The sequence below is a fragment of the Tamandua tetradactyla genome, chromosome 4, assembly GCF_023851605.1.
Source record: "Tamandua tetradactyla isolate mTamTet1 chromosome 4, mTamTet1.pri, whole genome shotgun sequence".
Taxonomy (NCBI): domain Eukaryota; kingdom Metazoa; phylum Chordata; class Mammalia; order Pilosa; family Myrmecophagidae; genus Tamandua; species Tamandua tetradactyla.
Genome location: NC_135330.1, coordinates 80,766,332 through 80,888,227, shown reverse-complemented (window position 1 = coordinate 80,888,227; position 121,896 = coordinate 80,766,332). Strand labels below are relative to the sequence as shown.

The 121,896-nt window shown below is 40.7% G+C and overlaps 2 long non-coding RNA genes and 1 pseudogene across 5 annotated transcripts; 1 reads left to right on the top strand and 2 right to left on the bottom strand.

Moving 5' to 3' along the window:
- Positions 1-919: 919 nt before the first annotated feature.
- On the bottom strand, positions 920-5,084 carry LOC143681124 (uncharacterized). Of its 2 annotated transcripts, none has more exons than XR_013174379.1 (3): positions 4,958-5,084; positions 1,757-1,890; positions 920-1,418 (listed from the first exon to the last, which is right to left on the bottom strand). It is a non-coding gene; the product is annotated as an uncharacterized LOC143681124 (long non-coding RNA). The 2 variants fall into 2 exon arrangements; XR_013174378.1 differs by lacking the exon at positions 4,958-5,084 and adding an exon at positions 4,312-4,628 and having other exon boundaries at positions 921-1,418.
- On the top strand, positions 4,386-78,828 carry LOC143681125 (uncharacterized). Of its 3 annotated transcripts, XR_013174382.1 has the most exons (4): positions 4,388-5,815; positions 8,476-10,367; positions 10,864-10,945; positions 78,772-78,818. It is a non-coding gene; the product is annotated as an uncharacterized LOC143681125 (long non-coding RNA). The 3 variants fall into 3 exon arrangements; XR_013174380.1 differs by having other exon boundaries at positions 4,386-5,815; positions 8,476-10,945; positions 78,772-78,828; XR_013174381.1 differs by lacking the exon at positions 78,772-78,818 and having other exon boundaries at positions 4,547-5,815; positions 8,476-8,844; positions 9,036-11,675.
- On the bottom strand, positions 25,689-66,071 carry LOC143679264 (serine/threonine-protein phosphatase PP1-beta catalytic subunit pseudogene; annotated as a pseudogene).
- Positions 78,829-121,896: the final 43,068 nt, after the last annotated feature.

The following is a 121,896-nucleotide window of genomic DNA, read 5'->3' as shown; positions in this document are numbered from 1 at the left end:
TTCACCTGGGTTTCCAGATGACTCCCAGAACTGAGCAGGTTTAACAAGGTCTAGAACTCTCATCAAGACAAGGCTGATTGTGAAACAAAACTGTGGCCTAGTCAATGGTATCAACATATTAGTAAGAACAGCATTTGAGCTCACAGGAGAGGTCTGGTCTGGATGTGGAAATTAGTGACACTGCATGTGTGTGCATGTGTGTGTGTGTGAGATAGTTGTGAGGAGAAACTAGAAGCAGAAAAGAAGGCCTTGAACTTGGTCTTGAAAAACTCTGACTTATAAAGATATAATTTATCTGAGTCACCTTGAAATTATATTTCAGAAGACAAATGAACAAATAAGCATTCTACTTAAGATATAACTCTCTTGGCAGTTTGTTCAGTTAAGCACCCCTGAGCCTAAACAACTCTGGGTTTATTAATAAATAAAAGCTATGGGACCTCTAGAGTAGGGTCACGCCCTGGAACTCAGTGATCACATGAAAGAACTGATGCCCTGGGAGGCCCTACCTTGGCATCCCCAGCTCACCTCTTCCTCAGATATTTTAAAATTACTTTTCTGATTTCGATGTATGACTTCTGTGACATGTCATTGGACAGAAGTAAAATTATGTCTGTGCATTTGCTATCTACTGCTGCATAACAAATTACCCCCAAACTTAAAACGCCCCACATTTGTTCCCTCCCAGCTTCTGTGGGTCAGGAATCTGGGCAGCTGCAGCTAGGGCCTGCACTGCAGGGTTTCCCACAGCCAGCCATCAAGGTGCCAGCTGGGCAGCAGTACTCTCAAAGCTCAGCCAGGTGAGGGTCTGTTTCCAAGGTCACAGGGTTGTGGGCAGGATTCAATTCCTTTCAGGCTGTCGAACTGAGGGTCTCAGTTCCTTTCTTGCTGTTGTCCAGAGGCCACCTTTGGCTCCGTGTCCCATGGGTCTCTCCAACATGGCAGCTTGCTTCATCAAAGCCAGCGAGGGAGAGAGCCTGTTAGCAAAAAGGAAGTTGCAATCTTTTGAAACTTAGTGACAGAAGCGGCAACCTTTGCGAAATTCTATTGGTGAGAAGCAGGCCACTGGGCAAGGCCACGTTCAGCAGGAGGGATTCCACCAGCAAGGGCATACCAGGAGACCACTGGGAACAACTTCCTAATGCACCCTGCATCATCATAATGGGGACCACGGCTCAATCGGGATACAAGGTGGGCTGCTGTCAACAATGAGGTCCAAATATAGTGGCCTAAATGGGATGGCAGCTTGGTCCTCTGTCGTGACAGACCAGAGGTCATCACGGTGGAGAGGTGGCTGCGCTCCATGCGATTTTCCAGGAACTCAGCTTTCTTTTATCTCACTGCTCAGCTCTCCTCCAGGGTGCAGTTCTAGCCCCCATGGTCAAAGGTGTTTTATCACTTCATCTTCAGTCCAATCCCTGGGAAGGAAAAAAAGGAAATCCTAAGTCTGGCAAATTCATTTTGAGGCTGTGATGCAGCAGGGAATTTTCACAGATTACTTCTGTTGGAGCTTATTGGTGGGACATTCAGCATGTGGCCACTTATCGCTGCAAGGAGGCTTGGAAATGCAGCCCTTACTGGGTGGCCATGTGCCCTGTCACAACCTGAAACGTTTCCTATTAAAGGGAAAGGAGACAATGGATATTGGGAAACAATAAGCAGTCTCTGCCATAGCAGGCAAGGATGAATGGGGAGCTGAACATTTGATTTATTACTTCTAGGTCCTGCAACAGATGTTTATTTCTCTCAACTGTACCTTCTCTTTATAACTCTGAAGGCCACTGTATGCTGGCATGCATGATCACCAATCCTAGATGAGCAATTTTCTGCCCGATCGAAGAATTAATTCAAGTCCAAACGAGGGTCTGTCAAGTGAGGTCATTTCCCAAACTAAAGGAAATATGAAGCATATTATAGATTACATCAACATTGTATAACTGTACTTCTTATTAAAACATCTTAAATGTTAAAATACCAACTTATAAATATTAATGTTATTGGATCTCTGCTAATATCACTGAAGAATTCTTAACTCTTAATAGATTTCATCACCAGATTCTATTAAATCAAGAGGTCCTCTAGTGCATTTAATTTTTTTTAAAAAGTTTTTCTCTGGGTTCCCCTACTGACATAAACAAACTGGTGCCTGATAAATTCTATTAGAAATGTAACTTAGAGGGCTCCAAAGAACCGGTTAAGTTTTTTTTTTTTTTTTTTTTTTTAATGGGCAGGCACCGGGAAACGAACCTGGGTCTTCAGGCACGGCAGGCAAGCACTCTTACCTGCTGAGCCACCGTGGCCCAGAACCGGTTAAGTTTTGATTTCTACATAGTCAGTGCCCAGAGATGCTCCAGATATTGGGAGTGGACTAATCCCTATTGGCAAGAGAAGGCATGGAATAATCTCCATTTTTTGAATTTCTCTAACATGCGTGTTGTCTCAGTAGCACACATAATTTACAGCGTGCAATTTCTTCTCTGTTGTCAGTAACAAAGTCTCCAGTCTTTTCTAGGAGGTTTCAGGGACATACTTTAAAACACCCTTATATTGTGTTATTTGATAATGCCTGTTTAGGTAAGTCTATGACTGCAAAATTTCCACTGACTTTATCAATCTTGAAAACTGTCAGGAGAATCACAGAAGTGGTGCATCTGAGGAGCAAATAGAATCTGCCAGAAAGTTAAGATGAGTCCCTGGGACGCATTTTCCAATCCTACAACCACCCTTTGCTTTAAGTGGTCGTCCCAGTCTGATGGCAGTGTGTCAGAGGTATTAAGAAAATTCGAATGCATCTGTGGTCTTTCACCTAGTTATTGACAATTCATAATTACATTTAAGCTTTTTTTTCTTCTTTTAATAAAAAAAGCAAAATGCAGTTTGTTTGGTATGACTTCCTTTCTTCTTCCACCTTCTAGTACAAGGAATCTCGACATGAATGCTGAGGAACCATTTTGGGAGTTCCTTGAAATTCTTGAAATTGTATGTAAAATTTGTGCGTATAAATACGGACTCTTAAAAAGATCTTCCGCAGTAAAAAGATTAAGAATAATTATTTCAATGAATGGAAGACATGGTTGTGACATAAAATCTTAAAAAAAGAAAGGAAGAAATGACAGTAACTGCCATTTATTCAGTAATTCCAATGTGTCAGGTATTATGTTAAATGCCTTACATAAAATAGAGCATCTCATTCTCACAACAACCCTATGAAGTATGAAATAATATTAACATTTAATAGAAAAAGAGAGAAAGCAAGGCAATTTCATGGAATTTCACATAAATAGGGAATTGGGCGGCACAGATAGGTTGGAGTGGAGTAAAATTATATGGCTGCAGTTAAGTCAATAGAAAACAGAAGCTCATATAAATTCAGTGTCACCTGGCTAATAAATAATAGAGTCCAGATTTGAATTCGGAACAGTCTCATTCTGAAGCCTATGATCCTAATTCCAAGGAGTCCTAACTTAATGCTGCATTAAGGGACACAGGCAGAATCTGCCTTAAGTTGATGAGTAATATCTAAACCAAGAGGAAGATTTCAAACCAATGGTAAAGGTTTTGAATTCATTTGGGGGAGTTTTGGAGATGGCAGTTTTTTGTTTATCTGTCCCTTTTTATTCATCCACTCATCCATATTCACATATCCATATACCATATAAAATTTCCTGAGCACCTATTGTGCGCTAATCACAGTTCTAAAAGATGGGTAATCTGATGATCAAAAGGCATGTTCTGGCCTCTTACCTTTCTCACCTCTGTCTTTGTGAGAGTGCCGGCATATCTTCTCACATTAGCTCCTTCAGCATCTGGTTCTTTCTAACCCCTTTATTCCACAGTGGCTCAAAACCACTCAGTGGCACCAAGCAGAACCTCCCCCACGCCCCAACCTCTAGTGTTTTCATCCCCCAAGCCCCAACCTCTAGTGTCATCCCCCATGTCCCAACCTCTAGTGTCTTCACCCCCCACACCCCAACCTCTAGTGTCATCCCCCACACCCCAACCTCTAATGTCTTCATTCCCCATGCCCCAACCTCTGGTGTCCTCATCTCTTTCTCCCAAGTATTTATGCACAGTCCTTTCCCCCCTCCTTCATCCAGCATCCTGGTGTCCCAATGCACAGGGACATCAAAACACACAATGGATATCTGTTTGAGGGTGAGGAGATGAACACATACCTACTCTCCATGTAGGGACTCCCCATCTCAGCTACACATATGCACGGACTAAGGTCGAGTATATGAGTGAGCATGTTGACAGGGGTTATCTCTGTAGTGGGATGACAGGTAATCTCTCAAATTTCTTTCTTCTTACCTCAACAGAAATAGTTTTCTATTTGTGTAATACCATAGGTTTTGAAAAAAAGAGAAATCATATTCTCCCATCAGCTGTCCTCACTGCCCAGGCTGAGGCCCTCCTTGGGACAGTGACCTCTGGGTGCTAAGCGCTGATGCTGAGCACCCCATTCTTCATTTCTGCTCAGCTCCTGCTCTGCGCTGAACCGCAAATTATCCTGCCCCGGGAAAGACGGAAACCACGTAACGCGGAAGTGATCACTGCGAGCGCAGGCGGCATTGAAGAGCGCGTGAAAAGAGAACGGTAGCACGGCTGCAATCAGAGTGAACGGAGCGCCACTTCTCATCGGCAGTGACGCCATCGCCCGTCACACGGAAACCATGGCAATGGGTTAACGATGAGAACCGGGTAAGGGCACGAATGCTGCAACCCGGAGGAGAGCGGAGCAGTGGAAAGGAAGCTGAAAGAATGGTGTCACCCAGGGCAAGTGTGATACACTGGACCCCCGAATAACTAAAGCTGAGCCCCAAGGGAACAGGCAGAGGGTGACCTGGGCGCTTCTCACCCGCCCGCCAGCTGCCAGCCCAGGCTGACCGGGAAGGAGAGCATTGGAGACGCGCGGCTCAGACCCTTCACCGCGGCACCTACAGCAGCCGCCGCTCACCTTCAGACGCCCGCCACGTCCCCTCGCGTGTGGCACCGCGCCCTTCATCGATTATTTCTCCCGCTTCCCAGCAAACAGCGACCCCAGCCCTGAACGGGGCTGTACCCACGGGACGTGCCACCGCCAGGCCGCCCCCGCCCCGCCTCCGGCTGTGCGCGCAGCCCCAGAAGCCGCAGCCCTCGGCCTCCTGACCTTCCTGGAACTTGCCTCAGCCTCCCAGAGCCTCCTCTGACCAGGGTTCTGTTTCCTCAGGGCCGGTTTTCCTCCTGGGTGAATGTTCTCTGCGCCTGGAGCACCAGGAAAGTCTCCCCAGTTCTTCAAACGCTTCTGCCGCCAGCTAACGTGGGCCTAAAAGTCCATAACTTAAGTTATTCCCGTCCTTTGACCATGGTTAAAACCCAGTTAGCGCCACAAGTACAAAAAGGTGAGGGAAGGCACTAGCGCTCTTTTCTTTTCAATTCAGGGCTGCCCGCTCTGCCTCTTACAGGCAGCCCTCCTGCTTCCTCAGCCCTCAGAGACGCCGGTCCTAGCGCCTATTGCTGCCCTGCGCATGGGCTTCTCTGCTCTAGCGAGTCCCAGGTTGGAGCGATTTGCCTCACCGGGGACAGGGAGACTTGTTTGGTTGTCACAACTCAGAGGATGTTACCAGCATCGAATGGGCGGAGGCCAAGGGTCCTGCTAAACCCTCCTATTGTGCCCAGGACAGCCCCGCACAAAGAAGCACCCACCCTAGTGCCAGCAGTGCTGCTGTTGAGGAACCCTGCTCTTCAGTGGGTGTCACGCCTGCGTTTTCAGCTGTATTAATACCACTCTAAAGAGAAAAAAGAACCACAATACACATTATGCCCTAAAGTAGGGGTAAGTATTAAGTCTTATCAGTTAATTGAATTTAGTGTGGACGGTTTTATGATCTTAATAGATCCTTTCGTGATAGCAGTTTTAATGGGAAGAAGGTGGACAGACAGACTATTGGACGCTGGTGGGGACAGGGTGCGTGAACATGGCTGGAAATAATTCAAAATGGAAACTCCAGAGGCAAATTTCGCCTTCCCTGGAGTAGATGCTGAAGGGTTATTCTCTGATCATTGTTTCTTGTCCTAATGAGATTGGTTGTTAATCAGAATGTACATCAAAATTCTCTGGGGAACATTTTCAAAGTAGATACAACCGGGTCATATTCCCTGAAACATGTTTGGGGCTGGACCTGACATGCGTGTTTGAGAAACTTGGCAGGTGACTCCTCACGTGCTCCTGAGCTGAAGCCGGTTGCTGGACCACCACAGCGCGGCTACCCGGCCACATGTTCCTTCCCAAACATGGAATTACCACTCTAAAAGAACTGATTTTTTTTTTTTTTTTTTTTTTTTTGGTGAATGGCCTATAAATAAACATAGAAAGGACACTTCTGCCTGGGCTTGAATCCTTTTATCTTGAGAAATAATAACCCCCAGGGCCATCTCAGCTAAGTTTCCCTGTGAGGCCCTGGGACAGAGGTGGCCTTACCTGAAATGCAGTTTCTATGCTGACCTGTTACTGAGTCCTGAACACTGGAAACACATGAAAGGAAAAACTGCTACTCTGTGCTCTGGGTAGCTTTTCATTATGTTGAGAATCATAGTTTTTTGACACAACTCACTTGCTCTTTAAAAAAATGTATTCTTTATTTTATTTGCTCACTCGTTTGTCACTCAGCCAACAGCAGCATTTGAGGCTGTTTACGCTGTCCATAAAATTAAGCCCTGTGTAATTGAGATGGCGCTATGACAAAAATAGCTCACTTGGGGAGTTACAGTCTATTTAGGAGCACAAAACAAAAGAAGAACCCTGTAAAGATTGTAAAACAGATAAATTAAAGGATAAAATACTCTGGACCATGCCCAACAAGTCTTTTATCTCTGTTTGGGTCTCATTCGTCCATCTTGTTACAAATCCAAATTCAAATTCTCTTCTTTGTTTCCCAGGCTGCCATGACAAATGTCACACAATGGGTTGGCTTAAACAAAGGGAATTTATTGATTACCAGTTTTGAGGCTGAACGATGTCTCCAACCAAGAGTCAGCAAGGTTTGCTTTTTCCCAGAGTTTGTAGCGTTTTAGAATTGGCTGCCGGCAATCTTTGGGGTTTCTTGGTTTGTATCTACCTCCCATCATAAAGCAATGTCTTCTCCTTTCATCTGTATTTCCAGTTTCTCCCTGTCGCCTTCTACAACTTCTGGCTTCTGATTTCTTCTCTGCATAGGGTCTCTAGTGATCTGGATTAAGACCCAAACTCATTTAGTTGGGCCACACCTTAACTAAAAATAACGTCTTCAAGAGATCCTGTTTACAATGGGTTCACATCTACGGAAATGTGGGTTAAGAACATGTCTATTTGGGTTGTATAAATCAACCCACCACATTCTGTAAGTCTGTAATGTTCTCAGTGTGTAACCTGAGTATTTTAGTGCATCCTGTGACAGAACCATGGTCCAAAAGGAGATGTCAGTACCTGAGTCAGTCATGAAACAGACAGGACATAGTCCTTCAGTTTTTATTTTTATTTTGCCAGTTTTTAAAACTTTTTATTTGCATATTAAAAAAATTGTGTGTTCCAATAGTTATTAAAATTCTTTGAAAAGCAACAGCAAAACGGCACTCTAATTAAACCGCATTTTCGCAGCCTGTAGGCATCTTGGACCCGCTTTGCTTTGCCTCTAGCTTCACTGTCGCTCCACCCAGCTTCTTCATTCACCAACATGCAAGGTCTTTTCCTCCCCTGCCAGCCAGATCGGTGTCTGGGGGCGGCAGACGCCGCCTTCCTTGTTAGTAGTTCTCGGTTCTTTAATGTGAAAAGGGGCAGCACCGTCATTTGAACTTGATCCAACCTCTCTGCATCTTACGAAGTTAGCAGGGAAAAGAAGTAAAATCGAAGGCAATGCTTGTGGAATGTGCTGTGCATATGGGCGGTGCTTCTCCTGTTCAAGCGCTCGTTTGAAAGGTAGTGGATTTTTCTCTTGCGTTTGCCTTCTTCAATTTTGACTTACGGAATTTCTCCACCTCAGCCATAACAGGTTTGTCAGATGTGGTTGTAGAGGAAAGTGCACGAGGCGTGCGAGCAAAAAGGGTGTGCTCTGCGCAGTGGCCAGCTCCGAGTAGGACGTAGTCCTTTAATCACAGTCCACCCACTGGGGATGTTTGGAAGGAATTGGTTCTCCTGCCTCAGATGCGTGCGCGGTTGTGATCCTAAGCAGCAGCGCATCCACCAAATCCTGCTCTACCTGCCCAGTCCTGTGTTGCTCAGTCGGAGTGTCTTGGCTCCCTCTTTGTTTCCCTCCTTTGTTCATTCAGAAAGTGTTGATTAGGTGCAGGTACATATCAGGAGCTCTCCTTGGTGCCCAGATACAGAAGTGGCAAAGGAAGCAGAGGTCCAGCGCACACAGTAGCTCTGCTGGCCCTGGGCCTTGTGTCCTGCTAAGTCTGTCTGTGGAGCAGGGAGCCTGAAACCATTTCTGACTGCTGCAGCTTTCCTCACACCCTTAGGTGCTGGCTGGAATCCTGCCGTGAAGGGAATGGAAGCCCTGGACTGTGTGGCCTGGGCACTGGCTACCTTGCCTCTCGATGAACTGGACTTCTGCTGATGAGGACATTTGCCTGTATCACATGCGAGTTTGGACTTTCCTTCTGGGCCTCTGCACGGGGGACCCCATCTCCATTTGCCAGATGATCTTCCCCCAGTTTGAGTTTTGTCTGGTCGTGGCTTCTCCCACCGACTTGTCACTGTTCTCGAGGTGCCAGCTGTGACTGATTCTACGTAAATACCAACAGAAGGAGAGAACTAAGTCCCCTGTGCTTTCCAAGTCATAATCAGGGACATTTTATTCAATATTCCCTTAAAACTTCTTGCTTGAGGTATGTCAAAATTAATGCCAGGAGTCTTTTAAACAGGGCTGCAAGGTTAATATAGACCTGGTGCATTCATGGAGTTAAGTGACAGCTAAGGGAGTTTCCCACCAAATATTAGCATCTAGAGCCATAATTTGCAAAAACTGTGTAATGGGAAGTGCTCTTCCAAGACTTATCAGTTTACTCTTTCTTTGCAGTCATGCTGCCAATGCAAGGATGATGCTGGTGACGGGCAAAGCCAGCTTCTTTTGGAAACTTCAATCCAAGGGTTCCTGTTAATCTGTCCCTCTTTATTCCCCTCCCCCCACACCACTCCATCCTAGCAGGAGTTTAGGCTTGGAGCTGTGCGGCACATATGCGCTTCTCTGACTGGGGCTGAGCCTTTGCTTTGGAACCGGTAAGGCTGTCTTGCAAGCACAGGGAAAGGCCCTCCCTCTCCAGCCTCCTCTAAATCCAGAGCCCCCTCCAGCACTGAGGAGAAAGGCAGTGCAAGCCCACAGCACGCTATGGAGGTGTTTCTTCAGAGTCAGCACTCCAGCAACCACCCTGCCCCGCCAAACACACCATCAGCAAAGGGTTGGTCTCTCCTTTCCTTAAGAAATGGGACTTTGAACCTGCTGTTTCCCAGCCCAAGGAATTCCAGTGGAAAGTTGCAATGGAAATTGCTGTGACCAACACAGTAGGATATAAATAACATTTTAAAATCACCAAGCCATGTCTTCACCTACTCTCATGCTACTGCTTCTGATCCCCACAGTCAAACCCCCTGCCAGATGCAAAGACTCTGAAGCCACCAGCTGATGACTGACGTTTCCTTCCCCACTGCGGAAGGCCACTCCAAAGACTCGAGGTGCTTTTAAAGAAATTTTACATCATCACATCCCTCAAACTTCCAAAGAATATTCCATAAAGTTGTGTAATGCTTTGTATACCTAAACATTCACCAAAAGGATTAAATGCCTGCCCGGTGATGATTTTCTTCCATAACATTCAAAGGTCTGCATTTCTGTACCCATTTCACTGATGGGGAAACTGACTCTCTAGGGGATGAGTTGCCCAGATTCATTCAAAGGTCATTCCTCTATTGGTAAAGTGGGGTTCTGGGTGGAAAATAAAACACTGGATTTACCAGCAGGGATGTGAGGGAAATGGAATGCATGGCATAAGACGTGATGTTAGCATTCTCGCCTTGAGTGTGCAGGAGTAAGCTTCAGCAGTGTCTGTGTGAGGGGCCTGCAGAAGCCAGACTTTCCCTCTTCAACTATGATTTCCCCTCTCGAAAGGATGCTCCTGGTGTTACGATTCCTAGAAGACGGGCCACCTAGTTTCTCTCCGTTGCATCGCATAGGAAAGACGAAGGACTCAGGACCTGGAATGTGAAGTTGTAGCCACCCATGTGGTGTGGAATGAGGCACTGATCTCATTCCCTGGACCGCGTGGCTTCGCTCTACCAGAGTGGGTAGGGTCCCGACACTGTTAGTGATTGATTCAAATACTAACTCTGCTACTCACCAGCTACGTGATTTAGGGTAAGTGTCTTACTTTCTGTGTGTCACAGTTTCCCTGACTTTAAGTGGGGAGAGCTTAAGGTCACAGGGTCGTTGTTAAATCAGGCCAATGTGCTGAGTTGATACATGCTAGCACCAGTGTAAACACTCCATAATGAGGGATGTTATTATTAGTTAGGATTGTGTGTCTACTTGGAGTCATGGGCTAATGAAACAACAGTCCATCTGCTCTAGCAGCTTTTGAAATTTCTTTTTCTTTAATGATGGTTGTTTCAAACCACATAGTAACAACTCCCTGCCATGTTTGAAAGGGAATACTGAATGAATGTCAGCATAGCTGACAAAGCTTTTTCATATTTCTCAATAACAGAATATGAATCAAACTACCACGCAGTCTGGGTTGCCAGTTACATACACAATCATTCACTAAGAGATTGGATTTTGAATTTACCTTGGCCGGTTTGATTGCCTTGTCTTGATCTGATCTAAGAGTGGCTGATGTCCCTCCAAAACACAGACCCAGCAAGTCCCAAAACTTCAAAGAGGGAAAGGAACCGAGTGCTGATGAGAGGGACACTATACCAAGAGGAAAACAAGTGGTAAGAACCTTCCTTGGTCTATTAATATATGGGGGAAATTGCATGCCAGAGATAAGGACTTTACACCAAATAATAATGATCCAGAATTTTGGTTTGGGAAGAAAACAATGATATCACATATTTATTTCCTCAGTGGAGATTATGACCTTTGGCAGCCTTCTGAATGATTTGTCAGAATGGAACACAACACGAAAGATGAATCCAGTGAGATTTCATATTTGTTACAAATGGAGCAAGTTATACATTTTGAAGCTGATTGGTGCCTTTTACATGTAAGTGGGAGGGAAGGAAGTAGATGGATTTTGGAATCATAAGAAAGGGATATCTATCTTTTTTATGTCACAGCTTGGGTTCCTATAATGATCTTGATAATCTCATGCCACACAGAGGAGAGAAATCTCCTGAGCACCTTCACTCTGGAGCAAAACTTTCTTTGGCTCTGAGAAAGAGCTGCTCTTTCCAGCAGGTAATCCATGCCAAAAGCTAACTGACCAAGATGCTTTCTTGTAGTCTTAACACAGCACTGAAATATGATAGGGAAGAAGTTATCTGCCTCACTGCCTCCATTAGGGAAAGGAAGGCAATTTATTTCTCTCTCAGACCAACAATAAATGGGTCTTTCCAAGAGGTTATGATAATCAATATCTTATGGGAAGACTGGTGAAGTGGCTTAAACATCCAGCAGCAGAACTGAGCAGACAATAATGTGTTATGTATGAGTTTACTACAATAAAATGTTTTTTAAATGATTATTAAAGTAATTATAAAAATTAAAAGTAAATTTAAAAATTTATGCATGCTATTTTGTAAATTAAAATTGAAATAGTTAACCTCTTAATTTCATCAAAATGAATAATTTTTTTAAAGCATCAGGATATTTCAGTTCATGATATCACTTCACTCTGGACCATTGAGGTAAGTGCTTAGGGGAAAGTGGTGCTGCTAAATAATAATTGGGAGCCTGGGTTATTAATAAAACACCATCAATAAAACAGCATCTCCAATTTGCTAAGAATGAGTCTAATTTTTAAAATTTCACATATTTATTTCAAATTTTTGCTGCATATAGTCCCACAACTTGCTTGTGTGCTAAGGGTCTTTGAATTAATTTAATAATCAAAAGGCACCTGCAGACTTGATTAAATATCCAAGGTGAGGTGATATTCTTTGGCTATAGTTTTTAAAATACAAGGAGTCTGGGTATAGTGATTGAAATTATTATTATTACTGCTACTATTATTTTGTAGGAGAAACCTCTATATTTATTTAACCAGATGTATTTCAGGGAATAAAGTTTTCAACCTAAAAAATGAGTAAATATTGTTCTGAATGGTGTGGTCCTATAGGAAGGGATTTATGGGGTGCTTTGCTATCAGGGACGGAAGGAACCGAGAGGAGAATGGCGGGACTCAGGCTAGGAGAACCACCCAGGTGGGGAGGGACAGACAATCAGACCTCGGAGCAAAAGGACGTGAGGAGTAGGAGGAAAGGAGGATGCAAGCAGTAGAATGCACAGGGACTCAGGCAAGACACTGGTCCCAGAGCCCACTCACTGGTGGAGGAAAGCTCTTCAATACAGGGTCAGTCCCTGCCTCAAGTGCTTCATAGAATGCAAAGGGGAGACATGTACCAAAACAGGTGTATCTGCCAGACTTGGCTCTTAGAGACCCAGAGGCTGGGTACAGCTGCGGTGAAGCACAGGCTGATGAACCGTCTCGGGACGCATCTGCTTGCACCAGGACAGTTAGTTTGGTCACATGACCTGTTAATTTAATATAAAATGTCAATTTTTTTTGTTTGGACAAAAATCCATTCATCTGAAGTAAAGGAAATATGGCTATATAAACTGTTATAAACAGGTGTTAGGTCCAGCCATCTGGGTGCAAGAGCTGTAAAATTTATTTGAAAAGTAATAAAGCCTATCCAATTGTGAGATATCATCATTATGCCCCTGTTTGATTTATTGGATTCATTTATTGTTAGTATAACATTTTTAATTTGTACACAAAAGTGAAATTAATATTTTTTAGGAAATATTCATGTTGGTACAACACACTGAATTTTATTTTCTTGCACTGAATTTTTATAGCATGCAAGTAGAATTGTATTAATTGCCCTTGCTGGCAGTCGTGTATTTCTTAGGACCTTTTATATGCAACCAAACTAATTGACCTTTAATCCATTCTGACAGCATTTTAATTATTCACTAGTTAATAATTCTTAAAAGCAACTACAACATTAAAATGTCTCTAGGAGTGTGTACTCAACTATTCAATCCCACATAATCATTTCATACAATATTTATATCAACCTAAATTTTCTCTGAGATCTTTGTATATTTGTATAATGTATACTTTGCACACAGAAAACGACTTTAAAATTCTAATAGCCCACAGTAAAATTAGTAGCTAATAATAAAATTGGATTGCCAAAAGGTCTTTCAACCTGAAAATAATGTTTAATTTGTATATTTTTTTAATAGTACAAATATAAGAATGTTCTTCCACGAGCTAGAGCAAAGGTACCTCATTATTACAAGGTGTTAATAATAGGATGGTATACGGGGGAGGGGGGAAATACGACTAATGCAAACTGTGGGTAAGGGTAATATCGTAATATTCTTTCATCAATTACCACACCAATGCTAAGTGTCAATAATAGGGGGCTATAAAGAGCATGGGGATTTTTTCTTTTTGGAGCTACAAAAATGTTGTCAAATTGCTTGTGGTAATGAATGAACAACTTTTTTATTATACCAGAGCCGTTGATATAGTACACTTGGGATGGACTGTACGGTGTATGAATAAAACTTTTTTTTTAAAAAGCAACCTGTCTCTTGATGGGTTGGATAAAAGGGAAATACAAAAAAAAAATTAAAACTCTAATGGCCACATGGAACATCTTTTTCGTGGTAAATATGTGCATTCCCCAAATGTTTTCTTTTTCTTTTTTCATATAGTTTGAGTCTACCTGATGTAAGGTTTTTTCCCCTGTTTTGGGGGTGGTGGTGCATGGTCCGGGAATTGAACCCAGGTCTCCTGCCTGGAAGGCAAGTATTCTACCTCTGAACCACGGAACCACCTGTGCACCCTACCTGATGTAAGTTTTGAAAAACCCTATGAGGGTCAGACCTGAAAGCAGAGGAAGCCCACTGCAGGGCCTTGGTGAAGGCGCACTTCTGACACCGTCATTCATTCACTGATGACACTCTGCACATGGAGATCAAGAAGTGAAAACTCAGATTGCAACAGTGAGACCTGAAGCTTACAGGGGGCCTTAAATACGAACCTATTAGAAACCCGAAACACAAATGTGTCTGAAGAAACTGCAGAAGCTGGGAAAGTTAAAAAGTCCCTAAAACGGTCTATGAATGTGGGCTTTTTAGACAGTGAAAAATGTTAAAAGTTTAAAAATCCCCAAAGAATCTGCCACATTAACCAATGGGGAGGCAGCAACACAGTCACCCAATTCAGAATCAAAAAAGAAAAATGGTAGAAAATGCTGAGCCTGATGCAAAAAATGCAAATATCAAATATATGGAGTGTAAAGAGGTAGTTGCTGGAGTTCCTGAAGAAACAGAAAATAGTGTGGAGAAGTCAAACGTTGAAGATGACAATGCCATGCCCAGCTTGCCCCTGGGACTGACAAGAGCCTTTGAGGATACGTCATTTGCATCCCTAACTAATTTTGTTAATGAAAACATTCTGAAGGCGATCAAAGAAATGGGCTTTATGAACATGACTGAAATTCAACATAAAAGTATCAGACTGCTTCTGGAAGGTAGAGCTCTCCTACTGGCTGTAAAAAACAGGCAGTGGCAAAACCCTGGCATTCCTCACCCCTGCTGCTGAACTCACTGCTAAGTTAAAATTCATGCCCAGAAAGGCAACCAGGAAGGCTAGTCCAATAAAAGGCATTTTAGTCTTGCAGGGGAGCTTTGGACCTGGTCAAGGGCAAGGAAGCTGGAGTATTTATACTTCCCACCCATCAGGCATGGATTATGCACTACAAGGAGATGAGGTACTTGTAGATTTCCGGGCACTTTCTGCTGTCTTTACTGGTAGGCAAAGCAGGTTATGGCTGCTTAGGAGCAGCCCTCCTCTAAAGACATGTGGGAGCTGGCTGTTGGGGTGTACATTGGCTGTGATCAGTGTGCCTGGAAGTGGTCAAGGGTGCTAATGGGATGTGAGTGGAGCACTGCACTGACAGTACTATGTGGCACTGGGCTGTATGGGTTCAATTGCCAAATTAATTATATAGGAAATAGTTGCTATAAAGGATCTGAGAAAGAAGAGATACCCTGATTGCAGAAGCATCTGTTCAACTCCCCTTACTCTAAGTTTTACAGGAGCAGGCCTGCCCCCATTTACTGCCACGTGTGGCTGGTTAAGTCCATTTACTTCTGGGGTTCTGGGATTCTGGCCCAGAGACATAAACCATATTCTATGAAAACATGGTATTATTTATTGGGCCCCCTCAAACCTCAATTAATTCTAATAGTTAACATTCACTGAGCACTAAAATACATGCTAGAAACAATTCTAAGCCCTTTACAGAAATGATCTCCTTGGATATTTTCAACAACCCTAGTACTCTTTGCACTCCTCAGTTGAGAATGTTGAGACACCAAGAGGTTAAGTACCTTGTCCAAGAGCACATTGCTGGTAGATACGGGAACCAGGATTTGAACACAAAGTGACAAAGGCTGTACCCTTAACCACTGGGTTAAAGACAGATGAACTGAGAGCCAGAGAATCTGCTAAGGGGCTTCTCTAGCAAGAGGGTGGGGCATGTAATAGAGAAGCCACACAACAGACTTTTTAGTGAGGGACCCGATGGAGAATTAGACGGTCCAGCAACAGTGGGTGCTGAGGGGGGCTGAGAGAGCAAGTGAGAATCACTGGGTCTTCACTCAGCTGAGAGAACAAACCAGAGGTTTACCAGTCACACCTTCGTGGACACTAGTATAAGAGAGTCAGTCTAGAAATGCTTAACCTAGAAAGGGTGTCTCGTCTGAGGATTGAAAGACAAGTTGTAAGGATTGAGAGGTGAGTTACAGGGACATTCAAAGGTGTCACGCTCTCCTCCTCTAATGCCACAAGGTCATATAATGACTCATCACCTCCAGTAAATCCGCATTTCACATTGGTTGTTCTCTATCTGACTTCTGGAATTTGTGGATTGATATCTTTCATCAATCAGCCATTATCTCTTCATATATTGCTTTTCCCTCATTCTCTCTCTCCTCTCTTTCTGGGTCTCCAATTAAAGTGTTTTAAGTTTTCTTTCATATACATATTACCATTTTATGTTAAGTTCATGGTGGTGGTTTGTATATCTAAAAGACATTGATTTCTTTATGATAATTTTGTGCCCTGCAACTTTACTGAATTCTCTATGGTTTGCAGTATTTTTCAGTTGATTCTCTCAAGTCTTCATATTATCTGAATATTTTAATACCTTAACTTCTTTCTTTGCAATTTCATGCTTCTGATTTTTCCCTTGTTCTAATTGCATTAGCCAATACCTTTTGTTCATTATGAATAATGATGATGTTAGTGGATGTCTTTGTCCTGACTTTAATGGAAATAATCTCATTTGGGAGTTGAGATAGCTTCATTTCATGGAAGTAGTTTCCTAGCTGTATTATATTGAGTTTTCTTTTTGTAATTGTAAAATCAAGAATGGTTTTGTCCAATGCTCTTTCAATAACTTCTCTTCCTAAGAACTATTAATTTGATGGATAATGTTAGTAGATTTCTCAATCCTGAACCATTCCTGCTCTCCTGAACTAAACCCCACTTGGCCATGATATTATCAATTTAACATTCTTCTGGATTCTATTCTCAAATATTTTATCTAAGATTATTGCATTGAAATTTATATATGGGACTTAGTCTTTAGTTATGCTTGTTTCATATAAAGAATATGAAGGTTTCCTTTCTTTTTCAAGGTTATAAAACTGTTCAGACATCACTAGAGTTATCTGCTCTTAATGGTTTGATCATATTCACCTGTGACAGCATGTGTCTCATTGCTTTCATGGGGGTACAGCTCTTTCATAAGTTTATCTATTTATTCTACAGAAATCAGACTGTTCTGATTTTCTAACTGGCTGGAGTCACTCTTGGTAAATTACATTTTCTGAAAATTTATTCATTTTTATTTAGATTTTCAAATTTATTTACACAGATTACAGTCATCTTTAATGATTCTTATAATGTGGTTATTTCCCCTTTATCATTTTTATTTTGTGAATTTGTTCTTTCTCTACATTTTTCTTGTCCCTTTCTTGAGTACTTTTCAATGCTGAATGTTACAGGCTGATTTTCCTGGAACATGGAATTTTAACCAATGTCAGAAACTAACAACAACAAAAATAATTCAAATTCATCCCTTTAGAAACATGTTTTTAAATAACTCTTGAGTAAGGGGGAAGTCATAACTAAACTTTCAAACTGTTTAAAAATGAATGACAATGAAAGCAATAGATATCACATCTTTAAAATACTAGCAAAGCAGCATTTGTGAAAGTTTTGTAGCTTTAATGCATATATTAGGAAACAGTAAAGATGGGAAATAAATAAATATGTTCTGGATGAGAAACTCACTAATACTAAAATGTCAGCTCTCCCAATTTGAATATGAATATGACTTTTTAAGAATATCAACTTTGAGTTTTATTCCAAAAATACAATTCTGTGAGACTAGCAAGAAATTTATGGAAATGATAGATACATTTTCTCCATTAAATAACAAAGTATAATATAACATCTAGTTAATTTAAATGGAATAATATTGGTGCAAAAATAGTCAAATAAATAAATGCATTAGACTAGACTCTAGATCCAAGTATATATGCAAACACAATTTGTGGTAAAAGTAACACTTCATATCAGTTGGGGGAAATGGGCAATTTGCCAAGTTCTGATGGGACAATGAACTGCTAATGCATTTAGAAAAACATTAGACCCATATCTAACACCATTCACTGAAATAAACAACAGATGAATTTTAAATTATTCCTAAAATGTATGTCAGAAGGAAACATAGCAGACTGTTTCTCCAACTTAGTTATGTGACAGAAAGAAAACATTTATAATGCCTTTCACAGACTGAAAATTAATAACTAGCATACCTTAAGTTCCTATGAATTAATAAAGAAAAAGCAAATAATCTGCCACAAAAAAGACAGGGGACAGAAAAGATTATTTACAGAAGGAAAATTATGACCCATATGTAAAAGGATACTCAACTTCACTATCATCTGAAACATGCAAACTAAAATAATAGTGAGTGTACCAATTTTTGCCTATCAGATAGGCAGAAATTGAAAATGTCAAATGTTTGCCCAGAATCTGATAGATATGTAAAGCTTTTAGTGGAGGGAATCTGAAAGCATCAATTTAAAAACTGCATATTCCCTTTGACTCAGCAATTCCACCATCCTAAGAAATAACTGTATACATTTGCAAAGATGAATAGAGAAGGATGTTCATTATTGGTTATTTAGGGAAGTGATAAAGCAATATAAATTACACCCACTGGGAAAGGGAGGTGGAGCTGCATGCAGCGATGTGCAAAGTTCTACAAGTCCTATCACTAAGTGAAAACATATGTTGAAGTCTATATAATGAGTCATGTATGCGTAACGCAAAGCAGACGGTCCTGTGTGCGCGTGCGTGCATGCGGGGTGTAGTGTGCATGCATACATGCGCTTTAAAAGGGCTGGAAGGATGCTCCCCAAAATGCCGACATGAACCCTCCAAGTAGACGAGCCAGAGCGGGAAGAAGGAGGACATCCACATTTCCTTCCAACGTTTGTAATATTCTGAATGATTCGAAGCCTTTACAATAAGAATGAATTTGAACATTACTCAAATCCTTTTTTTTAAGGGCAGGTACAAAATGAAAAAACAAAAATATCTACAGCTGGCGGTGTGGTCAAGCCAGCAGACTTGTTGAGCCACTGCTCCCACCCCCTCCTCCGCACGGCTTCCAGCAAAAGACAGCCAGAGTGCGCAGGCCGCGGGGGCGCGGTGGCAGTGCTGCCGCCTGCCATGCCGTGTCCGGGTTCGGTTCCCCATGCCTGCCCGTGCAAATAAAGAGAGAGACAACTAGAGAGCATGCCAGAAACCCGGGTTCGGCTCTTGACCCATGCACCCCCCACAACCCCCCAAAAAGACAACTACAGAGGATGTGGAAAATAAATAAATAAATAAAGAGGGGGCAGATGGGGTGAGGCCTGATTAAATGTGACCCGCTTTCACTCAATCAGGAGATGCTTCAGTGAAATACTCCATAGTATGGAATAGGTCCTTCAATAAGAAACAAATATACCAAAATCTTTTCTGTCCAACGCTATCACACAGACACATAATTAATTTATTCCCCAAGTGTTTGTTGACTATGAACCTAATTATAATGTTGGAAGTGTGACATGGTGGCACTTTATCGCCACTCTGTATGGGCAAAATTTGCGTTTTCTCCAACTTTCCGGGTCACCATGCCAGCTTCGACGACAGCCCTGGTTTATGCTGTGGGTGGGGGTGGACAACTTCAGACAACTTAGGATGAGCTGTTCTTTTCCACCCCACAGCCCCCCTCAGCCTCCCACTGCTTAGGGAAAGGTGAAAGAAGCAGGTGTTTGGGTGAGGCGACGTTGGGAGCTATTTACATAAAGAGGCGTGTAATACAGCCATCCCAATTTAGCTGTAGAAAAGAACTGGCCTAGATAAATGCTCATGTTTCATAAATATTCACTTGTTATGGGCGCTGTGGCTCGTTCCAAGAGGGACACAGCCCAGTGGATTCATCCCTAAGTGCTGTCCTCAGGGGCGTTTGTCACGTCTAGAAAGTGCGAAGTGAAGGTGACAGCAATAAAGAAGAAAAGATAGAATGAATCACATAAAGAAGAATCGGGAACAACATCAGCAGAGGCAGATCAATTTCCTACTGCAAGGAAAGAGACTAATGTAAGAAAACCTGGGTGTATGCTCCAGAGAAGAGAAAATAAAGCACTCGAAGGCATTGGAGTCATGCACAAGCAAGGACTTTGTAGGCCGTAAGCACTGGGAAAGATTACAGTGTGCTCCGGCAGCCCTCCTTCCCCCACATGTGACTCCAAATAAAAGCAATACTAGAGTGAGGCGTGGTTCAGTGGTAGAATGCTTGCCTCCATGTGGGAGACCTGGGTTCGATTCCCAGACCAGGCACCACCACCACCCCTCAAAAATAAGACACAATACTAAACCATTAAATAAGTCAGAATAGGAATCAGCAAAGTTTTTCAAAATTATTTTGAAAAATATTCTGCTTTATCTTGGCTGATAAACCAAGCCTGTTGTTAGCCTGAATCTTGGGTCATCTCTACAGATTAGCTTCAACTCCAACACCTGAGCTGGGTACCAGCCTAAGAAAACTCTTCTTCTCAGGTGCAAGACTACTGAGAGAGTCCACTTAGTTGGCATGAAGTTGACACAAGGGAGCTTTGTCTCAGATGACTGCAAAATAGCACTGGGCCACTCAAAGTGGGGATAGGATGGGTGCTGGGATAGCATCGGAGAATGGCCATGAAGAAGCTCAGAGAGCAGGGGGAGGATTGTTCGTTCACAATTGAAAATATTATGAGGTGGTGACAGCCAAAGGGAAGCTCACATCTGGTATGCATTGAAAGATGCTTTAGACTTTCTCCTAATTGTGAAAGTCACTTTTTATTTTAACTTTTAATTTTTTTTAAAACATAACATACAAACATGAACATTCTTACCATATGATCATTCCATTTGTGGTATAAAATCAATATCATCACATAGTTGTATATTCATCATCGTGGTCGTTTCTTAGAACATTTGCATCAATTCAGAAAAAGAAATAAAATGAAAAAAATTGGGACTCAGCATCAAGGGATTGAGAAAAACTTTTCGACCAAAAGGGGGAAGAGCAAAATGAAACAAAATAAAGTGTCAATGGCTGAGAAATTTCAAACAGGGTCAAGAGGTTATCCTGGAGGTTATTCTTAGGCATTAAATAGATATCACCTTTTTAGTTAAGGTGTATTGGAGAGGCTGGAGGGAAGTGCCTGGAAATGTAGAGCTGTGTTCCAGTAGCCATGTTTCTTGAAGATGATTGTATAATGATATAGCTTTCACAATGTGACTGTGTGATTATGAAAACCTTGTGTCTGATGCTCCTTTTATCTACCATATCAATAGGTGAGAAAACATATGGATTAAAAATAAATAAATAAAAGGGGGAACAAATGTTAAAATAAATTTAGTAGATTCAAATGCTAGTGATCAATGAAAGGGAGGGGTAAGGGGTATGGTATGTATGAATTTTTTTTCTGTTTTCTTTCTATTTCTTTTTCTGAACTGATGCAAATATTCTAAGAAATGATCATGATGATGAATATACAACTATGTGATGATATTGTGAATTATTGATTACATAACAAGAATGGAATGATCATATGGTAAGAATGTTTGTGTTTGTATGTGGTTATGTTTCATAGATTAAAAAAAAAAGAAAAAAATTCATACATACCATACCCCTTATTCCTCCCTCTCATTGACTGCTAGTATTTCCATCTACCCAATATATTTTAGCCTTTGTTCCACCTATTTTTTTTCTATACCCTTTACCACTCCCTTTCATTGATCACTAGCATTCAACCTACTAAATTTACTTTTACATTTGCTCCCCCTATTATTTATTTGTTTTTAAACCCTATGTTTTTCTCATCTGTCCATAAGATAGATAAAAGGAGTATTAGACACAAGGTTTTCACAATCACATAGTCACATTGTGAAAGCTATGTCATTATTCACTTATCATCAAGAAACATGGCTACTGGAACACAGCTCTACATTTTCAGGCAGTTCCCTCCAGCCTCTCCATGACACCTTAACTAAACAGGTGATATCTATACATTGCGTAAGAATAACCTCCAGGATAACCTCTTGACTCTGTTTGAAATCTCTCAGTCATTGACATTTTATTTTGTCTCATTTTGCTCTTCCCCCTTTTGGTCAAGAAGGTTTTCTCAATCCCTTGATGCTGAGTCCCAGCTCATTCTAGGATTTCTGTCCCATGTTGCCAGGAAGGTCCACACCCCTGGGAGTCATGTAGAGAGGGGAAGGCAGTGAGTTCACCTGCTGAGTTGGCTTAGAGAGAGAGAGAGGCCACATCGGAGCAACAAAAGAGGTTCTCTGAAGGTGATTCTTAGGCCTAACTTAAACAGGCTTACCCTATCTTTTGTGGAGATATGTTTCATATGAACAAACCCCAAGATTGGGGGCTTAGCCTATTGGTTTGGCTGTTCCCACTGCTTGTAAGAATATCAGGAATTCTCCACTTGGGGAAATTGAATTTTCCCCCTTTCTCGCCATTCCCCCAAGGAGATTAAGAAAGTCATTTTTAATGAGGGGTGAATTCTGGTTCCAATATCTGTGATTCCTGTGTCGATCATCCACCTCTAATTGCTTTCTCCTGTGTGTGTTTGGAGGCTCAGAGAGCAGTGATCACGTAAGCAAAAGGGAACACAGATGGAAGAAGCACTTACCCTGCATTAGTAAGCTCAGAACGATCCTCACCCCATGTGACTTTCGGAATTGCTGCCATACACTCAGGGCCTCTACCCAGTACAAATCAGGGACAGCCTTGTTGTGACTCAGTGCGACACTACTGACCATTCCTCACTACTATTCATCTCTTGTTTATCAGACGTGGACTCTCAAAATTGTCTCCTCTGTAGTGGAACCCGAGGTTTCTGACGCCTGACATGTCTCTTTCTTGATAACAGCCGATCCCATTAGATAATGGCATCCTGAGGAGAAACCTTCTAGCGCCCTCAGTTTGACTCTGGGGTTTAAAAAACCATTGAAGTTAAATTAAAATACATTTTTATGTTGGATAAACTCACTAAAGTTAATAATTAGTTTCACTGTTCATATTTGTAACTTCAAAAGTTATTTTCAGGGCTTTAAAATTCATGACTGTCACTGAATTTGACTTTTTTTACTGGCTGAATCTGGTGGATCTTATCTCTGAAGCACACTGCTTCTCTGCCTTGGGATAGCCCCATTTTCCATCCACAGAAGAATTATTCCCCTTCACGAGTGGGCTATATTTCTGGGCACGAGCCTTACCTTTGTTTACTTAAACTGTAGAGAGTGAAATCCATTCTATCATCACCTTCGTTCAACCGCATTGCATAGGAAAAGAAGAGTCTGTACTATATCTTGAAGGTCAAAATTTCAAGGTAGTCTTTATCAAAGAGATATTTATTCAAAATAATCTGTCTCTGGCACTCTGAATAGAGACAGGCTAAATTAGCCAATTATAGCAAGTACAGTGGAAAAAAAAACTGTGGCTAGACTAATCGAAATATTCCCAAACACTAAGTATTCATCAGAAGAGGCTGGGTCTTTTTCTGTGATGGTGAACACATAAGCGTAACATTCTCTCTCTGCACTATACCTTGATTTGGTTTCTTTTTCCATATAGTGCGGTGCAGCCTTGAAGGAGTTGCAGATTCATGTTATATATAATTTTTTCAATTAGGGAACTTTTACTAAATAAGAAAACTCCATATAAAGTGTGCTTTAAACAAAATGGACTTAGAAAAAAGATGCATGCTTTTTTTGGGGGGGGGGGGATAGGCAGGCATTGGGAATTGAACCCGGGTCTCCGGCATGGCAGGCGAGAACTCTGCCTGCTGAGCCACTGTGGCCCCCCAATGCATGCATTTTTAAAGAATATTTTCACTGAGAAATCTTTACACACATACAGTCCATACATGGTATAAAATCAGTGGCTCACAATATCATCACCTAGTTGTGTATTCATCACCATGATCATTTTTAGAATATTTGCATCACTCCAGAAAAAGAAATAAAAGGGAAAAAGGAAAAATGTCCCATAGTCCTTACCCCCCCGCCTCATCGGCCACTAGAATTTCAATGTACCCTGATGAATGTATGTATTTTAAAGAACTTTGCACTGTGCCGAAAATCAAAAACCTCCCGCAGTAATACAACGTGTCGATTCATACAATGTTAACAGAATTCTCACTACAACATTTCCAAAGACAATATTACGGTCAAGAATTTCACATCTGTGGCAGCACATATGTAGAAGGGCATTATAAATCTGATGCCCACCCTTATGAAGCTTCCAAATGTGACAGTGCTCAATGAAAGCTTTTAGAATCCCATCCAATAGTGTCAAATCCAAAGAATCACTAGTCTATGTCCTGTAAGTTCTTTTTCTAAAATCTTTACGTTGACTTTTCTCTTCCTTGCCATTTGTTAATGCTAATCTTTAAAAAAAGAGAGACCAGGAAAAGAAAGGCTGCAATAACCTCTTGATCATGTACGGAAATCATTGCTACTACAGTTCACTACAAAGCATGCCCATACAATATCATGTGGACTTTGATCATGGAAACTCAGAAGAATAAAACTCTCTGGTGACATAAGCCTTACAGTCTATTGCATAAAACATCCACATGGCAGTATTAGATGTTTTAAGCACTTCACATCCATAACTGACAAAATGTCCCACTGACCAGCGTCCATTTAAATGCAACCTTATGGAGAGGGAAAAAAGGAGGTTGTGTTAGCTTTCCAAAGCTGGTCAAAAAAGGATTCTCATGTTCTCTTGATCCAAAAACAAATAACAACAAAGAACTCCCCACACCCCCCAAAAAAACGAAACCAATAAAGTGAGGGCATTACTGGAGAGCTAAGCATGCCAAAAGATGTTTCATGTGAATTAAAATCTAAAGCAAGGTCCCACATAATCCCATTACCGACTAGTTGGGTAATACTATATGAGCCTTATATGAAAGTTAAATGAAATGCTACTGCACAATACAGCATCAATAAGTTAAAAACTAGTGCACAGGGCGGGCCACGGTGGCTCAGTGGCAGAGTTCTAGCCTGTGATGCTAGAGACCTGGGTTCAATTCCCAGAGCCTGCCCATGCCAAAACAAACAAACAAACAAACAAAAACTAGTGCACAAATCCAAATCAGTAGCAATTTCTGTACAAAGCAGAATATTCACTATCAGCTGTAAAGTTTGCCTAAACTGTTTGATGACAACACTGGATTGGACAGCCTGCAATTTTTTTAAACTACCAATCTCTAAAATTAATTTTTACCATAATGAAGCCTAAGTTTTATTAGTAAGATCAAACAGGCACATAAGTAGATAAGCAAGGGAAAAAAAGAATCAGTGAATATCTGTAAAGCTCTTCCAACATTTCACTTTCAAAAGTATTTAGGGAAAAAAAATCTAAAAAAATATTTGCCGTTATTCTAGCAAAAACAAAACAAAACAAACCCTAAGTAATCAACCAAGCAACACCAAAACCACATTACAACAGACGGATCATCATGCTTTCATCTGGTTGAACTATATCTAGTTTAACTGGGATGCTTTTCAACTTTAAAAATTGTGACAAGTGAACATGTAATTTTAATGGATAATTTGAATTTGGATTTGACTTTGTTGGATATTAGAATAGAGTATACTTATTACGATACAGTGTAGCATATCTTTCCATTAGGAAAAAAGTTAAGATCCATTAGAAACAAAGTTAGGATCTTTCAGCCATCTCCTTAAGTTACAGGTATGACATTCTAAAGGGCATCAGATGGCTGAATGGTTCTGCACATTCATATATTATGAAGTATGTCCTTAACAAATCTGATGGTTTCTTTACAGAGTTCCTCTCGTCACCTTTTCTTCAGTGGATTAGCTGTCCAAGTTAGAGTGACAGGCTGTCCAGAGTTCAGGCCGCCACACTGGCACTTAGCTTTCTTTTCAGATGGCGTCAATATCTGAAATGAGCACATCAAAGTTTCACCCACACTCATCTTCCACCAGCATTTTCAAATCCACCACAGTAAATTGGGGCTGAAAACAGGGTCACCAGTTGTCATTTAGGAAAAAATTCATACCCATCTTCAACCACCTGATGAGCACAAGTCCAAATCATGACGATTCGGAAATCTGCTGATGACATCAGATCCAAAAGCCAAGGAAACACCGTGTTCATTTTCTCCCCAGCCTGGCACATGTTTATCTGGGTCAGACCCCAGCAAACCACAGAGCAAACCTGTATCGGGGCATCAGTAGGTCTCAGAATTCTCTGAATTCGCTCCACTGATTGCAGGTCTGGTGACAGTCCTTCAGGGCAGCAGAGGGTCTCGTCATCCACACGGGCAGCTGTAGGCAGTTAATCCGTGAAAGCCTTTCACAATTTAATAGTAAACCATCCGTCATAAAATCCATATATGCAGTTGATGCTAGTAGCTTATGGTTTCCGCTTAAGAGAGAGCAATCCTTGGATATTTGCTTTTATAAGCCAATAGCAAACATTTTCCAAATACTGCTTTGCTCTGTCCACATAACCTCCTAAGAAAAGAGAGTTGGCTTCTGGTGGGAAACCTCACATCCAAATAACTGTACACTATCCGTGAATATCCCCACAGATTTTCCACGTTGCTTCCAATGCCAAAAGAATACCTGGCTTAGGGAGCTCTCCCAAGACTGTATACAGAAGCCCCGCACCCCTGCTTCAGCCGCCTGCACGGTCTCTCCGAGAAGGCATCTCCTCCACTCTCGCCCACCGCCCGCCCGCAGTGCCCTCCGCGCCGCCCTTCCCCGCCCCGCGCCAGCGGCCCTGCACAGGGCGCTCACCCTGGTGGGGTGGGCCCAAGGGTTGGATGGCAAAATGCACCTGACCACGAAAGTCTGGGGGAGAAACGCTAATGAGGCACAATATAGGACAACCCCGGGTTCAGAAGCTACAGATGGGAGTGCACGGGTGGTTGGGGGGTAGAATGCTCTCTTACATGCCAAGACCTGCTGCATTCCTGAACCACGACCCCCACCCCCCAAAAAAGCTATAGATAGGTCATTTTATGGACAAATGATAAATGTCCTAACATTGTATCATAATTTAATTAAAGGCTGCCCAAGACTGAGTTATTCATACTCTTCAGTGAATAACACATTATAACCAGTGGACTCTGCAAAGCCTTTTGCTTCTATATGTTTTTTTAACTTTTTTATTTTATTGTATAGTATAACATATATACAAAGCAAAGAAAGAAAGAAGAAATAGTTTTCAAAGCACTCTGCAACAAGTGGTTACAGGACAGATCCCAGAGTTTGCCAAGGGCTACCATACTATCCTCTCATATATTTCCTTCTAGCTGCTCCAGAATATAGGAGACTAGAGGGCTTAAATGCATTTTTATCATCACAATTGACTTTTTTCCTTCTTTTTTTTTCTGAAAAATAACATATATGCAAAAGAGCCATAAACTTCAAAACACAGTATCACAATTAGTTGTAGAACATATTTCAGACTTCGACATGGGTTACAATTTCACAATTTTAGGTTTTTACTTCTAGTTGCTCTAAAATACTGGAAACTAAAAAAGGTATCAATTTAATGACCCAGCATTCATATTCACTGGTTAAGTCCTGTCTTCTATATATAATTCCACCATCACCTTTGATCTTTCCATACCTCTCTTTAGGGTTGTTTGGGCCATGGCAAGTTTAAATTTTTGATATTGGAAGGGGCTGCCACTAATATAGGGTAGGGAGATGGAACTATCTGAGGTTCTACAGAGGCTGAGCTAGGTTTCAGGACTTATCTGGACCAGGGACACATCTGGAGGTTGTAGGTTTCTGAGATGTTACCCTAGTGCCTGGATCCTTGTGGAATCTTATATATTGCCCTAGGTGTTCTTTAGGATTGGCTGGAATGGTCCTGGTTGGGGATTGGCAGGTTATGATAGGCAGCAAGGTCTACCTGAAGCTTGTATAACTGCAACCTCCAGTGTAGCCTCTCGACTCTGTTTGAACCCTGTCACTAATATTTTATTAACTACACTTCTTTTCCCCCTTTTGGTCAGGCTGGAATTGTTGATCCTATAGTGCCAGGTCTGGATTCATCCCTGGAAGTCATCTCCCACGTCACCAGGGAGACTTTCAACCCTGGATGTCATGTCCCACGTAGGGAGGAGGGCAACAATTTCATTTGCAGAGTTGAGCTTAGAGAGAGTGAGGCCACATCTGAGCAACAACAGAGGTCCTTCAGAAATAACTCTTAGGCATGCCTATAGGTAGACTAAGCTACTCCGCTACCTATGTAAGCTTCACAAGATTAAGCCTTGTGATTGAGGGCATGACCTATTGATTTGGATGTCCCTAAAGTCTGACACAGTATCAGAGGATTCCCTGATGGTAAGGTGTAATAGTTCCATAGTCTTTCTCCCCTCCTTTAGGGGACTTTGCCAATACTTTTTGATTATCTGCTTAATATACTCTAGGATGTTTCCAGGCATTACAATAATCTATACAGGATTAAAGGACCTCTTCCTTATTCTGTGCTTCCTGTGTTTCAGTTGTTCAAATGAGCTATACTGATAAATTGAAATAGATTATGCACTACAGAAAATTTCAGTTCCAGATCAATCAAACCTTTCTTCCATTGGTCTCAAAGAGTATGTGTGGTTCTAAAATACAGACACTGTCTTCCTTACCCCTACATTCTGAATTACTTTAACCCCAACTTGTTCAGCTTTGTTCTTATCTGTAAATATCAGGTTATATATATAAAACAGCCTCTCAAAATCCCAAAATAATAATCACCATTCAGGACTTAATGTGTCTGCTCTAAAAGCTTACAATTTAGGCACCTGTTTTCTTACAAGCATTTTCTGAAGGTGACCATACCATTGTTGTTTTTTTGTTCTGGCTTATTTTGTCTCACCAAATGTCCCACATGTTCATCACATCCTGCATGCCTCATGACATTGTTCCTTTTTGTAGCAGCACAGCCTTCATTCATAAGTATACACCATCGTTTGCTATGGTAGTTAAATTCACTTGTCAACTTGGCCAGGTGAAGATGCCTGGTTATATTGCTATACACATCAGCCGATGGCTTGTTAACCTCATCTGTCCCTGATTACATCTGCAGTTGGCTAGGAGGCATGCCTGCTGCAATGAATGATGTTCATTTAATTGGCTGGTGCTTAAATGAGAGAGCACAATGTAGCACAGCCCAAGCAGCTCCACATACCTCATCTCGGCACTCGCAGCTCAGCCCAGGCCTCTGGAGATGCAGAAAGGAATCACCCCGGGGAAAGTTGTTGGAACCCAGAGGCCTGGAGAGAAGGTCAGCAGAGACCACCCTGTGCCTTCCCAGATACGAAAGAACCTCAGTTGAAAGTTAGCTACCTTTCCTCTGAAGAACTATATACTAACTAAATAAATCCCCTTTTATTGAATGCCAATCATCTCTGGTGTGTTGCATTCCAGCAGCTAGCAAACTAGAACATTCACCATTCTACATCAGTACGTCCTTCCGCCACCTGCATTCATCAGGCATCATGTAGAAAGTCCAAAGTCCACAGTCCATCAACATTCTCAATTTGAGATTATTTCATTGTTCCCAAGAGACAGAAAACCAATAAACACACCCTCGCTAAATAGGAAATCTAAACCTCGTATTAACTCTTATCCCTCCCCCCATTATTTACCTGTGCTGTTGCTGTGGTAGTGCTGATGGTTTCCTTTTGAACATAGCTCATCACATGCAATAGCAGTTTTCTCCCTGTAACCTGGACTTAAACACTCTTTGTACATGAATCATATCTGTGAATTAATTCTTATGAGAACACATTCATATTTCTAGTATGAATCAGTGGGACATGTAACTCTATACAACCCCTTTCAATCTTGCTCATCTTTAATATGATAATATCACTTATAGACCCACTAGAGAATCACCTTCACTCCCATCTACTCCCTTACACTGGAGTGCAACCTCATCAGCTAACGGTTCACCCATCTCTTGTTTCTATGTATCTCTAAGTCCCCTATATTCTTTATTATAAGACTCTGATTATACCTTTGTGCTGGTCATGAAAGTGGAATTATACAGTATCTATCCTTTTGTGTCTGGCTTATTTCACTCAGCATTATGTTCTCAAGGCTCATCCATCTTGTCACATGCTTCAGGACGTCATTTGCATAATATTCCATATGTATATACCACATTTTGTTGATCCACTCATCTGTTGACGGGCATTTGATTTATTTCCATCTTTTTGGCATTGTGAATAATGCTGCTATGAACATCAGTGTGCAAATGTCTGTTTGTGTCATTGCTTTCAGCTCTTCTGGGTATATACCAAGTAGTGCAAATGCTGGGTCATAGGGCAACTCGATGTTTAGTTTCCTAAGTGTTCTAGTTTGCTAGCTGCTGGAATGCAATATACCAGAAACACTTTTTAAAAGGGGAATTTAATAAGTTGCTAGTTTACAGTTGTAAGGCCGCAAAAATGTTCCAATTAAAACAAGTCCATAGAAATGTCCAATCAAAGGCTCCCAGGGTAAGATTCAAGAGGACTGATGAAGTTCAGGATTTCTTTCTCAAGTGGAAGGGCAAATGGTAAACACAGTCAGGGTTCCTCTCTCATCTGGAAGGGCACATGGTGAACACGGCGTCATCTGCTAGCTTCTTCTCCTGGCTTCCTGTTTCATGAAGCTCCCTGGGAGGCATTTTCCTTCTTCATCTCCAAAGGTTGCTGGCTGGTGGACTCTGCTTCTCATCGCTAAGTCATTCTGCTCTGCTCTCTCTGAATCTCTTCATTCTCCAAAATGCTTCCTCTTTCATAGGACTCCAGAAACTTCTCAAAACCCACCCACATGGATATGTCATCACCTTATCCAGCTTAACAACCACTCTTGATTAAATCACGTCTCCAGGGAGATGATCTGATTACAGTTTCAAACATTCAGTATTGAATAGGGATTATTCTGCCTTTATGAAATGGGAGTTTGATTAAAACTTGGCTTAGGGGACATACATCCTTTCAAACCAGCACACTAAGGAAGTGCCAGTCCTCCATAGTGGCTGCACCATTGTATATTCCCACCAGCAGTGCATAAGTGTCCCAGTTTCTCCACATTCTCTCCAACATGTATAGTTTCCTGTTTGTTTAATGGCAGCCATTCTTATAGGTGTGAGGTGGTATCTCATTGTTCTCTTGATCTGCATTTCCCTTATAGCCAATGAAAATGTGTATCTCTCCATGTGCTTTTGAGCCATCTGTATTTACTCTTCAGAAAAATGCCTATTCATGTCTTTAGCCCATTTTAGAATTGGGTCATTTGTTCTTTTGTTGTTGAATTGTATGATTTCTTTGTATGTACAGGAAGTCAAACCTTTGTCTGATATGTGATTTCCAAATATTTTCTCCCATTGAGTTGGCTGCCTCTTCACCTTTTTGACAAAGTCTTTTGAAGTGCAGAAGCATTTGATTTTGAGGAGTTCCCATTTATCTGTTTTATTCTTTTGTTGCTTGTGCTTTGGGTGTAAAGTTTAGGAAGCTACCTCCTGTTACTAGGTCTTGAAGATCTTTTCCTACATTATGTTTTAAAAGCTTTATGGTGCTAGTTCTTATATTTAGGTTTTTGATCCACTTTGAACTGACTTTGCTTCTATATTTTATTTCATTCATTCAACAAATATTTAAGAAGTATATGTCATGAGTCATGCCCTGTTCTAGGTTGTAGGGATACAATAATGAGGAAAATAAGGATGCTTGCTCTTGCAGAGTTTACATTAAAGCGGAATAAGCCAGAGAACAAATAATAAGACAAGTAAATTATGTAGTATGTTAGAAAGTGGTATGTGCTATGGAAACCCTGACAAAAATGCTTTCCAAATAAAATGCAAACCCAGACAAATCTAAAATCAGAATGCTGGAGAGCCAGGAAACATATCTTTCAACTGGAACCACAAAATTGGCTACATAAAAAAAGTCATTTCATTCCTAAGCCCTAGGGCAAAAGTACATAAAAGAGAACAAGTGAGGACAAAGCAGATACTTGAAAGACATGCTCTGTTTCAGTTATTCTTAGAGTTCCAACATATTTGAATAGTACCCTTAAACTGGATCTCAGAAAGACTTAGAGGGGCATTGCTTAATCACCAACTGATGTTACTCTTTTTTTATACCGTAAATTTTTTTTTCTCTTCAAATGAAAGCCAGACGGCTTTAACCACATCCTAAATTTAAAGTTTAAATCACTTCTGCCAAACATGAAAAAGGCCTGTTGCAACCAACAGATGTGAGGTTGACAGAAATGCAGAGAGAAAATCCCTTCTTTCCTGTCCTAAACTCCATGTAATGACATGCCCTCTGTGGCCGTCATGCTGTGGTAACCAGTTCATGGTCCACAGTCCTCTCTTCTGTCTTCCACACTAGCTATGAGCTCCTTAAAAGCAGGAACTATGTTTTATTTAATTTTTAATCTCTGCAATTTAGCTGAGTGCCTAGCATATGATAATCAACTTAAGAATATTTCAGAAAATGAATAAATGAATGTTCTACAATGCTTCTGGGACATGTGATATAATCGAAGGGGTTGATAAAGAGTTGGACTTTTTTTTTTTTTTTTTTTAATTTTTTTATTTTTTTATTAACGGAAAGGAAAAAAAAAAGAAATTAACACAACATTTAGAAATCATACCATTCTACATATGCACTCAGTAATTCTTAACATCATCACATAGATGCATGATCATTGTTTCTTAGTACATTTGCATCGGTTTAGAGGAACTAGCAACACAACAGAAAAAGATATAAAATGTTAATATAAAGAAAAGAAATAAAAGTAGTAGTAATAGTAAAAAACAACAACAACAAACAAACCAACAAGCAAACAAAAACAAAAAAAAACCCTATAGCTCAGATGCAGCTTCATTCAGTATTTTAACATGATTACTTTACAATTAGGTATTATTGTGCTGTCCATTTTTGAGTTTTTGTATCTAGTCCTGTTGCACAGTCTGTATCCCTTCAGCTTCAATTACCCATTGTCTTACCCTGTTTCTAACTCCTGCTGAACTCTGTTACCAATGACATATTTCAAGTTTATTCTCGAATGTCCGTTCACATCAGTGGGACCATACAGTATTTGTCCTTTAGTTTTTGGCTAGATTCACTCAGCATAATATTCTCTAGGTCCATCCATGTTATTACATGGTTCATAAGTTTATCTTGTCTTAAAGCTGCATAATATTCCATCGTATGTATATACCACAGTTTGTTTAGCCACTCTTCTGTTGATGGAGATTTTGGCTGTTTCCATCTCTTTGCAATTGTAAATAACGCTGCTATAAACATTGGTGTGCAAATGTCCGTTTGTGTCTTTGCCCTTAAGTCCTTTGAGTAGATACCCAGCAATGGTATTGCTGGGTCGTATGGCAATTCTATATTCAGCTTTTTGAGGAACCGCCAAACTGCCTTCCACAGTGGTTGCACCCTTTGACATTCCCACCAACAGTGGATAAGTGTGCCTCTTTCTCCGCATCCTCTCCAGCACTTGTCATTTTCTGTTTTGTTGATAATGGCCATTCTGGTGGGTGTGAGATGATATCTCATTGTGGTTTTGATTTGCATTTCTCTAATGGCCAGGGACATTGAGCATCTCTTCATGTGCCTCTTGGCCATCCGTATTTCTTCTTCTGGTAGGTGTCTGTTTAAGTCTTTTTCCCATTTTGTAATTGGGTTGGCTGTCTTTTTGTTGTTGAGTTGAATAATCTCTTTATAAATTCTGGATACTAGACCTTTATCTGATATGTCGTTTCCAAATATTGTCTCCCATTGTGTAGGCTGTCTTTCTACTTTCTTGATGAAGTTCTCTGATGCACAAAAGTGTTTAATTTTGAGGAGCTCCCATTTATTTATTTCCTTCTTCAGTGCTCTTGCTTTAGGTTTAAGGTCCATAAAACCACCTCCAGTTGTAAGATCCATAAGATATCTCCCAACATTTTCCTCTATCTGTTTTATGGTCTTAGACCTAATGTTTAGATCTTTGATCCATTTTGAGTTAACTTTTGTATAGGGTGTGAGAGATCGGTCTTTTTTCATTCTTTTGCATATGGATATCCAGTTCTCTAGGCACCATTTATTGAAGAGACTGCTCTGTCCCAGGTGAGTTGGCTTGACTGCCTTATCAAAGATCAAATGTCCATAGATGAGAGGGTCTATATCTGAGCACTCTATTCGATTCCATTGGTCGATATATCTATCTTTATGCCAATACCATGCTGTTTTGACCACTGTGGCTTCATAATATGCCTTAAAGTCAGGCAGCGCGAGACCTCCAGCTTCGTTTTTTTTCCTCAAGATGTTTTTAGCAATTCGGGGCACCCTACCCTTCCAGATAAATTTGCTTATTGGTTTTTCTATTTCTGAAAAATAAGTTGTTGGGATTTTGATTGGTATTGCATTGAATCTGTAAATCAATTTAGGTAGGATTGACATCTTAACTATATTTAGTCTTCCAATCCATGAACACGGTATGCCCTTCCATCTATTTAGGTCTTCTGTGATTTCTTTTAACAGTTTTTTGTAGTTTTCTTTATATAGGTCTTTTGTCTCTTTAGTTAAATTTATTCCTAAGTATTTTATTCTTTTAGTTGCAATTGTAAATGGGATTCGTTTCTTGATTTCCACCTCAGCTTGTTCATTACTAGTGTATAGAAAAGCTACAGATTTTTGAATGTTGATCTTGTAGCCTGCTACTTTGCTGTACTCATTTATTAGCTCTAGTAATTTTGTTGTGGATTTTTCTGGGTTTTCTACATATATTATCATATCGTCTGCAAACAGTGATAGTTTTACTTCTTCCTTTCCAATTTTGATGCCTTGTATTTCTTTTTCTTGCCTAATTGCTCTGGCTAGAACTTCCAACACAATGTTGAATAATAGTGGTGATAGTGGACATCCTTGTCTTGTTCCTGATCTTAGGGGGAAAGTTTTCAATTTTTCCCCATTGAGGATGATATTAGCTGTGGGTTTTTCATATATTCCCTCTATCATTTTAAGGAAGTTCCCTTGTATCCCTATCTTTTGAAGTGTTTTCAGCAGGAAAGGATGTTGAATCTTGTCAAATGCCTTCTCTGCATCAATTGAGATGATCATGTGATTTTTCTGCTTTGATTTGTTGATATGGTGTATTACATTAATTGATTTTCTTATGTTGAACCATCCTTGCATACCTGGGATGAATCCTACTTGGTCATGATGTATAATTCTTTTAATGTGTTTTTGGATACGATTTGCTAGAATTTTATTGAGGATTTTTGCATCTGTATTCATTAGAGAGATTGGTCTGTAGTTTTCTTTTTTTGTAATATCTTTGCCTGGTTTTGGTATGAGGGTGATGTTGGCTTCATAGAATGAATTAGGTAGTTTTCCCTCCACTTCGATTATGTTGAAGAGTTTGAGGAGAGTAGGTACTAATTCTTTCTGGAATGTTTGATAGAATTCACATGTGAAGCCGTCTGGTCCTGGACTTTTCTTTTTAGGGAGCTTTTGAATAACTAATTCAATCTCTTTACTTGTGATTGGTTTGTTGAGGTCGTCTATTTCTTCTTGAGTCAAAGTTGGTTGTTCATGTCTTTCCAGGAACCTGTCCATTTCTTCTAAATTGTTGTATTTATTAGCGTAAAGTTGTTCATAGTATCCTGTTATTACCTCCTTTATTTCTGTGAGGTCAGTAGTTATGTCTCCTCTTTCATTTCTAATCTTATTTATTTGCATCCTCTCTCTTCTTCTTTTTGTCAATCTTGCTAAGGGCCCATCAATCTTGTTGATTTTCTCATAAAACCAACTTCTGGTCTTATTGATTTTCTCTATTGTTTTCATGTTTTCAATTTCATTTATTTCTGCTCTAATCTTTGTTATTTCTTTCCTTTTGCTTGCTTTGGGATTAGTTTGCTGTTCTTTCTCCAGTTCTTCCAAGTGGACAGTTAATTCCTGCATTTTTGCCTTTTCTTCTTTTCTGATAAAGGCATTTAGGGCAATAAATTTCCCTCTTAGCACTGCCTTTGCTGCGTCCCATAAGTTTTGATATGTTGTGTCTTCATTTTCATTTGCCTCTAGGTATTTACTAATTTCTCTTGCAATTTCTTCTTTGACCCACTTGTTGTTTAAGAGTGTGTTGTTGAGCCTCCATGTATTTATGAATTTTCTGGCCCTCCGCCTATTATTGATTTCCAACTTCATTGCTTTATGATCCGAGAAAGTGTTGTGTATGATTTCAATCTTTTTAAATTTGTTAAGACTTGCTTTGTGACCCAGCATATGGTCTATCTTTGAGAATGATCCATGAGCACTTGAAAAACAGGTGTATCCTGCTGTTGTGGGATGTAATGTCCTATAAATGTCTGTTAAGTCAAGTTCATTTATAGTAATATTCAGGTTCTCTATTTCTTTATTGATCCTCTGTGTAGATGTTCTGTCCATTGATGAGAGTGGTGAATTGAAGTCTCCAACTATTATGGTATATGTGTCTATTTCCCTCTTCAGTGTTTGCAGTGTATTCCTCACGTATTTTGGGGCATTCTGGTTCGGTGCGTAAATATTTATGATTGTTATGTCTTCTTGTTTAATTGTTCCTTTTAATAGTATATAGTGTCCTTCTTTGTCTCTTTTAACTGTTTTACATTTGAAGTCTAATTTGTTGGATATTAGTATAGCCACTCCTGCTCTTTTCTGGTTGTTGTTTGCATGAAATATCTTTTCCCAACCTTTCACTTTCAACCTATATTTATCTTTGGGTCTAAGATGTGTTTCCTGTAGACAGCATATAGAAGGATCCTGTTTTTTAATCCATTCTGCCAGTCTATGTCTTTTAATTGGGGAATTCAGTCCATTGACATTTAGAGTTATTACTGTTTGGATAATATTTTCCTCTACCATTTTGCCTTTTGTATTATATATATCATATCTGACTTTCCTTCTTTCTACACTTTTCTCCATGTCTCTCTCTTCTGTCTTTTTGTATCTGACTCTAGTGCTTCCTTTAGTATTTCTTGCAGAGCTGGTCTCTTGGTCACAAATTCTTTCAGTGACTTTTTGTCTGAGAATGTTTTAATTTCTCCCTCATTTTTGAAGGACAATTTTGCTGGGTATAGGAGTCTTGGCTGGCAGTTTTTCTCTTTTAGTAACTTAAATATATCATCCCACTGTCTTTTAGCTTCCATGGTTTCTGCTGAGAAATCTACACATAGTCTTATTGGGTTTCCCTTGTATGTGACAGATTGTTTTTCTCTCGCTGCCTTCAAGATCCTCTCTTTCTCTTTGACCTCTGACATTCTAACTAGTAAGTGTCTTGGGGAACGCCTATTTGTGTCTAATCTCTTTGGGGTGCGCTGCACTTCTTGGATCTGTAATTTTAGGTCTTTCATAAGAGTTGGGAAATTTTCAGTGATAATTTCTTCCATTAGTTTTTCTCCTCCTTTTCCCTTCTCTTCTCCTTCTGGGATACCCACTACACGTATATTTGTACGGTTCACATTGTCCTTGAGTTCCCTGATACCTTGTTCAAATTTTTCCATTCTTTTCCGGATAGTTTCTGTTTCTTTTTGGAATTCAGATGTTTCATCCTCCAAATCACTAATTCTATCTTCTGTTTCTTTAAATCTGTCATTGTAGGTATCCATTGTTTTTTCCATCTTTTCTACTTTATCTTTCACTTCCATAAGTTCTGTGATTTGTTTTTTCAGTTTTTCTATTTCTTCTTTATGTTCAGCCCATGTCTTCTTCATGTCCTCCCTCAATTTATCGATTTCGTTTTTGAAGAGGTTTTCCATTTCTGTTCGTATATTCAGCATTAGTTGTTTCAACTCCTGTATCTCATTTGAACTATTGGTTTCTTCGTTTGACTGGGCCATGTGTTCAATTTTCTGAGCGTGATCCGTTATCTTCTGCTGGCGTCTGGGCATTTAGTCAGATTTCCCCGGGTGTTCGACCCCACAGGTTGAAAGATTTTTCTGTGCAATCTCTGGGTTCTGTTCTTCCTATCCTGCCCAGTAGGTGGCGCTCGTGGCACACGCCTGTCTGTGGGTTCCACCAGCGAAAGTTGCTGTGGGTCCCTCAACTCTGGAAACCTCTCGCCGTAGGGGAGGTTCGGTAATCGAAGCGTCTTGGAAGAATGCCAGCCGGCCCGGGGTTCCAAACGCGGGGAGGGTCGCCGGCCGTCGCAGCACAGGAGAGCGTCCGGCCAAATTAGCCAGTCGGCCCGGGGCACCAAGCGTGGCGGAAGGGCGCCAGCTGTCACAGCCCGGGAGAGTATACTGTTCCCAGCCGACGGGGGAGTCACGTGTTTGGAAGGGATCCCCCGGTCACTGTTCTCCGCAGTCTGGGGATTTCCGGCCCAACTATCTCAGTTGTTCCGGGGGGCCTCGTGTGGTGGGGGCACCAGCCGCTGCGGCCTAAGGGGACCGCCTGTCCAATTCTACCAGCTGGCCCAGGAAGGTGGAAGGGAGGGACTCCGGTCGCTTGCCGTCCCACCCAGGAAAGCCCGTGCCCCTTGGTGATCTCACCGGAGCTGGTTCTCCCAGATAGTCAGCCGTTCCAGGATGGGGTACGCTGTCCCTTTGATCTCCCTCGTGGTTCCGGGAGCTTCTCTGTATTATCTCCACTCCCCCAGTAGCTGTTCTGGAGGAGGAAAGGTGAGGGCGGCAAGGCTGTCGAGGCTGGTGGCGGAGGAGCACGGTGAAGGCAGGGGAAGAGGGCACCGTGGTGGTTGGAGAGCAGCCGGAGCAGGAGGGGGTGGAGAAGGGAGGAGGAGGGCGGGCGGCTCGGCTCGGCTCGGCGGGCCGGCGGAGAAAGAGAGGGGAGGAGGAGGGCGGGCGGCTCGGCTCGGCTCGGCGGGCCGGCGGAGAAAGAGAGGGGAGGAGGAGGGCGGGCGGCTCGGCTCGGCTCGGCGGGCCGGCGGAGAAAGAGAGGGGAGGAGGAGGGCGGGCGGCTCGGCTCGGCTCGGCGGGCCGGCGGAGAAAGAGAGGGGAGGAGGAGGGCGGGCGGCTCGGCTCGGCTCGGCGGGCCGGCGGAGAAAGAGAGGGGAGGAGGAGGGCGGGCGGCTCGGCTCGGCTCAGCTTCTTTTTTGAATAGAAACATGTAATTAACTTTATTTATCTGGTCTCCACTTATCAAATCTTTAAATCTATGGGTTATTAAGATAACCCTTTTTCATAGTATGCTCTCTGGAGTCCATGCCTGGCTTGTCCCTCTTGCTCATCTGCAAACATGAAAAACCTTCATCTTCATCATCTAACCCTACCTACTTACTGACTCAACCCTGACGAATGCCGGCATTCCATTTTCATCAGTGTGTGTGTGTGTGTGTGTGTGTGTGTGTGTGTGTGTGTGTGTGCTGAGATGGGGTGGAATTGGGGTGAGGTGAGAGTATGAGGGGAAGATGTCTTGCTGCTCTCATCTAATAGGACTGGGGTAAGCTAAGGGCATCTCTCTGTCCATCAAGATATAGCCTGCCTTGATAAAACTGCCCTAGAGTCTACAGTTGATGCTGGGTGAGCTATCTAGAGCCTCTGTTTTACTTTGTTAAAGCTGCCAGAATGCAATATACCAGAACAGCATGGCTTATAAAAAGGGAATTTCTTAAGTTGCACGTTTACAGCTGTATGGCCATGGAAATATCCAAACTAAGGCATCCAGGGAAAGATACCTTGATTCAAGAAAGGCTGATGGGTCTGTAACACCTCTGTCAGCTGGAAGGACACATGGCGACATCTGCTAGCTTTCTCTTCTCGTTTCAGAAGGCTTCCCTGGGAGCGTTTTCTTTTTGTTCCAAAGTTCTCTGGCTGTGTGAGCTCTCTTGGCACTTTTCAAAATAGTTCCCTCTTAAAGGCTCCAGTTAGCAACACCACCTTGAATGAGGGAAGACACATCTCCATGGAAACCATCTAATCAAAAGTTACCACCCATAATTGGGCGAGTTACCTCTCCACGGAAGGAATAAAAAATATCCACCCAGCAATACTGAATGAGGATTAAAGGACATGGCTTTTCTGGGGTGCACAACAGATTCAAAATGGCATATCCTCCATTCAGAAATTGCCCTCAACCAAAGGATCTGCCTTATCCAAGGCTAGGTCACTTCTTTGAGAGTAATTCATATCCACATGCACTTGATGTGGAGTTAAAAGACCTGAGCTCCTTGCCTCAGTTTGGGACATCTTTGAATGGCCATCTAAGTTTTGGATCTCCCTGTGGTATTGGCTGAGACTTCTGTGGCAACTTTATTCTCCTCCTACCAAACTGTGCTTACCTCACATCCTTACAGGTGTTGCTCCTAAAACCACTTCCCAATGAAATCCTGGACATAAATCTTCATCTCGGTTTGCTTCCTAGGAAAGCCATCCCGTGAGATAGTGCTCCCTACACTCCAGTACCCGCCTGTGTCTAGGGCCTTTCTTCAAGTCTTACAAGCTTAACTGCTGATCAGAACCTTGTGCAGATCTTATCCTTCCCTTGTCACAAGTGGCTGGATCTTATCCCCCATACCTTTAGCAGATGGACAAATACAGCCTTTGTATTGATATCATGAAAAAAATGATACCTTCATCAGTAAGATTTTGAAGATTCTACTTGTCTATAAATGTTACCACTGTACCCCATTTAGTAACAGAATTGGACAATCAAGCTCTTTGGACACTGTGATTTACCAGTTTTGTGTACAATCAACATTCTGAATTAACACAAATTACAACTGAATTAACAGCCATTAATTGATTCATTCCAAGATATTTTCCCCCTTTCTAAATGATTATACATACATTTCTTGACTCAGCTCACACAGGTTATAATGTCCAGCCTTCTCCACAGCATTGCATTGGCAAGCATTCATTGGCTATTTGATCAAATATCTCTAATCTTCTTTGCACAATATACTCCCCAGAAAAGACCTTGAGAGTTCTCACTATCATTAAGTATGTGAAATATGTATTTTGGCATAAATAAAGACATAAGAAAATATAAGATACAAGAATAGATTTCTAAGGCATCAGAGTTTTTACATGTACAATTGTGCTTGGTAAATAAAAGGTCAGGTTAAGTATTCTGACTGAATTCCAGATTTAGGGATTTATGACACAAGAACACAAAGATAATATGCACAAAAATATTTATCACTGCATTGTTTATATTAATAGCATAGGAAAAAAACAAAGGAAATAATTTATGGATGATGGATCTATCAATGGAATGAGTGGTGTCTGGTTAAATAAATTATAATACACTCATAAAAGTATGCAGTCATGAAAATGATAATATAAAAATACATTTATTGACATGAAAGAGGGTCACATCATCAGCTGGATTTTAAAAATTAGGTTACTTAACAACATGAAGATATGATCCATTTATATAAAATATATTTGGCATAGACAGTTGCAGAGATATTTAGAATGAAGAAAACCAACATGGTACCAATGAGTATTCCCAAGTGTTAGAATTTGGAGTGACAATTTTTTTCAGAATATCCTGAATTTTGTAATATATGTTCAAGCAAAAAAAATTATCTTTGGACTTTTCCACCTCCAAATCCCTCATCATCTAAAATAAAGAGATCCAAGTTTTGCCATTTGCATCCTACCAGATAATACAAGGACTCTTAGGACACCATTTTTTTTCTGGGGAAATGAAGAAAGGGGTATGGTAACCTGACCTTTCATACCTCGCAGAGGAAACATTCTGTGACATTCTTCTCAGTTCCCAGAAGAGGCAGGAACAATGAGAGCTTTGTTAAGTGTGTGAAGGGCAGAAAGAAGGACAGCAGAGAGAAAGGCAAAAATCAATGCAGAAAAATAAAATGTGATGTTAATTCACCCACCTGGGCTGTTTCCAGAATTTCTCTTTTTACAGGTAGAAGAAGTACAAATACTAGTCATCCACAAAAGACAGATGGTGATAGCTGAAAGAATTACTCTCTTACAAATCCTGTTAGAATAGGCATTCCCCCATTTTGAATGGTGGGATTCAAATCACAATGATGACCAAACCCTACTGCTTTACAACTTCTCTGTAAAAGTTTTCAATTGGGAGTTTATACCCAATTAGGAAAGCTCACATTTAAGGAGACAGATGGAAAAATGAAGCTAAAACAGAATGGACCATCCTTTATGTCAAATGAAGATGATCCTAACACTAGACCCAAACACAGGAAAAATTCACTTTTTGGTTCAAATGCCAGAATGCTGGCAGGTAGCACTGGCAGCAAAGGGGTGGTACAAATTAAGCACAATCCTCTAGTGAAGGCTGTGCTTGCTAAGCAGGGCTCAGGCCATTGAAATGCACCTTCTTTTACCTCTACTTTGGCAATTAATCATTCAAATGACTCTTCTGGATTACCATACCCCCTTCTTCTGCTTCCAAAGCAAAAATCTTTTCAAATCCTCAAGAAAAATTTCCTTCCTTCTATTCACTTTGGATTTGTTTCATTCTTTTTCTCTAGTTATTCCAGGTGTGAGGTTAGGTTATTTTATTATTATTATTTTTTAACTTGGGCAGGCACCGGGAATCGAACCTAGGTCTCCGGCATGGCAGGCGAGAACTCCGCCTGCTGAACCATTGTGACCCACCTCTTTTTTTTAGGTTATTTTTTTGATGTAAGACTTTACAGCTATGAATTTCCTTCTGATGACTGCCTTTACTGCATCCTCAAATGTTATTTCCTAACTCCCCTTGTAGTTTATTCTTTGACCTTCAGATTGTTTAGGAGTGTATTGTTTAATTTTCATGTATTGTGAATTTTCAAAGAAAGTACTTTGTCTGATTTCAATATTTTAAAATTTATCAAGACTCATTTTTTTCACCTAGCATATGATTTATCCTACTTATTCTTGTTTGGAATTTGTTGAACTTCTTGTATATTAATATTATATTAATTAATGCATTTATTAATTAATATTAATATTATTAATGCCTTTTATTAATAGGGAAGTTTTCAGCTATTGTTTCTTTGAACATTCTTTCTGCCCCTGTATCTCTTTCTTCTATTTCTGGGACCCCCACAATGTATATATTGTTATGCTTGGTAGTTCACTTTTCTTCATTTGTTGGTCTCTCAGGTCTTCAGACTGAATAATTTCAATTGTGTTACCTTAAAATTCACTGATTATTTCTTCTCCCAACTTGAATCAGTAGACCTTGAATGATTCTAGCTTCCCTGACCATGCGGTGGTTCCTTTTGGTGCTTCCTGTTGGCTGGGCAGAAGGAGAGATTTATTATGTCATTTTGCTTTTCTTTAGTTTTCCCAATGTGATAGGCACAACAGAATGGGATATCATGATTTTTTTATTAATTTTTTTATTGTATATATAACATATACACAAAGCAAAGAAATAAAAAAGCAATAGTTTTCAAAGCACTCTTCAACAAGCAGTTACAGGACAGAGCCCAGAGTTTGTTATGGGCTACCATGTGATCCTCTCATATTTTCCCTTCTAGCTGCTCCAGGATATAGGAGGCTAGAGGGCTTAAATATTTTTTTTATCATCACAATCAATTTTTTTCCTTCTTTTTTGTGAAAAATAACATACATACAAAAAAGCTATGAATTTCAAAGCACAGCACCACAATTACTTGTAGAACATATTTCAAAGTTTGACATGGACTGCAATTTCACAATTTTAGGTTTTTACTTCTAGCTGCTACTGGAGACTTAAAGAGATATGAATTTAATAATTCAGCATATATATTCATTTGTTAAATCTTATCTTCTCTAGTATAACTCCAACATCACCTTTGATCTTTCCATCCTTCTCTTTAGGGGTGTTTGGGCTCTGGCCATTCTAACTTTTTCATATTGGAAAGGTGTCACTAACTCAGGGTAAGGAGATGAACTATCTGATGTTCTGGACAGCTGGGCTAGGTTTCAGGATTTATCTGGACCAGGGACCCGTCTGGAGGTTGTAGGTTTCTGGAAAGTTACACTAATGCATGGAACTCTTGTGAAATCTTATATATTGCCCTAGTTGTTTTTTAAGATTGACTGGAATGGTCCTGGTTGGGGGTTGGTAGGTTATGATAGGTAGCAAGGTCTACTTGAAGCTTGCGTAAGAGCAACCTCCAGAGTAGCCTCCCGACTCTATTTGAACTCTCTCTGCCACTGATACTTTATTAGTTACACTTCTTTCCCCCTTTTGGTCAGGATGGAATTGTTGATCCCATGGTACCAGGTCTGGATTCATCCCTGGGAGTCATCTCCCACATTACCAAGGAGACTTTCACCCCTGGACGTCATGTCCCACGTATAAGGGAGGGCAATGATTTCACTTGCAGATTTGGGCTTAGAGAGAGTGAGGCCACATCTGAGCAACAACAGAGGTCCTCCAGAAGTAACTCTTAGGCATGCCTATGGGTAGGCTAAGCTTCTCCACTACCTACATAAGCTTCATAAGAGTAAGCCTCGTGATCGAGGGCATGGCCTATTGATTCGGGTGTCCCTAAAATTTGACACAGTATCAGGGAATTCCCTGATAGTAAGGTTCAGTAGTTCCATGTTCTTTCTCCCCTCCCTCAGGGTACTGTGCCAATACTTTTTGATTATCTGCTTAATATGCTCTAGGATGTTTCCAGGCATTACAATAATCTACACAGGATTAAAGGACCTCTTTCTTATTCTGTGCTCCCTGTGTTTCAGTCGTTCAAATGAACTTTGCAGATAAATTGAATTAGATTATGCACTACCAAAAATTTCAGTTCTAGACCAAATAAACTTTTCTTCCATTGGTCTCAAAGAGTATGTGTGGGTTCTAAAATATAGGCACTGTCTTCCTTACCTTTATGTTCTGAATTACTTTAACCACAACCTGTTAGGCTTCGTTCTTATCTCTAAATATCAGGTTATATGTATAAAGCAGCCTTTCAAAATCCAGAAATAATAATCACCACTCCGGACTTAATGTGTCTGCTCTAAAAGCTTACAGTCTAGGCCCCTGTTTTCTTATAAGCATTTGCTAAAGGTGACCATACCATTCTTGTTCTTTTGTTTCTGGCTTATTTTGTCTCACCAAATGTCTCACATGTTCATTCACATTTTTGCACGCCTCACGACTTTGTTCTTTTCTGTAGCAGCACAACCTTTGTTCATAAGTGTACGCCATAGTTCACCAATCTACCTTTCTGTCGGTGCATCCTTCAGCCATCTGCTTTCATCAGGCAACATGGATGGGGCCCAAAGTCCACAGTCCATCAACATTCTCAATTTGAGATTATTTCATTGTTCCCAAGAGAAAGAAAACCAATAAACACACCCATGCTAAATAGGACATCTAAATCTCCTCTTAACTTTTGTCCCTTCCCTCATTATTTACCTCTGCTGTTGCTGTGGTAGTGCTGATGGTTCCCATTTGAACATGGCTCATAGCATGCAACAGCAGTTTTCCCCCTGTACCCTGGACTTAAACACTCTTTATACAAGAATCATTTCTTTGAAGTAATTCTTGTGAGAACTAATTCATATTTCTAGTGTTAATCAATGGGACACATGGGTCTATACAACCCATTTCAATCTTGTTCATTTTCAGTATGGTAATATTACTTCTAGACCCACTAGAGAGCCACCTTCACTCCGATCTATTCCCTTACATTGGAGTTCAACTTCATTAGCTACAGTTCATCCATCTCTAGCTTCTATGTATCTCTAAGTCCCTTATATCCTGTATTATAAGCCTCTGATTATACCTTTATGCTGGCCATAAAAGTGGAATCATACAGTATCTATCCTTTTGTGTCTGACTAATTTCACTCAGCATTATGTCTTCAAGGCTCATCCATCTTATCATGTGCTTCAGGACGTCATTTTGTCTGACTGCTGCATAGTATTCCATTGTATGTATATACCACATTTTGTTGATCTACTCGTCTGTTGATGGGCATTTGGTTTGTTTCCATGAACATCAGTGTGAAAATGTCTGTTTGTGCCATTGCTTTCAGCTTTTTGGGTATATACCAAGTAGTGCTATTGCTGAGTCATAGGGCAGCTCAATATTTACTTTGCTAAGGAACCACCAAACAGTCTTCCATAGTGGCTGCACCGTTATACATTCCCACCAGCAGTGCATAAGTGTCCCAGTTTCTCCACATCCTCTCCAACCTTTATAGTTTTCTGTTTGTTTAATAGCAGCCATTCTTATAGGTATGAGGTGATATCTCATTATAGTCTTGATCTGCATTTCCCTCATAGCCAATGAAAATGAGCATCCTTCATGTGCTTTTGAGCCATCTGTATTTGCTCTTCAGAAAAATGCCTATTCATATCTTTAGCCCATTTTATAATCAGGTTGCTTGTTCTTTTGTGGTTGAGTTGTATGATTTCTTTGTATATACAGGAAATCAAACCTATGTCTGATATGTGATTTCCAAATATTTTCTCCCATTGAGTTGGCTGCCTCTTCACCTTTTTGACAAAGTCTTTTGAAGTGCAGAAGCATTTGATTTTGAGGAGTTCCCATTTTCCTGTTTTATTCTTTTGCTGCTTGTGCTTTGGGTGTAAAGTTTAGGAAGCTACCTCTTATTACTAGGTCTTGAAGATGTTTCCCTACATTTTCTTCTAGAAGCTTTATGGTGCTAGTTCATATATTTAGGTGTTTGATCCACTTTGAGATAATTTTTGTGTAGGGTCTAAGATAGGGTTCCTTTTTCATTCTCTTGGCTATTGATATCCAGTTCTTCCATGCCCAATTATTGAAAAGAATATTTTGTCCCAGTTCAGAGGATTTGCGGACCTTGTCAAAAATCAGTTGACCATAGATTTGATGATCTATTTTTGCACTCTCAACTCGATTCCATTGGCCAATGCTTTTATCTTTGTGCCAGCACCATGCTGTTTTGACCACTGTGGCTTTATAATAGGTTTTAAAGTCAGGGAGTGTTAATCCTCCCACTTTGTTCTTCTTTTTTAGGATGTCTTTAGCTATTTGGGGTCTCTTTCCCTTCCAGATGAATTTGGTAGTTAGCTTTTCCAAATCTTCAAAGTTGGTTGTTGGAATTTTGAGTCATACTGTATCATGTGTTTTTATAGCCGAGGAAACCAGAATTGTTAGTGAAGAGTGCTTAGTAGTAAGTCTATCAGTTTTTATAAGGAGGGATTCCTTTGCTCAGGGTTAGGTGGTGTTGAGGGGTAAGAAGTTTGTAGTTTGAGAGTCCAAAAGTTCTTTTCTTTTGATTCTAAATCTGGATAACAACAGACTATTTTAGTTTTAGGCCTGGGTCAAACTTGAAAGTCCCTTCTATAATACCATAGTATAATGAATATTTGAGAGAATTCTGGATTTTCTGTAAAACTCAGCTAAAATGCTTCATTATAGACCTTAAGTTTTGCTATCAACAGTTTCAAGAAAGAATGAGATATTCAGTGGCCACAAATGAAGAAATGGGAAAATTTAGGATTAACTTTAAATTAATTTATAAGTTATCCACTGAAAATCAGCTACTCGAGAAAATTCACCAAATAATGATGTAAATTTACCAAATTTTGTTTTAATGATTTAATTCTAGTAAGTTATTGATACATTTTTAATAAAATTTTGACTTGGTTTCTGCTCAAATCCTTGCACTGACTCATGTCTCTTACAAGAATCCAGCAGTTTATTTGTTGCTTTATTCTCTTTTTCTCAAAATTAAGTCCTTCACTTGCCTTTTCTAAAGCAAAGGAATTTTCTGCCATTTATGACTAGGATAAATATTGCTCCTGTTTTTAAAAAGGAAATATGGCTTGGGAGTGTTTTATTCCAACTGACTACCGATTCTGTCCATTAAGAGTTTCTATCACCATTATTTTGGCTTTTTCAGATACGAGTTCCCATTAGCCTAATAAGAGTAGTTAGTCCTATTTTGAATAGTTTTACATATTTCTACAGAAAAGGCTTGCTAAGGCCAGATACTTTGGAGCGGTCAAATGTGATGGTTTCTTGTCTTCAGTTCGTGCATAGCCACGGCCATACAAATAGCAACACCTGTGTAAGACAGAGGTTGATAAGGATCACGAGTGGAGTAGAGAAAGCGCTCACCACCATTGTTGGGAATCGGAAAAGACATCAGACAGGAAAGTGGCAGTGGAACTAAGTGTTTAAGGACTACAGTAAGAAGAGATGGGGAGAAGGACATTTTTCCCGAAAGGTAAGACCAAAAGAGAGCGAGCAGAAATGAGGGCGTGTGCAGGAAGAGCAAACAGTTCAGTGTGGCTGGAATGCAGAGTATGTAGAGGGAATCAGCCAGAGAACAAGCAAGAAAGGCAAGGAAGATGGGGTAAGTTAGTATACTATTTATAAATGTTTTCTGATGAAACTGCAAACTCTCAACACTCAACTTGACTAGGAAGTAATCTCAGGAAGAGAATTCAGAAATACGAAAATTAATCAATTGCTTTATGCCATGTTTACAAAAAGACGGGGCAAGAGAAAGGTTATTGGCAAGTGGAGTCAGAAATTGTAGCTCCCATCCGAACACCGAGCAGAGGGGAGAGTGGTTTTCTGTGCTTGTGCAAAGATCTGTTGACCAGAGAGGCACGCCTCTAGTATAGGGATAGAGGTCCTGGGTTGATAATCCCTTTTGATTATAAAACTATTGTCCCTTGTTCTAACTCCATGCAACCTTACCATGATACTTTACAATGTTAGCTTGCTGCGTGTAGATTAAAAATCAAAGTAACAGAGCATAGGTCATGCATACAGGTCCAAACTCTGCCTACCTGTCCTCTTCCACTTCTCTCTAATCTCTACCCATTCACTATAAGCCACTTACAGAGATGAAGAAGGCTGGCTCTTAGCATTGGGATCTAGGTCTCGGGCTGAGATACTCTGGTTAGGATAGGGTTGCCTTGAGGGCCCAGAGCAGTGGACCAAGGCCATGCCAAAGACAACACAAGGAGGGAAGTCAGAATTTAAATCCAATCAACATGTCCATCCACATGACCGGGAAGAGAGACAGAAGTTAAGCACTGTGATGGACCTGGAATTACCCAGGTAGAACGCCCATTTAATGCTGAGAGGGTAGGAGGTAGAACCTGGAGAAACTTCAAGTTTCTACAGCATTGTCCTGGAGTCTTCTTTGCATGGAGATAATATATCAAAATACCTTATTGGCATGTTAATGAGGCTCTAATGGTTAATGTATGTGACATCACGTATGGATAGGAAGCAAACGACTAATACACTGCAATGTCCTTCCAAACATCTTCCTTGCTTTTCCCTCTTCCTAACGTGTACTTCCTCTCCCTTCAACTGTTTACCAAGTTCCTCTTTACACTTCCAAACCCAGCTTCAATACAACGTCCTCAGTGAAGCCTCGCTTGACTCTCTTTAGAAGAGTAGAATGAGATGTTTCATCCTCTGTGTTCTCAAAGCACTTTGTACATAACCTTCTAGACAAAGAGAGCATCCTTTCCAAAGTAGGAATCATGGCATATACTTTGACAAGTATGAGGTACAGAACATTTTAAATGGGTACTGGTTAGGAAAAGCTAGTTCAGAAACTCACCATGTTTATAGTATTCCACCATGTTGGACTGTACTTTGGTTTCATGTCTTTTTCCCTGCTTCAGTTCTGTGGTTTTGAAAAGCAAGAACTACATCTCATTCACCTTTGTTACTTCCTGCATTAGCGATATGTAAGAAATGATAGCTTCTCAGCTGATAAATATTTATGAAATGAATGATTCATCAGTTTTTCTAAAGGAATAGAGACATATTATTCTACTTCTTAGTTTGTGTTTAATAGTATACCTAGTCCGTGAAATGAAGCTTCTCTTTTTAACTAAAATAATCTTTAAAGAAAAAAATCTGTTCTATTACCCAGGTCTTTTAAGGAGATATGTTTTTCTTCATTTACTCAGGGGTTGATTCACTTCCCAGGTTTTATTTTTCTGTACCAAAAAAATATGCAAGCAATCACCCTCTTGGGTCAACTTCTGCCCTAAAAATAGTGTCAGCTTCCACTCATAAGGGAAGTTCTCTTTCAAGAGGCAGGTATGGGAGAAGTATCGAGGATGAATTGGCCAAATCATTTTAGAGGTAAACAAAGTCATAGGTCTCTAAATGGAAATCAGTATGAGCTGCAAATATAAGAAGAGAAAAAGAGAAACAAACAATAACGGTTGACAGCTGGAAGGTAAGAAGCAGGACAGAGCAAAATGGTAGGGCCTGACCGACATGTTCACAAATTAATGTTACAGCCTCCATTCAAAGTGTGTGCTAATAGCCCCTCCTCTGGAGTGTTTAATATGTGGCAAGCAGAGAGGGATGTGGTGACAGAAGAGAGCTCCGCTGGGCTGGACCATTATCCCTATGACTCTGAAATCACCTTGAGGCAGACCCTCCCTTTCCTGGAACCTACAGGATGCACCAGGCAGTACATCAATAACAATTGCTCTGCTGTCTGAATGGTTGCAGGGCAGTTTTGGCTACCTTCCTCCTAAGTGTTCCTTTGATGATATCAGAAGCTAAGTCCCTGGATAGCACTCTATTAGTTAAAATACTAGTTCAGCTGCTGAAACAAAGGCTAAAGTAGCAAAAAAGGACTAAAATAAGTTCTCTCTCCTTAACAGCCTGAGTGTGAGCAGCCCCGTGACCACATGAGTTAGGGTTCCCCATGAGTTAGGGACCCCAGCTATTTCTATCCCTGTTGCTCTTTCTCCTCAGCAGCTTCTCCATCGTGATCCAAGGTGGCTGCTCTAGCTCCCTGCTCTGAGTTCGTGTTCCACCAACAGGAAGATGAGAAGAAAAAGGGCAGTGTATGTTCTTTTCATTTAAAGTTGCACGTGTCACTTCTGCTCACATTCCACTGGTCAGAGCCCAGTCCACGGCTCCACCCACTGTCCGGGGAAGCTGGGAAATGTAGTCTTTAGTTGGGTCCTTAATTGAGGCATTTGGGATCTATGCTGCCTTAGTGTATCTAATATTGCTCTCCTACCCAGAGCAAAAAAGCACTTTAGAGTGAAGAGAGAAGCAGGATGGGAAGGAGCTCTGCCCCATGTAGGGCTGAGCATTTTCTAAGGTTTATCATATGGACCATGAATAAATTGAGGTTAAAGAGAGGGAAAGACTGGATTTACAAAACAAGAAAGGTTGTTTTACCACATAGCTTCTTAAGCTTTTAAAGTGCTAGTAAACTTTATAAATCTTCAAGAAGAATTTTCTTTAACTCTAGAACTGTGCTACAGACCATACTTTGCTCAAGATCATCTACTGAATTTGCTCAAGATCATCTACTGAGAGTGGTGTCCCACCGAACATAAGTAGATAAACACCACTCTAATTATATAACTAGAGCCTCCTTTCCTGCCCTTTCACTTTCTGGAGTTTGAGTCCGGTTTCTCCTTTTCCCAACATCTACTCTCGGAACTGTCATCCTGCCTCTACACACATTTAACAGCTCAGTTTCATGCTCTGACTAACTCACCCTCCTCCCTCTTGTCCTTTCTCCTTCCCTCCCCCAGCTCCCTCCTTTGCCCACTCTCCTGACAGCTCCACTTCATTTTATCTAGTACCCCACTACTGTGTGCTAAACACACTGAACCAAGGGGCAATGATTGCTAACACCCCCTGGGCACATCAGCTGTGACGTGCCCGCATGATGCCTCTGAAATCCAGTCCATCCTATGGGCCTTCTGAAGCTCTCCCTGACATCAAGGAGGTCTTTGGGGCCATGCATCCCACAAATTAAATCTACAATTATAGAGAAGGTCTCACGTAAACCATGCCAATGGTTTGATAGTGGGTAAGGAGTCAATAGTAGAGGGATGTAAGAGGAACACTGCAAATGCATGCTATGGCCAGAAGTTAACAGGAAGACATCAGCAGTATCACACACCACCAGGGGCAGTAACTGGGGCAGGGGAGAGGCACAAGGGAGATGGGGTAGTATTGATTTGATAGTGGGTGATGTTGTGTTTGCTGGTTTTTGTCAGTATGGACCAGTGAAAATTGTCTACAATTGAACGTGTACAACCAAGTCAGGATACTGTAAGACATGGTTTGTTTATTCTGGACAATATCTGTGCTGCCCAATAAATAGACGGAGCCAAAGATATAATGACTAAGACGTACAATGGTGAACGGAGATATATCTGCATGATAGAATATGCTGTGGCTACAAAAAGGAAGAACGTTGAGAGGCGCACAATGAACTGAATATACCTTGGGGCCAGTATGTTGTGCAAAATAAACCAGAAATAAGAGAAAAAATATGCTAAGGTCACACTTAGCAAACACTTGTAAGAAAAGGGGAGGCTAGATTGTAAGTCCTTACAGCAGCCACATTTGGTGGTGTGGAGTTGTAAATACGTTTCTAGATTCTGAGACACTGAGCTATACGTGTATCCGCTGGTACTTTCCTGGAACTTTGAGTAACTCTGTGACACTGAAGACCCAGAAATGGAGTGCTGGAGCCCTGAAAGTTAGCAGAGCTCGATACAGTAACTGTTACAGTAACCGAGGAAGAGCTCAGGTCCCAGTTAGGGGATAAAAGCAGAGCCCGTCCGGCTGCGACTAAGGTAAATCAGGATGCAGGGAAAAGGTGATGGTGTACGCACGCTAGAGCTTCACCTACTGTGTGAGGCCAAAGGCAGAGAGGTGCATTATATCTGGAACATACATCTTCTGTCACACACAACCTAAATCAAACTGTCTGGGGAGCTGATTTAAAGAAACCAAACTCCTGGAGCCCAGAGCGGAACAAGGCCTTGTAATTCTGAATAGCTTAATGTGACACCTGGATACATCCCAGACTGCGGCAGGCTGATATTTAAAAAGTATTGGCAGAGTCCCTTGAGGACCCAAAGGGAAAACCATATATATATATAGTTTATATTTTATATAAATAATATATAATTATAATAATTTTATATTATATAATTATAATATATAAATATATAAGATGGTATATATGTGCATATGGAACTAGCAAACCTTCCCATCTGGGAAACTTGGGTACCCTCTCAACCGTGAGCGACTCCCAAGAAAATAGGCCAATCCTTGATTTTGAGGCTTGTTCTTACAAAACATATTTTTGTGGTGGAGAAGCTAAGACTACCTATAACAAGGCCTAAGAGTTGCTTTCAGGAAACCTCTTTTGTTACTTAGATGTGGCCTCATCTCTCTAAGCCCAGCTCTGCAGGGAAAATCATTGCCCTCCCCCTACATGGGACATACCATCCAGGGGTGACAGTCTCTCTGGCGACGTGGGACATCACTCCCTGGGGTGAGTCTGACCCTGACACTGTGGGATAGACAACACCTTCTGGACCAAATGGGGGAAAAGATATATGATAAAATAAGGCATCCGTGGCTAAGAGAGATCAAACAGAGTCAAGAGGTGATTTTGGAGGCGACTCTCATGCAAGCTTCAGTTAGACGGTGCTAACTGCCATGGTCTGCCTCACCCCAACCTACATTAGTCCTGCTGACTCTTAGGAACACTTAGGGCTGAACGGAGACTCTGTAAAGGTTACATGCAATAGCTTTGCCTTCTTAGAACCTGTAATTCCCAGAAGGTTCCTAGGTCAGATAAATCCTGAAACTCTGAGGGACCATCTTCTCTGAGATTATCAATTAATTCCATCCCCCTATCCTTTAGTATGGACACCCCTTCTCAACATGAAAAAGACAGAGCAGGCATTTCCCAAAGAACGCTATAGACTGGGAGAAGGATAAAGGAGAAGGAGGAGGTTTAACAGAGAGAATGGGATTTACAAACAAGTATGGCTGTTGAATTGCTATATTAATATTACTTTCAGCCTCCAGTGTTTTGGAGCATCTAGAAAGAAAAATCTGAGATGGCAGAATGGTAACCCATGGCAAACTCTGGGGTCTGCTCCAGAACTACTTGTTGAAATGTGTTTTGAAAATTATTGCTGTTTTCTTCATTTTGCATACATGTTATATGTTACAATAAAATGTTTTTTTAAAAAAAAGCAAAGCACAAAATCATGCACACAGTAAGATGGGATGTATATAAAAATTTTGAAACTCACAAAGCAATTCTATGCAGGGATCATGGATATATACGTAAATGGTAAATATATTAAGATATGGCAGGAAAAAATACATATCAAATTCATGATGATGGCTTCCCTGGGAAGAGAGGAAGAAGAGATGAACTAGGAAAGTTAAAAAAAAAGGGATTTCAATTTTATTTACAGTGTTTAATTTCTTACTGTTTAAACAAAGAAGAAGCAAAAGTGATGAGAGGTTCATTACTTTATTGCTTACATCTTTATATGTTTTAAACTTCTGTGTATGCAAATTAAAATGAGTTGAAATAGGAAAAAAAAAAAAGATGAAGCAACAGCCTAGATTAAAAAAAAATCAATAGAAGGGTTGGATGATAAAAACCAATGCAACTTACTATAAAATAGATTAAAAAAGAGAAAAGGGTGAAAAATAGGAGAAAAAAGAAATGAAAAACCAGAAGTCACATAGAGAGAGTAGATAAAATGGAGCAGAGGAAATTATCAAAGAAATAGTTCAAGAAAGTTTCCCAAAACAGTTCCCATCACCCATTAAATTGAATGAAATTATATACAAAGATGCATAATCTTGAATTTCCCAATACTAGGATAAAATCTTCCAGAAAGTTGAAAACATAAGTTACTTCCAAAGGAACAGGAATCAGGATGACCTCAAGTTTTCAGTGGCAACGCTAGGAGTTAAAAGGCAGTGGGAGGCAGTGCAGGGGTAGCTCACCAGTAGAATTTTCGCCTGAAATGCCAGAGACCTGGGTTCAATTCTGGGAGCCTGCACAAGCCAAAAAAAAAAAAAAAAAAAAAAGACTATGGGAAATCCTTCAAATGTCTAAAAGGATATGACTATCGTAATAATATTCTATCATTCAATGCAAACTATCTTTAAAAGATGAACGTAAGGGGTGCACAGGTAGTTCAGAGGTTACAAGGCTTGCCTTCCATGTGGGAGACCTGAGTTGGATTCCCAGACCATGCACCACCCCCCAAAAAAAGATGAACATAGAATAAGGACATTTTTAGCCATACAAAGATTCAGATAAAATATCTTCCATAAGCCGTTTTGTACTCTGCTTCTGGAAGATGTCTCTAGATAGACAAAGGAATAAATTGAGGAACAAGGAAATTAAAAATCATGAAATAGGATCTCCAATGCAGGAAAGCAGAAATAGAGGAGTCCATGATGACACTGAAAGGATTTTTCAAAAGATTATTAAGAAACAAGGCAGATTGGGACTAGAGGATAGAGGGCTTCAGGATGAAGGTTTCCAGGAAAAATGTTATTTGATATGTTTGACCATTTATTAAAAGATAATTAATAGGCCTGCAAGAGATAGTGATAGGATGACATTTATTGAGCACTTTGCTCATATCATCTTTACTTAATTCTCACAACAACTCCCTTCAACCTAAGATATGTAACTCCAGAACCTACGCTGTCAACTACTCAAATAAAACTCCTCCAACAGATCCAAAGAAGCGGTGGGAGAATCAGGCCAGGTAGATGGAAAACTAAGTAAATGACTAGGCATATAAAATGATGAAGCCAAAAAAGCTGCACAAGATAAAGAGATGTAATTATGGTACCCAATTTGGCCATGGGTAAGAACTTACATAATCATGATAATGTAAACATAACTGATTTCATTTAACAAATGATGATGAGAGAAAAATCACAGAGTAGATCTATATCCCCACCTCCCTAAAAGGAAAGCAATATATAATATCTAAAATTCATCAGTCAAGAATAGTGATCAAAGCCCATTGTTGAGAAATATGGAAGTCAATACAAGAAGAAACACCTGAGAGAGCACAAAATCTCTCTTTTCTGGTGGCCTGGAAGGATGGGCAGGGGTCTGCTGTTGCTCATTATAAACTTCTTGGAATTACTGAGTTTTTAAACTACACCCCTTGTACTTTGCACTATGTACCTTGATTCAGTAGTAAAATTGCTTGGTTGTAGGTTTCACGTCCCTGAGAATGAAGAAAGGCTCAGGTCCAGAATGGGAGCAGCTCCTACGGGAAGGCAGAGCGGGGAGTTGATGAGCTAAGTTTTCCTCGGAGGGGCCTACCCATTAAAGGGCACTCAACTCTAGGAAGACCGGACCCACTGGAAAGAGCAATGCATCCATCAAGTCCTCGAGAAGCCCATTGTGGCCCCTCCCAAGACTAAAGTTTGTCTTCCCCCTACAATGCTGCCCCAGCACCTGCACCTGTCCTGTCCCAGCACTTGGCAACTTGTGTAATAACTGTGTATGTCTGTCTCCCTTACCGGACTGTAGGCTTTTGAGGACCAGGAATCACATCTGTCAAGTTCATGGCTGTAAGTCCTATGCTTGGGAATGTGCCTAACATACAGAGATTGCCTAATAATTATTTGTTGAATGAATTAATATTGTCCTGACCTCTAACAATTCTTCAGGACAGTCTAACCAGCAAGTAGTGCAATTCCTGAATATAAAGGAATCCCTAAATCTTTGAGTCTATCATGTTGCTTTCCAATTCAAGGTGGTAGAATAGGCACACATATTTGCTTTCATCTGTGCTGGTTGGAAACTGCTAGGTACCCCAGAAAAGCCACGTCCTTCTGCTCCATTCTTGTGGGTGCAGACCTCGTGTGGTGGGACCTTTTGATTTGGTTGTTTCCTTGGAGATATGACCCACCCAATTAAAGGTGGGTCTTAATTCTCTTCACTGGGGTCCTTTGTGAATGGATACAAAGACAGTAAAAGCTGAGAGAGCCCAGAGATGTTGAGAGAGAGAAAAGAAATGCCCAGAAACATTTTAGAGAGCACTGATGCAGAGCTCAGAGAAAGAAAACACCCCAGGAGAAGCCAGAAGGACCCACAGGAGCTGAGAGCCATTTTGAAACCAAAATCCAAGAGAGAAGGACCAGCAAACGTCACCACATGCCTTCCTATGTGACAGAGGAAACCCAGATGCCAGCAGCCCTTCCTCAGAGAAGGTATCTCCCTCTTGATGCCTTAATAGGACATTTTCATTGGCCTTAGACTTGTACACTTGTAACCTAATAAATCCCCTTTCTAAAAGCCAGCCCATTTCTGATCTCTTGCATTCCAGTGGCTTAGGCAAACCAAAACACTGCCCTTCCCAAGAACTCACTGAAATTTCTAGAATATGAAAAGCAGATGAAAAAGAGAATTACATTACTGAGAATATTCTGTGAGAGGGCTTCAGAGTGGTGGGAGCTACCTTCCTGGTGGACCTCTGGGGAGTGTCTGCTCAGAAGCAGAGGGTCAGCCTGCCTGTAGAGGGCAGAGAAATAAAACTGTCAATGGGAATAAATGAACAGTCAGCATTTGCCACTAGAAACGACATCCACCACAAAGAAAGTTAAGCTAAAGCTTCTAGTGTGCAAGTTAGAGGTACAGATTGGGGAACTTGGGAGGGGGTGGGGTTTGATCATCAAGTTCACCTTATTTCTCCTAAAGTCCTACAGTTCTCTTAGGACCCCAAATCAGAATCCCCATAGTATCCTAGGAAACCTACATCAGCTAATAAGCCCTGGCCCTTCTTTCTTAAATAGAAAGAAACAACTAGAACACCGAGTTTTATCCCAGATATATAATGTGAGAAAAAAGTATAGATGAAGATGGGCAAAATAAACAAATTCAAAAACAGACTCTGTAGATAGTACAGGCAATTCATGGAACAGAAAAGAACTAACAACAAAGAAACCTTCTACTTAATATATTCAGTGATAGTGGAAAAGATATCATGTAATTTCAATAAAATAATAAAATCATATACTTGTTTTTCAAAAAAAGTACTGGGTATAAAATCAAGAAAATTTCTCAGCACAAATAGCAAATGGACAATGTAAGAGGTCTGATTAGGTATCAGATTAATATAAATCTCAGGAATAAAAGGACAGAGGAAATGGAGAGAAGGAAATCATTAAAGAAGCAATAAATTACAATTTCCCAAAGTTGAAGAAAGATGGGATTCTTTACAAGGAAGGGCCTACTCAGTGCCAGCTCAGTTGATGGGAAAAAAAAAATCTTCACACCTGAACCCATTCATATGAAATTTCAGGACACCAATACAAAAGGGAGCTATTAAAAACTTTCAGAGAAAATGAAATGCCACCTAGAAAGAAAAAATTAGACTGTTATCAAGTGGATGCTCGAATATTTGTCTACAAAATGGGTTTTAACTTAGAGTTTCATACACAGCCAACTATTGGGCAAATTTGAGGTCAAAATGAAATATAGTCATACCTACAAATTTTAACCCTTTCTTAGGAAATTACTTGATAATAGGTGCAGCAAATAGGGGATTAACCTGAAAGATATGACATGGAATCCAGAGCATCTAACTCAGGAAAACGGAGAGGACAATTTTCAGATGTCAACAGTGAAGCAAGCCTAAGTTGGATCAAGGACTCCAGGAGAATGCTGTTATCTAGAAAAGGATGCTACAGAATACAAATTATGAGTAAGAAATTGGAAAAACTTGAAGATATGATCAATTATGAGAAAAGGGAACACAAGATTAGCAACTCCAGGAGAAACAAAAATCTATACAAGAAAGACAGAGATCAAATAAATATTTAAGAAACAAAAATGCCTTGTGATTTTAAGAAAGTGATGCAATGTAAAAAATAATATCCATTTGCCCTTGCAGCTAGGAACATTTCATTTTAATTAGCTCACAGATTTTTCCACTGGACTTCCAGAAAGGAATGTAATTCTAGCCCTTATCATAGGATTAAAACAATCAAATTAATGTAAACCATGTATTGATTTTTAACTTTTGGGGGTCAACAATGGACTCAGCATAGAAGCCTTTGCTGTTGCTGCAGAGGCAAATGTAAACATGAACAATCTGGACACAAAGTAAAAGTGGAATATGGGGTGAAATGGGAGAGAAAAAAATAGAAGAAAGGATAGAGAAGAAAATAACTTCGTTTTATGAAATGGAGAGTCGAATGACCTCGTACAAAGTTGACATAACAAGAAATAGAGGTTTGAATATTTTAAAGATTAAAATATCAAGGTTGTTAATAGAAAAAACTAAGAGTAATAAAACTCATACATTAGGAGGAATAGGAGGAGAATATTGAGTAATGTCAGCAGGTTAAATCTTTGACTTTCCTATTGAAGAGGTGACAGGCATAATATGAACATGAATAAAGAAACAGAAGTATAAACATATTATTTAAGTGCCCCGATGTATATATCGAAACTAAAAACAGGAACAATTAAATGAATTTCCTGTGGGGGAATGTGACTTCAGATGGGGAATGGCATGTAGTCCCGGTCTGAAAATGATGGCTCCTCTCAGGGTCTGCCCGTTTTAAAGGATGTCTTGCTCTTGAAGCTTCCCCAGAAACATCAAGAAGTTCTTTGATGTTTGCCAAAGTTTACAGCAACATTATCCACAACAATCGAAAGGCAGAAGCAACCCAAATGTCCAGCAACAGATGAATGGATAAACAAAACGTGGTACATATATATATGATGGAATATTATTCAACCATAATAAATAACGAAGTACTGACACTTCATCCTAAGCCGTGGATGAACCTTGAAGTCATCATGTTGAATGAAATAAGCTGGACACAAAAGACAAATATTACATGATCTTGTCATATGAAAAACTAGAAGTAAGTCTCATAGAGACAAATGATAGATTATAGGTTACCGTGGGCTGAGGGATGGGTGGAGAGAGCAAGTTTCATAAGCGCAGTGTTTCTGTTTGAGGGGATGAAGAAGTTGGGGTAATGGATGGTGGTGATGGTGGCACAATATTGTGAATGCAATTAGCACTACTGAATTGTACACTGGAAGGTTGTTAAAATGGGAAATTTTGAGTTATATATATATATTTATGTTACTATAAGAAGATTTTTTTAAATATTAAAAGGAATATAAATTATGCCATTTATAAAAGAATTCCATGAGCACTTTAGCACTTCAAATTAAATCACCTGCCAGGTACATCCAAGAAGTACTGCCTTTTGGAGATGGGTATGGAATGGCCAATGCATGGGAGGGTATAACACTCTAAAACAAAATACTGAAATCTTTCCTTCTCAAGTGCCCAATTCTGTTTCTTTCAAACCAGTGCACACTTGGCTTTTCTTCTTTCTTTAATTTTAAACTTTTTATTTTGAAATACTTTCAAACTTCCAGGGCAGTTACAAAAATAATACAAGCCCATTACAGAGAACTCTGACATACTCCTAGCCACCCAGATATCCAGATCCACCAATTTAAACATTTTGGCACATTTGCCATATCATTTTATCTATCATCAGTCTATCAATCCATCTACCTATCTATCCAGCTATCTGTCTGTCCTTCAATTAATGATCCATTTTATGAACACCTGAGGTAGGGTTATGACTCATCACTTCAAATCTTCAATACTAACATTTCTTAATTTGTACATTTAGTCACTATCATTGTACACTTGAGACATTCCTAGATTATACCATCTCAGTCTTTACTGTCTGTCTTTCCTTCTGGTTTCATATGTGCTCCAAGCCCTCCTCCCTCTATCATTCTCACATCCAGCTTCATTCAGTGTACTAACACTATTGTGCTACAATCAGGTAGTATTGTGCTATCCACTTCTGAATTTTTACAAGCAGACCTGTTGCACAATCCCGACAGTCTGTTTTAACAAGTTCTCCAGTGAAATAAACACTACAGCTTGAAGATCCCTCATCTGGAGCTCTGGTGGACCACTGTGCTTTCTGCAGTCACCCCACACAATTACAGAATCAAGCTCACTGTCTTCCTCATCCTTCAATGCTCTCCATGCCCTCATACTAGGGGCTTTAAGGGTAAGAACGGAAGTTGAATTTATTTCCCTCCATCACAGCTTATCCTTAAGTCCTTATTTCTGATCCTGTCATAATTGCATGTTTCTCTTCTCATCCATCTTTCCAGTTAAGTGTGTAGCTGTCATGAGGAATGTGTGTATGTGTTGGGGTGGGGGCCGTCTTTGGACTCATACAGGACTCAGTGACCAAGTTTAGGCAACAACCGAGTCAGGCTGAAATAAGAAGGCAAAGATCTGACAAGTAGCACCAACAGTGGTCTTATCTTGAATGGTTGGGTATCATAAGACCTAAAATTTCAAGTGCTGCCTTGACATCTGTAGGGCACAGAGATACAAGGCCCCCCACTGCCTAGCTCCCCTCTCGGCTGGACCTGCCACCCTCCACCTGGCTTCATCCTAAGGGGTTAAACATCCCTGCCAGCCCAGGGGAGTTTCAAAGCAGCCAGCCACCTTGCCCCGCAGGAACCTGGGACAACCAGCAGCTGGTGACTGCACAGCCTGCCTCCCACAGCCCCTGCTGTCACGCTGCTCCCAAGGGCAGCCCCCGAGTGTCGCTGCGTGGTGTGCGGTGTCCTCCCCCCGAGCTGTGAGCACACGCGACTAATAGGCTGCCCGACCTCATCTGTCCCTGTCAGCCGTCCTGTGTGTGACCAGCACTTACTGTCTAGAGGGGAGAGCCCTCTCTCCCCAAGGGGCAAATAGGAGGTGGTCAGAATAGGCTGTTCCTGTCTCGTTCACTATTTTATCTGATTACTGATTAGAGCCATAGTAAATAGCAAGTGAGGAATAAATATTAGTTGAATGAGGGCAGGCCACAGTGGCTCAGTGGCAGAGTTTTCACCTGCCATACTGGAGACCCGGGTTCGATTCCTGGTGCCTGTCCATGCAAAAAAAAAAAAAAATTGGTTGAATGAATGACATAAAAGTCCAAAACTGAATGAAAACTTCCTGACTTCTAACATAGAGAGCTATGAAAAGCACTTTTAATGTTTCTCCTGTCCTTGAATCGTGTCTTGAACAAGGAGCAGACAGTCTCTGGACCTGAGATTCCCTCGTGTCCCAGTGAGCTCTAGTGAGACCTGGAGAAATGGATGCAAAGGTTAAGTGATTGGTTTCAGGATCCTCTTTGTGAAACGGAGGCGGGAATTTTCTACCTTCTTTTTCCTTTGGATAATCAAGTGCCATGGTGCACAATTTGGCTCTATTTGGTAGCTCAGAGAAGACCTTCACATCATTTCACGCACAGCAGTGACCTAGATCTGCCAGAGACAGACATCTGTGAGCTCCAGAGAAGCTTAGATAGGCTTCCCAGGATTTCCTTTTCCCAGGTCAAAGCCAACCAATCAGACTTCAGAGGGAAGCTGATTCCTGTAGTCCCTTTGCCTACAGAAGTTAGTCTCAAGAAAATGGTGCATAAGAACCACCGGGGAAGCCCAATAAACACTGGCCTTTGGGCTCCAGCACCTGAAATTCCTTAAACATGGGATGAGAGGCAGGAATCTGCATTCTGACCTAGCAGCAGTTTCAGCAAATGCTGACACATGGGGTGTGAGGAACACGCACGCGCAACCCTGATGTACTACGTGGGACCAACTCAGTTCATGAAAACAAGGTCCACATGTCCTGGACATCTTATTATTACCTGATATTATTCTTACATCCTGTTGTTATTGTTCACAATAATATATTATCTTTTCCTTAAATGGCTTTACCATTTATGAGGCACTGCTGTTTATACATTACCTTGTTTGATTCACCCAGTACCATCTCTGAAGTAGGCAGAGCAGGGTATAATTATGCCCGTCTGAATGATGTGAAACTGAGATTTAGAGAGATGAAGGTGGTGCTGGAAGGCTCAGCCAGTAAGTCCGTGAACGACAACAAATTATTTGAGAACATCCAAATTACTTTTGCATGGTTCCAAGAGTGAATATGAGCCACCCTCTGGCATTTTCTTTTCGGGTTTAACTTGAGAGTCTTTTGCACACCGTTGTTGCTACCAGGCCTTAGAGCCTTTGAAAAGGAGAGCTGGAGCACAAAACCCTTTCCTGGAAAGTTACTAAGGACTGCTTCTCTCCCACCCCATTCTGTACCCTGGGTCTGCATTCTGCTGTTTTCTTTGCTTCTCCTGGTTTTGATCAAGAATGTTCCCACAATTTTCGACTCTTCACTCTTTAACCCTTTGGTGGTTTCTTTTTCTGTGTGACCAGCTGCAGATACCCTAGTCTCACTTCTCTAATTCCAAAAGACAACTTAAATTTGCTGCTCCAAGATTCTGCGCTGCTCCCAGGACTTCCCTCCAGAATTCAGTTTTGTCCCTACTTGGATGGCTTCCTTTTCTTACACAGATGACAGGTAGTACTCTACAAAAATTTTAAATTCTCTTACTAGGAAATACTACTTGTTATTAATAGAGAACACAGCTGTCCCCTCTTTTGTTCTCATATGTAGAGCACTTATATGTGACAATTTGCCTGGGAAAGTCCTGTTTTATGCCTAGTTTCCCAGTGAAATTATTAATAGCTCCCCTTTCATTTTCAGAACTGTCTCCTATTGGACAATAAATTAAATGGCCATCCTGCTCATTTGACATCTCTGCACAGGAACTCAGCTTATATAAAATAACTATAGGCATTTGATGTGTCGCAACATGGGTCAGACAGCAGAATTGTCCTGGGAACTTGTTAAAAATAGATTTTATCCCCTCTTTTATCCCCTCCCTCCAAAACTACAGAAATAACATTTTTTTTAGAGTATAGCTGCAGAATCTATATTTTGAGAAAGTTCCCAAGTGATTCTGATCATTTTCTTCTGTGGACCCTAGTGTGAGTTCTCCTCAGTAGTGTGTCTGCCCTGTCCGCTGGCAGCTGTGTGATCTTGGGCAGTTAGTCAAGCTCTCAAAGTCTCTATCCATCTCTGAGGATAGGCAAACTGCTCTAAAAAGCAGCCTGAGAGTCTCAATGACTTAACTCCTAATAGGTTTATTGATGCTCATGTCACAGTCCAGGGCAGGCCGGCACAGGGGTTTTGCCTCGCCCAGATTTCCAGGTTCCATACTCCTTCCATCAAGCTCCATGACCCCCAGAGTTCTCTGCTAGATCATCTAAACCAATCTGGCAAATGAGGGAAAAGAGAAGATACGGGTGACGGTGGAGGAGATTTTTATGGACAGACTTGGAATGGAACATACAACACCCTTCCACAGTCCACTGGGAGAAAATTCAGTGAGGGGGCTGCCTCTAACCACAAGGGAAGATAGAAAAGGTAGCCTCACAGTATGCCTAAGGGAACCTGAGTGTCTTGATAAAAATGATCTCTGCCATAGACCTCCTTTCTGATCATCAAATATTTGTTTAGCTTTTATTCCCTCACATAGGCAATCCCCAGGAGACAACCCAAAGCCCTCTTCAGTCTCCATACCCTGCTTAAATCTAGGATCTCCAAGCAATGGAAAGTTCTCCCCTCGAAGTCCAGATGGTACCACTGCTACTCTAGTGATCTGTGACTTTGCACTGGAAAGACAACTTACCTCTCCTCCAGTGAATACACACTCAATATACGATGGTGGGTTAGGGACAGGGAACTCCCGTTTAGAAAGGAACAGAAGGGAGAGATGCAGCAAGTGACCCGTAACTAGACAAGCATTAAGAAGGCTCCATTGCCTGGGGTAGGAGATGTACTCTAACTAAACATCGATTTCATTTTCTAGGTGGAACACTTTGTCCATCATTCTCTGTGGCCCCTGAGTTTGCCCTTTGTGATGTGTGTGTGTGCGTGTGTGCATGTGTTTTCCAGTAAATAATTTCTCTGCCCATGTCTGAAGGGAGCACTGGGCTATACATCTTGCAGATTTTATAGCTTTTGTTTTTTTTTCTACTTCTTACTGAAACAAGTTTGGAAGCCCAGTCATTGTTTTATATCTTGGGAAGTACAGACTCTTTGTTTCTTTGGCAACACAACACTTTCAAACACTTCGTCATCTCAGTGTACTTGCTACCAGCCAGTTCTGTGTGCAGGTAACCCCACCTCAAGTTCTTCCTCAGACATAATCCTCAAGTCTGATTTCTTTTCTTTCTTTGCCCCATGCTTCACTTTCTTTCTCTTTTACCTTAATGGTGGCTATCCAGAAGTCATTTGAAACAATATGAAGGAAGGGCACATGTATTATCTGATTTTTGCCATGGGATTGAGTCACTTTGTTCAACTGAGAAGCATTACTAGATCTTTGTCACTCAAGACCTGTTTAAAATCTTACCTTTTAGGATCAGGAAGCAGTTCATTTTTTCAAATCAGATGCTCAACACTTCTGAGCTTCTGTTCAATTTCAGTGTTGCTTGTAAACTAACCAGCTCTGTCCTAGGATCATTGTTTTATTCTTTTTTCATGCCTTATAAGAGATACCAGTACTAGCTATACTCATTGTTCTAGTTTGCTAGCTGACAGAATGCAATATACCAGAAATGGAACGGCTTTTAAAAAGGGGAATTTAATAAGTTGCTAGTTTGCAGTGCTAAGGCTGAGAAAATGTCCCAATTAAAGCAAGTCTATAGAAATGTTCAATCTAAGGCATCCAGGGAAAGATACCTTGGTTCAAGAAGGCCAGTGAAGTTCAGGGTTTCCCTCTCAAGTGAGAAGGCACATGGTGAGCACAGTCAGAGTTTCTCTGTCATCTGGAAAGGCACATGGTGAACACAGACAGGGTTCCTCTCTCAAGTGGAAGGGCACATGGCGAACATGGCATCATCTGCTATCTTCTTCTCCTGGCTTCCTGTTTCATGAAGCTCTCCAGGAGGCATTTTCCTTCTTCATCTCCAAAGGTCACTGGCTGGTGGACTCTGCTTCTCATGGCTATGTCGTTCTGATCTAATTACACTTTCAAACATACAATACTGAATAGGGATTAGAAGAAACAGCTGCCTTTACAAAATGGGATTAAAATTAAAACATGGCTTTTCTAGGGTACATACATTTCAAACCAGCACACTCATTAGCACTCTGATGTCTTCCAACTATTGCTCCTGGAGCTTAAGTTTCAGTACACATATAGACTGCCTTCCAGATTATAGAGGATGATGGTTTGCCAATGGTTTCAACACTATTATAACATGGGTGGCCATCTTTCCAGTTTTTGATGTCAGTTTCCAGTTTCCTTGCTCCCCATTACCCAACTGCTAACCCAATGCTACATATTTGGTTTATGTTTTACAGAAGATGCACTTCTATATGAGTATGCTATCTGAGATAACAAGATCTGATGGCAGACATGAACCAGCAGCCACATTCTTTTTAGGCTCAGAGCACCCGTATGGCTGCAGTTCATGTACTTTGTCACGATCCAAAGCTTCATCTCGATGGACTAAGCAGTGGCCAGGCTCACAGTCACTTTAGCTTCTGCTGACTGCTCCTTCAGCTTCTCCAGCTGTTGAGCCAGGCACATGATTAACTCTATAACCAAAGGTACCAGCTTCTCCTGCAATTCAGTTGCATCATCAAAGGTGAAGGCTTAGTAAGAGTGTGAGACCAATGTAGGTTCTAGTCTGTCCTCATGGGTTCCAGTTTCTCTTTGTTCTCCTCCACTTCCTATCTATGTTTTCCTCCCATTAGTTATCTATTGCTGCATAGTGAATGACCCCAAACAAAATTTATCTCACACAGTATCTGAGGGTCAGGAATTTGGAAGCAGCTTACCAGGCTGAAGGTCTCTCATGAGGTTGCAGTCAGGTTGTTGGCCAGGGCGGCAGATTTACTTGGGCTTGGAGAATCTACATCCTAACTCATCTACATGTTTTTTGGTAGGCTTTCTTTCCTCATTGGCTGTTGGCCAGAGGCTTCAGTTCCTTGCCTCTCCATACGTACAGCTGCCACAATGAGGCAGGTAGCGTCTCTCAGAAACTTTCTTGGAGTGATCCAAGAAAGAAAGGAAGAACCAAAATAGAAGCCACAGTATCTTAGACAACCTAAACTCAGAGGTGTCATATCGTCACCTCTGCTGTATTCTATTGCTCACACAGACCAGTCCTTGGATGATGTGGGAGGGATTGTGAAAGGATCTGAATGCCAGGAGATGGGGACCACTGGGGCCAACTAAGGCTACCTGCCACATGTCCCTACTGCTGACCCTGCTGATTACAGAACCCAACACCAGATGGAAAGATAACAGTGGCATGTAAATTGTTCCAGCCCCTACACTTGCAAAAGATCAAATCTCTAAAATAAATCCCTTATTATACATGGCTCCTAGTGATTCTGCCTCTCTGATTTTAAACCTGACTGATACAAATAGCTACCTCACAATGTTCTTAGGAAAATGAATTGGTAATACATATTCTTACATTTTGCACATACAATTTTACAATTACTGCTACTATTAAAAGACTCTAATCACCATATATATACTTGTATATACCATATATACATGTGGGAAAATGCATTCAGGGCTCCAAGTTAGGGTGCTAGGAACACATCTGCTCCCTTTTCTATTTTAAAGAATCTCAATTCTCCAAATGTTTGACCATGGAATTGGGGAAGCTTATGGTCAGAACATCATAAATTATAGAATTACACTCTCCATGGTTTCTTGATGACATAATCTATAGATATACTACTGATCCCAGGTACCTTCTTGATTTTATTTTACTATTTCCACCAATTGCACAACAGGACATGAGAAACCTAGGAATTCAATGGTGGAAGAGACCTCAGTGATAATGGATTTCTGCCCTAGTTTTCCTGTACATGAGGCTCAGGCAATGCAGATGGTGGATTGTCTCTGATGACAGTACACAGGAAGAAGGAATCCTGGAGCCAAGTAAATTAGGGATGTTGTCAGTTCATTTAACAAATGTTTCTTGGGAAATTATCCTAGAACACCAGCCAAGAAGAGGAGTGATGAAAACTATTACCATGATATGCATCCTGGTTAGATGACTGGAAGGTTAATTGTGTGAGGCTGGAAGAACCAGACGGAGAAAGAAAGAGGGTAGATGGTGAACAATGAAGAGTAAGGGGTTGGTAAGGAAATAAATTCCCATTGTTAAAATCCAGTTCATTTCTGATATATTGCATTTCATCAGCTTTAGCAAACCAAGACAGACACCAAGGAGATTCTCGAGTTGAATCTCTAAGCCCAGAATGCTGGGACTTGGGCAGACATTCTAATGACACAGAGAGAATGCAGCCACTGACCTGTGCCATTGCATGGCTATTGCTATTACCATTTTTATTGTTATCCTTTTATCCACTCTGACCACCTGAAGTCACCACTTGGATGCTCAGGTCTCCAAAGTTGAACAGAACTCACACTCATGACTTTGCTCCATTCTCCATACTATGAAGCAATATATATCAGCCTTTTCAAGGATTTGTAGATCTAGTAGCTTTGAGAAAACAACCATAATAACTCACCTTCTATGCTTCCCTTATTCAACCTCCCCCCCCTCAACACACACATATAGATGTTGGGTCTCTGGGATTACAAAGGGCTAAAATGCAATTTATTTACATTTCACATAAAACCAAACTCTTCTGGGCATTTCATTATGGGAACTGGTATTGGTGGGGGCTCTTTAGTGGAGAATAGAGTGGTATCTGGGGAGAGAAGACACTGGTGAGACCAGGGAAGCTGAAGCAGGAGGGAAGAAAGAAGGAGAAAGAGGGAGTAGCTTTGGGAAATTCTTTTCTCTCCACTTTCCTCTTCTCACATCAGACCCATCACCAAGCACTCTGTCCTGAGATTAGCCAAGGTAAAACATGGGGTGAGGGCATTCCTAGGCAGACTATGCAAGGAGAGAAAGGATGGCAGTTGGAGACAGAAAAGCTGAGTAGTCATGAACTGATATGAAAAATTCTATTAAATAATAAAGACTATAGATGGGGAAATCTGACTTGTTTACCCCTCAAAAATAATAACAATAAAAGGTAATAACCATTGAGTGCTTATTAAGTCCTAGGCACTACACTTAGTATTTTACTCATCTTAATTAATCCCTTCATGACAACCCATTTAAGGAGCTAGTATTCTTGACTTTATTTTGCAGCTGAGGAAGATGCGACTTGCCCAAAAGCACATAGCTAGCAAATGATCAGGCCTGGGTTAAGCCTGGCTGTCTCCCTCAGAGCCACACTCGAATCCACCATATATTACAGTCTCAAGGTGAAAATACCTGCAGTATGTGAAGCAGGCAAGCCCCACGAAGCCAAGTGGAGAATCTGCCTCCATTGACTGATCCCAAACCATCCTAGGTTCAGGACTCTGACAACCACACTGACTGGTCCACTCTGGTTCATTCCTCCCTCTTTTAACAACAACCATGAAAGCCACACCTTAGCTACCTTGATGTATGAAATATTGTGACCCAGAGCCCCACCCATTAACCCACATTCCTGACAGGTTGTCAGGAAAACCTTTGTCTGGAATAAATCCTTCTTGCTCTAGTTGAGAGCTCATTTCCTCTTGTGTTCTTTGCAGTGGAAATGAAAGACAGCCAGGAAGGGAGCAAGCCAACATCCTCTGTCTAGAGGTACCCATCTTCATAATTTGGCCTGAGCCATAATTTGGTCTTATCTCTCAGTTCACAACTTCCAAGTCTTCTTTCTCATTAATCTCCTTCACCAGTCTTCTATTTCTGTTTCTTACAGGCTAAATGACTACACATTTCAAAGGGCACAAAACATTTATTTAGACTGTGCATGCAGCCAAGAACTGGGCCTGAGGACTCATAGTGCTTCTCAGGAATGGAGGATGGAGGAAATACAGAGATTTGAGGACCCCAAAGAGAGGCCATTCTTTCTTAAATCTCTCTCTCTCTCATACACACACACACACACACACACACACACCTGCATTATCTTTTCTAAGATTTCTTTCACCATAATTATTCATTTTCAATCCTTAATACAAGTTGGTGTCTTTTAATAGTCTGAGAAGTTGCTGGTTTATTTTGGAACATTCTCCAATATCTTTATTTTAGACTCCAGGCCTCAAATTGCTCTCTTCTTTCTTCTTGATTAATTTATAAGAATTGGCAGTTGCTTTGCATATTTATAAGAAAGCAGTTCCTTTCAACAGGAAACTTTATAGTATGCTAATTTTTAAAATAAAAGAAATTGCATCATGTGAAAAAGAAAGTGATTCATCTGTCCAGATCTCTGCCAGGTACAATCATAAATGTCTGAAAGCTTGATCAGAGCTGATAATCCTCCCTTTATCCAGTGTCATTTAAAACCCAGTGACCATCGACTGCCTGACTGAAACAACCCATCCTAGGAGGATGCCCTTCCTTCTTTTCTTCATCACATCTTGAATGTGTGATTCTTATTACTCATCTCTACAAGAGTTGACTGCCATTGCTATTCTGGGAATAACCCAGCCTCTCCAGAGTTCTCACCCTCGCTGGGTGGAAATACATTAGAAAGGATCAAAGAAGCTTTAGGTTCATGGAAGCAATGGCTGAAAGGAGGCCTTGGGTCTTTTGCAGGCTTTATTTAACTAGCTTTTACCGATTCCCTTTCAACTTTGAAGAGGAAGACTTGATTTTTATATCCCAGTAGATAGAATCCCTCCTTTTGTGGCTTCCTCATCGTCAGCACTTCTTTTTGTTTTGTTTCCAATGGGACACATTAAATTAGATATACATCTATGTAACTTTTGATACCTTTTGAGCCTTTTGTTGTCTTTTTCTGCAACATGGGTTCACAGATAAGCTTTTGGAGGGAGAGGATTGGTCCCTTTGGGAATGAGATTGGTCTCTTTCTTTCATGATTCCTGGGAGCAAAAGTAGAAATGGGTGGCACCAGTAATCCACATATCAACAGGGGCATAGGTGCAGTTGTTCTGGAAGGGGACAATGAAAGTGCTGTCAGAGGCTGATTTAACATGAAGTTAATACAGTTTGAGCTTCAGGGCTCAACATTTTCATGAACTGCTTGTAAGACTGTGAGAGGGACCTTGGCATTTTCTATTTTTCAATTTGTGTCCTTTTCTTAAACTTCAACTCCCCCCCTCCTCCAAGTCTGTATGCATTCTTGCATCCTGCACTGTACACTAGAGAGAAAAACAGACTTCCTTGGAGAGAGACATACCTGTTTTGTGTAATCAGTTTGGTACTCAGAAAATACTATCAGTGCCCGGATGAGAAGTGTAGGAGTAGGGTTGGTGGAGGGAGGTGTTATCCTGGGAAAACAGCAGCCTGGCATGGGAGAGCAATCCACCTCGGAGTAAGTGGTGGCCGTCTACATGAATTGGCAGCTGCACGAGATGACATCCTCAGAACAGAGCCCCTTATGGAGGCCCCTGCATGGAAGACAGTCCTGAGCTGACCTGGAGTGGAAAAATATACCCCAGCAAGGATCCGAGAGCAGGTCCTGCAGAGAGGCAGGACAGCCAGTGGGGAAGGGACCTTACTCTATTTCCTCCTTGGATTAATTTGTCATGTTTGGGGAGTATCCAAGTACCCACTAGGTATTGAAGATGTGGGGAACTGCATGGCAGGTACTTAGCCCCACCTTTTCTCCTGATATCTATACATTGGAGCTCTGAATAAAAAGCATTTAAGTTTCTTTAAAAGAAAAGTCTAAAAATCATTGACATCAGGGTCATACTTCTCTGAGAGACGGTGGAACACAGAGGCATATCGTACAATTCAGTTCTACTGATGCAATTTTCTATTCCTTACATCTCTTTCTGCAACATTATGTTGCATCCTTGCTATGGAGAGCATTGCCCTGAATTTTTCCAGATTTCTGATTCTAGCAGTTGTGAAGACCTAGCACAAGATTTTTCAACACAAAGGTAATACACAGTCTATATATAACCCAAACAAAATTGATAAAAACCTGAGACATTAAAGGAGATAATGTTGATTGAAGGCATCCCAAATCTTTTTTCTTTATCCAGCCTCTCTTTCCTTCCCCCGCCGATAACCTGCAAAAGAATTTGAGCCAGTTATTCACATCTTCCTTCTTACGTGTAATCTCTGTGGGTCTGCAACCTTGCCAGTTTTGCACTCATCACTTCAAAGTTACAGTACTGAGTTTATTTTCTTTAAACAACTGCCAACATGCTGGTTATTTTAGCCTCTATCGAAGGGGCTGAGGTTTTGTTTGTTTGCATCAATCTGCATCTATCCAGCCTTCATTTTGTTTGCCTTCTAGTCTCTGGAAACAATTCTTGAGAAATAAACAAACACTGGAACATCCTGAGAAGAAGTAATGAAGAAAAGATGTTAATAAGCATGTGAATGCCTCTTAGATGAAGCTGTATTAAATATATTAAATAAAGGTTTAGTTTTTTTTTCCTTCGAGCAGTTTGAACAGACATTTGCTAGTAACACAGACATGCCAAAAGACTTCTCAAGTAAATATTGGCTCCAGTTGACCAAGCCAGACATTCCCTCCAGGTTTTCTAATGCTAGTAAGTCACTAGCGTCACAGCCCATGCGTGAAGGTGGAAGAGTCAGTAGCAAGTAGGAGGCTGTGGGCTGTGCAGGAGAAACATGCGGCAGTCCACAGAGGATTGGCCCCTGCTCCCAGCACAATGGTCCCCAAATCTGGGCCAAAGTTAGAAAATGCAGAATCTGGCGGCCACATTCTGATTCAGAGAATTTGGAAGATTGCCCAGGAATATGTATGTTTAGAATCCCCAGGTGGTTTTCATATACAGCCAGGTTTAGGAAATTATAGCTCTAAAGGCTTCTAGCACAACGACAACTGTCGCCCGGCACCTATGTCTAGAGAGCGCATGGCAGCTAAGATGGAATAACTTGAGAAGGACGCGCTAACCTTGTATCTACAGAGGAGGTTCTTTAAGGTTAGGGTTGACGTATATGGCCACTGTGTCCATCTCTTGCATAAACAGTGGAATTTATCCTGCGGGCTGCCAATTTGGCATCCATTTGGAGCATTAAATTCACTTAGCAAGTCAGAAAGGGAGGCTTTTTAAAAACACTTCAGTTAGGGTAAATGTCAATGATGGTGCTCCTATGTCCTTATTGTAGGCAGCTGTGATAGCTGTGACACCAACGACGCACACAACTACACCTTGTATTTTTTATTTTTTCAATATTATGGATCTAAAGATTCTTTTGGAAACCAACCAATCAACTGTACTTAGTAAACAGCAAGTATAGTCAAAATAATAGATGAACCGCCGGAGTTGGTCAGACATGGATTTGAACACGGGTTTTGCCTCTTACTGGCTATTGACTCTGGTCACAGGTCCTCAGTCTCTGTTATTCAGTGCCCTGCTGGGTGAAATGGAGGTTACTCCATATAGGATTGCCATGAGACTGTAATAACATAATACAGGTCATCACCTGCCACCTAGTAAGCTCTTGAAAGTGTCAGCTGTTAGAGTTATTATTACTCTAGTAGTATTGTTACTCCTGACACATAAAACTCAACACGCGATGGTAACTCTTGTGGGTCAGCTGATAGAATTCTGACAGCCCACTAGGTCCACCAGCACCACTGAAGAACTAAGAAGGAGCAAGTGGACATGATGCTCTTTAGTGTACGTTTACATAAGATGGTTTGTGAACTAACTGGGGACAGAGAGGGGGCCATCGATCCTCCTTTAGCATAATAAAGCTAATAAAAGTATTTCACAAGAAAGAGAAAGTTATGTCAGTCTATGGAATAATAATTTCTCCTGCAGACTGAAAGGAGGGAAGTTTGGAAGGAAGTTTATCTTTGGGATTGCTCTACTTTGCTAGCTGCCAGAACGCAATGTACCTGCAACGGAACAGCTTTAAAAATGGGGAATTTAATAAGTTGCTAGTTTATAGTTCTAAGGTCGAGAAAATATCCCAATTAAAGTGAGTCTATAGAAATGTCAAATCTAAGGCATCCAGGGAAAGATACCTTGGTTCAAGAAGGCCAATGAAGTTCAGGGTTTCTCTCTCAAGTGAGAAGGCACATGGTGAACACAGTCAGGGCTTCTCTCTCAGCTGGAAGGGCACATGGCAAACATGGCGTCATCTGCTAGCTTTCTCTCCTGGCTTTCTGTTTCAAGAAGCTCCCCGGGAGGCTTTTTCCTTCTTCATCTCTGAAGGTCGCTGGCTGGTGGACTCTGCTTCTCATGGCTGTGTGCTTCTGCTCTCTCAGAATCTCCTTCTTTATCCAAAATGTTTCCTGTTTTTATAGGATTTGAGTAAAGTGATCAAGACTCACCAAGAATGGGTAGAAACACATCTCTACCTAATCCAGCTTAACAACCACTCTTGTCGCATCTCCAGGGGCATGAGCTAATTAAAGTTTCAAGCATACAGTACTGAATAGGGATTAGAAGAAACGGCTGGATTTATAAAATGGGATCAGGATTAAAACATGGCTTTTCTAGGGTACATACATCCTTTCAAACTGACACAGGGGTGGTGATTGATTTTTAAAACTTTTGTGACAATTAGCTGCAATGGAGGGGAAGCCCACTAGAGCTTCTGCTTCCTCACACATGGGCCTAGATGTTGAGGGAATAGAAAGACAACCAGAGATGTGAGATTTACAAGACCTGAGGGGCTTGAAACTCAATGATTTCTATAGGGAGGTCCTTCAGAGTAACTGGTAGGTGACACTGAAAATTGGGAGGAATAAAAAGGGCAAGTAAAGGTTCTTAGAAGATGGAGCTAAGTAGAGAGTTTGGGCACGAGAGAAGTTGGCAAGGCACACTCCAGTTACCTGGGAAATGTCAAGATAAACCTTTCTTGGCAGCCCTAGGCAGCAAGTCTTTGACCCTTGTGTAATCCACTGGTGCCAAGGATTTAACATGAGGAAAATGCCAATATTCCTCCATCCTTGTCTTAGTTTGCCAAGTTTCTGATGACAAATATCACCCAATAGTCTGGCTTAACAACAGGAATTTGTTGGCTCACAGCATGGAGAGCTAGAAGTCCAAAACCAAAGTGTCAGCAGGGCCCTGCTTTCTCCGAAGTCTGCAACATTCTGGGGCAGGCTCGCTGCCATCCTTGGGGTCCCTTGGTTTGCATCTTTACCTCCCATTGTATGGTGATGTCCTTGCTCTCCTCCTGTGACTTTCTCTGAAATCTGTGTTTGAATTTCTTCTGCTTACAAAGGACTCCAGTAATGCAGACTAAGGTCCACCCTGATTCAATCAGGCTGCGCCTAGATAGGGCCTTAAAAGGGCATTTTACAAAGGAGTCCACACATTTACAAAAAGGCTCACGCCATTAAAATTAAGAATGCGTCTTGATTGGGGTACATAATTAAATCTACCTCTTCCTTGCTCCATATAAATTTGGTTTGATCACCTAAAGCCCTTCATTAAAAGTACTTTTCCCAATGAGTCCAGAACCCACTGCTAATCTACAGCTTAGAGATAGTGTAAAGGAGAAATAAATATCTGTTAAGATTGAGAGAGTGTTTGTTACACAGCATGACCTAGGCCAAACTGATACACTCAACTTTTGAATCTAGGAGGCAGAGTTAACCTCCCACTAAATAAAAATAAAATGTCAGATATTCACATTCCCAGTCTCTTACAGCCAAAATGCTGGCCTGAGCTACACTGATTAAACTCTCACTGGCGAGTTTGTATCAGAAGCTAGTGATGCTCAAATAAGGAAATTTTCTCCATTTGCAGGGTCAGTACCAGCAGTTAATTTTCTGACTTTCACTTTGGAGCTAAACCAAATGGGTTCATCTGCCAGGGTTAGGCAGAACCCCTGATGATTCACAGGCTGTTAAATTAGAAAAATAAACTGTCATTATGAACCACTGAGATTTTTAGGTTGTTGTTTAAAAGAACATAGAAAGGATAACTCAGATTCTATCCAATCTCTACTATTGTTTTAATCCACCATCCATACTGAAACTATGATTCTTCCGTTCTAATCGATATTAAACAAGTGACCCCTATGATAATAAAACTGAAAAGCAAAGGGAAAAAAAAGCATTTCCCCCTCATCCAGTGTGGGTTTACTTTAAAGAAATCAGGAGAAGCAGTGTTTCTTCTATTATTACACAATGGCAATGCCCCATTATGGGCCATGGGGCAGTAAGAAGTGACCATCCACAGCTTGCCACATGCACTACAGTGCAGAACTGTCTGGACCTCTCAAAGGGACAGCTAGAGACACGTTCTGTGGGCAGCAAGGGGAAAGAACTTAATAAGAGTTGCTTGATAGAAGTTATTGTCCTAAAAGCAACACAAACTACATTCCATGTGAAGATTTCCCAGAACTAAAGTAAAACTCCGAACAGATTTCTAAAGAGGCTTGTGTGTTTTCCATTTCTGGAAGCCTTTTTAACTATATAGACCATCCTCTTTCACAGTTCAGACTTTAGTCCAGCCCTGACATAAGAAGCTACACTCATCAACCCTTCAAATCTTCATAGGTTAAACATTTGGTGCTTATATAACACCAGCAAAAAAAAAAAAAAGAGGTGCACTGCCCTGGAGAGGGCCACGCTTTTTATGGGGGGTGAACAACACTTGAATGAGTTCATTACCTAAGGCGAGACTTTCCAGATAAAGTTCAGGTACATGGTCTCATCCGATCTTCGAAACCTGTTGTCCTGAGCACATGAAGACTGAGGTTCAAAGACACTAACTATTTTGACCCAGTTCATGAAGCCCCTGTAGAATGGTGGACCCCAGTTTTCTGTCCCTAAAAGCCTCAAGCCCATTCACTTTGCCATCCTGACCCCAAATACCTCAGAGTCCCCCCACTCCTCCCTCTGCTTGCAGAGGAGAGCCCACAGAGCTCAAGAGTTCTATCATCTCTTAGAGAGATGCTTCTGGAGAAGGGAACATCGAACGCAAACTGAGCTCAGATCTCTGGTCTGTATATTTTAACATATTTGAATAAAAAATCAGCCTATCATCAAAATGGTTCTTACTTTTTTGGTTTTATTTTTCATGCGAATAATATAGGGCAGGGCAGGGCTTCACAGATGGATGCCTGCTTGCTTTGTCTGTGGGGTTTTATTTGTATGCTGTATGGCAGGGGTCACATTTCAGTCTTTTTCCATGTGTGTATCCTGTCATTGCAGCACCATTTGTTGAATTGGGGGGGAGGTGGGAGGGGATGTAGTGCATGGGCCAGGAATCGAGTCCTGGTCTCTAGCGTGGCGGGTGAGAATTCTGCCACTGAGCTGCCCGTACACCCCTTTCCTGTCTGGTTTGTTTTGCTTGTCTGTCTGGTTGCCTTTTGCACGGGCAGGCACTGGGGATTGAACCCGGGTCTCGCATGCACAGGCACTGGGGATTGAACCCAGGTCTCGCGTGGACAGGCACTGGGAATTGAACCCGGGTCTCGCATGGACAGGCATTGGGGATTGAACCCAGGTCTCGCGTGGACAGGCACTGGGGATTGAACCCAGGTCTCGCGTGGACAGGCACTGGGGATTGAACCCAGGTCTCGCGTGGACAGGCACTGGGGATTGAACCCAGGTCTCGCGTGGACAGGCATTGGGGATTGAACCCAGGTCTCGCGTGGACAGGCACTGGGGATTGAACCCGGGTCTCCAGCATGGCAGGCAACTGTCTGGTTTTTGAACTGGGACATGGGGGTTAAGCCTGGAGGTCAGCGTTTATTTCAGTGGGATCCCCCCTGCCCCAGAACATAAAGAAAGGTGTGGATGAACAGATGGGATTAATTTGTGTCATGGTCAAAGGCAGAACCAAGCTAAGGACAAGACACATTGAAAGGCAGAGGGACACACGTAGGTCAGTAAACAAAAATGGGCCCTGAGCTAAAGACAGGAGAGACGTGGGAAGGAAGGCGGGGTTTTGCCACTGAGAAAACTCACTGCTTCAACTCTAACACAAGACTCAAACCAGTGCCCCTGAGACCTACTTACTTGATTAAAATGTCTTTTAATGCAGAACCTACCTATGACACCCATTCTGGTTCCCTCAGCATCAGGTTGGATTGTCTTCTCCCTATTAGTGCTGGAGGATTGCCCTGTGCTGCAGATTTGTGGTGTGTGTGTGTGTGAGAGGGACAGACAGACAGACAGACAAAGGGAGAGAGAGAGAGAGAGAGAGAGAGAGAGAGAGAGAGAGAGAGAGAGAGAGAGAGAGAGAGAGAGAGAGATGGTGTTTTAGTCTGCCAAAGCTGCCAGAATGCAACACAACCAGAGATGGGTTTAATAAAAAGGGATTTATTTAGTTAAAAATTTATAGTTCTTCAGAGGAAAGGCAGCTAACTTTCACCTGAGGCTCTCTGTCACATGGGAAAGCACACAGTGATGTTTGCTGACCCTCTCTCCTGGCTTCCAATGGCCTTCCCTGGGGTGATTCCTTTCTGCATATCCAAAGATCTGAGCTTGAGCTGTGAGTGCTGAGATGAGGTGTGCTGAGCTGCTTGGGCTGAGCTGCGTTGAGCTCTCTCTTTTAAGCCTCCAGCTAATTAAACATCACTCGTTGCAGACACAATCAGCCATTGATGAGTTTCACCTGCTAATGATTCAAGTCCACAGCACCCAATTATGGGGCATCATCATCTGGCCAAGTGGACACCAGAATTGAACTACCACAGATGGCCTCTCTTCGGGGTCCCCAAACCTCTGCACTTCCTCCATTCCTGGGCTGAAAACTCCTTGAGACTCTTCAGGCCTAGTCCTTGATTTCGCTGTCCTCATAAATGTCTTCTGCACTTGAAATATGTATCCATTTAGCTCATGAGAAACAGAAATAGAAGATTGGTGAAGGAGAGTCATGAGAAAGAAGATTTGAAAGATAAAAAGTTTGGGCAAAATTATGTAGGCTCAGTATGACAGGCCAAGGAAAGGTTTTGGGAAATCATTTCTTTTTTCTCTTTTAGAAGCACATTTTGGAAACCATCTGGGTGTTTAACTTTTCATAATCTAAAGATATATGTAGCTGACTATTCTTCAGCCAAAGATTTTGATATTATTTAAACATTGTCTTTATACATTTCCCACAACTTATGCAAAGAATGCATTCCCCAAAGGTTGTGTTCGAATCACATGTTGGAAATCAAATCATATTTTAAATGTATTCAGGGAGCTTGCTATTTAAAGATCCCCCTAGAAACATTTATATAGACAAATATATCTATATAATTTGTCCTGGCTTAAAGTTGGATATATTTGGGGTAAATTTACTTACCCAGTAAATTTACCACTTAGTAAACTCGTGTTTTTCTGTCCTTTTAAAGGATTTAATGGCCTGAAAGAGCAAAACCACTATTCTACATGTGTGACCAATTTTCAGACAGGAAGATACCAGTTCACTGTTGTCTCCTTCATGTCCACAATAAGGTACAATCAATCAGATGTCTGAGATGTAAGCCGGCCCAGTGAAAACGTCTGTTATTTTAAGGGTATTGGAGGGAGGAAGGAAAGAATTGCCTGGAATTTCCACAGATTTCTATGAAGAATACTGCGTGTCTGTTTTGAAGGACTCAGCATGTGAGTGAAATGGGGAAGGAGGCAGAAACTGTTCAAGGCAATGGCCTGTTGGTGGGAGAAGGAGGAGATTGAGAGACTCTGCAGATCAAAGAACTGTTTTGCCGATGCCACCCTCCTGGCCCTTTCGGAATTACTCAGCTAACCCAGACAAAGTGAGCCTGTCGCTTGAGTGATCCAACTCGTCACTTCAGTTTCCCAGTGTGTCTTTCCGGCAGGAGGCTTGCCCACACATGGACGCGTACCATCCATATTTGCCTGTGAGAAGCATCTGCTTGTTTTGCAGCTGGCACAGGCTGGCCAGGGACTTCTTTGAATTTTATTCTGGTCATCTTGAACTTGAACAAGTCCTTTAACTGCTCCCACCTCAGGGCTTTTTCTCAGAAGACTTTCTGTTCTGGGATAACTTGTCCTTGGGTAAAGATTAGCACTATGCCAGCAAGACAAAAAAGCTGCCAGGGCAGAGGTGGTGTCACGGCACATCCCATCTGCCCTGACTCTGCACGTTCAGAGCTCTCGGCTCCCCACATCCCCTCTCTTTCTACACATATTCATCAGCTGTCACAAACCATGACGGGACTGTGGGGTCATGGGGGGTTTAGCCAAAAATAATTGTACGATGGGAAGTTGCTTATCAACCCTGAAAATTAATGCCAAAAGCTGAGGTTATGTTGATGTGATGTTAAAATATGCATTTAAATTCAGTCCAATGACTAAAAATATTCCATCAATTATCCCAAGTTCTGTCTATGGGTTTGACTGCTTTTTTAAAAAAATTGGCTGGCTGTTGAGTGCTCTGTTGAAACTTGCTGTGAATAGTTTCTCCTCAGAGTCAGGAGTTTTCCCTTCTTCCAAAGCTCAGCATGCCTTTGGAGAGTCCAGGGGAACTGAGAAAAGAACCCCAAGGTCCACAGAAGGAGCGATTGAGAAGCGAGTGACTTAAAAAGATGATTTTTCTTTTCAGATTTTTACTTGTTATCCTAGAGTTGAAAGATGCTGAAATATGAAGAAGAGCAGAACTCCATACACAAAACAGGGCTAAAAGTAACCTCAGTTTCTCACTGGAGTAACTGTGTTGTCCCAATCCGTCATTGGCATCCAACTAAATAGATGTCTCTGTGAGATTTCTGTACTTCAAGCTGCTTCTACCAATACTCCATAGGAAGAAAGAGCCTGACCTTTTAATAACTCCCGTATAATGTTGTGTAATTTAGAATAACAATGGCCACCTTTATTGAAAAGTTACTTAATGCCAGGACTTGTATAAAGCAATTTTGCAAACATTATCTTGTTTGATTAAGCTTCAAAATAACCCTCTGAGAAACGCATTTTCATTCCCATTTTCCTGATGAGGGGACTGAAGCTTAGTGTAGCAGGCATGACTATTTTTTTTTTCTGCTCTATTTCCCTTCCTTTTATTTATTTATTTATTTTGCATGGGCAGGCACCGGGAATTGAACTCAGGTCTCTGGCATGGCAAGCGAGAACTCTGCACTGAGCCACCGTCGCACCACACTTCCTTTCCTTTCAGGACCAGCCCTTTCTCCACTCCAAGTGGTTCTGTAAGCTACCAGTGACAGGATCAAAAACGAGACCATGACCCAAGAAATGCTGTTTAGAATCCCTCTCCTGAGAACAGAACTCGGACTAGAAATTCATTCCCGGGCTCAAAAGCAGTTAGAGTGGACTCATCAGAGAGGAGTACCTTAAAGATACAAGATCCCGGGAAGTACCCTAAATGCTGTCCTCGGCAAGACCCGTGTTTCAGCTCTTCCTCTGATGCCACGAATGACCGTTTCCTTCTAGCAAATTCCTTTGGGGAGTACGTATGTTAGCCAGAGGTAGTTTCTATTCCGTCAACCCAAGAACAGCAATTAACATACTTAAAGGGGGTTAGTAAGTGCTTAGGTTTCATAGGTACCAAATGGCAAAGCTGGGATTTTGACTCAGGCCTGCTTGACTACAAAATCTGTAAATAACCATTGGCTGTGCCACCTTGTGTCATTCTTTGCATGGCTTTTATTGTTCTTGTGGAAATAATTTTTCATGGTTTTTGTGTTTTTATTAAGGTTTTGGCCAGTTTCTTACTAGTACAACCACCAGCCAACACAAGGCACCTTAGGGATATTAGTCCTTTTATGCTAGACAAGTTCATTCACTTCTCTGGGTGTCTGTTTCTTCGTCCATCCTTGACATACAAGGAAAAGAGACAAGGCCACATGATCGCAGGCTGACTTCCAAGGAGGGGTGATGCTGGTAATTGGAGGACCCAACTGCTGGGCAGGGGTAAGCAGTGAGACAGGCAATCCTGGAGGAACAGAGATGCAGCAAAACTGCCTAGAGGTCTAAGGGAAGAGGATCCTGGAGCCAGGGACTGGAGATGGTGGATAATTGAAACTAACAGTTTCCAAACTTTTGTTCACACCCTCAAATAAAAACTTGTTAAGTATGTTAAGTACCCCTCAATATATTACGATACTTTTCTAAATTATAAATATCTACTAACTATAAAGTATTAACAAAAAATAAAATTTAAAAGGATGTATTTAAAAACTATGCACATTACTTATAATACTTTAGTTCTCCATCTGTATGCCTATTTTCCGCACCTCCTAGGACACCCCCACCCACTTTGAATCCCACTATCTTAGGGTTCAAAGGAGAGTAAGAATTGTAATAACTCCAGATAAATTCCTTTAGACTTTGGTTTTGTTTGTTTGTTTTTTGTTTTTGCTTTTGCTGAAGGACTTTTTAAGGCTCTCCCTTACCCATAAGGTCTGCAAGTAAAACCTGTGTTCATATTACTCATTTAGCACTTACCACCTTACATTACCTAATTGTTGTGAATATTCTCCCACCCAATTGTGGCATTGCTAAGGGCAGGGTATGGTGCTGGGTTATATTTACTTTTTATTTTTTTCATATTTTTATTGACAAAACAACATACAAACACAAACATTCTTAACATACAAGCATTCCATACATGGTGTACAACCAATGCCTCACAATATTGTCCCGTAGTTGTGTATTTATCACAATGATCAATTTTTAGAACATGTGTATCACTCTATTAAAAAAAGAAAAAGAAAAAAGAAAGAACTGATACATACCATATCCCTTACCCCTTCCTCTCATTGCCCACCAGGATTTCCATATACCCAATACATTTTAACCTTTGAATTCCTTCTTATGCATAGTCATATTCACTTTTGCATTCCCCCCATGAGTCTCTATCACAGTAGGTAGCAAGATTAATCATTGTTCAATTTAATAGGACCCTGCTCCCTCTGTAGCTTTGCTTGCAGAATTGCCAGTCTTGGCATCTGCTTCCCTGCATATTGTCCTAGCCTGGGCCACCACTGGGGCAGTGTAACTGAGCCCCTCTGAGCAGACGGCCGGAGTCACAAGCTCAGTGGCTCTGCTCTTAGCCCAGTCTGGCTGATCAACAGCAAATAATCAACACATTTTAAACATGAAGGCGTGAAAATCAGGAAATCAGCCTTAGGCCTCAGAGAAGGAAATCTATTAAATGGCAAATACCTCACAAGCTGTCTCTGGTTTAGACAGAGTCTCTATGGGAGGGATGGGCCGTGTTTCCAACATGAATTTTCTGAGTTTCCTAAGCGATGGAAGAACCACTAATGTGGGCCTCCAAGTTCCTCCCGGTAGCTTTAATGAAAGAAAGCCATGTGGCACTAGGATTGCTCAGGGGTGAATTACATTCTCCCAGACTGTAGCTCTTTGGTTTGGAGGTACTTAGGCTGTGCAATCAAGTTCTTAATCATGCTCCAGTCAGGAAATAGTGCCTATGTTCCTTGGTTTCTCTAATCCCTTGACTATATATTATTAAAGCTTATGGTGGCATAGGTTGCATCTCACATATTTGTGAGAGATTATGCAATTCAGTCTTCCTTGGGGTCCCACAAGAAGTCTGGGAAAACACAATTTCAACCTTTTTCTCTTTCCCTAAGGAGGAAGTGGAATTCCATTCCTTTGTTCCTTCTGCTTTCCCCCACAGAGGAAAGAGTCACGTTCAAAAATAATTCACCAAGTAAGGCACTGTACAGGCATCCTCTGGGAGAGACAAAATTAATCAGATTCCTGGGGTCAGAGAGATTTAATCTGTCCAACTTCAAGGACTTTTCCCACTCACACATTTTCAAATTATGAAACAAAGGAGTATCGGTCCACATGCCCTGTCTGGTGAGTGGGGGGTAGAACAATACCCAGGAGCAAGGGAGGAGAGAAAGACAAGTACACGATTAAAAAACTCAGAGTAATTACTGAGAGTCCTCATCAAATAGAGTTTTTAATCTGAGACAGGGGCTATTTCTTTTGAGATGAGATGTTAGCATTAATCCAGAAGGTTTTCTCATTGAGGATAGGGCTGTGTGAGGTTTGACTCAGAGTCTCAGACTGAGAACTCACAAGGATTTATTCAAGCCCCACTCTCCTTGCACAAACGCTGCCTCAGCAGTTTGTAGCGGGCACTTGCAGATGCAAATGCAAAGTTAGTCACTTAATGCTAACCTCAGTTGCTATTCTCGTTGATCCTCTGTCCAGAAGCAATTTGGCTAGAACGCCAGTCTACTGGGCAACACCCAGTGTCCCAACTGGGTGCTTACTGCTCCTTAAAAAAAAAGTCTTGCTAGCATTTCCCCTCCAACAGAGCCAATTAGTTGTGGGCTTTCTCAGGCTCAATGCTAGTCAGTAAAAACCAACTGAATGGAACTCCCAAACCCTGGGTCCCTGTAGTTGTCCAAGGAATTCACAATATGCAAACCAATGGAGTGTCTTTCTGGGGTGGATTTTTCTCTCTGAATCTGTGGACAAAGATATAACTGTAGAATTTGTGCTCCCAAGCTTTGTTTTCCCTCTTTTGTACAGAAGATGCTGTATGTGTCCCCTCTGAGCCTGAAGGAGAAGAAAACAGCTCACCCTAAGTATCTTCGGAAATTGTCTCAAGTTGGCTTGGTTCTGATCACAGACATGTTTGCAATGTGGAGTGGAGTGGTCTTTAGAGCTCACAGCAAAATAACATTGCTCCTTTGTGGCGGGTGGGGGGGGGGTGTGACAGGCCATGCGAGGTCTGTGGCATATTTTATCTGCTCATGTTGGCTCCCAGCTATTTAAAAATCAATTTAAATAGCTTCCCACAGAATATATGCTCATGAACAAAATGCATGGAGCATAACAAGTCAAATAAAAGGGATGGGGTCACCATAATTCCACTACTCAAAGGTAGCTGCTCTTCATGCTTGATGTGTTTATCTTGCTTGTCTTTTTTTCTAGCCATAAATTTTCTTTTTCACCAGATGAAAAATAGACTATATGTATTGTCTTATGTACTGTTTTTTTACTAAACAAAAAGGTTCTGTATATTTTCCGTACCAGATATTTTTCTGAAAATTCATTGATAAAGGGTTGTATTTTTTTTCTTTCTTATGAGTGGACCATAATTTAGTTAATCAATCTCCTATCTGGGGGACATTTGAACTTATTTTTTCTATTAAAAATGATTCTTAGAATAAATTATAAATTAAAATGTGCATGTGTTTTAGAAAATATTTATGATTATTTCCTGAAGATAAATTACTTGCGGTGGAATTGCTATTTCAAAGGCTTCTCCAGAGAACAGAGTCAACAGAATATCTATATACATATTAAGATACCTCAAGAGGCCCACGGTGGCTCAGCAGGCAGAGTTCTTGCCTGCCATGCTGGACACTACAGTTTGATATTTGGTACCTGCCCATGTAAAAACAATAAAAAATAAAAATAAGCTCAAGAAATTAGTTCATGAGACTTTGGTGGATGAAAAGTCTGAAATTTGTAGAGCAGGACAGTAGGCTGGAACTTCCAGCTATTAAGCTATGAATTTTTTTCTATTTCTTGCCCATTTGTAGTGACTCTTTTGTGAATTCTCTACTAATGGGTTTTACCCAGTATTCTATTGGGAACTGAGTATTGTTTCATATTGATTTGTAAGAACATTTTAAAATTGTATTCCAAACAGCAATCCTTTATATGTTGCAATTATTTTTCCTCAGTTTGATTTTCAATATTATTTATGGTACTGGGCATGTAAAATGGATTTTCCCTTTTATATGTCTATTAAAAATAATCAAAAATACAGAGAAGCAATAAGATAAATGAAATACAATTACCCAAATATCACTACCCAATGATAATCAAACCATGCAGAAATTTTTACTTTTAATATAGTTCAAACCATTTAAATGTTTTCTTTTATGGCTTTTATCTTTGTTGCCATTCTGAGAAATATCTTCCTCTGTTATCACCTACATTTCCTTCTATTCTTTTTTTTTTTGCATGGGTAGGCACCGGGAATCAAACCCAGGTCTCCAGCGTGGCAGGTGAGAACTTTGCCTGCTGAGCCACCGTCCTATTCCTTTCTTTAACACGTACATCTTTACTCCATCTGGAATAGTTTTGGTATGTGGTATAAAGTAAGGATTTCATCTTAGGACTTTCAAAGTTCTCTTTCTTCTGCCCAATGTACATCTATCTGTCTATCAAGTATAGATATGTATTTTTTTTTCTTTGTGCATAAGTGTGGAAGAGTGAATAAAGGGAAGTGTGAGCAAATAAATAGTTCCGGCAAAAGCAAGGAACTGTACAAAGAACAACAATGCCTGATCAGCACGAGTCGTCCCACACAATAACCAGGTGGAAAGAAGGTTCAAGAATGTGTGGTAAGATGCTGGAACAGCCATCGACAGATCACAAGAGGGGAGCTGGCTGTTCAGAATCTAGTTCTAGCCTTATGGTTTCCCTTCTGCCACCACTTAGCATCCCCTGCTGCCACCTCCTGGGAGGCCAAAGTATAAGGTTGGCCTTCTCTTCAAGATGAGATGGAACTCACACATAATGACATACGTAAACCAAGGGGGGAGTTCAGTGGCCGGGCTTGATGGACATGGGGTTGGATAGTTAAGACACCAGGGAGGGTATCAGACTTTCCCCTTGGCCATATCTGATGGCAGAGTAAAAAGTCATGGCTCTATGTATGGGGAAGATTATTGGTGGCTTTGACATGAAATACTTGTCCTACTTCTGATTACATGAAAGGTACAATGTGTCAAGATTTAGTTGAGACTATCAGCTCCACCCTTCCTGATCCCGCCCCACCTCTGTCTGAATAGCCTAGCTTATGCTATCCACCCACTGACATGGAGAATTCAGACGTGCTGGTGTGAAAGTATTATGTACCCCCCAAAAGCCATGGTTTTAATCCCGATCCAATATTGTGGGAGTAGCCATTTCTTTTAATCCTGATTCAGTACTGTAGTTTGGAAACTTTTGATTAGACACACCCAATTGTGGTTGTGACCTTTTGATTAGATGGAGATGTGGCTCCATCCATTCCAGGTGGGTCTTGGTTAGTTTACTGGAATCCTTTAAAAGAGGAAACATTTTGGAGAGTGTCAGAAATGACAGAGCTGGCAGAAACTTCAGAGCAGAGCTGACACAGATGTCGACCCTTGGAGAACAGAGACACAGATATTCGGAGATGCTTGGAGCCCAGCAGAGTTCACTGTGAGATGTTACACAAGTCTGAACCTGGAGACAGCCAAGGGAAGCCAAGATATAAAAGTTGTCCCAGAGAAGCAAAGTGAGGAGCCCCCACAGGAACCGAGGTGGAAAGCAACAGAGCCCAGGAGGAAGTAGCCAGCCACCTGACTTCCCAGCTGACAGAGGTGTTGCTGACCCATCAGCTTTCCTTGAATTAAGGTATTTTTCCCTGAATATCTTAGTTTGGACATTTTTATAGCTTTAGAACTGTAAACTCATAACTTATTAAATCCCCCATTTTAAAAGCTGTTCCACTTCTGATATATTGCATTCCAGCAGTGTGGTAGTTTAAAAGGATGTATGCCCCCTAGAAAAGCCATATTTTAATCAAAATCCCATTTCATAAAGGTAGAATAATCCCTATTCAATACTGTATGTTTGAAACTGTAATCAGATGATCTCCCTGAATGATGTGATTTAGTCAAGAGTGCTTGTTAACCTGGATTAGGTGACAACATGTCTCCACCCATTTGGGTGGGTCTTGATTGGTTTATTGGAGTCCTGTAAAAGAGGAAACATTTTGGAGAATGAAAGAAATTCAGAGAGGGCAGAGAATGCTGCAGCACCATGAAGCAGAGAGTCCATCAGCCAGCGCTTTGGAGATGAAGAAGGAAAATACCTTCCAGGGAGCTTCATGAAACAGGAAGCCAGGAGAGAAAGCTAGCAGATGATGCTGTACTCACCATTTGCCTTCCAACCAAGGGAGAAACTGTGACTGTGTTCACCATGTGCCTTCTCAGATGAGACAGAGACCCTGAAATCCATCGGTCTTTTTGAACCAAGGTATCTTTCCCTGGATGCCTTGATTGGACATTTTGACAGACTTGTTTTAATTAGGACATTTTCTCAGCCTTAGAACTGTAAACTAGCAACTCATTAAATTTCCCTTTTTAAAAGCCATTCCATTTCTGGTATATTGCATTCTGGAAGCTAGCGAACTAGAACAAGCAGTTTGCAGACTAACACATCAGATAAGCAGCTTCGGTTTCTCTCTGGCTCCCAGTTAACCCACTTTCTGACCAGGGCTAAGATATATGTTCATAAACCAGCTGCTTCATATAAGAACAGCGTATCTGTGCTGGATCCTAAGAAACAAAGGTCAGCATTCTTCCATACTGCCCTATTTGTTCAGCCACCTTACACTAAATATGGATCTTCATAAACCTTCTGTTTTAGCCGCCTGCCCCCTCTCCAGCTGGGGATGCCAGTGTTGCCTTTTATTGCCAGTGTGGGTAGAAGTCCAGTTGTCCCCCTGGCCTCCTGATGCTGGAGGCAGGTCATCCTCATTGCTACAGGTCGGAGTTAAAAGTTCCAGCTGCCTACTAAGCCCATCTCGATCCTTCCCTGGCTGGGAGACATAGGAGTGCCTCTGTCTCCCCACATGGCCTCGGTGATGATGGGATGGGGTAGTTATTACAGTATACCAAAGGTGGAAATCTCAGCTCCCCACTTGGCCTCTGTTGGCAGGGATGGAGGTGGGGCCAAAGTTTTTTCTGTGGCATTCGGCTGGGGTAAAGTGACTATCATCCGAAAGTTTTCTGTCTTGTGAGGCTGTCCCTTCCCTCATCCATTGGCTGGGGAGAACAGGCTTTTGTAGGGGCCTTTCCTGTCTGCACTTCAGGGTTGCCAGCTCCTTTAATTCCAAGTCTGGGAAACATGAGACAAAAAGCAAACCCAGGAACTCATCACTGTGTCATTCCTTGCATCCCAAGGTCTTCAATGGTCTGCTTTCTTCTCCCCACCCTTCAGTGTTCTCATGTTTGTTTTGCAGAAGATCCAGGGTTTTAAATGGTACTCAGTGGGAGGAATAGAGAAAAGTATGTCTACTTCATCTTCCCTATATTTTTAATCTTAAAACAGAAATGAAGGGTGCATGGGTGATTCAGTGGCAGAATGCTGGCCTTCCATGTGGGAGACCTGGGTTTGATTCTCCAACCATACACGCCCCCGCCAAAAAATAAAATAAACCCAGAAATGAAAATGGTTATTGTGAAGGTTAGGTTCTCTTGTCAACTTGGCCAAATGATTATGCCTAGTTGTCTCATCAGGCAAGCGCTGGGTTGACTGATGCTGCAAGGATATTTCATGGCTGGGTGATAAACCAGAGGCCTGGTTGATTAAACATCAGTCAGTTGATTGGATCTGCAGCTGATTTCATCTGCAATCAACTAAGGCATGTCTGCTACAACAGATAATCCAATCAGGTGGGGCAAGAGAGACTCTTTCCCTGCTTTTGTCAGCCAGCGAGACTTTCCTGTGGAATTCGTCCAGACCATTCATTAGAGTGCCAGCCTCACAGCCTGCCCTGCAAAGTTTCGACTCTTCCATTTCCATGGCTGCGTGAGACAGCTTTATAAATCTCATATTTACAGATATCCCCTGTTGGTTCTGTTTCTCTAGAGAACCCTGACTAAAACAGATATATATATATAAAATTCCTACTGTGGGAATACCAAACCCATGCTTCTTTCATGTAATTTAATTTGCTTAGGTATTGAAGTAAATATGAATAGTTTGTGTTCAGATAGATTCTCGTCAGATCAGCTAAATATAGATCATCACTCTGTTTCAACCTCTAATTAGACCCATCACTGTCAGTTCTTTCTTAGTTAAAAATCATCAGTAGTTCTTATATCTTTGTAATGAAAGGCAGAGTGGTTCTCCTTGATACCAGCAGTTCTGAGCAACATAAAAGCAATTCTAAGTTCTTACATGAAACTTACGTGGAATATCCAAATATATATGTATGTGTGTGTGTATATATGAATACATATATACCTGTACATACAAATATTCATATTGTTATTGGTAGCAAATATGAAAAGTCATGGCAAAGTCCTCTGAGTATCATTCTAGAAAGAAGACTAATTTGCATTCATATGGAAATAAAGTTGAGAAATAAAATGTAAATATGTCTTTTAGCAAAGCACTTTTGAGAAGCATAAAGCTCAGCCAGAAAGGCAACTTGAGTAGTGAAATAAATGGCCCACTGGGGGTCAGGGGGCCTGGGTTTGTTAGTGGAATCAGACTCTGAACTGACCAGTTGTTGGACTGACCTGGCTGAGCTGTTTGCTTAGCTCTGTATCCTAGACCTGGCTTTTGTGTCTCCCAGGACTGGGGTCAAGGGCCTGTAAGCAGTGATGCAGCTACAAAGTAAAAGATGTGAGGTAAGAGAAAAAGTCTCCAAGTCTGAACCAAATCACCAGATGTGGAATTATAAGTGTCTGTTCCCCAGTTTGCAATAGGAGAGTTTACTACCATCTGCCTGTGCTTTCTTGGAAAGCTCTAGAAGGCTCTAGAAGGGAGTGAGGAGGCAGAGAAATATTTCTGAAGCCATGCCCATTTCTGATTGTGGCAGTGGCAGCTTTGTCATCCTTGTAAAGAGCTTTGAGAGCATGAAAGAGACTCGACTTTTATCTGTAAGATAGAAGAGTCCTGTTTCAGGCTCTGATAAGCCTAAATCTCGGGACATGCAGAATGAATAAAGAGGTTTAGTACGTGGAAGTTTCCATTTAGAATCTGCAGGCTCTTTAATTCAGCCTCACTCACTTTTGCACACAGCAGCCCATTCAGACACATGCTTACATTCACAAAAATAGCACAGTGAACCTTATCCCCACTCCAGCGCTGACATCACCCATCTAGTTTGGGTCCCAAAGCAGCTCAACACTGCCTAGCCCTGCGGCCTTGAACTGTGCATGTGCTGCCAGGGTCCAAAATGCAACTCCTTCTGGAAGACTCTGACCAGCTTTGCCTTTCTGGTTTTTCATCCCTCAGCCCCAGTCCCACCCCAGCGTTGTGGCTTCCAACAGGACCTCACTCTAGCCCCTGGCCCATAGAAGCCACCTGAGTCCCAGCCCTTGGACTTGCACTAAGGCTACGTGCCCCCTGAACGAGCTGGCTGTCCTCCCTGAACTTCATCCTTTTCATCTATAAAGGGTACATGGTGCTACCTCAAAGGTTGTTCAGTGATTCCATGTGATACTGGATGCAAAGTATTCAGCGCAGCACCTCGTGCCTAACAAGCCTCAATAAATAGTACCTAGTGATTGTCAGCATGTCAAAATATCCACCAGACAAGGGACAGAATTGCCAGCTAACTGACCACAACCTAGAGCCATAAAACTAATGTCTGCTAAAAATGTTAGTGGGATCTTAAACTTAAATATCCTGATTTGAAGTAGATGTCAGGGGAATTATGTTTAGGGCACTCCTCACTTTGAGAAGGACATCGTTGCAGCCCCCTTCATTGTCAGAGCCCGAGTTGGAGAAAAATAACAACAAAAATGACAACTATTACTGAATCTCTGAGTTCCAAAACATTGTACAAAAGCACTGAAAGGTAGCTATTACTATTCTTGCTTTCTTAATAAAAAACAAAGACAGAAAAAGCAACCTGTCCAATAGAGAAAAAGAAAAGGACAGCAAACTTGGAGGTAGGAAACCATACTCTTGTCTCTAATTTCCCATGACCAGGGACAGACACTTTGTCCCAAAGCTCAGAGGGCCAGATATGAAGTTCTGTCCCAGGCCAATTTCATTCCAAGGCCTGTACTTTTCCCACTGCATGGCTCTGCCCTTGCTGTAGTATATAACGGACAAGGGAGAATATTGGGGGATATTTAACAAAATTTCCAAGGTGTAAGAAATCACCAACAGCATATTCTACTCCAAGGTTCTCTGTTACAATGACCAGGAGTAAATAGAGCCAAACTGGAGGAAGTTGTAATCTCTGTGAGGTTCTAGCTCCCAGCACAGCACCTTGACCTCCCACAGTTTCCTTTTCCTACCACTTTCTTTCCATTTATCTTCTGATTTTCTTTGGGGTCCTAGCTTGGGAGAAAGAGCGGCCATGAAAGAAAAGTTTTCTTTGTCCCTGATGCAAGTTTAACTCATATATGAAGTGACGATTTTCAGAAGAGATATACCCTGTCTTCAAGAACTGCTGAAAAGCCTCTACAGGTAGACATGCTGGCCAGGCAGACTGAGAGTTGAAGAAGTGGCACCGGAAATGCCTCCTAAATAATAAAATATTGGCTGATGCTTGGGGAGAGCTTACTCTGTGCCAGTCCCTATTCTGTGTGCCTTCCATGTATCGATTCATAAAATCTTTATGACATCCCATTGGCAGTTCTAAATAACATTCTGTATTTCTGATGTCAAGTCTTCTGAAGTTTTCTTGTCCTACATTTATGATTTGAGACTCAAGTGACCCAGACTAATACCTCTTTCTTTAAGACAAATACTTCGGAATTTATTTCCTGGAATGGTAGTCTCTGAGAATGCATACTCTGGAGCCAGCATTGCCTGCCTGGGTTTGAATATCAGCACCGACAACTTACTACTGTATGCGTTGAGAAATTCCAATCTCTGCTGGTGGGATCTCAACTTCCCAGTCTAGACAATGAAGAAATTTAAGCTATTTACCCAGGTCCCACAACTCGGGACACAGCTAGGATTTAAACCCTAGTAGATCATACCTCTGTTATAGAGAGGGTTTGTTGATGTTAACCTGTTATTTGCAGTCTTCATGGTTTTGTGAGAAAACTGAGACCTTCCGAGATGAAGTGGCTGCTCCCGGTCACCTGGGAAATTAAGACTAGAGTACAGTTTCCTAAATCCCAGTCTGCTACCCTTTCCTTTTTCCTCTTTGGCATCGTCAAAGAGATTGATATTGCCAAAGCATTTGTTTCTTTTTGGAGAGGGAGTCACAGGCATATTTTGGCTAAAGTCAATGTCTATAAAAGAGTGTATTAATTAGGGAATCAATGAATTTCTTTTAAAGTTTTCATCTCTTTTATGAATAAGCTTTTTACTTTAGGGTAGTTTTAGATTTACAGAGAAATGTAGAGTTCTGCATACCCCATATCCAGCTTCCTTTATCACTAGAATCTTACATTAGTATAGTATATTTGTCACAATTAATGAACTAACATTGATACATTATTATTGACTAAAGTCCATACTTGATGTGAATTTCCAAAGTTATTACCTAATGTCTTTTCTCTATTCTAGGAAGCCACATCCTGTTTATTTATCATGTCTCCTTAGGCTCCTCTTGGCTCTGATAGTTTCTCAGATTCTTTGTTTTTGATGACTTTGACAGTTTCCTAGAGTATTGGTCAGGTATTTTGTAGAATGCTTCTTAATTGGGATTTGTCTATTGTTTGACTGGGGCTATAGACATAGAGATAAAGCAAAATTTTCATCTCATCATATTAGGGGTAAATGCCAGCAACATGACTTATCACTGTTGATGTGGACCGTGATGGCCTGGCCGAGGGAGCGTTTGTCATGTTTCTCCACTGCAAAGGTACTGTTTCCTCCCCTTTTCCAATCTGTATTCTTTGGAAGGAAGTCACTATGTACAGCCCACATACCCCACCTCTAGAAACTGAGGGCAGTTTCTAGGTAAATTTTTTGTAATTCTTCTGCATGGGAGATTTGTATATTCTTCCCCACACATTTATTTATTCAATCATTTCTTTATATCAGTAAGGGCCCATTGGGTTACAATCCAATACTACTTTATTGCACAAATTGTTCCAGTTTCGGCCGCTGGTTATTCTTTTAGTTAGCTCCTGTGTTCCTTTGACATATCTTATCACTGCATCACTGCTGGGTTTTGTTTTTGTGTTTTGTACACTTTCTTCCTCATGGTTCTATAAGATGTTGCAGATTCATTTGTGTAGTGCCTCTTGACCCTGTTCTAGAATCGGCAAATTCCCCAGGGATCTCTGATTCCTTTTATTTGAGAATGGTATTAGAAACCAAGATCTGGGCACTAGGTACTAATTGTTTCTAGAATATCTTTGCTTCTAGGCCCTCTCATCTTACAGAGCATGGAAATGCATGTGTATATATTACCCTACATATGCACACATCTGCATATATTTCTATATGTAACCATCTATATCGATATTAAGCTAAATACGTCGTCAACACTAACACATTACCCCATGGGTCATTCTAGATTTCTCCTTTTGCTTATCTGTAACTTCCCAGTCTACCAGTGAGAAATCTCCTACTGTCTGCCATACAAACAGAAATACTGTCTACCATGCTTTAACTAATTATTCAGTTGCAGTAATATACATCTCGTAGTTGCAGACTCGTTAACATTCTACTTGGGAAACAAGTCTATTAACTAGAGTACAGCACTTATACACAGTTCCTTTCACCTTTTCATCTTGCAGATTCTACTCATTTCCAAAATTACTTATGTCAGTACTTTTCCCACCCATTCCCTTTAGTGGAGTTGTGAAAAACAATGATTTAGTTTTTATTACAGTTTTATTGAAAAGAATAAGTATATACAACTGAAGTTTAGTCCCATGTCTTAGTTTCATGTAAAATGCTGACTTTGATGAGATCATATAAAATAGAAATAGAATTGAGCAATGGGAACTTCTGATCTCTGCTTGTGGCATCTCAAACTTGTGCAAGTAGTTTGTTAATGTCTGATAACACTGGAAAAGTATATACTTTACCATCCTAGACAGATAACCAAAATAGAAGTTCTTACACATGGCCACAAAGAGATATGCCAAAAGAATATTCAATGACACGTTATTCGATGAAGCAAAGCAAAATGGAAACAGCTTAAAAATATTTGTCACTGGAAACTGATAAACTGTAGAACATAAGAAAATGTACAATTACACAATAGTTAATATTAATTAATCAGAGTTATATGTGTTAACATAGACAAATCACTAAAATATAATGTTGAACAAAAAAGTAACTGTGGTAGTTAAATTCAGTTGTCAACTTGGCCAGGTAAATCCACCTAGTTCTGTTGTTGTGGACATGAGCCAATGGTACATGAACCTCATCTGTTGCTGATTACATCTGCAGTCGGTTAGGAGGCGTGCCTGCTGCAATGAATGACGTTTGACTTAAGTGGCTGGTGCTTAGATGAGAGACTCAACATAGCACAGCCCAAGCAGCTCAGCATCCCTCATCTCAGCACTCACAGCTCAGCCCAGGCCTCTGGAGATGCAGAAAGGAATCACCCTCGGGAAAGTTGTCGGAACCCAGAGGCCTGGAGAGAAGACCAGCAGAGATCACCAAGTGCCTTCCCAAGTAAGAAAGAACCTCAGTTGAAAGTTAGCTGCCTTTCCTCTGAAGAACTAATGAAATAAATCCCCTTTTACTAAAAGCCAATCTGTTTCTGCTGTGTTGCATTCCAGCAGCTAGCAAATGAGAACAGTAGCAGAAGAATATATATGATATATATTATATAGAATTAGATATGTAATACTAATTTATATAAAATTTTAAAACATGCAAAGAATGCTATATATTATTTATGGATGCAAGTCTAAGAATAATGAAAATATAAGAATATGTATAGGGGTAATATACCAATTTCAGGAGAGTAGTGATTTTTGAAAGGAAAGCAGAGAAATGAAACCAGAACCTGGGAGTTCAGCCAGATTTGTAATGTATAATTTTTAAAAAAAATAATTAGAGATCTGTGACTTCTGGAAAGATGGCAGAATAGGATAGATCAAGTTCACCCCTGCTCTAAGGAACAGCTAGAGAAGTGACAGAAAAATCACTGGGACAGCGATTCTAGGGTGTAAGTGACCCGCGGGGGCCTTCCACACCACACAGAGAGGCCCTGGTTGCAAAAGCTGAGGCACTGAGATGCAGAGAACCAGAGACCATCCAGCTGGTGCAAACAGCCTAACACGCCCATTTCCAAATGGCACCTGGAGCCCTCTAGACACACAGACGTGGAGACGGGGACAAGGAAGTAAGCCAAGCCAGGTTCCCTGAATGTGCTACACCCATGTGCTCTCTCCTTGCCCTGCGAACCGTGACACCCCACGTCCCACACACCTTAGAACCACACCACCTGCCCCACACTGCACTCCAAGCACCTCTGCCCTGACCCCCCACCCCATCCCCCCCCCATGCCCCCACTGTCCTGCACAAACACACACATTCACCCTGCCCCTCTCAGGACTGTGCACCTGCACCAAGACCCTCACCTGCCACCTACCCCTCCCTGCTCCCTGCAGGTGCTCACCTGTACAACCAGGACACACCTGCTCCCAGCCTACACAGGTGCACAACCTCTCCCAGCCCTCCCTGAGCTCTGCACATGTGCACACCAGGGCCCCGACCCCCAGACCTGCACACGTGCACACCACTGTCCTGCCTGCCCTGGCACCCGCACATCTGTGCACCAACCCCTCGACCCCTGCACATTGCCACCCCTGCCTTGTGCGTGTGCACACACTTGCCTCACCCCCCAACACAAGCACACCACTGCCACACCCAGCAGGTGCTCACACAGCACCACAAAGCCCCAGGCTTGTGCACCTAAGCTGGGGTCCCACCCACCCCACAAAACACAACTCCCGTGACCTGTGCCCCACCCCCACACATGCACACATCCACATCCCAGCCCCCGTGGACTTCTCCCTCTGCACAAGCATGCACCTGCACCCTGCCCTCCCTGTGCCCCAAACTCTGCACTCTGAACCTCACACCCTGATACCCATGACCCCTACACGCCATGTACCCATGCACATCCTGCCCAATACCAGCCCCTGTGCATCAGCATAGCCCCCTTCAATCCACTTCCTGCTGCTTCCTACTTCTGTATCCCCCATGCTGCACCCTGCTCCTGTATTCTAAAGCCTGCCCAAGGTGTGCCCTATCCCCATGGCCCCTGTAACCCAGGCTTACAGGCTCCAGCATAACATCCCTGACCCATGCCTATACCTGTGCCACAACCCATCACCGCACTGTTGTGCTCCACCCTGAATCCTGCTCCACACGTGTCCCTCAAATACAAAACTTTAGACTACTGAAGGAAATTAACTTCCAAAGTAACCCTATCAAGATATTTAGGGCGGGCCATGGTAGCTCAGCAGGCACAGTCCTTGCCTGCCATGCCCGAGACCCAGGTTCGATTCCTGGTGCCTGCCCATGTAAAATAAATAAATTAAAAATTAAAAAAAAAGATATTTACATGCCTTGAAGGCAACAGAAAATCACAAAGCCTATGAAGATGCAGACCAATATAGCTGAGCCTAATGACCAAATTTAAACACCACAGGAAACACAAGCTTTGGAAAAACTGATCACAGATGTTCATATAGCTCTAGTAAATAAAATCAGTGGGTTGGCAAATGACATAAAAGAGATCAAGAAGACACTAGAACAACATAAAGAGGAATTTTAAAGAATAAATAGAAAACAGCAGATATCACAGAGATTAAAGATACTGTGGAACAAGTAAAAAATATACTAGAGACACACAACAGCAGATTTGAAGAGGCAGAAGAAAGAATAAGCAAACTAGAGGACAGGACAACTGATTCTGAACACACAAAAGAGCAAATGGCAAAAAAGATGGAAAATTTTGAATTGGATCTCAGGGAAATAATGGACAAAACAAAGTACCAAAATGTAAGAATCATCAGTATCCCAGGAAAAGGGAAGAGTAAAGGCTGGGAAGATTAGTGAATGATATAATGGGAGAAACTTCCTGACCCTTATAAAAGACATAAATATGCAAATCAAAGAAGCCAAATGAACCTCAAATAGAATAAATCCAAAGAGGCCTTCCCCAACACACATACTAATCAGTCAGTCAAATGTTGAAGAGAAGCAGAAAATCTTGAAAGTGTCAAGAGGAAAACAGTCTACTACATACCAGGGCAACCACATAAGACTGAATTCAGACTACTTAACAGGTACTATGGAGGTGAGGAGGCTGTGGTATGATATATTTAAGATCCTGAAAGAGAGAGACTTCCAGCCAAGAATTCTGTATTTGGTCCATCAAAGTGAGAGAGAGATTAAGTTTTTCATGGACAAACAAATGCTGAGAGAATTTGTCAAAAAGAGACCAGCCCTATAAGAAATACTAAAGAGAGTTCTGTGGATTGAAAAAAAAAATAAAGACAGGAGCGTGAGGTCTGGAGGAAGCCACAGAATTGAAGAGTACCAATAAGAGTAACTTAAAGGATAAAAAGAGAAAGAGAGAAAAGAAGATATAGATCTGACAAAAAAAATCCAAAGGATAAGTTGGTGGATTCAAGAAATAACTTTATAGAAATAATTTTGAATATTAATGGACTAAACGTACTAATTAAAATTGTCAGAATGGGTGGTGCAATGGTGGTTCAGTGGCAGAATTCTTGCCTGCCATTTTAGAGACCCAGGTTTGATTTTTGGTGCCTGCCCATGCCAAAAAAAAAATTGGCAGAAAGGATTAAAATATATAATCAGCTATATGCTGTTTATGAGAGACTCATCCTAAACACAATGATACACATATATTGAAAGTGAAAAGGTGAGAAAAGCTGTTCCACGCAAGCTGTAACCAAAACAGAGCAGGAGTAGCTATACTAATATCAGACAAATTAGACTTTAAATGTAAAAGCATCATAAGAGACAAAGAAAGAAAGTACATGTTAATAAAAGGGGCAATTCACCAAGAAAAAAAATCATAAATGTTTATGCTCCCAATCAAGGAACTCCAATGTACATGAACAAACACTGGTTGAACTGAAGGGAATGATCAATGTTTCAACAATAATAGTAGGAGACTTCAATGCACCAATCTACTCTGCAGATAGAACAACCAGAGGATCAACAGGAAATAGAGAACTTAAACAATTTGATAAAGGAATTAGACCTAACAGACATATATAGATCATTAGACCCCAAACACCAGGATATACATTCTTCTCTAGTGCTTCATGGGACATTCTCCAGGATATATATGTTGGGACACAAAACAAGTCTTTATAAATTTTAAAACAATGAAATTATTCAAAGCACCTTCTCTGATCACAATGGAATGAAGCTGGAAATCAATAACCATCAAAGAAGGAGAACTTTCACAAATATATGGAGATGAAATAATGCACTCTAAAAAAGCCAGTAGGTCAAAAAGAAGTTGCTAGAGACATCGGTAGCTATCTGGAGATAAATGAAAATGAGAATATGATATATCAGAACTTATGGGATGTGGCAAAGAACCCCAAAACAAATAAAAGAAGAGATATAACAAAGATTAAAACAGAGATGATTTCAAAATGCTAGATAATTCAAAAACATTCTGAAGTGGTTCTAAAAAGCATAATAGTGATTTTGAATTAGATGAGTCTTCTTTCTAAATTACGTTTTGCTCAGGTGACAATTGAATGGGAAACTTAACATAGAAAAAGAACATAGAAAGAATCAATAAAACCAAAACTTGGTTCTTTGAGAAAATTAATAAAGTTGGTGGACCACCAGCAAGGCTAACAAAGAAAAAGAGAGAGAGGAAGCAAACAATCAGAAATGAGCAGGGGGGTGGGGGGGGGCGTTACCATGGACCCTGAAGAAATAAAACCAGTCATAAGAGGATACTATGAAAAACTATGTGCCAATAAACTAGACAACTTAGATGAAATGGACAAATTCCTGGAAATACACAATAAGCTATACTGACTCATGAAGAAATAGAAGATCTCAACAAACTAATCACAAGTAGAGATTCAACCAGTCATCAAAAATCTTGCTACAAAGAAAAGCCCAGAGCCAGCTGTCTTCACAGGGGAATTTTGTCAAACATTCTAAAAAGAACTAACACCAATCCTGCTCAAATTTTTCCAAAAAATTGAAGAAAAAGGAGCACTGCCTAACTCATTTTATGAAGCCAACATCACCTTAATGCCAAAAGCAAGTAAAGATGCTATAAGAAAGGAAAACTACCAGCCAATTTCCCTAATGAACATAGATGCAAAAACTCTCAACAAAATACCAGCAAACTGAACCCAATGACACATTACAAGAATTATAGACCACGACCAATTGGGAGTTATGCCAGAAATGCAAGGATGTCCAACACAAGAAAATCAATTAATGTAATACAGTACATTAATAAATCAAAAGGGAAAAATCACATGGTCACCTTGGTTGATGCTGAAAAAGCATTCAACAAAATTCAACATCCTTTTCTGATTAAAAAACACTTCAAAAGATAGGAATCAAAGATAACTTCCTAAATATGATAAAAGGCGTATATGAAAAACCCATAGCAGCATCATACTCAATAATGAAAGGCTGAAAGCCTATCCCCTTAGATCAGGAATGAGACAAGAATGCCCTCCATCACCACCGTTCTTCAACATTATGCTAGAAGTTCTAACTAGAGCAATCAGGCAGGAAAAAGAAATAAAAAGCACCCAAATTGGAAAAGAAGAAGTAAAACTTTCATTATTTGCAGATGACACAATACTATACTTGAAAAATCCTGAGAAATCAACAATCAAATTACTTGAGCTAATAGACAAATGAGGCAAGGTGGTGGGACACAAAATTAATGTGCAAAAATCAGTAATGTTTCCATCCACAAAGCAATGACCTAACTGAAGAGTCAACTAAGGAAGAAAATCCATACAAAATAGCAACTCAAGGAATCAAGTATCTAGGAATGCACTTAATTAGGGATGTAAAACACCTGTATGCAGAAAACTACATAACATTGCTAAGAAAAATTAAAGGTCTAAATAGGTGGAAAGACAATCCTTGCTCATGGATAGGAAGGTTAAATGTAGTTAAGATGTCAGTTCTAATCAAATTGATCTATAGATTCAACACAGTACCAATTAAAATTCCAATGACCTACTTTGAAGACTTAGAAAAGCAAGTTACCAAATTCATCTGGAAGGAAAAGAGACCCCGAATAGCTAAAAATATCCTTAAAAAGAACAAAGTGGGAGATTAACACTTCTTGACTTTAAAAGCTTATTATAGAGCCACAGTGGTCAAAAGAGCATGGTACTGGCACAAAGACAGAAGCATTGACCAACAGAATCGAATCAAGAGCACAGAATTAGACCAACAAATCAACGGTCAACTGATCTTCAACAAAACCCCCAAATCCAATGAACTAGAACAATATAATCTTCTCAATAAATAGGCATAGGAGAACTGGATATCAACAGCCAACAGAATGAAAGAGGTCCCTTACCTTACACCCTATACAAAAATGAACTCAAAGTGGATCAAACACCTAAATATAGGAAGTAGTACCATAAAGGTACTAGAAGAAAAATAGGGAAACATCTTCAAGACCTAGTAATAGGAGATAGCTTCCTAAACTTTACACCCAAAGCACAAGAAACAAAAGAAAAAAACAGATAAATGGGAACTCCTCAAAATCAAATGCTTGGTTAAAATCCCAAGTTGGGGCCAAGAAATAGTATTGTGGGAAATCCTGAACCAGGTGCCAAAGTCCTAGATGAATAAGACCATGACCACAGGTAGATAATATCCTGGGTGAAAAGAGTTTGCTAATCCAAACTTCCCACAACCTATCTCAGAAGTTGCAGATGAGGTCATTCAGAATTGTCCCATTGATGTCAGACTCTCTACAGGAACATTGTCCTCTCTAGAGGTTCAACCATGTTTGGGGACTTTGGACGTCACTTGCAGAGAGATTTGAAAAGGACCATAGATGCTAGGCTGAAATTAAGTGAGGAATTGAGGGGTGGGAGATTGAAGCCAAAACTTATTGATGTACAAGTGATCACACACCACAAGCGGTGATATGCAGTCTGGTTTAGGGGATCGATGCTGGCCTCCACACCTGAGTTCTACCAAGCATGCCACACCAAAAAGGATTATGAAGAGATTGGACCTAGCATTTGTCATCACAACCCAGTGTTTGGAGTCATGTCATAAAATTGACTTCTTGTTATCGGGGCTAGGGACGTGGGGAAGAGATCATCTTTCTGATTGCCTGTTCTGTCTGGATGGCTGTTTTGAAGTTTTAAGCCTGACTTGATGATAATAAGACCAAGCATAATCATACAGGAATATTTTAATAAGTGTATCAACATGCGAATGTAGAGGAAAGCTAAAATGAATAATGTTTTTCTTAGATTGAATATTTGACTCTTATGTGTAACAAAAAGAAGTGGGTTTTAGTTCTTTCTGTGCCCCGAAATTTTGTATATTATTGAATTATCCAAGATTTGATGGGGTTTATCGGTATATAGATAGCTCTATAATGCTTGAATTGTACACTTCTAAGTGTGCAGTGCAAGAACTTGTTCATATTTCATACTTTTTATACTTTGAAGAAAAAGTCAAAGAAAAACTGTAATATTTGAGGAAAAAAGTGACCAAGTAACAGATAAATTCCAAGAGTAGCCTCAAGAGACTTGACATACACACTCATGGGATTCCAGTTATTAAGAATTGCTTCCATCCCCTCCACCCTCTCCATGGTTTTCTTTGCAAGTGCTTTTGGAACTAAGAAGCTAGTATTTTGGATTAATTGACGCCTGCTAGTGCTTTCTGATTACTTACATTCTGTTTCTTGCTTTGAAAGGAAAGTAAAGACAAGACTGTTGGACCAGTATTGCAATTCTGTAGTGTTATTTCCTATTAAAAAGACAATTTGATGATCAGAATTGGTGTATTTAAAGCCTAACACCATCCTAATAAAGGCACCAATTTCTTTTTAATATTTGTTTCAAGCTCTTTAATCTCTTTACAAGTTAACTAATAAATCTATTTTTTCAAACCTCTACAATAGTTCTTTAAAATCACGAGTTGGTTAGCAAACTGACATTTTTATGTTCTCTATACAAATAATTGCGAACTTTTAATATGTGAGTGCTTTAATTTTGATAACTGGATCTCCATTTGATATTTCATTTGTATAAGTCATTTTCAGTTTGAAAAAAATTTTTAGGGCCAGTCCCTGACATATCATGGAAACTTAATTTTCTTTGCATTTTAAAATATCTGGCTCATGAAGAAAAAGTGATGAGAATAAATTAAAAATGAAAAAAAATCAAATGCTTTTACACCTCAAAAGACTTTGTCAAAAAGGTGAAGAGGCAGCCAACTCAATGGAGAAAATATTTGGAAATCACACATTGGACAAAGGTTTGACATCCTGTATACATAAAGAAACCATACAACTCAGCAACAAAAGAACAAACAACCCAATTATGAAATGGTCTAAAGATATGAATAAGCACTTTTTTGAAGAGCAAATACTTATGGCTAAAAAGCACATGAAGAGATGCTCATTTTCATTAGCTATAAGGGAAATTCAGATCAAGACCACAATGAGATACCTCACACCTACAAGAATGGCTGCTATTAAACAAACAGGAAACTACAAACGCTGGAGAGAATGTGGAGAAATTGGGGTACTTATGCACTGCTGGTGGGAATGTATAAAGGTATAGCTGCCATGGGAGACAGTCTGGCGGTTCCTCAGAAAACTAAATACTGAATTGCCCTATGACCCGGCAATACCACTACTCGGTATATTCCCAGAAAGGCTAAAAGCAGTGACACAAACAGACATTTGCACACTGATGTTCATAACAGCATTATTCACAATCACCAAAAGATGGGACAATCCAAATGCCCATCAGCAGATGAGTGGATTAACAAAATGTGGTATATAAATATGATGGAATATTATGCAGCAGTAAGATGAGATGATGTCCTGAAGCACATGACAATGTGGATGAACCTTGAGGACATAATGCAGAATGAAATAACCAGGCACAAAATGATAGAACTATATGATTCCACTTTTACGACCATGGTAAAGATAAAGTCAGAGGCTGATAATTCAGAATATTTGGGACTTAGAGTTACGCCGAAGTTAGAGATGGAATGGTTAGCTAGCAAGGTTGAACTTAAATGTAAGGGAATAGATAGGAGTGAAGGCATTTCATTGGTGTATCTATAAGTGATATTGCCATATTGAAGGTGAACACAATTGAAACAGGTTGTATAGACACGTGTCCCAATGATTAAACTGCAGATATAAATAGTTCTTGCATGAACTACTGTAAAGGTATGAATCTTGTACAAACATCGTATAATTTTGAGGTGTAGGGGGAAAACTACTACTGCATGCTATGGGCTATGTTTAACAGGAAAGCATTAACAGTACCACAGCAGCACCAGGGATAAATAGTGGGGGGAGGGACAAGAGTTAAGGGGAAGTTTGGATTTTCTATTTGGTGGTGGTGGGGGGTTAATTGGTCATTTTTCTCATGGGTAAAAGGAAATTGTCTAAAATTGAGAATATTGAGGACTGTTGACTTTGAACATTATACATGATGCCCAATGGATACAGGTAGCTGAAGGACATAATGACCGAGAAGTAGATTGGTGAATGATGGTCAATACACATGATCAAATATTGTGCTGCTACAAAAGGAATGAAATTGTGAGGCATGTAACCTTGGAATGAACCTGTGAGACACTCAGTGAGGCAAAATAAACCAGAAAGAAAAGAGACAAATATTATATTAAGTAAAGAAAATACTTGTTGGGGCCTAAATTATAAATTCTTATAGCAGGCACATTTAGTTTGGAGCAGTATGTTGGTTTGAAAGGATTATGTACCCTATAAAAGGCATGTTTTAATCCTGATCCATCTCGTGGAGGCAGCCATTTTTATTTTTTTTTATTAATTAAAAAAATAACTAACACAACATTTAGAAATCATTCCATTCTACATATACAATCAGTAATTCTTAATATCATCACATAGATGCATATTCATCATTTCCTAGTACATTTGCATCGATTTAGAAAAAGAAATAGGAAGACAACAGAAAAAGAAATAAAACGATAATAGAGAGAAAAAAATTTAAAAAAATTAAAAAAATAAAAAATAATAATAATAATAATAATAAAAAACTATACCTCAAATGCAGCTTCATTTGGTGTTTTAACATAATTACATTACAATTAGGTAGTATTGTGTTGTCCATTTCTGGGTTTTTGTATCCAATCTTGTTGCACAGTCTGTATCCCTTCAGCTCCAATTACCCATTATCTTACCCTATTTCTATCTCCTGATGGTCTCTGTTACCAATGACATATTCCAAGTTTATTCTCTGATGTCGGTTCACATCAGTGGGACCATACAGTATTTGTCCTTTAGTTTTTGGCTAGTCTCACTCTAGGTCCATCCATGTTATTACATGCTTCATAAGTTTATTCTGTCTTAAAGCTGCATAATATTCCATCCTATGTATATGGCAGCCATTTCTTTTAATTGTTGTTCAGTACTACAGGTTGGAAACTGGATTAGATTATCTCCATGAAGATGTGACCCATCCAGTTGTGGGTATTAACCTTTGATTAGAGGGAGATGTAACTCCCCCCATTACAGGTGGGGAGTTTATTAGTTTACTGGAATCCTTTAAAAAAGGAAGCATTTTGGAAAAATCTTGAGAGACACAAGACTCACAAGAACCCATGCAGCCAGAGGCCTTTGGAGATGAAGAAGGAGCTTCATGAAACAATAAGCCTGGAAAGAAAGCTAGCAGATGTTGCCATGTTCTCCATGTACCTTTCCAGTTGGGAGAGAAACCCTGAACTTCATCGGACTTTCTTGAGTGAAGGTCACCTCTCGTTGGTGCCTTAAACTGGACATTTTTATAAACTTGTTTTAATTGGGACATTTTCACAGCCTTAGAACTGTAAACTTGCAACTTAATAAATTCTCCCTTTTAAAAGCCATTTTGTTTCTGGTATATTGCATTCCAGCAGCTAGCAAACTAGAATAAATGGCAATTGTTATTTTGGAATTTTGAGAGACTGTGCTATATATGTACAATGTGGTATTTAGAGGTAAGATTGAAGCCAATCAGATGGGGATTAAAGTCATTCATAATACACGGGTAAGGAAGACATTGTCTATACTTTAGATTTTCACCTACTCTATGAGACCAAAGGAAAAAAGTTTATTTTGACCAGAACCTAAATTTCCTATAGCACATAATCTAACTCAACCTGTCTGGATAGATCATTTTAGCAACCCAAATACAGGGAGCCCAGAATAAGAATGAGGACCTGTAATTTTGTATAGCTAATGTAATGCCCAGATACATCCCAGAATATGTTGATAATTAAAAAGTATTGACACAGTTCCTTGAGGGATAGGAGAAAAAAATATGGAACTATTAAACTTCACCACCTGAGAAACCCCTGATACTGTCTCAAACATTAGAGATGCCCAAATCAATAGGCCAAGTCCTCAATCTTGAGGCTTGCTCTTGTGAAGTTTGTTTATGTAGTGGAGAAGCTTTGCCTACCTATAGTTATGCCTAAGAGTTACTTCAGAGGGTCCTCTGAGTTTTGTTGCTCAGAGGTGGCCTCTCTCTAAGATCAACTCTGCAAGTGAAATTGTTACCCTTCCTCCTAAGTGGAATATGACATCCAGGGGTGAAACTCTCCCTGGCAATGTGGGCCATGACTTCCAGGGATGAGCATGGCCCTGGCACCATGGGATTAACAATTACCTTCCTGACCAAAATGGGGGAAAGAAGTGTAACAAATGAGGTATCAGTGGCTGGGAGAGTTCAAATAGGGAAGCTACTCCGGGAGCTACTTTTATGCAAGCTTCAATTAGACATTGCTACCTATCATAGTTTGCCAAACCCAACCAAAACTATTCCTTCCAAGCCTAAAGAACACCTAGGGTTTCATATAAGATTCTACATAGGTTCCATGCACTAGGATTATTTTCCAGAAACCTAGAACTTTCAGATGGGTCCCTGGACCAGATAAGTCCTGAAATGCAGAGAGGCCAGCCTTTCTAGAACATCAACTAGTTCCATTCCCTTATCCCATATTATTGCCAGCCTTTTCCAACATGAAAAAGTTAGAATGGGCATCACCCAAATACCCCTAAGAGTGGGAGAAAGAGCAAAGGAGATGATGAGTTATACAGAGAAGTTGGGGTTTAACAAATGAATATGATTGCTGAATCATTATATTGATATTTCTCTTAGTCTACAGTGTCTTGGAGCAGCTAGTAGTAAAAACCTAAAATTGTGGAATTGTAACCTATACCAAACTCTGAAATCTGTTCTACAACTAATCTGTGGTATTATTTGAAATATATTACTTTTTGCATATATATGCAAAAAAGTAATACATTTCAAATCCATCTGTCGTGATGATAAATGCACAGCTATATGATGATTCTGTGAACCATTGATTGTACACTTCGAATGATCACATGGCATGTGAACATATATATCTCTCCTCATATGTGTCCATATTCCACACGTACACTGCTTGATTCTACTGGGTCCCCATGTACATCTCTGCTGCGACTGCCACTTGTCCATCTCCTCACTGACACCAGAAATTCTTTGCAAGGAATGTTGTAGCACCAATGACCTATCATGAGAACTGATAGCCTAGATCAATTTGCCTGGAAGCAGAGCCTGAGACAGGGATTTATTCGAAGACCCTCCCAAGAGCAGGAGGCATGAAGGAAAAAGGAAAAGATGGGTTTCAGGGGAAAAAGGGGGAAAGCTGAACAAAGACATAGTCTTGGCTGAAGAATAGCTTTAGCCTGTTCCCCGAATACAGGATTGGTTTCCCCTTGAGGCAAAGGTGGTAATCTATTATACTACCAAGTCAGTTAATCGTTGGCCACCAGCTGGGGTGGGGACAGAGAGGAACTGCCCTGCCCAGGCTGAGTTCCGTTCAGTCAGAGCCCACTCTCCAGAGAAGGTTAACAGCGAGCTGAGAACAGCCGTGGTTTGGATGCACTGGCCAGGAGTGGGAAAACTAGGCAGGGCCCCAACAGTCTTCATCTGACATAGAACATGGGTAGATGAGTGGTTGGATAAATGTTTGAGAATAGAAATTTTAACATCATGCGAGTAGAGAAATATACGCTGTCTTCTCTCAAACATTTTATTCACATTGAATATTTTTTCAAGTGGTGGCTACATGAGTTGTTTCCACGGTAGTATTTTAAACTTGGACTTGTTTCAACATTGCTATCCAGGGCACCTCTAGCTGAATGTGTGGCTTACCTGAACCATTTTGATAAGTAAGACAACCAAGAAACCTCTGTCACGTTCTGAGCAGGATGACTTTTCTCTTAGAATTAAATGAATGCTGCAAAGGTCAAAAAAAAAATTGGCCCAGTTTGTTCTTGAACTTAGATGCATGGTTACCTTTAGCGAGGAAGCAAAAAGAAACAGAGATGATTTCAAAATGTTAGATAACAATTCAAAAACATTCCGATGTGGTTCTAGAAAGCATGAGAGTGATTTTGAGTTAGTTGAGTCTCCTTTCTAAATTATGTTTTGCTCGAGTGACAATCTAAATTTACCTCCCTTGGGTTTTTAAAAAGAGACATACAGTAAGAGATGGGAAAGAAATTTTCTAAATAGAAAGTCAACTTGGGATAAAGTGTACTTAAACAATCCACAAAGCGGGAGAACAATACATGAATAAGGACGGCTGAACCCACATATGCTAATACATGCCACGCTATGATGTTTCAGCCTTAAACTCAGCTACTGCTTTTTCCTCCTTCTGTCTTCCTCCATTAGCTTAACTAGCACCTCAGCTATGAATAAATGACCTCACACTGTTCAGCCCAAGGCTCGATGAAGAGGGCTATTTCAACATTAAATGGGACCAGATAGACATAAGAGAAGACACTGCTCTGAACAGACAAACTCAAAGTTTTGGGCAGCATCTGACCAGCAAATTCAGAACACTCTTATTGAGGAGAGATTAGCTCATCATTGGTCTGTGGAGCTGGCCCACAGCAATCATTTTTTTCCAAGTTCCATCTGTAGCCCTGACATCCCAGGAAAATAGGATTGGCACCCTCCCAGAAACACGTTTTTGAAGAGGACTCAAGGGATTGCCTTCAATATCTCTGACAGCCTGGCCCTCTGATCTTTCCTCAAGGTAGAGCATGTCTATAGAAACCACAGAAGCTTTCTTGCTGAGGGGAAGGAAAACAGCTTCCATTGATCTAAACCTGGCAAGTGAGTGACAGAAATGTGATAAAGGAAATATTTTCCCTCCAGTCAAGTCATACACCACAGAGATGGTACCAGCCAAGAGATTGGATAAGCTGTTTCCAGTGTCAATATGAGAGTCTGATAAGTGAGACTAAGAGAAAGAGGAGAAGGAAATCTTCCCAACCAAACAGAGAGTTTTGTCATTCCCTGAAAGGCCAGCAACCGTTGGAGGCTAGTGGTTCATTCCCTGCCATTCTGAGCTTTGACCCAGTGGGGAAGTACAGAAGGCAGAGTTCTGGAGACTAGAGCCTTTGGAAGGAGGAATCAGCCAGCATTGCCCAGAATTCTGCACCAGTAGGCCTGGCCAATGTGTGCTGTTTGCTCCCCACACTCCCCAAACCTCTGACTGTATTGACATCATTCAGACTTTCCAGGTCAATCCCAGTGTGTTAGTTAGATTCAGTTGTCAACTTGGCCAGGTGAGCATACCTAGTTCTGTTGCTGCGGACACAAGCCAGTGGTACGTGAACCTCATCTGTTGCTAATTACATCTGCAGTCAGCTAGGAGGCGTGTCTGCTGCAATGAGTGACGTTTGACTTAATTGGCTGGTGCTTAAATGAGAGAATGCAATGTAGCACAGCCTAGCAGCTCGGCATTCCTCATCTCAGCACTTGCAGCTCAGCCCAGGCCTTTGGAGATGCAGAAAGAAGTCACCCTGGGGAAAGTTGTTGGAACCCAGGAGCCTGGAGAGAAGACCAGAAGAGACCATCCTGTGCCTTCCACATAAGAAAGAACCTCAGTGGAAAGTTAGCTGCCTTTCCTCTGAAGAACCAACAAAATAAATCCCCTTTTATTAAAAGCCGATCCATCTCTGGTGTGTTGCATTCCGGCAGCTAGCAAACTAGAACACCCAGTTTCCAATATCCTGTCCCATGGCCCTTTCTGGACATTCTAACTTTTCATCATTCTAACTATAACTCTTGGACTACTTCCTGCATCTAGAAATGGAACACAAGTCACCATCTGTATGCAGCACACACCTCTGCCTGGAGGACAATTCTCTGGGCATAGAGTGGTTTCTTCTCCTAGAAACTCTTCCTTTGCCTTTGCTATCATAGGAACCTGTCAACATGGTGAGCAGAAACCATGGCACCCTTTTTTTCTTCTTCGTGTAATTATGATAAGCTGGGTCATTGATGGGCATGGTAGTGTGGGATATAGAAAAGCAAACTCAAGATACAATAGTATCAGAGAAACTGCATTGCCTCTATTGGCACATTGAATAAAAAATATAGACCATGTGCAAATTCTGAAATGACCTTCTTCCTGCCACTGGCCATATTCTAAGTACTTAAACATGACTCTTAAGAAAACTCCCAGGAGAAATTCCTACTCAAACCCCCCACCCCATCTCCTTCCCTTAAACCCAACACTTGGCACCATTTACTTCATTAAATGGCACTTTCTAAGAGCTTGGCAACTATTTCTGCTCACTCACTCTAGGAAATCCGTCTGCCAGGTGCAGCTAATAGCTGTGGCCTTACCAACACAACGTTTCATTATAGAACTTGTCATTGACAGGGAAAACATTCGTCTAATGGACAAAATTAAAAACCCACAGGGCCCCATCACTTTGGTAACTTAAGGGCTTAACTCAACACTGCCTTCTCTGTTCACTTTGTAGAAAAGTTCTCCAAATTCCCTAGCAGATATTTCTCCCGCTATCAGAAATGCTTTCCTCTCAAACTCTATGTGTTGAAATCCTTTATAGTCCTCAAAGTCCAATTCAAATACCACCTTTATCCATGAAATGTTCCTTGGACAACACCCCCAACTCTTTCTCCTATGATAATAAATCTCTTTCCTCTATGATCATATTTATATGCATATTTATCAAATTTTGCCTAACAGTCAATCAGCAGCTATTCCTCCCATTCAAAACATACCTTTCAAGAGACCACCATTTTAGCTTGGCCTCTTTTATAATTTTATCATAGTACCTAGAAAAATTGTCTTGCCTAAGGTGCTTAGCATATTCATTATTTAACTGACAGTAGATAAGACTAGGCCTCCAGATTTTAGTGAGAATGGATTAAAAAATAATTCGTATAAAATAGCTGCTTTGGGTGGGCCATGGTGGTTGAGCAGGCAGGATTCTCACCTGCCAGGCTGGAGACCCACGTTTGATCCCCGGTGCTTGCCCATGCAAAAATACAAAAATAAAAATAAATAAAATAGTTGCTTTTCTTTGAATCCGATTGACCTGGGCTTTGAAAAAATAGTAGTGATGCTGTACTTGTATGTAACTCTCTAGTTGGGGGTCACAGGACTATATCAAACCTTGGAGGGTGAAGTTAGAGGATCCTACAAATGAGATAAACATTCAAGTTGCTTAACAGCGGGAAAAGACAACAATCTTGAGATAGGGAATGAGGATTTAGGAGTTAGGCCTTAATCTGGAATTAATCTAGAAAGGCCCCTTCATCTTGTAATGCCAGAAGGGCTAAGATTTAGGGACAGAGAGAGGCCAGGACAGGCTTCAGAGGTGGGAGATGAGCTGGTCCTGGTCACATGGCCACACGTGAGGCAGAGAGCAGGTCTGAGATGGGTTTCCCCAGACATTCTGGCCACGAACGATGTGGTTATTTCCTTTCTATTATCCTCCAAACTTTGATAAATTCCCATTACCTGAAGCAATTTTCTGTACCTTGTAAACTTAGGGAGGCAGTGGATCTCACACTTGAGATGAAGTGAACGAGATGAAAGTAGACTTCTTATCTCAGCAGTCAGAGGGCTTGTCAGAGTGGTGGTGGCTCAGGGGATGATGATCTCGGGGAGATGTGGGATGCTGGAGGTGGCAGTCAGAGGACACGGGACAAATTTGGTGATTTTGAAGAATGTAACATTGACTCTTTTGTAATTAGTCACTTCTTAATTAACACATGTGTTTTGGTTTGCTAAAGCTCCTGGAATGCAATACATCAGCAATGTGTTGGCTTTTAACAATGGGAATTTACTAACTTACAATGTATAATTCTTAGGCTTTGAAAATGTTCAACTCAAGGCATCAACAAGATGAAACCTAGACTCTGAAGACAGGCTGCCAGCATCCAGGACACCTTTGTCACATGGGAAAGCACATGGCAGTGTGTCATCCTTTGCTTCTGGGTTTCATTGCTTTCAGCTTCTGGCATCAGTGGTTTCCTCTCTGAGCTTATGTGGTTCCTTTCTTAGCTTCTCTGGGGATTTTCTCTATGAGCTTCTTTCAATTTCGTCTCTTAGCTTCTGTTTATGTTTTGTCCTCTTATAAAGGACTTTAGTCAGAGGTTTTTAGCACTTTTCTTTGCGGAATATGCTATTTAAGAGGCAATTACTTGCAGTGTATAAAAGAACAACTCAAACTAATTTTTGAAATTTCTAGACTAAAAATTTTATTTTTATTTTTATTTTTGGAAATGAAATTCAGATTCTTCCACAGTTTAGGCACTATTAGCATTGTCCTCAGCCTTGAGCCATCTCTAAAAAGATCTGAAACGTTCGAAAACTGAACAAGAATGTATTGAGTGGGCAAGCCACGGTGGCTCAGTGGCAGAGTTCTCACCTGCCATGATGGTGACCCAAGTTTGTTTCCCAGTGCATGCCCATGTGAAAAAAATAGAATGTATTGAGTATCTACTATGGGTTCTAGTCTGATATTGATGGACCTCTTAGATAATTAAAACCCAATTCCTTAACTCAGGGAGCTCACAGTTAAGTGGAGAACATAATCTCCTGAAGAGGTGATTTATAACAATTTGGTATGTGTGCTGATTGAGTAATGCAAATAATAGTATGGGATTTTCAAAGGAGGTTAGTTATTGAATACTTTCTATGACAGAACTAAAAATCCCCTCTTATTTTTGCATATCTTTCATGCAGAATTAATTTTTTTAAGTTATGTAAGTAGACTTAATTGCTGTAATTTTTTGCATCCATTCCAAGTGTGACTTACCTGGCTTGTGTGGTTGGAGTTTTTTTTATAATTACTTATGCCCCCATTTTTATACAACATAGGTTTCAAGACAGCTGGGCATTTCAAGAGAGGACCTTGGCAAATCATCCCCCAAAAGCACTTAAAACTGGCAAAATTATCACAAACAACCATTTCAGAACTCAGAAAATTAACTAAAGGTATACAACAAATTGGAAATAATGTATTCAGGAAAAAATACTGAGCCTCAGTAACAACAGCTCCCCAGGCCCTTGGTGTGGTGACCCTGAGGACCAACAGTCCCAAAGGCATGGTGAGGACTGGTCTGATTTGAAAGTCCCCAGGAAAGTTGTCAAAAGCATTAGCAATCAGTAAACAATAGACGAGGTCAACATCACAGCTGGGATATGCAAGAGATCACTCAAAAATTTTGAAAAGAGTTCTGGGGAACAAGAATGCAATGGGGGTTGGGAAAGCTCCAACATAATCCTTGGGATCTGGAAGGTTATGCATATACACAAAGCTACCTTCACATTCTGGAAAGAAGAAAAAGACTCAAGTTAATCTAATCATCCCTGACTGACCTAAGGACCTGTGCAAGCAGATAATAAAAGCCAACAGAGAATTGTAGACTTTATGAACTTTGCAGATGTGCTCCAACCCATTCACAAATCCCTTTGGGTAGATACCTTATTGGTTCAATGTGTTTAAGGTTAAGCAATCATTGGAGGATTGCTCAGTTAAGCTGATCTAGGAGTGACCCCTACAAAGACTAGCTTAAAAATGAAAGCAATAATAATAATAATAATATGATAATAAAACCCTGAGCAGAGCTTACAGTGTCCTCACATTGTAGGGAAAACATTCTTCACAGCATCAGCCCAGACAATTCATTAAAAAAAACAATGGGAACAACAACAACCATGTCTTGAGGGCATCAAAACCCAGTGTTGTTACAATATATTATCCAAATACCTAGTTTTTTAAAAGAAGGTTACCAGAAAAATGTAACCCATGCACAGGAAAACAAACAGTCCATTGAAATTGTTCCTAAGGGAACCCAGATTTGGACTTAATAGACAAAGATTTCATATGAACTATTAATAGTGTTCAATGAATGGATCTACTTTAAATAATGAAATGAAAGTGTGACAACAATGCTTCATCAAATAGGGAGTATCAATCAATAAATAGAAACAACAAAAATGTTGGAATTTGATATATCTTCAAATTCATCAGCACATTCTTTCGCCATCAATACTTTCAAAAGTAGACTTGAGCTAAGCAGAAGAAAGTATCAGTGAACTCTAACATATATAGAAAGAAATTATCCATCTAGAAAAAAGAAGAAAGAATAAATAAAAATGAACAGAGCCTCAGAGACCTGTAGTATATCATTAATCATACCAATATCCACTTCATAGAAATCCCAGGAGAAGAGAGAGGAAGTAATAGAAGAAATATTTGAAGAAATAATGGCTGAAAACACCCAAAATTTGATTTTAAAAATTAATCCAGACATCAAGAAGATCAATACACATCAAGTAGGATAAACGCAAAGAGATCCATACCTTAATGCACTGGAGTCAAACTGCTGGAAGAAAAGACAAAGAGAATATCTTGAAAGCAACAAGAGATAAATGGCTCATCATTTATAAGGGAACCTCAATAAAGTTAACAGCTGGTTTTTTATCAGAAACAATGGTGGCCAGAAGGCAATGGGATGAAATATTCAAAGTGTTAGTCAACCAAGAACTCTATATCCAGCAAAACTATGTTGAAAAAATGAGTGTGAAATAAAAACACACCTAGAAGTAAAGAATGAGATAATCCACTGTTAGCAGACCTACCATATGAGAAATACTAAAGGATATCTTTTAGGCTGAAGATAAATGGCACCAGATGGTAACTCAAATCCACATGAATATATGTAGGCACAGTAAAAGTAATTATGTAGGAAAATATAAAAGACAATATAAATATATTTTTATTCTTTTATTCTCTTAATTGACTTAAAAAATTCTCTAAGATAATAAATAGAAAACTGAAAACCTGAGAGACCCATAATGATGCCAGTGCTTCCCCCTCCCAAACCCCAGTGAAGATCATGCCCCAGGGTAGATGTAGGAAACCCTTTTCACTGGGATTGTCCTGTGAGGTCAAGGCCACCCAGAAGCAGAAAACAGTATACACAGTAAGAAGCAGAGGGTCTCTGCTCTAGGATTAGAGAGAGAGATTACAATATATTATAGAAATACCTAGTTTATTTTTAAAAAAGGGTTACCAGGAAAATGTAGCCCACCCGGAGGGAATCTGCACCTGGTCAACTTCACGGCACACGCATGCTTCTCTTTTCCCAGTTTGCGTCTCTGGTCTGGACCGCCTCCTTGTCTGAATCTACCTTGTCACACTCTGCTGAGAAGTGAGACTGAATTTTACTCTTTCACCAGCCTGGCCATTTTGCCGCTCTTAATTTGGTTTTGCAGAGATAATTTTTATTTCCTAACAACCAAATGATTGAGGGAGAAAAGAACACCTAGGTATCCATTTAATTTCTTTTAGAACGTATCTGTCTTATTCCTCTCTGATTGTCTGGCACATAAAGCTTCAGTAAATGTTTGTTGAATGAGTGAATACAACTCAGACAAGAGACTTCATGGTGGTCTACAGCTCGGAGTTTTTCAAAGAGCTGTCATAAGCTTTCAGTGATTGGGGGTATTTTGAGAGGCAGTGGTAAACAATAGTCTAAAAGCATCTTTCTCCCTGTTATCTTTTCTTACACATTATCTATTACCTTGCTCTTCTTTCTCCTGTCAGTCGTCTCTGAATGTCATTGAGATTCATGGAGATGTCAGGAAGGAAAAGGTCTTCAACATGCAATGCATGAAAGACAGGAAGTTGGAAAAATTGGGGGAAGAAAATCTCAGTGACTGCTGAGTATGTGTGATTAAGGGCCTGCCAGTTTTCTCTTCTCTGCTCTGTCTCCAAATCAGCAGCCCTATGACCTCTTGAGGAGTCCTAACCTTCAGCCTGAGAGGCATTATTTTAGGCCATTGCCCCCTAGAAATTGGAATCAATTAATAAAAGGAAGATGGTAGATCACCTGGGAGAAATACCAAAAGAAATTTTAAAATGATCAAAAGCACAGTAAACGTTGATCATTCAATGTAGATTTCGGTATTAGGTAATTATTGCTGATGAAAGTCATTCACTTTAAACACGTATGCTGAAGATTAATTTCTTTTAGCTCCTATACCACTTACCCTTTTCACGTCTGTAGTTAGGAGGTGGCAAACAGAGGTGTTTCTCTGGTTGCCATGGAAACTGCTCTTCTGAAGACCATTGCAGCAGGGTGGACATGGATGAGTGTGGGGACTGAAAGTGCTGCTCCCCATGCCAGGAGACCCGCTGGGAAAGAGGCCTCAAAAAAGACTGTATTTGAGGTGAAATAAATTCCAGGGAATGCAGTGCTCCTCCCTTACCCTCTCACTGATCCCCAGCACTTAACCATCCCTTTTGCCACTGGTTAAAAGGATTGATAACAACAAGTAAAAGCAACTGTGAAATAGGGAGCCAGCTGAGAGGAAATGGCTCCAACATCCCTTTTGATAGAAACTTTTCCATACTTATATGTGTTATGTTCCAGACAGTTCATGGACAACAAATCTGACTTTCATACATCTATAAGACAGTAAAAAACTGTAGTTCCCTCTTCACACTCACCCCTAAGAAAAAAATTTATTAAACTTTTGTTCTAATGACAGAGACATTTTCTGTGCACATTGTTGGTTGAATCACTATAACAGTCAAGAAAATGGATTGGCTCATTTTTAATCTCCTAACTCTTTAAGAAGGTCTAACTTGTGGTTTAAAGTGTGTGACCCTAATTGCATCTCTTAAAGTTTTCCTTCTGCATGTTACAGACAACACGAATATGCCTGCTCAATGAGTACAATTCTGGACTTCTCAGATAAGTATGTATGTGCAAGCTGAAACACACACTTCATTCAGAGAAAGAAATCTTCTATAGTAAACGGAAGTGCTGCTTCATGGTTCCATGAAATTGAATTTTGAATTTGTAGATGACATGAAGAACTTGTCAATTTTTAAGCTTAGGCAGAGACTGGTTTAGTCATAAAATATCAGCATAAGTGAAAAGAGAGACACTCACTTTCTATCCTTCCCATCATCTCTTTCCACAGGAAAAGGTATAAAATGGATCCATCTTCATTCCTCTAAAATATGGAGACACACAATAATGGGAAGTACTCTTTACATTCCTCTGGCAGTAGGAAAGTAGAATATATTTTTGTGAATATTTTAAAGCTATGGAAACTAGATGATGCAAGATTCAGAACCCATCTTGGCTGCATCCAAATAAAGGAAAGAAATGAGTAAATAGTTGGGTGTTTTATCTCCATTGATGTGCATAGTGTTGGAATATACAAATTCAGGTGCAAATCACTGCTACTTAGGGAATTTTTAGAAAAAATTTCCTGAACCTCAGTTTTCTGACCTAAAAAATGGAGATAATAATAGTACCCACCTCATGGGGATGTAATGGGAACTGAAAGAGATGATATCTGTAAATGCCTATGGTTTGCTATAGCTGTTTTTTTACTTTTTCCCAAGTCTATCCCATATATGCCTTCCCACCTTGTGAATCCAGTAAAATCAACCTCAGTAGGCCATGATGGTGTGTTTGCACCACAGAAATTGGCAACACCACACATGAGGGTTTTGGTTTTAGTCTTTCTGTGCCAGTTTACTGACATACCACTGTGACTATTCCAGAGTTATTGTTCAATAGTAGCCACTTATCATGTCCTTGAAGATGGGCCATTGTATTTCTAAAACACCAAAGTTCTGAGCTTGTCCATTTAGACATGAGCATAGAGGAAAAAAAAACATATGTAAGTGAACTCAATCCATTTTCCCTGCCCCAATGGGTCTGGGATTGCAGTGTTCTGTCACTATTTCCAATGATCACAAAAGAGAAGGGGAGGGAGTATGTGGTTTAGTCAGCACAGATCTTTTAAAAGAAAATAGCAGCTCAAGTACAGCCTTGTTTGCATAAGAATGGATGACCTGGAAGAGTGAAGATTAGTGAAGACTCAGATGGCAGAAATTTGATCTATGTCTGTGAAAGGGACAGAACTTCAGTTTCCATCTTAAGATAAAGTTAAATATGATAGTTTTCCTGGTAGACTGAGGGTTGAACTGTGTAGCTGTTTTGTTTCGACAGAAGATGGTAAGAGACTTCCTGGAACAGCAAACCTTAGGAAATAGATCTTATCCCAGAGTGTTGACTCAAATGATCTAATAGCAAAACTGGAAATTTTAGATGAGATTATCTGTTTCTGAGTTCATGACAGATACCATGTCTGTTTAGACATTGAGCCCCCTCAGCCTGTTTCCTATTAATCTTCTGATTAGAGGGTAAAAACTATTCTATTTACAAATCAATTCTTTCTTTCTCTCTCATTTCTCCCCACTTCTCCTCTTTTGCCTTTCTTCCTTTTAGTGTCTACCCAAGCCCAGAAGAGAGCTGAGTAGTAGAGGGAAGGGATATCCCCATCTGGGCTAGTTGGCAGTAAGATAGTTCAGATAGAGGAGGGTTAGATCCCAGCGACCCCAGGGTTGACAAGGTGGTCAGGCATGACCTAAAAAGGAAATGTCTAGGTAGGTAAGTTGGGTCAGCATGAAGATGTCCAGCAGCAAGTAGTAAAAGCCCAGCCTTGGGTACTAGGGAAAACAAGATGATCCAGTTCCTAGAAGAAATATAATATAGAGCGTGAAAAACAAGAAAGGACTCTACCTCAGAGGAGAACCAGGCTGCTGGGCAGATCACAGGGAACAAGAGCTGCATTCAGATAGAATGAAGAGGGGAAACCAAGTTACTGGAAATGGGGTGTGAGGTCAAAATTAGAGGGGTACTAATACTGAGTGATGACCATCTGGCTCAGGGATCTTTGTGTCAAGAGTCAGAGCAAAATATGTATAGGGAGTTGCTTTGGTGGCACCATCTACTCGAAGAAGATCATAGTTTCACAGAGCCAGTAAACCAAGTAAATTATTGCAAGACTTAGCAGTGTGTCTACATAGTGGATTCAGATCAAGCCTGGTTTTACAGAAATGCTTCAGCCACTAAAATAACCCAGGCTTATCAAATTACAGCAATTAAATCAACTTGAAACACACTTCATGTGTAGGCAGCACCTAGTCAACTTTTGGCAATATTGTCATGCCAGGGATATTAATTCTTGCAACTTTTTGTTAATCTGATTATTATGACATATTTACTGATGACCATGGTAAATTGCATATGATTTCTCACTGAAAAAATGGTTTTCAAGTGGCAATTAATTAAATTTTGCCAGACTCCTGGACCTTCCAAAATTTCTTGGAAGTCTGGACTGGTCTTTACAAAGCACACATTTACCAGTAGAACCAAGCTTTCCTGTAAGTGTAGTCAGCAATGACCTCAATTTGGTGAAATCCTTTCCCAAAAGCTAAATCCAAAGGCTTCAAGCTTTTGCTGTGAGTTGCTGACAATAAGGTACATCTCAACATTTATTGAGCACCTACTATATGTCACATAATGAACAAAGATTTGTCAATTTAAAGACAAATAAGCATTGGCTCCTATCATTGAGGAACCCAAATGCAGATGAAGAATATGAGTAGGTAATTGAGTGGCAGTTTGGGAAGCAAGGAAGAGGAGAAAGCAAGAGAGCACTAGATAACTGAATTGTGGCTCAGCAGAAAGGCCAGGGAGGTGCTGAGTGAGGAGTTAGGGGAGCAAATCAAGGTACTATACAACTTTGCCCATTTATGTATTCATTTATCAAATACTAATTAAATGTCTATTATGTCTGGCAGTGGCTGGAGATGCAAGTGTCAAAGTCACATCTGCCTCATAAAGGAAATAGATTATTAACAAGCCATAATGATAAAATGAGATAAGATAGAGAAGTACAGTATAGGAGAATATAACATGATAGGAATTTGTGTCTCTTTTTTTCCATATGTATCTTTAACATTCAGACCAGTGTCTGCCATTTAGCATTCAATAAATATCTGTTGAAAATGAATAGTTATAAGAAGCACCTAATCTAATGGTGGGGGGAGGCAGTGGCACTGGGTATCTGTGAAATTTTCCAATAGGAAATGTCATTTAAGATAGAACCTGAAGGGATATGGACAGATGAATAAAAAAATAAGGACAAAAATTAAATAAATAATGGGTGGGGTGGGGTGGGATAAGAGGTAAAAAAAAATATTGGGTAGATTGCTATACTAGTGGTGAATGAGAAGGAGAGGTAAGGGGTATGGGATATATGGTTTTTTTTCTTTTTTCTCTTTATTTCTTTTTCTGGAGTGATGCATATGTTCTAAAAATAATCATGGTGATGAATAAACAAGTATGTGATGCTATTGTATGCCATTGATTGTATGCTTTGAATGGACAGAATGGTATGATAGTATCTCAATAAAAATATTAAGAAAAAAAAACACTAACAAACAAAAAAAGATAGAACCTAAAGGAGAAGTAGGAGTTAGGCAAAGAAGAGAAGCAGCTATGTTCCAAGCACAAGGAATAGAAATTTGGAATAGAGTCTGGTGGGTTCAAGAAACCCTGTGAGTAGGACAAGAAAACCATATTAAGGAATCTACTTTTTTCTTAGTACAATGGGACAACCATTGAAGAATTTTAATCAGGGAATAGATAGTATCGATTTTTGGCTTTAGAAGAATTATTCTTGCTGCAGTGTAAGAGAATGAATTGAAGGGACACAGCCTGGAGTTGGGCAGACCAGTTTTGGGAGATTGTCCCAACTATCCCAGGGAAACTGGATTAGAGTTGTGTTTGCAGAGATATGAAAAGGTGGGTAAAAAGGTGAATTTGGTCAATATTTAGGAACTAGCCTATTTAGGAAGTAGCCCATTGCTAGTTCTGCCACTGAGATATTAAAATTCACATTGTAGAATCAGTCTATCCAGACAAAAATAATAAAAATTATGTAATTCTTTGAACCAAAATATACACAACATTGATGGTGGATGGCTTTTCACTTTTAATATTCATGGTTTCTGATTTACGGACCAGAAACCTTTGTAAGTACTAGGTATATGATCATAAGATCTAGGTGAGAATTTGCAGACCATAAGATCCAATCCCATTATTTTATAGTTGTGAAAATGGTCTGATTTCATCAGCATTCACAAGCAATACCCAACATTAGATGGTCAGAAGGAACCTCTGGGATGTAGCACGTCAACGGCACTGGCATGAGTTTGAGAGCCCTGCTCAGCTGGATATATGGAAAGCAGGGACCCCAGCGAGCAGGTGGAGGTATATGGGGGGTGGGGAGCATATCCATGGCTTATTAGCGCTACTGGTTCAAACACAAAGTTAAAGATGTATCATGTGTTCAGGTTGTATGGGTTTAATTAACACCAGTTATATCATTTTGTGACAGCCTTTATTGCTAGTCCCTGTTTGTTTTCCTCTCAGAAAATATCTGCTATAGGTCACTACAGGGAAGAAAATGTGACTGACACAGAACAAGTTCATTTCACTGCCCAGAAAATTAGCTACAGTGGAAATTTCTTGATTTTCATCTGTGCAACATCCCTTCTGCCCCTCCTTCTTTTGGAAACAGCAACCTTCTTTCCTAAGAGGAAGCCCCCTTCTGTTGCATGGAGTTCTAGTGAGGCCACCAAACACAGTTCTCCTCACCCACCTGTGGTTGCAGGTGTGGACACACTCAATCTGAGCCAAGCAGGTCTCTTTCCTGGGAATTAGAATGTTGACCAGGGACACAGGGTCCCTAAGTCATCCAGCAGTTGTCTCTTATGAGTTCCTGAACTATCAACACATAGTGATGGTCTGTGGATTCCTGAAACAAGTTCCCAGAAACTGACCTGGTCCCACGTTTTTCGGAAGCCAGATTTCTCACCTCTTCCTTCAGTTTCCTTCTTATAAGATCTTGTTTCTCACTTAAGCTAGGTTTTGTTGCTTGCAGCCAAGAAGTCTAACTGATATAATAATGAAACATGCCTACTTTTCAATACTTTGTCAGAGACCTCTTCTCTGAGTATGAAAGGAATACTTCTACAGTGAACTACAGTTTATTCATTTATCCATTCAGTAAGATGAAACCTGCTGTATATTTTTCTCTTTAAAAAAATTTTAGAGACAAAATTCACATAACCCAAAATTAACCACCACTTCATCTAGTTCCAACCTTTTTGTAACCTCAATATATTTTCATATAATTTTATATGAGTCAGCTTTTTTCTGATCATAGAGGTAATATATTCTTATAAAACCCGAATAATACAGCAATACATTAAACAAAATATACATATCCCCTGTAAATTTACCTCTCTTCCAGAAAAATCACTGCATTACAGTTTGATGTATATTTATCCAAGATTTTCTCAAAATGGGATCACACTATATGTACTGCTGTAAAGATCATTGTTTACTTTTAACAATATAGCAACTATA